The sequence below is a fragment of the Gobio gobio genome, assembly GCF_949357685.1.
Source record: "Gobio gobio genome assembly, chromosome: 1".
NCBI classification, from domain to species: Eukaryota; Metazoa; Chordata; class Actinopteri; order Cypriniformes; family Gobionidae; genus Gobio; species Gobio gobio.
This window is the reverse complement of record NC_137097.1, coordinates 50,584,218-50,706,113: the sequence shown is the minus strand read 5'-3', so window position 1 is coordinate 50,706,113 and position 121,896 is coordinate 50,584,218. Positions and strand designations below refer to the sequence as shown.

The 121,896-nt window shown below is 40.9% G+C and overlaps 1 protein-coding gene across 1 annotated transcript; it reads right to left on the bottom strand.

Moving 5' to 3' along the window:
- Positions 1–11,052: 11,052 nt before the first annotated feature.
- On the bottom strand, positions 11,053–116,283 carry cacng2a (calcium channel, voltage-dependent, gamma subunit 2a; the record flags this gene model as incomplete). Its single annotated transcript, XM_079822176.1, has 4 exons — positions 11,053–11,597; positions 14,170–14,310; positions 48,459–48,542; positions 116,058–116,283. The coding sequence occupies 4 exons, from the start codon at positions 116,281–116,283 to the stop codon at positions 11,053–11,055; spliced, it is 996 nt and encodes a 331-aa protein (XP_079678302.1).
- Between the last annotated feature and the right edge of the window lie 5,613 nt (positions 116,284–121,896).

The window sequence follows — 121,896 nt, the reverse complement described above, 5'->3', positions numbered from 1 at the left end:
TTCCTGACCCGCATTTTTTAAAAGTAGTAAATGCTCATCGTAGCTCATTGGGCCATTGAGAAAATGTTTCAGGCCCTGACGTGGTGTGCTCAGAGGTGCAGCAGCGAGAGCAGGAAGTTCTTGCGGCGGCCCATCATTTTCCATTTCAGCTCCAGATGCATATTATTGATGAACGCGATGTTTATGTTTCGACCCGGCTTGAAGAATTCATAAGCCCACATTTGGAAAACATTTGGAAAAGTGTGAAAGCCCTTAGGAGCGCAAACTGTTATTTTTCTGAATGCTGTATGATATAGCCTAGTGTTATGTAATACAGGCTTGATTTATTCATTTATTTCGTTTAATTTTCTTAACAATTAAGATGCTGCATGTATTTATCCAGTCTAATCGAAGTGTGCGTCTCTCCCCCGACTTTCCCAACAAAAATCCCGCCCCCTCTCAGAAAATACATAAAACTGACTTTAAATGCGTTTAAAAGTAGCCAATGGCATTGCTCAGTTCAACGTTTTGGGAAATCGGGCATTTTGTCCCGCGTCAGCATTTATTCAAAAGTTAATAACGCTCAACATTCAAAAGGTAAATAAGGATTTATTGACGATCCGACCGACCGTGACCCGAATATCATTAAAAATATTTTTGGATGACTCGTAACCGCGGGTGGCCGCGGGAACCCGCTCATTTTGGATCAACCCGCGCATCACTGGTATCTGGTGTGATCACCATTTGCCTCACGCAGTGCAACACATCTCCTTCGCATAGAGTTGATCAGGTTGTTGATTGTGGCCTGTGGAATGTTGGTCCACTCCTCTTCAATGGCTGTGCGAAGTTGCTGGATATTGGCAGGAACTGGAACACGCTGTCGTATATGCCGATCCAGAGCATCCCAAACATGCTCAATGGGTGATATATCCAGTGAGTATGCTGGCCATGCAAGAACTGGGATGTTTTCAGCTTCCAGGAATTGTGTACAGATCCTTGCAACATGGGGCTGTGCATTGTCATGCTGCAACATGAGGTGATGGTCGCGGATGAATGGCACAACAATGGGCCTCAGGATCTCGTCACGGTATCTCTGTGCATTCAAAATTCCATCAATAAAATGCACGTGTGTTCGTTGTCCATAACATACGCCTGCCCATACCATAACCCCACCGCCACCAGGGGCCACTCAATCCACAACGTTGACATCAGCAAACCCGCCCTGTACAGTGAAAGCCGGGATTCATCCGTGAAGAGAACACCTCTCCAAAGTGCCAGATGCCATCGAATGTGAGCATTTGCCCACTCAAGTTAGTTACGATGACGAACTGCAGTCAGGTTGCGACCCCAATGAGGACGAAGAGCATGCAGATGAGCTTCCATGAGACGGTTTCTAACAGTTTGTGCAGAAATTCTTTGGTTATTTAAACCGATTGTTGCCGCAGCTGTCCGAGTGGCTGATCTCAGACGATCTTGGAGGGTGAAGATGCTGGATGTGGAGGTCCTGGGCTGGTGTGGTTACACGTGGTCTGCGGTTGTGAGGCCGGTTGGATGTACTGACAAATTCTCTGAAACGCCTTTGGAGACGGCTTATGGTAGAGAAATGAACATTCAATTCACGGGCAAAAGCTCTGGTGGACATTCCTGCAGTCAGCATTGCACGCTCCCTCAAAACTTGCGACATCTGTGGCATTGTGCTGTGTGATAAAACTGCACATTCTAGAGTGGCCTTTTATTGTGGCCAGCCTAAGGCACACCTGTGCAATAATGATGCTGTCTAATCAGCATCTTGATATGCCACACCTGTGAGTTGGATGGATTATATCGGCAAAGGAGAAGTGCTCACTAACACCGATTTCAGCTCATGAAAAATGGGGGCATTAACAAAAGTAGGTTCAGTTCTATAACTATTTATAATTTTTCTAATTTTGTTCAGTGTATTTAAGAAAAATTGTATATTTATATATAAAATATTTATATTTAATGTTTTAAAATGTAATTTGTTCCTGTGATGGCAAAGCTGAATTTTCAGCATCATTACTCTAGTCTTCAGTGTCACATGATCCTTCAGAAATCATTCTAATATGTTGATTTTCTGCTTTTCTGATATTATTATTATTATTATTATTATTATTATTATTATTATTATTATTATCAATGTTAAAAACAGTTGTGCTGCTTTATATTTTTGTGGAAACTGTGACATATTGTCTTTCAGGATTCTTCAATGTATAGGAAGTTCACAAGAACAGCATTTGTTTGAAAGTGAAATCTTTACTCTCACTTTGATCAATTTAATGCATCCTTGCTGAATAAATGTATCAATTTCTTAAAAAAGAAATCTTACTGAACTGTTTTTTAAAATGTTTTATTTATATTGATAATAATTGATAATAATCATATTAGACTGATCTCTGTAGGATTATGTGACACTGTAGACTGGAGTAATATGACCTTATCTCCATGACCTTATTCTCCATCCCTTAATCCTACCCAATTCCTAAACTTACTTAATCGCTACAAAAACTACCTTACTAACTATTAATAAGCAGTAAATTAGAATTTGATTGAGGCATGTGTCTTAGTTAATAATGAATATGTGTTCCCCATACTAAAGTGTTACCATAATGTGTGTGCATACACACTACCTTGAAATAAATTTTAAATTACAATTCAAGGCCGTATACCACTCTTTTTCCGTGTTTTTCAAAGTTATCATTTCAATAATGATAACTCAGCTGAGCTCAGATCCCAGCTGCTTTATGAGCAACACAAGCTTGAGACCCAATCACCCCCACCCCCCCCCCCCAAAACAGACACAGCAGAGGTCTCTGTCGCATCTCAATCCTGACTGTTTGAATGGATGATAGAGACATGCTGAATTTTAGGCTTGCTGGACAGTTGGCTTTGTAGTCTGGGCTTATATAAGTGTGGTCAGGGGCTGGAGACACAAAGGCAGCAGCTGTGGGATTGTGCCTTTAGTATTCCCAGCCAGAAGGGGACAGCATGTTCCTCGGGTCTCGAGAAACCAACCACACACACAGTCTCTCTCTCTTGTGCTCACTCTCCACTCTGATCACACAGCACTGCAGAGAGACACACAAGGCACGTTTGATCACCACAACAGGAGAGAGAGAGAGGGAGAAGGAGAGAGAGGGAGGGAGGGAGAAAAACAGAAATGCGTGGATAGACATACAGCGACAGTGATGGGGAATAAGAATGGAGAGAGTGAAAAGACAGAGCGAGGTGTTAAAAGGAGAGGTAGGAGGATAGAGAAGGCTGGAGATGGGCAGACAGACACTGACAGGTACACAGCAAGAGGCTAATACCTAACATCATGTCTCACAGCATGATGCAGATATTGACACTCCGGGTAAGAGAAAGAGAGAGACAGATCCAAAAGAGAGATCCCATGCAAAGAGAATATAAAAATAATTTATACTGATAGTGGTTTTGTTGCTGGAGGTTACCAGGTCGCTGGATTGTTGTTTCTTGCTGGAGGGCTGCATAACTGGCCAACTGGGCTGCATAACATTGCTGCTAAATAGCAACATTTTGCAGGAAAAAAAAAACCTAAATTGCAGCAGTGACTAATGCATCGTATCTTGAACTAGCTGAACGCTTATCACAAACGATTTCATAAACTCTGACATGGTTTTGCATACATCATTATTTTTCTATATGTGGACAGTGAAGGGTTAGACGAATCATATATAACAGTGACATTTCATTTAATGTTTTAAAAGGGGATAGTCCATCCAAAAATGGAAATGTTGTCATGATTTATTCAACCTCATGTCATTCCAAACTTTTATGATTTACTTTCTTCTGTGGAATGTAAAAGAAGAAATTTAAAAGAATGTTGGTTTTTAGTTTGCATTAACAAAAAAAGGGTGGAGTAGGTAGAGCTGGTGGCCAGGGCGGTGTAGGCGGAGCAGATGAGCAGGGCGAAGCAGGCAGGGCAGGGGGCCAGAGTAGGGTAGGTGGCCAGGGTGCAGCTGATGGGACTGAAGACCATCTCAGCGAAGCTGAGGACCACCACGGTGGAAACAGATGACCACCACGGCAGAGCAGGCGGGCTGAAGACTAAACTGAAGAACTTAGGACGGCCACTCTGACCGAGAAGAAACAGGCAGGGAGTTCAGTAATGGTCTTTTTGATCGTAACATGTGCTGCCGCCTTGGTAGAAACTGAAGAAGCACACTTGGACCAGACACATAGAATGGCAATCGCCATAACGGGGAGTGCAATAGATGGGGGAAGAACCTCTGAGACCCCCAGACTTGATACCACCGGATTTGGATGCACTGGACTTCAAGACAATGTTAGGACCACTGAGAATGCCAGCTGCTCGCACCGACATCAGCGGTGGGTCTGCCAAACTGGAAGCCAGTCTTAAACGCCTAAGGACCGCTTTGGTAGCTTTAGGTGCAACGTTAATGATGGCCGGAAAATCTGGCGTGGTGTCCATGGCGACTAGAGACGCTGGCATGTCGGCCATAGTGGCTGGAGACTGTGGGAGTGATGTGTTCCACCTCTGCAACTCCCGCAATCAATGTAGACCCACTCAGCTGCAATGCCAGGTTGATATAAAATTCAAGAGTCCAAAGCCGCGTTTCCACCGCAGGAACTTTCCCTAGGAACTAGGAACTTTGGAATGGTACTCGGTGTGTTTTGACCACAGGAACCAGGGTTTAAATGAAGTTCCGGGTAAATATTTCCCCGTCTGAAAGTCCCTGCTCGTGAGGTAGTACTTTTTCAAAGTTCAGGAACTTTCGGGGGTGGGACTTGTGCGCTGAACATGCTGATTGGTTGAGTTCATGCAGCATTTTATTTCAACTGGCATTTTTAAAAGTCTTTTGCGAGGTTCGTTCTGCGTTCAGTAAATATCAGTCTTGCTCTTTCTGTCCGATGGCGTGCGTTCGTCTCAGCCATCTCACGGTCAAATGTTCGTAATAACTGATAATAACATGCGTTGTCTTATTTTAAATCTAGCTTTACTAGCTTTCAGAATAAGCTTTAGTATCAGAGCTTGTCTCTTTTCCGCCATTTTGTTAATGAACTCTTTAGTAAACCAATATATAACCAGCAAAAGCAGCGCTGCTTGAATCTCCTCCATACTTGTTATTGTTGCAGACAGTGTCGCACAAAATTGATTACTGTCCAACGGTGACTGGGAGAAACAGTCCTATATCACCGTACTAATTTGCCTAATCTTCACGGTACTTTAGACCGCAGTGGAAATACAGACAGTAGCAGGTCTGGGGGAAAAAAGTTCCTGGTACAAATTGTTCTGGGGGTATTTCGGTGGAAAACGGGGCTCAACTAGGGACCCACAGTGGCATGATTGAGCTGAGTGGCTGAGATAGTCCCCCCCACCCGGAAAAAATATCATACAGGAGCCCTCCTCCATCTTGGTCAAATGAGCCAGCTCGATGAAGTCACTCACATAGTCTTCAATGTGGCGATCTCCTTGGAGACGCATTATCCTTAGGCCTACTGCTGGATCCATTAGTGGTCTAGTGTTCTGTAACGTGGTTCCTGCAGACAAAAGAGGCGTAGGATCCAAGTGCAGTGGACAGGACAACATAAGAAAACCAAACATGAGAGAACAGAAAGCTGCAGCCAACACACACAATACAACCATGGATTGGCAACACTAGACACAAGATAACAGAGGGATGTCTATGGACAGGTGCTGATGATTTGTTGTCCTAGGAACTAATGAGGGTAACTATGGCGACAAACAAGGGTAGCTATGGCAATGAACAAGGCAGGAAAAACCTAAAGGGAAACAGGAAATGATCATACGAATTGAACACAGAAACAATAGGAGTAGAGAAAACACTTCAAATTAAAAGTCCTAACACAAAATAAAAGGCACAACACCAGGTTTCATTTTTTGGGTGAACTATACCTTTTAAAGCCTTTCAAAAACTGGCAACATATCTTGCATAATAAAATGAAGTATGTACTATTTACATGTTACTTGCAATTTTTTTCCATTCAATAGTTGTACTATACATTAATTTGAAAACGATTATCGAAAATAAAAAACTTCCGGTCACTTTGTTACTGCAAGTCGCTGTTGTTAGTGTGAATGGAGCTTCAGGCTGTATAGAGGGAAAAAAGACACACTTTAGATGTGAAATATCTCTCCTTCATTTTAATACTCTATTTCAGAGCTGACAGTTTGTGTCTCCCGGCCACAGAAGGGGATCGTTGGAGAGGGAAATGTAGGTTTCGCTGTGTGCCTTCAGCCACAACACCAATGTCCACCACCACCACCACCACCACCACACACACACACACACACACACACACACACACACACACACACACACACACACACACACACAATATCACTGCAAACCCTGTACACTTAAATTAGCGTCTGCTGTGCATTGTTACTTTGAGTACATCAGAATAGTTTCATTTTTTTTTGCCATTTGTTTAGTATATTTATTTGAATTGCGTACGTAAAATCCCAAAGGGAATAAAAATCTCACTATTCTTACTTTTGCAATTGCGAGTTTAAAGGGGTGGTTTCACTATTTGGTTTCCACGATTTCACTATTCTAACTTTAGCTAGCGTGTAATGTTGCTGCTTGAGCATGAACAACATCTGCAAAGTTACAACGTTCTTTGGGGGGGGGGGGGCGACATTTTGTATCGCGGCGCTGTTGTGGTATAGTTAGGCTGGAGTGTTGTTGCCGCGATGCCGAGGAAACGCTGTTATTTTCATCAGGATTGCAGGTCTGGGGTACTTGCTTTGTTCAGACTTCATTGGGACAGGGGTGCGTTGCAGAGCGTTTAACATACAACATGTTAAATGCACGTGTGCATGAGACAGAAGGGAACAGGCGCGTGCGGGGCTCCCGCAGCACATCTCACGGAGGAAAACTTCCACCATCTTCGCGAGTTCAATGCCGGATTTGCACAACGTCAGCTGCATAAGACAAACACGGCCAGTGTGTGAATGCACGACGCGCGCGGGGCTCCCTCCCGCAGCACATTTCACGGAGGAAAACTTCCACAATGTTCGCGAGTTCAATGCAGGATATGTACAACGGCTTGTCCTGAAAGCTGGATTTACAAACAGAAGCTGTTTACGGGCCGCAACCTGTAAGTCTGATTTATTTTTCATCGATGTGTTTTCCTGTAATAGGTTGTAGCAAGGAAGTAAACAGATGACAACACTGTTCTGCAAACCAGTCTGTTAAATGCTCATTCATACTTAACGTTATCCGACGAACACCTATCGTTACAAACACTAACGTTAAAATCTCGACAGCGAACTTGGCATTAGTGTAAATTATTCTTTGATTAGAGCTTTTATGTATTATTTATCTACAGGCTTGCTAAACATGGTTCTGTGTGTGATTTGGCTAACTTACTAGTAAAGCCAGTGTTTAGTATTTGTTTTGGGTTAATAGTTCTTGCGACATATATTTGGCTATAATTGTTCTAAAAATACAAAAGTAACAGTGCCATTCAGTAGCGATCACTATAGATCCGCAGTCTTTACTCTTGAGGACTGAACAGGTTCTGCTCGATCATCTTCACTAAAATGTTCTGGGTCTGATTCGGGCTCAGATTGGTGTGGTTTTATTGACGCCATCGTTTCTAATACTGACCAAAGCACAGTCTACCGGTAAAGGTAAGGGGCGTGACGTTTCCGACAAACGTGCACTGCGGTTAGCGAATCAGAACACACTGGGCCAGCTAACCAATCTGAGCCCATTGCGTATTTTTGAGGGACTGGCTTCATACAACCCGGAAAGCATCAGACCGTTTTACAAGGAGGGACAGAGCAGTGTAGAATAAAGGTCAAATATATGAAAAATAATGATTTTTTTTTTTAAACGAAGCATGAACACATGTTACAGTGCACCCCACAAACACAATCAAGCCTTCAAAAGAATGTGTTTTACCACCCCTTTAAGATAAACTGTCAGAATAGTGAGATATAAAAACAATTATGAGATATAAAGTCAGAATAGTGAGATATAATCTCAATTACAAAAAAAAAAGGTCAGAATTGTGAAATAAAAAGTTGCAATTACTGTTTACTTGTATTTAATTAATTTTAAAGCAAACTGCTGCCCCCTTGGAAGTTTGCTGATGACCCCTAGTGGCCCCCGACCCCTGGTTGAAAACCACTGCATTAACAGATAATTTTGCAAGAAAAAACATAACTTGCAAGATAAACAAAAATTTGTAAAGCACAGAAAAATCTAAGCAAGGGAAGCTTGCAGCTTCAGTATGTACTGCCATGCCACAGTCTTAGAGACAGCGGCTCATTTAAAAGAAACTAAAGAGTGAGTGTGTTCATTCATCAGCCAGTAATCTTGATCTCACAAACGAAGAGGCTATTACCTGATGATTGATTTGTCTGTTTAAATCTGTTGATTTCCCCCCCCCCCTTTTTCCACAGTATTGTAATGAGGAGAGAGGAGGGTGGGGGATAGAATTTGATTTGCCGGATGAGAAGAATGGGAAAGTTGATGCGAGAGACGTCGGAATGTGATGAAGGAGAAAAAGGACAGAGCGAGTGATGAATGTGTAACGAAGAGGAGGATAGATGGAAAAGAGAGCGAGAGGAAAAGAAAGGAGCGAGAGCGATAGATGGGGGAGGGGTGTAGTATGCAAGTAGATGATTCACAGAGGGAGGGGAAAATGAGGGATTGTGCAGGGGAGGCAAATTAAGGACAAGCATGTTGGCCCAACAAGATGGAGGGAGATGGATGATGGAATACACAGAGTGGGAGAATGAGGGAAGCATTTTAATTCAGAGAACTGAAAAAAGGCATAAAACACTGCTTGTGTGTGGTTGTAATTTCGCACTCTCTCTGCCTCCTCGGTCGAGGGAAGACTTACAAAATGGCTGTCGCTTATAGACAGCGGGTCAGATTTCAGCATATATTAAGAAGGCATGAATTCAATATGTATAGCAGCAAAAATTCATTCCTCCCAGGAAAGCTTGTTGTCTAGATTGACACATCATCTTATTGAGCATGAATTCATGCTTATATGAACTAATTCTCAAAGTAAAACTCAAGCCCTTTGCTGCTCTCTGAAGCGATTCTGTCCTACGCATGAATCCGGACCTGTTACACACAGGTCTTCGGGAATGAAAGGGATGCTTTTAGCATGCTGGTTGTAGGAGAACGCTTGAGTAGGTCATGTTATATTACAAACCTGTGTTGTTTCTCGGGAACATGGCACATCTTTTCATCTGTTTTTTTTCTCTTCATTTTTCCGGGTTCGCTCCATCAGGTTAAAGCAAAACATACTGAATCATTCACACTCATTATTAGCGCAGCAGATACATTACATAGCCTACTTAAGACACCGTTTCCCACTTATAGATGAGCCTGGAACAGATGAGTAATTACTTCACTTCCCTACTGTTACTTACTCACGTCTGACTCATTTGGAAAGCCTCATGCTCGCTCACAACACGGCCTGCCTTCCCGCAGGTTTGAATAGCACTCAAGACTTCGTCAGGTGCGTGAGGGTTTGCAAACACAGAGAAAGAGCGAGTTTGTTCCCCCTTGGGTTTGTCTGTTTATTCATCAGGACTTGATGCATCCAAGTTTAGGATCATTCTGTTTTGGCACCTTTAGATTTCATTTCAAATAAAACGACACGTTTAAAATGAATCTAAAGAAATACGAAATGACTAAGGCGTGTGACTCTGAGAAAAAGAAACAAGTAAAAGAAATACATGTGGATACAAAGAAACAACTCAGAATTAAAAAAGCAGTTTTGTCGTAATTTGTTTGTTTGGCTTATCACCAAGGTATGTTATTATAATGATTAATAATTAATAATAATAATAATAATAAAAACCAAAACAGAAAGAGTACACAAAACATTAATATTTAACATTTTTAACATTGCTTTTCCCTTTATAATTATCATTATCCTTTAAAACTTAAGTTTCAAGAGCAGGTTTGCTGTAAATTTATAGCATGCATTTAATCTTTGTATTCGTGAGTCACTTAGCTTCGTTTCTCGTAATATTTTGTACTTTATTTGTCGCTTGCGTTCTTGCAAGTATTTATTTAGAGTTCAGCATCCTCTTCTTTTCCTCCCCCCTCCTCCTTCCTTTTTTTCGTCTTGGCAGTCGTTTCTGGAGTCTTTCAGCGAACTCCGACCCCTTTTTGTCGCTCATGTCAGCGAAGGGCGTTGCGTTTTGTCTTCTGTCGTTCGCTCCCATGACGACCGAATGCGAGAGTAGAGAAAAAAAAGGAAGCAAAAAGGGACTGAGAAAAAGATGAGAAGGTTCTTTTAAAAGAATAGAATTTTGTCTAAGGTTGAACGTCTTTGTCAGTCTCATGTTACAGCAGCTTTGCAGTGAAGATTCTCTGTGATTTCGTCCATCGTCCAGCCACAGTCGCAGCTCAGGGACACAGAGTCTCTTTTTTTCCAAACAGATCATTACCCGGCAAACAGCGGTTTGACTTTTTTGCCTCTGAAAAGTCTTGATTATTATGTTAATTTATTTATAAAATTAATACATACATATATGTATATATATATACTATATGTATATATATATATATTGTACCTTTTGTAAGAGATTGCAGACCGGGCTATTTCTTACTGAATACCCTACTGCAGTTTTTCACAGTTTTTTTTAATGCAAATAACAAATGAACAAATAAATAAATATGATGAATATAGTGGAGAGGGGAAGAAGACTTTTGAGGGAGCAGTAGCTTGCTGATCCATGTAAACCGACGGGTGGTGAAATGCTTTCTTAACAAAAACATGTCAAATCACGGCACAAGCTACAGCTCCCGTGTCACGGGCCGAAAGAACCCCTCTGCATATCTCTTAACGCCTATATCTCCATTTCAAACCAGCCTCATTTTGTCAATGGCAAATGGCAAAATCATGCATACATGTGTAATCTTTGATCGAAACGTAAAAATCCTCCCGGTTCCTCCGAATCGTGAAAACGCATGGTACATGAAGTTTGATCTGTAATATTCCGGGCCTCCGCCCCCTCTGCCCTGCTCCCGTCTCCCTCGCCCTGCTATCTGTACGGGGGGAGGTTGTGCCTCATACAGGGGTGGTGCGTCGGTTGGCTGTGTTAGTGTGGGATGAGTCTTTCAGGTCCTTCTGGATGCAGTTGTGGACCTGCAGGAAGTTGTGGTCCCTCTCCGAATTGTAGGTGGCAGTGGGGGTGCCGTGGCCGCCCTTTAGGGTGTCGCCCCCGCGGGTGAGTGTGTACATGGAGATCTCGGTGGAGGGCAGAGCCCCGAAAGCCTTCAAGCCCACCGGCGAGGTGTCGCGGGAGTGTGAGGGGTCCGTGGAACGGGACGAGGACCGGGAGCGGCGCCGGTAGCGGTACCGGTAGCTGGGGATGCGCGTGATAGCCGAGCCCTGCAGGTAATCTGCGGCCCGCGCGCCTGCCCGCAGCTCCCGGTGCCGGTCGATGAACATGTGCACGGCCAGCACGCCCACCATTTCAGCCATGATAAAGGACAAAGCACCAAAGTAGAAACTCCAGCCATACGAGTAGCTGTTCTTCTTGGAGTCACTCTTTGAGGGATCCCCCGCATTGGCTGATATGTACACGATCATGCCAATGATGTTACTGAGGCCTGTGGGGAAGAGAGCAGAGATTTTAACTTCTTAGCCATGGCTAAAAGGCTTATTCACAATCTAGCACGTCTTCAAGTGCCTTAAATAAAATTAAAAAAGTGCCATTCCTGCAATAAAATATAAAGTCGTTGATATGTAAACAAAGGTTAACAGGCCTCTGAGGGTGCTGTGCAGTGAAATGCGAGTCAATCACAAGTAAGAGATTGGATGAAAAGAAGAAGAATCATTCCATGAAATGAGAGCTATTTGTGTTCACAACATTTGAAGACGTGTACTAAACACAAACATTTGCTATTAAGTGTTTTGTAAGCTTAAAAATAGTAATATTCACAGACTAATAAAAACTAATCATCTAAAATATTACATTCATGTGCTGGTGTATATTTATAAATATATATAAAAAAAATAGCATATGCATTTACCATGTGCACATAGCCAGTCATAGTACAATTATTTCTAAATAAAAATATATTACCTGCAAAACTTTATGATTAAATGTTGATAAATCATAATAAAAATATATATTTTTAATTAAAACAGGATAATTCACTTGCCTATGTCTGTGAGTTTTGATGACGCAGGTAATTATTTACCTCAAAAAACAGTGACTTGTCCCTTTAAATGATCTGAGCATGAGGAAGTGACATCAGTCTTCAGAGTAGCCATCTTTAAAAGCTGGTAAGTTTGACTCTCATTCAACAGTGTTTTTTTTATTTTTTATGTTTGACAAGTTTTGTCCAGCTCAGCATGCCAACATAGAAATAAACTGTGTTTTATCCCATCACTTTCCATCCTGGCACGAATTGAGTTACAACACCTAAACACTTCTGACTTTAATGCCTACAAAAAGTGTTCCTTATACAAGAGGTTTATTCAAGTTATTGTCTGTATGAATGTTTGTGGTTTTGAATAGATCTGAAATATAAGAATTGCAATATTACAAGTCATACAAAGTCATACAAACTGACATTTAGAGTTTCACATCCAGCAGATTTTCTTAATGAATCCACCACTGGTTGGCAAACATTACATTTTAGACCCTGGATGTGGCTGAGGGTGACAGAACCTTGCTGTCATCTCTATGCCTCACATAATAAACTGTGACTGCCCTCTAAATGGTAAGGTTAACACAGCCAGTTTCACAATATCCTTAACCCCATAGCCATAAACTAAACGCTGAGTGCCTTAATTTGTCAGAGTGAGCAAGTAAATGAGGAGAAGTGAAGAAGTGAGCTTATAACAGAGACTAGAGTGGGTGACCTCACAGGAACATGATCTGTGGCTCACTGCTGACTTCAGTCACACTCTGGTGGAGTTGTCTGTGACAGAGTGAAACCACCATGATGGATCACTGGGAAAGTGTGTCAGGGACACCATATTTTTAGAGTTTAATCCCAAATGGCCTCTCTAAGCCTAGCAACAGAATCAGGACCAAAGTGAGACAGAAAAAAAGAAATCGACTTGTTAACTGGCTACTGTATATCATGGAGGCAGCTTGTTCGAGAAAAAAAAAAAAAAAAGTTTGGGGCCAGATGACTGAACTGTCAGCCTGTTGGCTCTGCGGTTTGATCATTTACACGCATTATATCTTGCCGACTTAAACATTAGGTTTTGGTTTCACTTTATTTTGATGGTCCCTTTAACACATTCTGTTGACTATAATTGACGTTGCACCTACACGTCTACTTACTCTCAGAGAGTTAGTAGAGTATTAGTAGACTGGTAGGTTTAGGGTTAGAATAAGTTGAAATGTACTTGCAAAGTAGAGTTAGCTGATATTAAGCAGACAGACTACTAATACTCTAATGAGAGTTAGATGACATGTAGTTACAAAGTTTCTTATAGTTAGTAGTATGTTCAAAAAGGACCATCAAAATAAAGTGTTACCAAGGTGTTCTTTAACATTTAGTTTAAATTTCTGATTGTCAACTTGTCAGCTTGCTAAGATGAGGCTGAAAGGGTTTTAAATTAGTAATGTTTAATCATATATGCCATTATTTTCTGACAAAAGTGTTTAGGAACTTATCTTGGAGTTTCTTTGTAACTATAATTTCTAGCTACTAATGCAAACTTTATTTGTAAAGAAAAACCTACACATTTGATGAAAAGAGATGTGTGAAAAAACTATAATAAATAACTTTCATGATATAATTCCATTCAAATGTTTTTATAAAGAAATTAATATACACACTCACACACACAAAATTAATTATTAAATGGTGGGCAAGTAGAAAAGTATTTGCTGGCATGTGTGGGCAAGCAGAAAAAATCCTTACTTTTGAGACACAATGATAATATAATAATTAACAATTTGTTGTATACATTTATTAATAATTACATACATGTATACCCCCTCTGATTGGGGGTAATGCATTACACATACAACTGAAAACCTGTGTTGTGAGACATAAGGGTATATCTGAGTTGTGCAGAAATCGTAGGAGTTGTAGTATGTGTGAGCATGATGGTTAATGTATTTCTAATGGAGTGTGTGTGATGACTATCGGTGATGTTCAGGCTTTAAGCAAATGTTGGCCAAATACTCTTCCTTCATTCATTCCATAGTCTCACCTGCAGACACAAAGAGGATTCCTGCACTGAGGATGATATTGTGGCGGGACTTGTAGAACTCGCTGGCAGCTATACACAGGCCACCCATGAAGAGCAGGATGACGCTGAGGATGGGGAAGATACTAGACGCTCGCACGGCCCCTACAGATGGAGAGACAAAGAAGAAGGTGGGATGAGGTTTAAGAAGTTCTGTTACTTGTTGAATGAATCCGTGTAAAGAGGGAATGAGACGAATGAAGAAAGCTGTCATTTTGGGTGATTTTAGCAGCTGTTCTCCTCTGAGCATATTGAGCACAGCCAATCAACACTGCCAGCATGGTAAACAGCTCCCACACCCTTTAAAATGCCTGTGGAAGAGCAATCAGAGGTCAAGAGCCTCACCAAACACTTGTGCCTAACACAAACACTCATAGACTGAGCAGGACCAGAGACACCAGGCCATTTACAGATGCCTCTATTTGCAGGCTTTAACAAAGTATGTTTGTAGTGAGACTTCAACAAGAGCTGGCTTCATTCGAGCCATGAAATGACAAGTGAACGTGTTAATGAATGTTTTTAGGACAATCTGCCAAGCCTTCAACTCACCAATTAGTTTTTCAACTCAATGCTTGTGCAGCTTAAAGGGATTGTTCACACAAAAATTACGATGTTGTTATCATTTTCTCATCTTTGTGCCATTCTAGACCTGTTTTCCTCTTTCCGTGGAACACAAAAGGAGATACTTTACAGAATGTTCATGCTGCTCTTTACTGTACAATGAAAGCACACATTGACCAAACTTATTTTTTTGTTGTTGCACTGGGTAGAGTGAGTCCAAAGTGACTTAAATTGCATTCAATGCATGCATTTTCATACTTGTCCTTGGGAATCGAACCCATTGATAACACCAGGCTCTACCAATTGACTTACAGGAAAGCTATAGTGACCAAAAAGTGCTAAATGTGCTTTTTTTCATGTCTTCTGATGCTATACAATTGCTTTGTGTGATCAATAGTTTGAAATTATAGGCATATTTCACTTAAAATCTCGGTCACATCGGTTCGGAATGACTGAGAAAATGATATTAATGTTCCTTTTTGAGTGAACTATCCCTTTTAAGATTGTCAAAATCATATGACTTATACACTTTACAGTTCACGAGTTCACACTTACATTTTTAGAGTAAAGGTTATGCATATTTGGCATGCTGTCCGAGGGGAGGGCTTTGAGTTCGGAATTTGGCCCGAACCAAGAGTACTCCCCCATCCCAGGTTTGGATAGGAATAGTTAGAAGTAAGGAGATGGGGACATTTGTTCATACTTTGGCCTTTTAAAGCAGGGATGGTTTTTGAACCTTCTGCTTCAAGCCCAAAGTATACTTTAGTTTTTACGTGTACATATAGTGAATGTGACATAAATTTCATTATCAGCATTGTATGTGCAAAGCCAGATTTTTCTAACCGTGTCTGTACGCTCACCTCGCACCTTGAATTTTTGCACTAATTAGTTGGTTCAAAAGGTGGGAAAACTGTTCAACCTGATGTCAAAAAGAATTAATGAGTAGGAAGGAACAACAACAAACTACTGGAGATGGCAACAATAATAGACGCAAGCGCTTGTGGAGTGGGGTTAAGAGATTTACGTACACAAGTTTAAACAAGTAAAATTTTTATCAGTCGTAACTTCTGGAAATAAATAAATCACTGGATAAATCTTTTTAGTGCGCAACTGCGCATGTGTCAAACACCTGTGTTTGCGCATGCAAAGTATCAATGGAGTATGCTTTGAATGGCTACGCTTTTGATTGTAATCATACGCTAAGCGTTCGCATCAACACTGAAGTACTTTTGTCGTTCTCTCCTGTCCTTTTCCTTTCTCAATTCTTACTGCTTACTCATTTCTTACCTCTTCTCCTTTATCTATCTCTTTTTTAAAAAAATACTTGATATGCAAAGTTATGCTTTCATCTGGCTAGTTAAATTTTCACCACTCCATCTAATCTGCAAGCACAGCAGGTTTTTTTCTGTCTCTCTGTCCCTCCCTGCTGTGCTGTAGACCCTGATGTGTGGACAGTACTGTGAACTCTTGCTGGCTAAAGTGGGGTCTGAAGGTCCCCCCTGAGAGGGTCATCTGCTTTCCTGTCCTTACCTTCACCCTAAAACCACTGCACTTGTGCCATCTGCTGCAGATCACACGAGTCAGCTACCACAAATGTGCGTTAGTTTCACTGCTAAAACAACTATTTTAAAAAACAATTTTAGCAAATTGCCGTTTTAGAAATACCTAAAGTTCCTAAACTGTTCTTTTATGAATATTTTACCTGGGAAACGCATTGAATATGCGATGTGCTAAATGGCGATATCTCATATGCTGCATTTGTTATATAAGGTGAGATTTTTCTAGTGCACTTGCCGCAGTTCTTCTCTCCCTCTCTGAGAAAACTGAATGAGACTTCACTCGAAGTGATGAACGGCATTTTAATTTTCTTGTGCTTTGTTCCGTCCTCTCCTATCTGTCTCTTTCTCTCTGTTTTTCTCTATATCCACTCAATCTAAGCGAGTCCTTAATAATTCTCAGTGTCTTGTTCTATCTTTTGCTACCGCGATGTTACACTTGTAAAACCGTATGAGGTCAGGAATTGCCATTTGTACATCTAAATCGGTGTATGATCACTTCCTTTGCAACCAGGGACCAAGGGTCCATTCTGAGAATTATCACAACCAGTGATCACAACCAGTGGCGGCTCATCAAAGGTGTTAAGGGAGGCACCCAATACCCAATATTTTGAGGTAGAAAATGGGACTATTTAATGCTAATAAAATTATCAGTTATTCATTTCATCAACCAATCATTGCAGTAAATTAGTTTGAGAGTTTGAGGGATGTAGATATTTCAAAATGCTCCCGTTGATAATCTAGCAACTATCTTTTGCTATTTCTTCACTTCACCCCCGCACACACATAAACATACAGTTTTTTAACATTAACATCCACATACTGCAATTGCACTGCACTTTACGTTCCTATTGTTACTGCGTAACAACCTGTAATAAACCTTGCACATTATACTTCTTTATATATACATATTATATATTTTATGTTAACCACTTATTTTTAAGTCTACAGTTTATCTCACTTATCATATCCACATATTTTTTATATTTTTATTTTATCTTATTTCCTATTTTTATCTTTTACTTGATTTATTTATAATTCTACTTATGTTAATACTTTTTATTCTAATTTTATTCTATTTCTATTTAATTTCTTGTAACTGTTATTTGCACTGTCCATGGAGCGGACCTGTTTACATTTCACTGCCAGTTGTATATTGTGTATATAACTGTGTATGTGACAAATAAAACTCTTGAATCTTGAATCTTAATTATGGAGAGTAGAGATATTGAATATTTGATCACCAACAAATTTACCAAGATGCTATTCAGATTAAAGCAGCAACAAACTAAAAATGAAGGAAGACGTCACGCCTAAGTAGGATATATTTAGGTTACAGCAATCAGCTTCGCCAAATGGCCGAACATGTTCTTTTAACACAGTCTTCTAAAAGGACAAAAGTATGGATTTTCCCTTCAAGTGATAGGCTAGATGAGTGACATTTATATTTATATTTTCTTGCTGTAAATGTCTTTTTTTTTTCTTTTTTTACATGTTATGTCTAAAAGTGAAACAACAGCCATTTTAAAGCAGTTAATAATAAAAATCCTCAATAGAGGATCCCCAGACCGTTACAATTAGTGCTTCTATTTTAAAATCCACAAGCCACCACTGATCAAAACTATACAAAGAATAGTGAAGACAGACAGATTGACATACTCACTAGCAAAAAAACAAAAAAAAAACAAAACTATATATATATATATATATATATATGAGAGAGAGATATAGAAAATACAAAATTTTCAATATATTATCTATTCCGACACCATTGGCAGAAAAGTTTATTTTGGACCCTGTTTGCAACTAAATAAAGGGATGTTTTTTAGATGGATGTCCTTGCATGTTCTCTTTATCCTGCCTATTTTTTTCATCTCTCTCTCTGTAGGGTGTAGAGTTGCTGGGAATGGTCTAATTAAATATTAAAGTGTGCTGGGTGCTGACCCCAGTCCTCTTGCCCTGTAACAACCTTCTCCCAAATCTCTTTCTCTCTCACACACACACACACACACACACACACACACACACACACACACACACACACACACACACACACACACACACACACACACACACACTCTCCCCAATCTCACATTAACCTGGGGATATTGTCATGGCCAGTCACAGCACAGAGAGGACATACCACTCCTTCTCATCTATCAGCCTCATTCACAAAGACACCACAAGGCATGAGGGAAGGGGGCAGAAAAGGATCTGAGGCAGGATGTGAAAGTGGGAAAGGAAAAGATAATAACCTAAATCTATTGATTGTTGACACAAGCGTTTGAAATGACAGGCTTGAAGGTGACAGAAGTGTCCTCAGAGACCAGGATGCCGTGTTGATTTCCAGCTGTTGTGAATGGGAGTCTCTGCTAATGTTTTCAAGCTTTAAGGTAATGGATATTGTCAATAGAGAGAATATGCTTTACAAAAAATCCCAGAATAAATATAATAATCTGTAATATGTTCTATAAGGTCACTGAGATGCTGAGACATTCCTAGAAACAGTGTGAATCTCACACACAGTCTTCATACATTCCTAATCATTCTTGTGGACACACGTGGGCTCATAGAGACATACTGTCACTCATAAAAATCTCCAGCTGGCACTCGCAGCTCTGTGACCTTGGCTTTGACCTCTTGGATCAGGCAGCAGCGCTGTATCCATGGCTGCAGAGGCTCTGGAGGAGGAAGAGAGTGTAGCGGATTCTCCCCAGGCTCCCTGCACTGATCACAGCCGGAGACTGACCAGCCTGAGGGCCTTTTCACACTGAGTCCGAACATTTGTTGGCAATTTTTCATTGCAAACAAAATTTTGAATTGAAACAATTGGTTTCTATTCTACCCCGGGCACAAATATTAATCTGTCATCAGACCAATTTTTTTTCTTTACTAAGATTGGTGCAATTTTCTTTGTTTGTCCATTGAAGAAAATTGACTGACCAATGTGATATGAGCTTTTGATCATGATTCTAGAGCCGTCTCATTTCATGAACCCTTTGAACTACACAAACTGCCAGTGTCTTTTGAAAGTCTGGTAATACACTACCGTAAGATAAAAAAACTGTTTGATTTGTTTTTTCTATTTCAAATAAATGCTGTTCTTTTGAACTTTTACTTATTAAAGAATTCTGAAAATATTAATCATGGTTTCTGCAAAAATATTAAGCAGTACAACTGTTTTCAACATTGATAATAAAAATGTTTCTTAAGCAGCAAATTTTGAGGGATCATGTTACACTGAAGACTGGAGTAATGATGCTGAAAATTCAGCTTTGCATCACAAGAATAAACTACATTTTGAAATATATTAGTTATTTTAAATTGTAATAATTTTTCACAATTATTCAACCAGCACGAGAGGAGGCCTATAAACACTATATTGCCAAAAGTTTTGGGACACCTGCCTTTACATGCACATGAACTTTAATGACATCCCATTCTTAATCCATAGGGTTTAATATGGAGTTGGCCCACCCTTCGCAGCTATAACAGCTTCAACTCTTTTGGGAAGGCTTTCCGCAAGGTTTAGGAGTGTGTTGGGACCATTCTTCTAGAAGCGCATTTGTTAGGTCAGGCACTGATGTTGGACGAGAAGGCCTGGCTCACAGTCTCCACTCTAATTCATCCCAAATGTGTTCTATCGGGTTGAGGTCAGGACTCTGTGCAGGCCAGTCAAGTTCCTCTACACCAAACTCACTCATTCATGTCTTTATGGACCTTGCTTTGTGCACTGGTGTGCAGTCATCCTCGAACTGTTCCCACAAAGTTAGGAGCATGAAATTGTCCAAAATGTTCCTTTCACTGGAACTAAGGGGCCAAGCCCAACCCCTGAAAAACAACCCCACACCATAATCCACCAAACTTTACACTTGGCACAATGCACTCAGACAAGTACCGTTCTCCTGGCAACCGACAAACCCAAACTCGTCCATCGGATTGCCAGACAGAGGAGCGTGATTCGTCAATCCAGAGAACACGTCTCCACTGCTCTAGAGTCCAGTGGCGGTGTGCTTTACACTACTGCATCTGTTGCTTTGCATTGCACTTGGTGATGTAAGGCTTGGATGCACTTGCTCGGCCATGGAAACCCATTCAGAGTTGCTGTTGTTCTCAATTGTCTCCATTTTGTTATAATACCACTAACAGAAGAAAACAAATACCCCTTATGAAGAAAACAAAAACAAGGACCGTGACGTCGCCCGGTACGGCGCAGCCGGGGCCCCACCCTGGAGCCAGGCCTGGGGTTGGGGCTCGTATGCGAGCGCCTGGTGGCCGGGCCTTCCCCCACGGGGTCCGGCCGGGCTCAGCCCAAAGGCGCGACGTGGGGACACCTTCCCGTGGGCTCACCACTCACGGGAGGGACCGTAAGGGGCCGGTGCAAAGCGAATCGGGCAACAGTCGAAGGCGGGGGCCTAGACGACCCGATCCCTGGACACGGAAACTGGCTCTTGGGACATGGAATGTCACCTCGCTGGCGGGGAAAGAGCCTGAGATTGTGCATGAGGTTGAGAGGTTCTGACTAGAGATAGTCGGAATCACCTCCACGCACGGCTTGGGCTCTGGAACCACACTCCTCGAGAGGGGATGGACTCTTCACCACTCTGGAGTTGCCCATGGTGAGAGGCGGCGGGCTGGTGTGGGTTTGCTTATAGCCCCCCAGCTCTGCCGCCATGTGTTGGAGTTTACCCCGGTGAACGAGAGGGTCGTTTCCCTGCGGCTTCGGCTCGGGGATAGGTCTCTCACTGTTGTGTGTGCCTACGGGCCAAACAGCAGTGCAGAGTACCCGGCCTTCTTGGTGTCCCTGGGAGGGGTGCTGGAGAGTGCTCCGACTGGGGACTCCGTCGTTCTACTGGGGGACTTCAACGCCCACGTGGGCAATGACAGTGAAACCTGGAGGGGCGTGATTGGGAGGAACGGCCCCCCTGATCTGAACCCGAGTGGTGTTCAGTTATTGGACTTCTGTGCTAGTTACAGTTTGTCCATAACGAACACCATGTTCAAGCATAAGGGTGTCCATCAGTGCACATGGCACCAGGACACCCTAGGTCGTAGGTCAATGATCGACTTTGTGGTCGTTTCATCTGACCTGCGGCCGTATGTCTTGGACACTCGGGTGAAGAGAGGGGCGGAGCTGTCAACTGATCACCACCTGGTGGTGAATTGGATCCGATGGCGGGGGAGGAAGCTGGATAGACTCGGTAGACCCAAATGTACTGTGAGGATCTGCTGGGAACGTTTGGCCGAGTCTCCTGTCAGAGAGATCTTCAACTCCTGCCTCCGGCAGAACTTCGACCGGATCCCGAGGGAGGCTGGAGATATTGAGTCCGAGTGGACCATGTTCTCCACCTCCATTGTCAAAGCGGCTGCTCGGAGCTGTGGACGCAAGGTCTCCGGTGCCTGTCGAGGCGGCAATCCCCGAACCCGGTGGTGGACACCGGAAGTAAGGGATGCCGTCAAGCTGAAGAAGGAGTCCTATCGGGCCTGGCTGGCTTGTGGGACTCCTGAGGCAGCTGACAGGTACCGGCAGGCTAAACGGACTGCAGCCCGGGTGGTTGTGGAGGCAAAAACTCAGGCCTGGGAGGAGTTCGGTGAGGCCATGGAAAAGGACTATCGGCTGGCCTCGAAGAGATTCTGGCAAACCGTCCGGCGCCTCAGGAGGGGGAAGCAGTGCCCTACCAACGCTGTTTACAGTGGCGATGGGCGGCTGTTGACCTCGACTGGGGATGTTGTCGGGCGGTGGAAGGAATACTTCGAGGATCTCCTCAATCCCGCCGTCACGTCTTCCATTGAGGAAGCAGAGGCTGGGGGCTCAGAGGAGGACTCGTCCATCACCCAAGCTGAAGTCACCGAGGTGGTCAAGAAACTCCTCGGTGGCAAGGCACCGGGGGTGGATGAGATCCGCCCTGAGTACCTCAAGTCTCTGGATGTTGTGGGGCTGTCTTGGCTGACACGCCTCTGCAGCATCGCGTGGCGGTCGGGGACAGTGCCTCTGGGATGGCAAACCGGGGTGGTGGTCCCTCTTTTTAAGAAGGGGGACCGGAGGGTGTGTTCCAACTATAGGGGGATCACACTTCTCAGCCTCCCCGGGAAAGTCTATGCCAGGGTACTGGAGAGGAGAATTCTGCCGATAGTGGAACCTCGGATTCAGGAGGAACAGTGTGGTTTTCGTCCTGGTCGTGGAACACTGGACCAGCTCTATACCCTCTACAGGGTGCTGGAGGGTTCATGGGAGTTTGCCCAACCAGTCCACATTTGTTTTGTGGATTTGGAGAAGGCATTCGACTGTGTCCCTTGCGGTGTCCTGTGGAGGGTGCTGGGGGAATATGGGGTCCGGGGTCCTTTGCTGAGGGCTGTCCGGTCCCTGTATGACCGAAGCAGGAGTTTGGTCCGCATTGCCAGCAGTAAGTCAGACTTGTTCCCGCTGCATGTTGGACTCCGGCAGGGCTGCCCTTTGTCGCCGGTTCTGTTCATAATTTTTATGGACAGAATTTCTAGGCGCAGCCAAGGGCCGGAGGGTGTCAGGTTTGGGGACCACACGGTTTCGTCTCTGCTCTTTGCGGATGACGTTGTCGTGTTGGCCCCTTCTAACCAGGACCTTCAGCATGCACTGGGACGGTTTGCAGCCGAGTGTGAAGCGGCTGGGATGGGGATCAGCACCTCCAAATCCGAGGCCATGGTCCTCAGTCGGAAAAGGGTGGCTTGCCCACTTCAGGTTGGTGGAGAGTTCCTGCCCCAAGTGGAGGAGTTCAAGTATCTAGGGGTCTTGTTCACGAGTGAGGGGAGGATGGAACGGGAGATTGACAGACGGATCGGTGCAGCTTCTGCAGTAATGCGTTCGATGTACTGGTCTGTCGTGGTGAAGAAAGAGCTAAGCCGTAAGGCGAAGCTCTCGATTTACCGGTCAATCTACGTTCCTACTCTCACCTATGGTCATGAGCTTTGGGTCATGACCGAAAGAAAGGACAAGATCCCGGATACAGGCGGCCGAAATGAGCTTTCTCCGCAGGGTGGCTGGGCGCTCCCTTAGAGATAGGGTGAGAAGCTCAGTCACTCGGGAGGAACTCGGAGTAGAGCCGCTGCTCCTCCACATCGAGAGGGGACAGCTGAGGTGGCTCAGGCATCTGTTCCGGATGCCTCCTGAACGCCTTCCCGGGAAGGTGTTTCGGGCATGTCCAACCGGGAGGAGGCCCCGGGGAAGACCAAGGACACGCTGGAGGGACTATGTCTCCCGGCTGGCCTTGGAACGCCTCGGTGTCCCCCCGGAAGAGCTGGAGGAAGTGTCTAGGGAGAGGGAAGTCTGGGCATCTCTGCTTAGACTGCTGCCCCCGCGACCCGGCCCCGGATAAGCGGAAGAAGATGGATGGATGGATGGACCACTAACAGTTGACCGTAGAATATTTAGTAGTGAGGAAATTTCACGAATGGACTTAGGTTGCCACCTGTGCAATATGCTACCACACTTGAATTCACTGAGCTCCTGAGAGCGACCCATTCTTTCCCAAATATTTGTAGAAGCAGTCTGCATGCCTAGGTGCTTAATTTTATATACCTTTGGCCATGGAAGTGATTGCAACCTCTGAATTCAATGATATGGAGGGGTGTCCCAATACTTAAGGCAATATATATATATATATATATATATATATATATATATATATATATATATATATATATATATATATATATATATATATATATATAATATAATATATATATATATATATATATATATATATATATATATATATATAATATACACACACACATATATACATATACTGTATATATTTTCTGCATCCCTCCACCACCCCGCCTCCCCTGCTTACTTTCCTAGCCAGGGATACTCTGGGTTCAGGCCAAATTCCGAGCTTGGAGCCCTCCCCTCAGACAGCACACCAAATATGCATACTCTTTATCTGATTATTTGAAAGCGTGAACTCGTGAAATGCAGCCTTGATGACTATAAGAGATGTCTTTAAAACATAAAAAATCTCCACACTTTTGAATGGTAGTATATGTATTTATATGTGGAAATAATAAATGTGCTTAAATGTAAAAATACCAGACAGAGGGGGGAAAAAAAGATGCCTTTCTAACTGCAATAAATTGCAAATCTGCAACAATTAAATAAGGCACTTTATGGAGTTATATCTTGCATATTTCCCACAAAGTATTGACAATGCTATTAAGCCTGTTAAAATGTTAACTTTGACAGCCTTAAGCTGAAAGGTGCGTGCACCTGTTGTAAATTGTCAAAATGTGTTTGTCGGTCAGCGCCACAAAGTGTACAGGTGTGAATTTAATTTTAATAGATTTTTTTTTAATGAATAATCATTTCGTCTTTTTGTCTGTGATCAATTGCACTTTCATATTTCACATTTGTTATGATTTATGGCTCCATTCTGTAAAATGTCATCAAACACATTTTCATGGGCTTCTCAATTTATGTATGAATATGTATATTTTCATTGTCTTCTGTTCCGTGTTTGAGGCTGTGAGGCTATTGTGGACACAGGGCTTAGGATGTAGGTTTTTTGGGGAGCTGGACTGATAATGATGCCCCAGGGTAAGCACATCTCTTTCGGCAATCTGCCCAGACTCCCCAGGCATGACACTGGCACGAAGCACAGGGAAATTTTCACACAAGCCCTGTGTAGTGTTTGAGGGTCTGTCAGGGGCAGAAACACTGCCTGCGGGGTTGTTATTAACATGGTGGATTGGGCAAAGAGGAGAGAAGAGTCAGGGGCAAGTCAAGCCTGAAGCAAGGAAAAGAGGAGCAAAGCAGTAGTGGTTTTTATGCTTTCTATTAGAACGCTCTGTGCTGGTGAACTGTGGCTTTTTTCAGAGGCTGTTTTTAGTCTCAAAGCTGCACACAGCTGTGGCTATTGCTTATATTACCCCGTCCATTCTTTCATTTACACTTTTCAAAGAGGTCAATGTAAAAAATTATTTAGCCTTATAAAAAGTACTGGGTTTTGATGGGCTGTAAAGCTATCCAATACAGTGTTTATATACCACAGTACTAAATTATTATCCTATTTATGGGCCATTCTATTTATATGGTACTTTAAAGAATATAATGGATATGGCACTGCTATGGTAGATGTCCAAAATAATACAATGCTTTATGTGTTCATAGTAGCTCTTTAATTTTTATATTAGCTCTTTTATCTATCTTTATCTATCTATTTATTTTCATAGTATCTCTTTTGATCTGTCAAGATCTGTTCAGTAAACCTTTAAACCAGCTATAAGAATTAAAAAAATCTTTCACACAACTCATTCAATGTGAATTGTACTTGTGCATCCTGTTGGCTACGCCAATTCAAATGCAGTTAAAAGTCACTCTCAAACTCTCAGTTCTGAATGGCACACAACCCTGGTAACAGTCTAATAAAAGTTGTAAAATATCCCTTTTTCAAAAAGATAACATTCATATTTTCAGCCGTCACACCGTAGCGCAGAGTACGTGAAGAATTTCCTGTCACTCCCAGACTCTGTGCCACAGCTAACAATGACCTGGGCCAAATTAGCACTTTCACCTCTCGCCCTGCTAATGGCTGGCGAAGATGGGAGGGCGTGAACTGAGGTTCTTGTCTCGTAGCAGATAAGAGAGGGAGATCTGATCAGAGAGGCGGTTAGGAGAAGTGTGATTATCTGGGAGGTCACGGTTTTGATTTAAGTTGAGGTCAAAGGTGCAGGAGGCTTAAGCAAACCATTTAGGGCGACCCTGCTCATGATGACAAGCGGCTTGCAAGTACCTTAGGTTTAGGTATCTGTGCAGAAATATGTTAGCATACCTATTCACCTCAAGATATGGTAGTTAGCAGGGGCTAACAAGGCTATGCTAACCAGCCCAACCTTGACCCCTTGAGTGCACCACAACCACCACCAACTATTAGATTTGCCTTCATAATGCTGCATATATGAAGTAACGACTTATGAACAACTGCTTGGAATTAGCGGGAGCTGCTACACATGGGGCATAATAAATGCTCTCTTACACTCACATGAATGCGCACACTTTCTTTCTGACAGTGGCTGTCTTTGAACTTTCATTCTATCCGCTGCTCTCCGTCTTTCCTTCACTCTCTCTCACACTCATTGACAGCATTGTGGAAGAAAATTAACATTCACACTTAATCAGCCTCCCACAGGCTTGAATGTGCTGATGTGCAGGACAGGGTCATGCTAATCAGGTGCTTTAGCTTGCAGGCACATTGATTGAATACTACAAACGCTTATTAATCTAGCCCTGCCCCAGCACCTTGCCCTCTCACCACACACACGCACGCACGCGCACACACACAATGCAGCTATATAATCATCCATCTAACAATTAGGAATGTATGGAATGCATATTTCAAAACTAGTCTCTGGGTTGTCTGAACAACTGGTCTATGAATCAGTCTGCACTGTATAATTAGGTTGATTTCAGGTTCATCTGATCCTTATTGAACCCGTTTCTCAAGGGATGGTCATACAAGATGCGTTTTTGTGTTCTATAAAAACTAGACAGACGAGGAGAAGAGAATGCAAGGATTTGGTGACTTGTTATTAAAAATCAAACTATTTTTACTTGAAATAGTCTGCGACGTTCGAGGCAGGACACTCAAAAAGCAGTGTGAGAATTGTTTGTTGTCTATTTTGACATTTTTATATTTTAGCGGTGCTGCTATTAATTTGCATGCTGTGCTTTGGCATTTACACACTTTGCATAATATTACTTATTTCTATGTTGTAAAAGCTGTAGGTGTTTAAAACATTTGTTCTGCTTAATATTTTAATATTATTCATTTGAATATTCTTTGATTATTATAGAAAGTTTATTTATTTTTTTAATTTATTTATCATTTAGTACAGGGGTGTCCAATCCTGCTCCTGGAGGGCCACTGTCCTGCAAAGTTTAGCTCCAACCCCAATTAAATACACCTGTACCAGCTAATCAAGGTCTTATTAGGCATACTAGAAACTTCCAGACAGGTGTTGAGGCAAGTTGGAGCTAAACTCTGCAGGACAGTGGCCCTCCAGGACCGACTTTGGACACCCCTGATTTAGTACAACATTTATTTAAATTTTGTCATTTTGATTTTTCATCCTTGCTAAAAATCTTACTGGCCCTGCTCAGGTATGTGTAAGATAAAATCTTGTTTGCAAATGTATAGATTAAAGGGGTGATGAATTGAGAAATCAACTTTCCCTTGAGCCTTTGATATATAAAAGGTCATGGTAATATAAGAATATCCTGCAAGTTTCAGAGCTGAAAACTTCCTTGTTAGTCAAAGAAAAGCTTTTATTGACACCAGGCCCAGCAAACGAGAGATCTCAGAATATGTCGACCACTGATGTAATAGGATGCAGAAGCACCGCCTCAAGCCCACCCACCGACTCGTGGAGCTAAACGGGTCGCGCTACCGAGCAATAAACATGCCGGTTCCAGCTCCAAGACATTGCGAGTTTGTTCTCTTCATTTCACAGCAGAATCGATTGTAAACAAGATACAGGTCGAGACTGGATTTGCAGACACATTGAGATTAAAACACAATGCTGTGCCTTCTATATTGGATCCAACAGGAACGGTACAACACACTTATGTGAGTAAAACATATTTTTTTATATGTGTTAGTATTGCATTGTTACAGATCGTTTGAAATCTATTGATTGCATACCTTAGCAATGCGGTCACATGCTGGAGAATCCTCTATTTGAAGTGTTATTGCTTCATTCGTGATCATACTCGGACTTGTGACGTTATGGGCCAGGGCTCGGACTTGACTTTTTTAAAAGACCAACATCCCCGGGGCTATGTGGTTTTCAGCCTGCTGACGGGCTATCTTAAATAGTGAAATAACATTCCTTTCTTTGTGTGTACGGTTCGCGGTTATATTCACTGATCGGGCGACAACATTCCAATCAATCGCGGGTGGATGAGAGATGAATCTTTGTGTTTGTTTGATAAAGATATTTTGCGAGTCCTGTGAGCGATTCCCCAGACGCTTTCAAAACAATTCCCACATGTACTGAGAGGAGCTGAAGCTCATTAAATATGCAAATCTTATCCAATCCTAGCCGTGGGCGTTTACTTCCAAGTCTTCAGTGAGGCACGCCCATCAAAACCGACCGTTTCTTCAGAGAGCCTCAAAACCAAAATAGCCTATTACTTATTCATTATGATGTTTCTGAATGTAAAAACCACGCAAACGTCATAAGTTGACCACAGACAACAGTATAAAAAAATTTAAAAAGCCAGTTCATGACCCCTTTAAAGAAAGTATTGTCAGTGAGATTTTTCTGAACACAGCTAAAGCGCTTCTTGTCAGTTATTTCTGAGTAAGTGCAAACAGCCACAAACACATTGACAGTCCTTACAGGCAACACTTTAGTTCATTTTAAGCAACCTAGCATTTAACATTTGTGTTACCCAACTCTATATCAAACACTTTGCTCCACAATCTACTAGTCCCTGACAGTTTCCCCCAAAAGCATCAATAAATGGTACTAAAATGTGCTTCATGGTTATTCTCAGGACACGGTGCTATTTTTGCCCCATCTGTGTCTTCATGACTTATTTCTGTTCTATTAAAGGGTTAGTTCACCCAAAAATGAAAATTCTGTCATTTAATTCCTCACCCTCATGTCGTTCAGACCTTCGTTCATCTTCGGAACACAAATGAAGATATTTTTGATGAAATCCGAGTGCTTTCTAACCCATCCAAAGACAGCAATTAACACTTTCAAGGCCCAGAAAGGTAGTAAAAACATAGTCAAAATAGTCCATATGACTACAGTTGTTCAACCTTAATTTTATAAAGCGACGAGTATACTTTTTGTGAGCAAAAAAATAACAAAAATCACGACTTTATTCAACAATTTATTCTAGCCTGTGTCAGACTCTTAAGCTGTTGGCGCAGTGTAAACAGTGCTTCACATGCCTACATGTGACGTCTAGATCAGTGGTTTTGTTTCTGAACCCAGCTAGTAACATTGGACATCAAGTTGCAACCCAACATGGATCGCACAACTTGATGACATGGATTTATTTTACCAAACTGATATAAACAACAAAAGCAGTTTCTCCTTTTTTTATTTTTATAAACCTATTTACATGTTGTTAGATGGTAGTGCATTTTATTATTTGCATTTAGCATTCTGCTGCTATTCTATGAAATCAGACCTGTGACCCATTTTTAGGTCACAACCCACCAGTTGTGAGCCACTGATGTAAGTGCTATTTCTTTTTTTATGCCCATTTCACACTAGATGCGCACTAGAGAGCTTAAGCAGTGCATGAGCTGCATGTATACCGAGCGGATGCACCTCAGTGCTTTCACACTGGCAGCATGACGAGCACGCAACTGAACCGCTGCTGAATGTATAGTCCTCGAATCACATGCTTTTGTTTACGATCACCGGAATACACAATCTTCAGCTATACTTGTAGTTTAAATAATTTAAACATGCTTTTGTGGGCTTTGCAACTCCTAGTACAATAGTCTCTTTTGTTGTTGTTTTTGTTTTTTACACCGTGCTGAATGTCATATGGTGACTGGGAAACAGTAGAATTCACTTACATGCTTTTATGGTGAAATTGCTCCTTTTTCATGTCAACCCATGTTTATTTCGACCATGAACAATGGACTGTCACTTTAATTCAACATGAGCAGCACAGCAAAAATAGATTCTGCGCCAAAAAAAGAAAAGAAAAAAAACGTGTGTAGTGTGAAATGGGCCATAAAGCTCCTCAACTTAAAAAAAAAAAATGTATAGCCTAGAAAGCATTAAGATAATTGATAAAATTACTTCAAGCCCATCACGATCATCCTGTATTTACCCTTTTCAGTTACAATAAAGTCTTTTATCTGTAGATTCAAGACCATTACACATCCGCTAATGCCTTAAAATACTCATATCATTAAACAAACCTGGTCAGAATCCTCACTATACCTACTTTTTTACTCTCCTTTACAAAAAGATTACAAAATCCTCCTCCTATTTCCATTGAGCCTTACTGATCTCTGTCACAATGTGCAGGATCACATCTCTCGAGCTCAATGAGCGGCTGCTGCGGTTCCGGTAATGCTGGGAATCCAGTACAGTACACAGTGATGCAATTCGCATGACCTACAGGACAACTGTGGTCTAAATATATCAATAATGCAGAGCATGACCTTTGCTATTATGATCATGGACCCGACGGCTGGAATCTCTATAAGCGAAGCAATGTCATATCAGGTGACACAGACAGTGGCCTGCACTCGCGTGTGTGTGTGTGTGTGTGTGTGTGTGTGCTTCATGCCCAGTGCCTGAAGCTTCAGTGGCATGTGCCCCATCCCCCCTGCCAGCCCTATGATGGATTGTCATGTTTGGAGTAAGAAAATGAGAGGGGGATAGCGCCTGAAGAAAGAAAGGTTAAAAAAAGAGGTGGCGAGGGAATGAGGATTCGTTAAATCCCGCTTGGCATGCGCTGTGATGTCGGATGGTGTCTTCCTCCTTTGTTGCTGTCTACTCTAGCACCAGTCCATCCTCTGCCTTGAGCTAACCTTCTGCAGCCTCCGCACATGCAAACCCGTTGCTGTTCGGCCAGCCTCATTGATTTTATCGGCCAGTGTTTCGGTATGTGTGCGTCTGTGTGTGTGTGTCTGGGTCATCCAGTCACAGCCAGTTTTGGCCTCACCGCGTGCCCGTAAGGGGGAGAGCCATACAGACACTGATACTCCAGAGCACCTGCTGATAGTCGACATGTAGGTTCAACAGTCCACACCATCATGATTACTAATGTACAAAACACTTTGTGTTTATGATGAAACTTATAATCGCTTTCTTTATGAAACGTATGTGTCCCTGTTGTGAAATTCTGTAATTTTGGTGTGATACAGTTTTATTTAGTGTAGTTTAATGCAAAAGTGTCATGCTTATTCAAACTAGGGGGGATATGATTTTAAGTTCAGCTTCCCCAAAAATAATCATTTTAAATGAATAATTAAAATCTGTACTGGGTCAGGATTTGAAAATATGTCTACTTGCACTCTAAATGAATCCTATATAATTGTATAATTTTACATTGATTATGTTGAAGAGCTTCATGTTTAAAAATCCTTTTATACCTACTGTGTGAGTAAAAATAAGGACGAACACACACACACACACACACACACACACACTTTTTGTTGTTGAAAAAAGTAAAGCAGGATTTATTTGACCACAATGGTATAGTAAAACAATAATATATGTATTATATGTACAGTATATATGTGTAATACTGTTTTCTATTTTAATATATTTTAAAATATAATGTATTCCTGTGATGGCAAAGCTGAATTTTCAGCACCATTACTCCAGTCTTCAGTGTCACATGATCCTTCAGTCTAGTATGATGATTTCATGCTCAAGAAAGATTTCTTATAACCATCAATGTTGAAAACAGGTGTGCTGATTAATATTTTTGTGGAAACATGCTCTTTTTCAGGATTCTTTGAATAGAAATTTTGAAATCAAAAGAACAGCATTTATTTGAAATCTAACATTATGAATGTCTTTACTGTCACTTTTGATTAATTTAATCAAAACTTGTTGAATAATAATATACTTTAAAAAATCTTACTGACCCCAAACATTTTTCAACATTAGTATGTATATGTATTAATCTTCAAAACTAGTGAACACTAGTTGACTACATTTGTCAATAAAATAAAATAATCACAATTAATCTCATGGTTGCTAACCAGTCATTTGAAATCAAATTAAATAGTATTTTTTACAACATTTTGGTGAATTTGAATGTAAAAAAATGAACACATCAATTCTGACAGCCCTAAAAATATATAGTACTTAGGAAAAAATAAAACTGACCCTAGTCATGAATAGGTTAAAATGAATAGGTGAATAGGTTAGTAACACTGACCATTAATCAAGGCACCAATTCATTTTAGTATATTTTAAACAGAAACAGGCTAAATCTAATGGCTAGTGCTGTGGCTCTCATTAGATGAAGGCAAAACAAAATTGCAGTGATAAAGAGAGTAGGAATGGAGCAGAGCGCATAAAAGAATACATGTGAAATTAATTCAGCCATTATCTCTTTTACTGTTTTCACCCTTATTACTAGGGGTGGGAATCTTTTGGAATCTCACGATTCGAATAAAAATGCCCCTATTATACTTTTTCGAATATTACCGTTCATGCGGTGTGTAATATAGCTGTCTGTGAATGTAAATGAGCTGCAAGGTTGTGAAGCCGAAAGTGCACGATAAATAAAGTTATTGTCTCTCAAAAGAATGTGTCAGTGGTTAAAATTATCACAGCAATGCAATTGCTTCTCATATCTCTGTGAGGTCTAAATAGTATTTACAAAACCCTTAAAGAAGATTAAAGATGGGTCAGTACCTAGTTTATTTGGACCAACTTGCTCCTCAGAATCACAACCTGTAAGTATATATTAATTATTGATGTATATATTTTCTACTGGGTGTTCAAAATATGTAGTTCTTTGTTTTATATTGTGTAAACCAAACCCAGTTAATAGTATCCAGCTGCAGCTGTAGGTCACTGGCTAACCGGCTAACTCACGTTATTACCGTCTTATTGAAATGCTTCTGCTAAGCAGCTGTGGGCCACTATTACCTAAAACTGTGTCCATTAATACAGAGTGTGTTCTTCTTACTATTTTGAGTAAAGATAAAGGATGGAGCAAGATTTGTTTAGCAAACTTGCTGCATTTTTAGCAAACTAATGTTAAATCTATCATTCACGTTAGTGCTGGGCTAACATGTACCGCTATTGATACAGTTAATACAGTTCCCGCCTGTCCACCGCAATAAATTAGAAATGTAGTTAATGCTAATCTTGAGGAATTACAGTTGAAACATCTCATAATGAGCCTCAAAATGAGTAGTGTATCACTGAGAAATGTACTGCTCAAGTCGTCCTTGTGATGGAGGTTTGGGTTGGATAACTATTCCTTCCAATGTTTCATCATCAGACTTGCGCTCAGATTGATATGGTAAAATCAATGCCATCGTTACTGTCTTTACAGTGTGTACAATCGCTGAGTAGTAGGAAGCTTCCGGAGCTGAAGTTCAGCTATGGTAATGAGTGTTTCGTTTCCAAAACGCACTGTAAGCTGTAGACCAATCACAACAGACTGGGCCGTCTGACCAATCAGAGCAGAGTTAGGCTGGTGGAAAGGAGGGATTTAGAGAGACTGATTCATGCATTGAGTCGTTTGAGAATCATTGAACAATGTGATGTTCAATGTATATTATGAGAAAATGTTTTTGAAACCCGTTGTAGGAGACCTCCAAAACAAAATTAGGATTTACTTATATATTTTGTTTTTATACCATGGTCTGTCTGAATACTCGATTCTGATTGGCTGGAAGGTGTACAATAAGTAAGAATTAATTGACGACGGCTGTTGAATTAATTGAAATAATTGTGCACCTTAGAACGTTATAGATATTTAGATATTTGTAGATATTTCAAATCACCAAAAAAAAAACATGCCCCTACCCCAAAAGGGTCCGATATTTATACGGGGCGTACTTCTTGCGTACTTCTTTAACTGATGAAAATAACCGTACATTTTACCCTTCCGGTCAAATATTGCGCAGCAAACATCAATAAGCACAACTAGTGTTGCCAGATTGGGCCAATAGGGCGGTTTTGAATTTGATTGTGCAGGTAAAAATGGGCTTGGGTGGGTGGACAAAATTTGGGCTGGTTTGGGGTCAGTTCGGCGGTTTCGAACATCTGCATTTTATAGTCTAATTGGTTAATAAAAAAACCTCAAGTGTGCATGTACAGCATAAAATCAGTCATCATGACAGGCCCAAGCAGAGTCAGCTGGCTGGTGTTGACGACAAGCACGCACTTTCAGCCAATCAGCGATCAGCAAGGCAGACATGCTCATTCAGTACATGACATGACAGGTTTTTAGCATGATAACTTGTAGCTGTATATTCAAGAAATCGCAATGCCAAAGTGGCATAAATAAACAGTAAGTTGTATCTGCAATAAAGAGTGGGAGAGTGATCCAACTCCCAAAACATGGATTACACCTGTGACTCAAAGACTCTTTATAAATATAACCAGTTAAATGACTTGAATTGAAATCGAATATGGGACTGTGACTCCTGTCCATCATTATGTGAACACTGATCAGGACATCAGCAAAAATCAGAACATCAGAAAATGTTCTTTGTAGTGCATGAAAGGTTCTTTAGACTATAAAATGGTTAGAAAAAAAGGTTCTTTAAAGAACCTTTCACCAAACGGTTCTTCAGGGAACCAAAAATGGTTCTTGTATGACATCACTGTGAAAAACCCTTTTTGGTTCTTCCTGGCACCTTTATTTTTAAGGGTGTACTCGTCCCTGACAGCTGCTGAAAGAGGTTTGAATAAACGATTCATTAGTTTTGACTGTGCTAAGTGTGTTATGTTCTATATGTAACGTAATTCACGAAAGACGTACTGTAGTTCTCAAAGCGCAACACAAAGGTAAGTGCATTGTTCTTTTTTTGTTGGCAGATTATTGTACAGTATCAATGAATGGCGCATTTTGGCAGTGGTGTGTACATGTGTGAAATGCCTGCTAATTTCCATGCTTTTTCCGATCTCTTAAATTGGACTTTTGCACTTAAATTAGCTTATTACTGTTGACATTAAAAATGATGCACGTGTTTTTCTGAGGGTTAAGTAACGGTTAATTTCTTGATTGCCGTTTTGACAGTTTCCAACTAGACATTTTAGTCATATTTGCTAACTCCATTTAATGTAATCCATGTTTTGATCTGTTTTCCTGGGATTTTTTTATTTTTGTTGTCCACGGCTTCGCTTTGTGTCGTGCGGTTCTTTGCCTCCATGTCATACATTCAAATAGTTTAATGCACATCTAGCCGTGGATTATCGATTATATATTTGTTCCTCTAGTACAGTTTGCCATGCCTGTAATTATATTGTGTTATATTGGGGCTTGTTTTTTCTTTTTTTGTGATATCTGGCAACCCTTCACCTAGAGCTTAATTGAAGAGAGGGAAGTCGAGTCAAGTCAAACTTTATTTATATAGCGCTTTTTACAATACCGAGTGTTTCAAAGCAGCTTCACAGTGTTAGACAGGAAACTAATGCAACAGAATTTGATTCGGCTGCACAGCCACTCTGGAGAAAACGGTGATGTCATCTAGCTCATTTCAATTATCATACAGTGACAATGTGGGCAGATCAGTAATTTAGTTGATGTATTTAATTTAGTTTAGTAATTAAATTTATTTGGATATTTAGTTGAAAATGTAGTTTTAGTTTAGGGGAAGAGTTTAGAAGTGAGTAGAAGGAGAGTAGCAGTATGAAACTGAACAGCAGCTACTGTTAGTGGGCACTAACAATTAAATTGTTGTTAAATTGTACACACCTTGTTACAGCATTATTATTTTTCTCAAGCCCGGTAGAGATTGAGGCTGCGTCCGAAATCGCATACTATGTGAGTAGATACTACATTTGAATTTGAACGAACTTCGCGACTGTTAAAAAAAGTACGTTCTATATAGTATGAATGAATGTAGTATGAATGTAATCTGGACGTACTACATCCGCCATGTTGTCATGATCATGTGACCTGCCAGCGTCAGTTGCGTCCCATCACCTCCATTCATAAATCATCTCACGTGGCCTCATGGGATAGTAAAGTGTCCATCGTATGCACACTTCAGAATCTCACCGGAAGTAGTAGATCATCCGGGTACTTTTCGCCTACTGTTTTTCGAACACAATCGCTGCGTCCCAATTCGCATACTATCCATACTAAATAGTATTCGAAAAAAGAATTAGTATGTCCCAAATCGTAGGATGTTGAAAAGAGTATTCCAAAGATTCCCGGATGGTCTACTATTTCCGGTCATAATTCGGAGTGCAGATTGATGCGCACTCAAACTGCTGATATTGCCCACAACCCATTGCGAGATGGAAGAGGATTCAATTAGAACTACAAATACGGATAAAAAGTGTTAAAAAACTACAAACATGACGGTTACGCGAGTCTGACGGTTAAGTAGAGAGGATTAGATAAAGGGGTTTGAGTGAGCAATTATCAGTATTTAACCTGACAAAAGATATTTATTCAATGTTAGCCACATTATATTTCACCTGCAGCAGCATTGTGAACTTTTGTAATGAAACGTTTGGCCATCAACTTTGCAAACACATGAGAGGAGCCTCTGCATTAAAGACCCACGAATGGCAGATCAACGTGTTACTACATTTCTCTCCAATACGGTAGGAAATTAAATTGAATGTGGAGGATTTGAACTGGGACGATGATTGACAGGGCAGTTTAAACGGTGACGGGACGCACGTAACTAAGCAACAGAGTCCGTTAAAGATGACGAAGTAGTATGTCCCAAAGCTTGCATACTCTTCTGCTACATACACGCAGCATATGAATTCGGACATATACTACTGTTGACGTACTGTTGGCGTACTGTTTTTCGCATACTATATTGTAGAGAAGTATTCGATTTTGGATGCAGCTTGAGATTCCTTTGCGGCTATGTTTTTCATATTCGCCCCTCACGCGTGAGCGCGTGTGTGTCTTTTGCATCATCAAAATGTGTGATTATCAGCTGGTCCCGATCATTTGGAGTTAGAAAAATATAATACGTGCTGTTGCATTCTCGATATTTAGTGATTTAGCCTCAGATAGAGTTAATTCGCTACCAGCAGGTATTTTTTGTTACCACGGCAACCGCTTGCGCATCCACATTTAGTGTGTAAAAAGTACAAAAAAGCTTGACGTGTGCCGGACTGCCAGAACATTTATAGAGTGGTGCAGGGTATGACGTCACTTTGTAGGCCAATAAAAAAACCAATAGGATTTTCCCATAGGCTTTTGGATTATCACTAAAAACAAGCTCTGTGATCAACCAAAGTTTAAGATACTTGCACGTTTTGTCCATCAAGATAATTGTTACAGATGATCACAACTTTTATGAATTTTGAAGTCTAAATGCAGATGCCAGTAATTTGGCGGTCCCGCGATTTCATGTAACCATCACTAAGCTTCTGACAACTCTTCCAGTTTTTATTTAAAACCATTATAGTTTATAAGAGCACAATTATGAGCGTAATAAGGTTTTAAAAGCGGAGGTTACCTGCTCGGCATGACGACATTTAATCTCCTCGACAGCCTCTGTAGTCCCATTTAGCCAATTGTTAGCAACCGCCTTTTTCAAGACGCGTAACAGCTTCAAAAAATCAGTGGTATAATACTGATGTGTTTTATGTTGTAGGGTAAAACGTGAAAATGTCTTGAGCTTGTGTTCATCACAGACCTTATTTCAGCCATTTAAACAAAATCCCATTCAAAAAACACATTGACTTTGGGACGAGGGAACCAGAAGTGCTAAAATGCTAACTCTTTGGCCTACAAAGTGATGTCATTTTCTATTCTTTAAAATTCGCATATGGAACTGTTGTTGTCAAGTAGCCTAAGCTTAATTTGTTCCCTGTTACAAGCCTGTGTGCTCTCTAAACAGTCTGGTGCTGTGCGGTATTGTTCTTTGCTCTGTCAACATCACCTTATTAACAGACGTTTAGAATATCGATTTTTGAAATGTATGAATCGATTCAAATCGTTAGAAGATAGAATCCTGTGAATTTATTTATTACTCCTCTCTGTCTGTCTCAAACACCCTCTTGTCCCTTCTACCAGCTGGCTCACTTTCTCAAAATTCCTCTCGCTCGCACTCTCTTAGTCCCTCTTATTCCTTCTTTTTCATCCTCCCCTCCCCCTCTCAGCGCTGTTTGGTCCTGTGGAAGATTGCAGCTCTGACACGGCATGATCTAAAAACCCACTGGCGCTTCAGAATGCTTCAGCACTCTTATATAACAGTGTGTGGATGTGTGAAATGCCTGATTCCACTGCCTAGGCTACATACCCGTGATCACTCCAGCAAAGAGAAGCCTGCCACGTATAGGGCCTGTGCAAAAGTGTGTGTGCTTGTGTGTTTGTGATTGCTGTAAATACATATGCAGATGATGTGCTGTTACTACGTCGTATATTTCTTTCATGTTAACCCTCAGCGAGCATACACCCGTGCTTGAGAATCAGTGCACAATTCCCTCATAATAAAATGTGCATGAATCCATACTGTAATTTAGCATGTAAGTATGCAAATGTTGGGCTCTAAAAATACAGGCATGAATATACATGCACTTTTATGTGCAGTGTTAGAACAGATGTGAACGCTGACCTGGTTTTATTTTCCCCAATTTTCAATAAACGTCAGTTCTTTGTGTGTATCGCTGAACTGTATGACGCTTTCTATGACATCACTTATGTGTCACTTCACTAATGTGGCTCCTCGGTTGAAGCTGTGATTCCTTACATAACTGTTACACGAGTGGAGGAGATGAGAGCATCCAAACTACAGTGTCTACTGTGATACTAGCAGAAAACTCTTTTCTAAGATCTAATGACTAAAATGCATCACACATTCTCCAATTCAGATTTAGTCCAAAAGCTCCTCCAAATGTTTGTAAGGGAGTAGATTGTTGAGAAGATTTTAGTAAAAGAGGCCACTGTCCTGCAAGAGCCTAAAGCTATTCCACTGGCCGAGAAAATTATTAACTTACTTGCTGTGGTGCCTAATTAGCCTGGCTCCGCCCTCCTACGTACTTCCACTCAATTTTCATTTTCCTTCAGTACTCCATCTGGGACTGTGGTATATTCTTAGGTTTTCTTCGATCAAATTTGAACCGCTCCAATCAGCGAACAGAAGGAATGGCTGAGAACGATGGCGTTGATGTCATGCGCTAGTTTGAGTTGTAGTTCAGTAATGGCGGCGGAGAAAGATGCGAGCGAAGCCTTTCATTCCGTTGTGGCACCGCTGCCGAATATGCAGAAGTTAAAGCCGGAGCAAGAACAATCTTTGCTGAGTTTTGTTGGTGGCCATGATGTTGTGGCCCTCCTCCCCACGGGGTTCGGGAAAAGTTAGATTTTCCAGCTTGCTCCGTTTGTGGTGAAGGAGTTGGCTGAAGCCCTGTTCGGACGGTAATTGTTTCTCATGGGGTCGGAAGGTATTGTCATAATTTACAGTGGTGATTTTATTGCCGTCCGTCCCACCACCCCCCTAAAAAACCCCGGCCGAATTACCAACTGCTTTTGACAAACACCAAGGTCGTGTGGTAATTTAATTGCTGTCCGAATCCACATCTCAAGAATATATCACTTAAAAGTTCACTGTTTATATCCTTTTTGACCACTGCAGAGCACCGTGCGGTTGCGCTTCACTGTAATTTGGATGCATTTCTAGACTTGTATTTCTTTAAATGCTGGCAAGTATTTACAAGAGCAATATATTTCATCACTGCTCAAAAAATAAAAATAAAAGCACGTAAACATTTGAATTGGGCCGTTATTTACGGCAGCATTTATTCTTATCATACCAAGCATATGACATTTTATTTACAGCATACAATCATGTTACGGACCACGTGAGCAGCGCGTTCCCGATCACAAAACTCTCCCCTACACCATGAATAAATCACCATCCGAATGCACGAGTTTTAGGTTTTATCACTGAGGTGGTGCACATTAATTTTTATGGACTTCCATGTGAGAAACAAAAGGCGAACGGCGCATGACATGCGTCACGACCAAACGTTAGCGATTGGTTATGGCAGATCCAGAATGGCTCTTGGCAGATCCAATAGTTTTAAACGTCAACAGAGTACCTGCCTTCAAGGAAGTAAACGCTTGTGGATGGAGAGTGGCCAGACTCTCTGTACAAATGAAATGATAGGAAATAACTTTTTTTTTGTATTCAGACTAAATTCAAAATATCATACTTGCATGCAACTATTACTATTTCTGCTATTTAGCCAATTGTGTACTAAAAATATTGTTGGATCTTATGACAAATTGATTGTGATGTTCCTCATTTGTTAGTCATTTTGGATAAAAGCTTCTGCTAAATGTAAGTGTAAATATTGCAGTAAGAGTAGAATGGTAGTATGCTATTCCAAATTCAGTCTTTGGTCTTAATCATGGTAATGTATTTTAAATTGCATATCACATTATATTGCCAAAACTAACATTTATCAAATTAAACTTTTCCCTTTGTGTTTTCAGTCAGCCTTTAGTTAGCAAGCTAACAGCTAAGCCTACCAAGCATAGCGCTAACTGGTGAAGAAAAGCTACACGCACACATGTACAGTGCTGGTAGATTACTTACAAATTGTAAAAAAAGTCAGTTCCTGATTCCAAATTACATGCCAAAAATTGTAGTTAGTAACGTAATCCATTATATTACACATTTAAGGTTATATAATCTGACTACTTTTTGATTACTTTTAGATTACTTTTGAAATAAGTAATTTATCACACTGATGTGAATAGGATAATCTTGTACCACATTTATATAAAATTACAAACAGAGAAAATATTTTCCATTCGTTGTTATCAACAACGTGAAGTGCATTAAATGTTACATAACTGGGGTTTGTATTATTCGTGAAATAATTTTAAAATAAAAATATATAAAATGTCATGTGACCATTAACCGACATCAGAGAACCGTGAACTTAATTTTATTATTTATTATTATTGACTTAATTTTTTTTTACCCAACTTAAACTTAAAATCTATATTAAGAGGTTCAGCTGACAAAATAGTTGCATTGCATGTAAATATGAAATAATGTGAATTTGTACATTTTAATTGTCACTGAGTGACAATTCAAATAATAATTAATGTGTTCGTCAGGAGCTGATTAGATATGCAATGTTGAGAGAACACGTCATAAATGTGAAACAATTTCTGTATATCCAGTGATGAAATGCTGTGGGTCTCAGTTTTCAGTGATAGTCACATGACCAGTGGCTGGTCTGTGTGTGCAATTCCACAAACCTGGAAGACCTTCTGAACGAATATAAGCAGTAGACTTTTAAGAAAGGGAAATTTCAAAAATAAAAAATAAGCAGTGGGAAAATCATTGAATTATTAATTTACTGCCATTATGAGAATAACATTTAATCAATGAAACAGGAACTGTAGTCTGATTGTGAGTATTTAAAAATGTAATGTAATCTATTTACAAGTACTACATTTTTGGAATCTGATTAGGTAATCCAGATTATATTTGATCAGTTACTACCAGGAAAAGTTTGTCTGGCTATCACCAGACCAAGCTCAATTTAAGATTGAAAATTGGTCTGGGGAGTCTGCTATGTATTTTCTACTGCACAAGAGGCGTGATAAACGAGCATAAATTAAATGACTCTGTACGCAATTGGATAGTCCATCAACCAATCAGACCACAAGAGGTGTGATTTAACGGGCAACGACCCATCGCGTTCTCTATCCGTCATCGTGTTTAACCCGCCAATAGTGCGCCAGGTGGATAAGCCAGTCTGTGATTGGTTCCCGCAAAAGTATAACAGAAGCAGTAGAAATAAATGTACAGGTTTAAAGACTGAGTTGCAGGGTGAAATCAAATCGCCGACAGTTCAGGCTGGGTTTACCCAGTCTAAGGAATAGTGGGACAAGGATAGGATCTTGCATGACACCGTTAAATGAAGCATTTAGCAACAGGATTGAAATTGTGAAATCCCAATTCGTATAGATGGTATTGTACTTGAATATTTTCTCATCAAACTGCTGATAGTGGACAAGTGCAAGGTTTCTTAAAAGAATAAACCATGCAAATATGAATGAAATCAATAACTGTGTCACTCAAATATCTCCATTGCATGAGCATATAAATAAACAGTATTTGGATTGAATTTCACCATATAACACTGTCTGTTAGAAAGTCTGGGGCCAATATGCCTACTATTTTGTGAAAGAAATTGATGCTTTTATTTTATTTAGGATCATGTGACACTGACGACTGGAGTAAAGATGCAAAAAAGCTTTGCCATCACAGGAATAAATTACATTTTATAATGTATTCAAATAGAAAACAGTTATTTAAATTGTAATAACATTTCACGATATTAGTTTTTTGATCATAAGAGACTTCTTTTAAAAACAATAAAACAAATCTTACAGTCCCCATTGAACAGTAGTGTTGATAATCAAAGCATATATTAACAAACACTGCATTATGGCATGTTCTTTCTACAAGCAAATAGCAATGCTAAAAGTGCTCTTGCGTGCTTCACTACCTATATTCAGTTCTTGCAGCAATGCATATAGCGTGTCCCTCAGTGACTGCACTGTCCTCGAAGACCAACTTGGTAGTTAAGGTTAGCTAAAACAACCATTTTATACCCACAATGTTTGTTACCTTATATTGGTAATAATTTTGTTTGTTTATTAATTAATTTATGGACGGATGACTTACTATTGAAACCTACACCACTATATCTGCTCTCTCTCTGTAGATCTCCAATCACTCTACTTTAACCCAGAACAGAGTTGGTGACCAAAGTTACAACAGAACAGATGTCTAAGAGGATAAGACATAGACAGGCAAGGAGAAGAGAAGTAGGAAGAAGAGGAGAGAAAGTGAGAGAGACAGAAAACTGACCTATATAAGAAAGAGGCTGAAATATTTATGGAAGTAAGTGTCCTAATTCACAAGCCACTGGGAGCGTTGCGGCCTATTCGTCCAATTGCAGCTAAGGAAAAGGACAAACACACATGCGTTCATAATATACGTGCACGCACACACTCAGAGCGTGTAAGGTCTGCGGTGGTTATCTGTCCCGGCTTGCGTGTCATCTCGACCACTCCTTGTCCACTAGTCCCAAAATTCACCCCTTTCTGTGGGTGTCGCTTGAGCGGTTTAAACTTGTTATCATAACCGTAACATATCATGCTACATATGGGAAGGCACAAGTGCTCAAAGTACCAAGACTCATTGGCAAGGATTTATCTGTGGAGTTAGCATGCAATGTGACTGACTCTGCACCCACCAAGCAGCCCAAAGCGTGAGACATGCTTGGACAGATCCGAGTCAGACGTTCAGACTGAGACCCAGGCGCCCAGAAAGCAAATGTCAATTAAGGATCAACCGCAATGGGGTCAGTGCTGCCGCATAACTGCCTAACCTGTGCTGTTTAACTGCGTGAGCTATAATCACAGGCTTAGTGAAGAGTCAATTACAGCAGGTCAGTCACCTGCTTGGGGTGATGCATGAAGCTTTGATACTAAAGAAGGGTCTGTACTGAGATAATTGTATGGTCTTTTATCTGATGTCATCATCTAACCAATGGGTGTTCGGTTAAGTAGGTTAAACGGTTCTGACTGGATGGGCAAATGCTCTGAAGGATGAGCCTGATTCCTTAGCTGTGATTCTAAGGCTCTTGGCTGTACATGACATTCTAACATATTATTATTGCTAAATGTTACAGTCTGAGCCGATTTAGTTGAAGTAGCATAGTTGAAAATGTTGCCTTGGATCAGTTAGTCATTCAGCTAGACAGAGCAAAAGGGAATAGCACAAAACGCAGGTGTCCCATGTTTTACTTGACACAGCATTTCAAAAACCTGCTCATGGTGCTCAATGTCTTTTTGTTTGTTGTTACAGAACGCATGTATTTACAATGTGATTTACACATTCCGCATAGTTAAGTTTACTTCATTGTGCATTTGCATAATTTTGACTGTGATTGGATTATTCAAGTTCTAGATTTTTCTGTATATATAAAATTGTCGGTACGGCTCTTTTGCTTCGGCATGCATGTGTACAGAACAAATGGGGAGTAAAAGTGGGAAACTTCTGTATGTGCTAATTGAATTTAAAGCTCAAGAGTTTCCCTCCGTAGTATGGGAAAATATGTTTATATCTATGTATTTGTAACAATAATAATACGTACAAAAAAATAACAAAAGGACACAGCGTGAACTGCTGGGGGAGAAGTGTACAATCCAAGTTGTCCAAAAACAAAGCACTTCAAACTAACTCATAAGCCTGCAGTTTAAAGTGGCTTGTCCTCCTCTCAGATGCTTGTGCTGTTTAATGCATTTGAGACCTTTTTTCCTCGGCGCATAATTTACATTTTACGGTTGTATCATTATCTATAAATGTTAAAGGTCACAAGTATTTCCATTTTGCATAATGGCAGCAAGCTAGTCTCTGTTAAACTTCAATGAAGGAGTGGCGGACCGCACAAACAAACAGAACACAATATGTTTAATTTTATTAACGAAATCTATGACAAACCATGACTAAGGGCAAGCTCTACAGGACTGTAAGACTACCTGAATTGCTGTGGCACTCACACTACACAACAAGGTTTCTTGTCATCTGTCATCATCATCTTGTCATAACAGCACGCATACTACACAACACAACGTTGACGATGTGCACAAACTTCAAGACATTTGGTCAAGAGGCAGTCCAGAGTCCCGACCAACATTGAAAAGATTCAGAGATTTATACCATCTGCACTGTGATTGGCTGGATTAGTTCCACCTTGTCGTTGCATTGCACGCACTACAAGATCACATAGATATAATATCAAACAGGTTTGAAAATATTGCAAATCTAAAGACCACAGCCTCTAACGTTAGTCACTAGAGCGCCTCTTGAGATCAGGGGAGTGAGGTTTACACACACAGCTTTTACTGTCCTACGACAGTTACACTCACCCCCCTAAACCTCACTCCCAGTCGGGCCAACGGCACCAAATGTAACTGGTCCTACTCAACCTGCTCCGAGCAGGATTCGAATCGTGGTCTCTGGCGTGGAACAAGGAGGCTAAAAACCACAGCCTCCCACGTAACTGTCGTAGGCCAGTAAGAGCTGTGCGTGTAAACCTCACTCCCCTGATCTCAAGAGGCGCTCTAGCGACTGATGCTAGAGGCTGAGGGACATTTGCGGGACATTTGATCTTTAGCCTCTTTGTTATGCCTTCCACGCTGGAGACCACGGTTCGAATCCCACTCAGAGCGGGTTGAGTAGAACCAGTTACACGAGCATCGGCAACCGCAATGAGCACAGATTTAGCTGCGACGGCAGTTAGTCTATTTTCAGGTGCTGTGTAATATCATTGCCCTTGCTGCACCCATAGTACGGCAGCAAAGTTCCTTGATTATTACAGGAATGAGAGTATAGTCCCTAGCTTGACTGGTAAACCCAGCCTGATCTGCCAGTGAGTTTATTTCGCCCTGCAACTCTGGAAAGTCTGGAAACCTGTACATTCATTTCTAATGCTTCTGTTACACTTTTGCGGGAACCAATCACAGACTGGCTTATCCACCTGGTGCGCTATTGGCGGGTTTAACACAATAACGGATAGAGAAGCGATGGATTGATGCCCGTTGATCACGCCTCTTGTGGTCTGATTGGTTGAAGGACTATCCAATTGTGTACAGAGTCATTTAATTTATGCTCGTTGATCACGCCTCTTGTGCAGTAGAAAATATAGAGCAGACTCCCCAGACCAATGTTCAGTCTTAAATTGAGCTTTGTCTGGTGATAGCCACACAAGTTCCTAGCCATATCGGCCTAGAAAATCTCAACTTTTCATTTTCCGTCGGTCTTAGTACACAATGTAACTACAGAAGAGTCAAGTTTTAAATGGGAAAAATATCATAACTCTTTGGTTATTGTTTTTAGCAAGATGCTAACGGTCTAATCAGATTCAATGATCTATGATTAGCTACGCTAAAAGTGCTATCGCCAGATCCGGAGATCGGCTGAATGGATTTGAAAACAGTAAAACTAGGGGAGTTGGAAAATTAGCCTTTTTTTAAAAAAAATAGTGGAGTGTTCATTTAAGACGAGATGACACCAACAGCATTAAATGATAACTGACTATATCAACATGCAATATCGTTGATGACAAAAAATATGATTACAAGTTTCTTGTTTTACCAGTTTTTATAATGTAAACAGAGAATGTGTTCATTTAGTTCATGAGTTCTGATTAAATGTATTATTATGAATGAAAGATCTGATGAAAATACATTTATCAAATGACAACAATCATTACGATTATAATTTTGAACAAAATAATCATAATCAATTTAACCATTATGCAGCATGATCCTGTTTAAGTAAACATTACTTTTCATCAAAAATAAAAAAACTAAATGTTATTTAGTATTTTTACAATTAAAATATAATTAATGTTCTATTTATTAAAACCATGTATACAATTAAAAAATTTTTTTTTTTTACATTGATTCCCAAATAATAAATATAGTCAGTACCAATTTAAACAATATATTTTATTTGTGAACTGATGTTTAGCTGTTCTTTTTAAGTCAACTTATTTTCGGATCATCAGTCATCAAGCTCGGTAAACACTGATCACAGACATGAAGATGTAGCCTACCTTTAATTTCACCAAGCTGATTGCTCAGTTAAAACCCCCACAGTTATGTTTTCAGGCCATTTCATGTTTGATTTTGACATGACGTAAAGCGGTGATATCTAAGTGAGTAGTTTACTTACTTTTTAATTAGTCTTCCCATCAACTCATCATTCAGACCGATTTGCGATGCGCACAAAAACAAGAGGTGGGATTTCTCGCAACAAACCAATCATATACAATCATAACCAATATAGGTTGGGTTTCATATCACATTTTTTTCTCCTTGCTGTACCAAAACCGTCACCATCCTACATTTTTGCAAACTGTTACAACCCTTGTATGTTTTAGTTAAAATCATTTAATTACTGTCATGATGCACATTTTTTGGTTTCGTCTTCAATGTTTGACCAAAAATCCAAAAAAACTTTGCTAACAAACGTTTTCATCAGTAATTTCATTGACAACATTAACACCGCTTTAGCACTTGTTCAGCCAGTCCAAAAGCGGTCCCAATGGGCCAGGACGCGCCCTGTATAACAAATTTTTCCTCTCGCTCCAGTAGTCTGCCATTGTCCTCTTTCACAACAGTTCCAGAATCTTTAATTACTCTTGGTTGTTACCATGTTGTTTCCAGTCAATTCAGGCCCTTGTTTTGATGACAGTAACTGATAGGCCTGCTTGTGAGTTTAGGATTGATGCGTGTGGCTTGTTTGACACTCACTTCCCAGGTCTGCTTGTGCAGACGAAAAAAGAGTGGAAATCAATGCTCCGTGTTTACGAGGGAGCCAGTGTACTGTAATCGGGCCTAGTTGAGCTGTACTGTACGAGCTAGAGAGTCTGCCGCTGCTGACAATCTAAACAGAGTGAGGAAACACTCACACTCTCCCGCAGAGACAACAGACCACCCTTACACGGCTGAACAGCATGAGAAAACCAAAGATAGGTTGAACAAAGTAAAAACTAGGACATTACTTGAAATACAGCTCTATATCATTCATTTAATGTGAGAGATGTTTCATTGCCAGCAACAGCTGGCACGTTATAACCAGGCCCAGACAGAATCGTTTTTTAATTCATTAATTGCATTTTTGCTGACTTTTGTTGTTGTTGGGAAATCTGCTAAATTTGATGAAAAGAAACATGGTAAAACGTATTAAATTGCAGTTATATTTCTTCATTTTTATTGGTAGGAAAAATGATCCACATTATTTATTATTTTAATACAATTTTAATATTTGATTAAGAATAACTATTTATTTAAACAGGGGTTAGAGTATTACATTCTTAGTTGTAGCTGAAAGCTAAAATAATCCACAATATTGAAGGTTTTAATTATTAATACAATTTAAATATTTTATTAAATTTTTAATTAAAAAAGCAAAGAATAATTAAAAAGCAGTAATAGTACTACATTCTTATTGGTTGCTGAATAGCTTAAATAATCCACAATATTTCATATTTTTAATTATTAATACACATTTAATATTTGCTTTACATTTTTAATTAAAAATAACAAAGAATTACTTTTTTTTTACAGCGGTTCGAGTACTACATTCTTATTGGTGTCTGAAAGCTAAAATATCCAGCATATTTTTTATATTTGATTTAATTCTTAGCAAAGAATATGTTTAAGTCTGTGAATCATGGGAAAACTGCAGAGTTTTGCGGGACAGGAAATAACCTTCCCCAAACTTTTTGCACTTTTTTGTAGTTGTAGTTTAACATTTTCCCCCCTTTGTTTCAGCACTAACAGGACTTGTAAAGGCAAAAATAGCATATTCTGGTACTACTTGAAATGCCTCACAGATTGAACAAGGAAGAAACAAGATGGTGAGAACATGAATACTGTCACAGAAACACTAAGGAGGCACTCACGTAAGAAGTACTCTGAGGCATCTGCTTCATAATCTGTGTCTTCTGGAAAGTGATCTATCTGCTTACACAATCCTTTGAAGTTTCCTGTAACAGAGAAACACAGTTGCAGAGTTAGGTTTGTGAATTCAAACACCGTTTCCACCTTCTTCTTAACGTCGTTTTGTACGATTTTATGCTTATTCAGAGGGCACCGAAGGACACGGACGGATGTTTAGACTAAGCGCTCCTGCACTCGGTTTGGGCTCGGCTACTCAAGCGAGCCCGAGGATGCAGTTCGGAGCAGAGGCCTGTCGCGAGGCCACTCCAGCAGCAGGCGGGGGCTTGTAAACAAGAGCAGCACAGCTGGTGAAGACCTGGAGCTGCTCCAACCGCTGTGCTATGGGAAGCTCATGTCATAATGTTCATTCATTAGGCGTGCTAGCAGAACCTGACATGCTAGCGCCCAGGTTCAGACACTTTTTGGCCTGCTCCGTGAGGAACCTGCCGCCCTTCGCCACTGCTCTGGCCCATAGCGTATAACAGGTTAGTCAAGGTGAACTGGAGATCTGGACCTGCAAACAGCAGCGATTACCGCAGCCTTTGATGTGTGTGGACATAAACAACGGGCATGGCACCAGGTGGACAGTGCCAAGCTTATGAAGTTGTTCACCCAACCCCCCCGTCACTCTCCCTCCTTCATCTCCCACTCTCTCTTTTCCGTCCTCCCATGTGTTTCTCTAATGATTTAATCAGTTTTTTCTTCTTCATGGTGCCAGGTGTTGCTGGGGATATTTTGGCTAGGAGGCAGAACATTAGCGGCATGCTTGTGGAGATGAGATGAGAGTAGAGGCCTATCAAAGAAGCTTTCATGTAACAGACAGATTTACACTAGTCTCTCAACTCCATACAGTCTGTTCCGCTAGGCTTTCAGGTCGAGAAGAAAGATAACAGGCGAGCAGTACCTTCTGCTTTCACAGGGTTAGTCTATTAGAGTTTTTTCTTCTTCTTTTTGGCTGTCATTATTGGTTTTCGTTTTGGTTTCAAGATGACAGCTTTTGATTCAAGAAAATAGAATAATGCGTTTTATAAGAATACTTAGAGGTGAAGTGTGTAATTTCTGTGCCCAGGGGCGTAGCCATCTTTTCAGAAGTGAGGGGGACAGAAATGTCAGGTGTAATACCAGTTTTTTTCTGACCTTTTTTGTCTAATTGACAGATTTAATTGATCTCATCTCTTGCTTTTAATTCAGTAAGATGTCAAAAACACTGCTGAACAATAACCACTAATATCTATAATGTTTTCCCTATATGTTATGCCAATTTTATGATTGGTTTATGTACTACAAACACTTGTGCATTAAGTCCCCATGGATTTTATGCTTTGTAAAAAAAAAAAATATCACTGAATAAGGCAGAAAATATACAGTAGCCTACCTATTAAAAATTAGGAAACATTACAATTGTTAAATGTTTTTGAAAGAAGTCTTCTGCTCACCAAGGCTGCATTTATTTAATAAAAAATGCAGTAAAAAAAGTAATACAGTGAAATATTATCCCAATGTAAAGCAGCTGTCTGAATATAGAGTAAAAAAAAATCTTTAATTTATTCCTGTGATCAAAGCTGAATTTATCATCATTACTCCAGTCTTCAGTGTCACATGATCTTTCAGAAATCATTCTAATATGTTAATTTGATGCTCAAGAAACATTTATGATTATTATCAATGTTGAAAACAGTTGTGCTGCTTAATTTTTGTGGAAATCATTAAACTATTCAAACATTTGTGGTAAGATAAAAAAAGAGAGAAATTAATACTTTTATTCATCAAACATGCTTTAAATTGATCAAGTGGCATTTATAATATAACAAAAGATTTATCCATGCTTTATTCAATCCAAATAAATGCTGTTCATTTAACTTTCTATTCATTAAAAAAATCCTGAAAAATAAAATGCATCATGGTTTCCACAGCTGTTTTCAACAATGATTATAATCATAAATGTTTCCTTTTCATCAAATGATCATATTAGAATGATTTCAGAAGGATCATGTGATACTGAAGACTGGAGTAATGATGCGGAAAATACAACTTTGATCACAGGAATAAATTACACTTTACTATATCATTAATTAAAACATCTGTGAATATATATGTGAATATATTTCGCAATATTAATGTTTTAACTGTATTTTTTATTAAATAAATGCAGCCTTGGCAAGCAGAAGATACTAAACTTTAAAAAGGCTGTCAGTTAACACTGCATTATTCATATTCTTTATTGTCAATAAATACCTTGAGATGGCTGGAAAACCACAAACCATATAGGCTATTGTCGCAATCGTGTTTGTTGTCACGTTTCATCAGTCATAGCGATTATTTTTATTCAGCTGCTGCTACAGCGCTGAATGCCTTTGGAACGTGACAGGGTTTTACTTCTACGAATCAGTTTTGTTTTTTCTTTGAGAGCGCGCCCTCCGGCTTCGAGTATGAATAGGAGTGTTGCACGAGAGTGTTAGCACTCCATAGTGTTCAGATAGCCTCGTTTTTGGCTACGAATAAAATAACAGGTCATGTATAGATTATTTTGTGTCTTTGAATTTAAATCTAGATTTATTTACGTTGGCTTCTACGTAAACGAACTTGCTTGTGTAACAGACGTAGGCCAGTAAGAGCGGTGCGACTAGACGCCGGTTCGAAACCCGCACGGAGCGAGTCGACTAGGACCGGTGCAACCCGGTAAAAGTGCGGGGGACGAATGTACGTTTTATTAAAAGTGCGGGGGACATGTCCCCCCCGTCCCCCGCGTAATCTACGCCCATGTCTGTGCCACTAGTGTAACCAAACGGAATTGCAATCATAATGACTGTTGTCAAACCAAGTAGGTCTATAATACCTGGAGAAAGCTATCCGTTAGCCTTCGCATTCATCTCAGTGGCTGCTTGGCTGGAGCTGAATCGCTGCATAAATTTTTGCGCCTGGAGTGGCATAAAGTTGCCCAACAGCAATGTGACCGACTGAGCATGCCGAGACGCATGAAAGCTGTGATTGGAAATCAGGGTTATTCCACCAAATATTGATTTCTGATCTCTTCCTAAGTTAAAACATCAGTATTCTGTTTATAAACATGGCATCTTTTTTCGTTATTTTGACCAGTTGACATTTTCTGCAAATAAATGCTCTAAATGACGATTTTTTTATTTCAAATTTGGAAGAAATGTTGTCTGTAGTTTATAGAATAAATAAAAATTTTAATTTTACTCAAAACAATACATATAAATAATAAATCCAGAGAAACTACTAATTTTGCAGTGGTCTATTACTTTTTTCCAGAGCTGTATGTCCTCCAATTTGTCTGCTATAATTATGATAAAGAAATCCTAGTTATTAGTTTTAAGTTGTTTTAATTTATTAATTGTAATTATTCATATTAATTGTATCACTAATAATGTATTTATTTGAATAATTGGGGCCCTTGGAAGCCCACCGCCCCACCTCACAGCATCATAACATTTATTTTTTCTCAAGGATTAGAATAAATTTGGTCGGTAAAGGGGTAGTTCACCCAAAAATGAAAATTCTGTTAATCATCCTCATGTCGATCCAAGCCTAAAAGATTTTCTGTTTTTGTCCATACATTGGACCCAACTTTCATTGCCGAAAAAAAAAAAAGTTTTGGGTGAACTATCCCTTTAAGTTTTGTCTCAATGTAAATGTAAAAAGGCTGAAAAAGTTTGCGGATTTTATAGCAGTAGCAGAATCTTTTACTCTGTTGGATTTGTCAGTTATTGCATTTTATGCTGCTCAAAGCCATTTGAGGTTGACTTTAATGCAATAAATGAATAATAAGCTAGCTCAAATGGCATTATGAACAGATTGATTCAGGGGTTTTGTGGGAAACCCAACAAATACACAATGTTTGTGTTCAACACCTCTTAATCATCCGAGGATCAGATATGCAAGTGCTGAGTGTGTATGTTTGTGTATTTGTGATGTTCATTGCTCTGCTTCACCTTCCTGTGCTTTGGCTCACAATCAAACATTGCACATTGATTTCTATCAGTGAGCTCTGCGGCAATTAGCTGGAGCAGGGGTGGGAGAGTATAGAGAGAGAGAGAGAGAGAGAGAGAGAGAGAAAGAGAGAGAGAGAGAAGGTGAAGATGAAAGGAAAGAGCAGGACAGAGTAGAAGGAAGAACTGAACATAGAATGAAAGGGAAATGGTGTCATCGAGGTAAAACAGAGAATAAGATACAGTGCGTAGTGATACTGTAAACAGCACAAAAGTCCTCATGTATGAAATGTTATGCACTTTAGGTTCTTTATGTGTTCAAATACATATAATGATATTGTTCAAGTATCTTTAAATTTCGTATCTTTAATATCAGGTTAGGAACATTTAAAATATTACCATTTTAAAATATTTTCTGCTTTAGATTATAATGTCTTTCAAATAGACAAATGGTGATGTATAATGCAAACGGGTAAATTCATGAAATAGTTTTGCCATTTTTGTATCTGGAATTATAACTCAGAAATGCTAAACACATGCCACCCAGAGTGCAATTGCTACAAAATTCTGAAAATGCATTTTATTTAAGTTAATGTGTTCATTTAGGCTCATTAAAGACTGCGCCTTTACAAAAATAAATCAATACATACAGTTTTATAAAAGTATGGGTCCGATTTACTAACAGCTTGCACCAGTGCAAAACTCTCATTAATTGTAAAAAAAACAAAAAACTGTTAGGATTTACTAAAGACACGCAGTGAAAAATTTGTGACAGGGTTATTTTTGCATCTGACCTTACATGCATTTGTTGGAGTTTCTCTTTCAGACATAACACAGATTTGCGCAGGCCCCGGGGCCAGCTGTGCACGAGTGCGAATAAAACCACCGGCAGTGGGACGTTTCTGGGGAGGCAAACAGGTCAACCTGTGCCTCCCCAAACTGTCTCCAGATCAGCTGGACCACCTGGGGGTGGAGTCGCCATTCTCCCGGGAGCGCAGCTCATGATAGCTCGTCGGCCACACGGTTGAGCACACCGGGGGCATGAATGGCCCGAAGTGACCTCAGACACTTCTGACTCCAGAGGAGGAGATGGCGGGGGTGAGTTGTGACATGCGATGGGAGCGCAGACCACCTTGTCGGTTGATGTATGCAATGGTCGCAGTGTTATCCGTGCGGACCAATACATCTTTGCCCCGTGACAGCCTTTTGAGGTGACTCAGAGCAAGACGTACTACTAGCAACTTGAGGCAGTTGATGTGCCAATGCAGGTGCGGGCCCATCCAAACCCCTGACACTGCATGCCCGTTGTACGTGGCCCCCCAGCCCATGGCAGAGGCATCCTTGAAAACCACAGCATGCCTGGACACCTGTTCCAAGGGCACTCCGGCCCGAAGAAACAAGGGGTCTGACCAAGGGCTTAAGTTTGGCGACAGGTTGGTGTGATACTCAACCGGTGAGTGCCGCGCTGCCACGACCATCTGTTCGACCGAATCCAACTCCATACCGAGAAAAGAGATCCTCTGCACGGTTTGCTCTTCTCCCAGTTGACCCAAAGACCCAACTGGCTGAGGTGTCTGCCGAGGAGATGTCCACCCGAAGAGCTTGACTTGTTATAATGTTAACACACGCTTTGTAGAGAGTGATTTCAGGACAAACCATCCACCACTCGACTCCAAAGCAAAAAGCTGATTTGATGCAAGCACCTGTGCCTCATTTATACCCGCGCTGCGTAGCATGAGCAGCTGGTACAATCATTGCGTGCCAATGTGCATTGGCTCGTTTAGTTACACTCGAAGTAGATTGGCTCTCGCTAGTCAGATTCCTATTCGTCGGTCTCCGACGTGGCGTCGGAAGTATCAAAAGATGAACAAGAGTCCCCTAACTATTAACTTCCCTAACTCCTCTAGTGAGAAACAGTTTAAACTCATTGTAAAATGACAGAACCTAATTTTTCTAGGCCTATAGCTTCCATTCCAGCCCCCATCAAATAGAAAACAGCCATGCTTGTGCATGTATCTCAAAGACTTCATGAAGACTTCATAAAATGATACTGACATTGTAGTCATGAATTAAACGTCTATCACTAGCAAAGTTGAGTCTGGTGACCTTCCAGTATCAAGGGCTGAAGAAGCCTATGATCTGCATCGCTGATATAGGGACAGACTAGGCTACGTCTTATTTAATCACTGTAATGGCGGAGAGGGGTCGTCGTACCCATTCCATCTTGTGACGTGTAGATGAGCTATGCATTGCCCTCCTGCTTCAGTTCCTCATAAAGCATGCAATTATCATTATGCTTAAAGGAAGGAGGTCAGGGATGAAGGGAAGAAAGAGAGAGGGAGGGAGAGAGAGAGAGAGAGAGAGAGAGAGAGAGAGAGAGAGAAAGAGAGAGAGAGAGAGAGAGAGAGAGAGAGAGAGAGAGAGAGGGAGAAAAGGAGAGGGATTGGTAGGGTGGGAAGACAGCAAATTTATGAGTGCTTGTGCGGCAGAAACCCCCGGTCAGCCCACGCACCAGGCTTTCCCAGTCGCCATCAGTCGATGAACCTCCATCTCTTGTGTTCTCCATTTCCTAGCCTTTTCTCTCTGTTCATGTGAGTGGATATTCGGTTTCCATAGACACCGCCTGAGAACTGAGGCTGCTTGGGTACGATGTATGTGGGTGTTTGTTCAACTACATGCACTTCTTTGTCACAGAGGTGGATTTTTATTAAAATAAAGGGTTTCTTATGCAGGTAACAAACTGTTTTAAACTTTAGCATGCATTTATTTATGCTACTTGTCAAATATTTCTCTTTCTCTTGTCTCAGACCCACAATTTCAGCCTTGCAATATTTTTTATAGAAATTAATATTTTAGCATTTATATATGACATCATTATTTAAAATTAATCATACATTAAAGAAAATGGATCTAAACAAAGTGAAATAAAAATAAAACTATTTATTTTGTGAAAATGATTTCATACTGCCTGTCTGTCTTGTTTGATAAAAATGATTTTACATTGATACACTACCAGTCAAAAGTTTGGAATCTTTAAGATTTTTTAATGGTTTTTAAAGAAGTCTCTTCTGCTCACCATGGCTGCATTTATTTGATCCAAAATACAGCAAAAAGTATTATTGTGAAATATTTGTACAATTTAAAATAACTTTTTTTATATTTTAATAGATTTTAAAATGCTATTTATTTCTGTGATTCAAAGCTGAATTTTCAGCATCATTACTCCATTCTTTAGAGTCACATGATCCTTCAGAAATCAGTCTAATATGATGATTTGCTGCTCAAGAAACATTTATTATTATTACCAATGTTGAAAACAGTTGTGTAAAACATTTTTTTTAGGATTATTTGATAAATAGAAAGTTCAAACGACCAGCATTTATCTGAAATATAAAGCTTTTGCAACATTATAAATGTCTATACTGTCACTTGATCAATTTAATGCATCCTTGCTGAATAAATGTATTAATTTCTAAACAGACGGATCTGTGCAATATGTCCATTACAATTAAACATTTGTTCTACATGATGCTGGTATTATTGTCAAGATGAAAAAATAAGAGATTTCATTATTTGCAATGGAAAAAGTCATACTTGTCACGGGACCAAAAAAAAAAGTCAACTTATCGTTAAAGTAGTTTTTCACAATGAGCTATAGACTTGGTCGGCATTACTGGGAACGCCCACAAAACGTCCATACAACGTCATATTCGTCATAAAGCCATTAGAATGAATGCACGTTGACCTTGTTAGACGCTTTATCTTAACTCTAAACTTACTAGAGGTGCAGAACGCCACATGGCAACTTTTCAGGACTGCACCAAGCAAAAATAAATCGTAATCATTACAAAGAGTAAAGATAAAGCGTCTAACAAGGTCTACGTGCATTCATTCTAATGGCTTGTTTTCTCCCATGGCGAATATGACGAGGTTTTGTAGGCGTTCCAGCGACAGAATGTGTGAGGTTACTTTTACTTTAAATTTCATTATTTTCATTTCATTATGGGAAGGGCTTGTGCTTCAAGTTTACAACCTGATATAGTCACATGTACGACACTTGAATGACATTTTCTCATCAAAATGCTTGCTGCTCCCCCAAATATTACACAACATAATATTGCATGCGCATTTCATGTTTCTATTCTAGCCCAAACAAACTAATACATAAACAAACACCCTTTGCACTGCACACGGCATATTCAGAAAAATATCAATTTCATAGCACAAGACAAGTTTAATGATCATTTTAAAACGTTGAATGTATGTAATACTTTAAATCCATTAAATTCAGGAACATTGAATAAACGTCTTCATCGAAAGACTGGGTGATTGATGAAGTAGGCATATCGTGTAATATTGTGTAATATAAATAAACAATCATGACGTGGCTTTATTAGAAATAGAATGCCGAATTGCAGAGCTCGTGCAAACATATCCACGTTGCTATGATGATCTTTTCTCAATTTTGTGTTTATTTTGTCATTTAAGAGGAAAGCGCGCAAAGGTGCATGCACATATTTGATAACACACGCTCAAATTAAATTAGCTTTGGATGTGTAAAAAAAAATTATGCCTGTTTTTGAGAGATTAGGTATTTTATTAATGAATACAGTTGTTGTTGAGATGTGAAGTTAATTCCAGCACACTCTCCCTACAGCAATGTTTTCTTTATGCTGAAGCCATTGGGGCCTTTGTGCAACTTCCCCCTAGTCTTCTCTCATCCGTCTCTCTGAGTAAGTGCTGGATTGTAAAGCTGTGCTGCGTGGGATTTACTGCTGGTTAAAAGTGGGACAATTTCTCCCTGCTGAAACTCCTCACTATTCATCTCTTTACTTTTTCCACCCCCTTTCTCTCGGTTATACTCATTTAATTCAGAACAAGCCAAGAGTTCAATTCAGTTCAAAACGAAGGTCTATAGAAAAATATACTAATTGCTAACATGACCATTGTGTGTTTTAGATGTTAGTTTGGTCCCCAGTCCGGTATGCTTCCCAAGTATCGTAACTAGCAAGACATTTATACTTCTATATTGTTACAAAACATTATCTAATATATTTATATAAATATATTTTCAAATATATTAGCAATATTTAAGCATTTTTGTATATGTTCAAATATATCTGACAATATATATTTTTGGCCATATGGAACTTGTTTAAGATGGTCTAACTAGTCTCCCACCCAGGCCAAACTGGTGTTAATCTGGTCTAACTGGGCTTGGGTTGGGACCTTGCCAAATTAGTATTTAGCATGTTTAGCTGGTCCTTAACATGACAGGACTTACCAGGGTTACACTTTATTTTGATGGTCAACTTTAGACATTCTACTAACTTTAAGTAACTTTGCAACTACATGTCAACTAACCCTCAGAGTATTACACCCTATTCGCATGGGATTAGTAATTTCTGGGGACCTCGTGTGATTTAGAAATATACCCTCCCACATCTGAATTTCGTGTGGCGCATTCGCACGGGATAACCGAAGCCTGTGATTTTACTCGAATTTACTGACTTATCTTCTGGATATGATGTCAAGACTTGGAAATGGTCGTTATAGGTTTAGGCCCAGCTGTATGATATATATCATAAACAGAAGTTCCTTACCGCATGCTGCTATACATGCTTGCTGTGATTAGTCGATGTTGCCAGGTTCAGGCGCAACACTGGTTACATCACTTGCCCACCCCCCACCACCGTCGTTTTGATATTTTATAGTAATACAAATCATTTAGTTCAGTTAGAGAAGAAGACACCACAATTAAAAACTGAACGTGTCGTAATAGGCCTGCAGCGTGAGCCGTAAAAAGCCCCTGCTGGTGATCCCGGTATTACCGGTGTTGTCACACGTCGATTAACCGGTGGAAAAATTTTCTCGCCGTCACATCCCTAATGTCATCCATCTAATCGTTCTTTTTGTTTTCGCTCTTCTGATGATTTTCAGCTTTCTCTTTCTGCAAATTGTGTAGTTGTATGGTGTGTAGCGATATGACCCAGCACCCAAAATACTGAACTTTAAAAAGTTTCAAATGCAGCCTCTATTCTTCGCGAAAGATGGATAAAAAGAAATGCGGGAAACAAAAACCTTAAAAAACTATTTACGACCCAATCAAATCCTGGTCAAATAACAGAGATGCCGATTCACACAGGACTAATATTATCACAGGACCTCTGTGTTCAGCGAAATATGGTAGGTCATTTGCGGGGGAATTTTTACTTTACAAATTACAGACATGGCCGATTCGCACGGGATTAAGATCACAGACAACCTCCGCAATTATTACAAATGATTAGAGGTCACCAGGTAAAACTAATCCTGTGCGAATAGGGCTTTAGTTGACTGTTAGGTTAGGGTTAGTTGTTAGTGTTAGTAGAATACGTTGACATGTTGTTGCAAAGTTACTTATCATCAGTAGAATGTCTAAAGTGGACCATCAAAATAAAGTTTTTTCTCTACTAGCTTGTCCAAGGAGGATATCTTTGGTCAACAGTATCACCAGAAACACCATGCTGATTAGCCAGCTAAGATTTGCCACATGTCTGACCAGCATTAGCCAACATAAAACCGGTTTAAGCTGGTCTTTTCAGCAGGACATCTACTGAAAACATCAACTCAGTAACTATATGTATAGCTCAATATCTATCCTCACTCTTGTGTCCTCATTGTTTCATTCTCCTTTTTAGTCCTTTCAGCTTCTTAGAGATGAATGACCATAAAAAAACCATAAAGCTCATTGCCCAACGATGGCAGATTACTGCATGGAAAAAAATTTGATTTTTACTTTAATTGTAATCTTTATCTTCCCATGCTTTTCCCTTCCGCACAATTTCCATTCAGTGTGAAAGATTACAGAGGGATTATTAAAGATAATTGGGAGCATTCTCCTGCAGTCCTCCTCCCTTCTCATCTCCACCCTTCATGCGGCTCATTAGATATCTGAAGTCGCCTTCCCTATTTAGACAGCGTCACTATGCAGCCCTTCTCACTCACGGTATGTGTGAGTATATGCGTTAATGGCTGAAAAACAACAAGTGACTTTCTCAGCTCCTTTTCTCTCTAGCTGCTGCTATCATAGACCAAGGATATTGACATTTTCCCTCGTCTGTCACCGACCCCTCTGTGGCCATTGTCCTATCATCATCTGCCCGACTAAAGACAGGCATGCAGAAGAGCCGCCCACATGCTGCTCCCCTCTAACAGTGATGTCATCCCTTCAGCTCAAGAGAAAATCAATGCCGTTGCCCACACAGTTAAAGACAGAGCTGAAGAGGGTTTGTGTGTGTATGTATTTGATGTATTTGTGTGTGTGAGTGTGTGTAGGGGGTGTCAATCAGTTCAGTTCAGCTCGGTGGAGGAGTAGGCCAGAATTTTTTTTTTTGTGAGAGAGGAAAAGCTTGGCTTTTTCATCGGACTCCACCCCATCTCATCTTTTTAGTGGCCTGCTGCAGGTGGGTGTAATAGTTTCAAAAAGTTTACCAGCAGCCTCATGAGCTATGCATTATTAGTCTGAGTTTCCATGGTTACAGTTTAGGCCTATCAATAGGTTATATCAAGCAGCAATTTAAACCTTCAAGTGAAAAAATATATTAGAGTCCAGTCTTAAAATACATGTAGGGTAAATGCAAACTGTATTTGTATACAGTATGTTTTGCACAATATGAATTTGTATTGTATTTTCTAAAAAAATTTGCGATTTTAAGACTTGAAATGTATTTTCTCACCACTTTAAGTACACTTTGTAACATATTTTTTCACTTGAAGGTTTAAATGAAATATATTTTCAAATGGAAAAAATTGTGAAAAAAATACTTGGTATAATACTTGGTATAATACTTGGTAAATACTACGCAGCACCTGAAAATAGGCTAACTTCCTTCAACATAACCAACATGACAACTGTGCTTGCACAGAGTGCTGGGGACTATTTTCAGGCGCTGTGTAATATCATTGCGCCGCTGCACCCATGGTACGGCAGCAAAGTTCCTTGATTATTACGCAGGAATGAGAGTATAGTCCCTAGCCATATCGGCCTAAAAAAATCGCAACTTTTAATTTTCCGTCGGTCTTAGTACACAATGTAACTATATACATCACAACATGTAAATAGGAAAATGTTGGTGTTATTTTGTCACTTATTGAGCAGAAGGCTAAGCTAGGCTAGCAGTGTGTGCGTCAGAGAGGATTATGGCACGCACGGAGATGAGAATGGTATATATGGACTTATCTAACTCTGAGGGATAGGGTGAATAAGCTAAAGTCCAAAAAAGTTGGCGTGTTCCTTTAAATATAACTAAAAACTTTAGTTTGGGAAACACATATTCACTAACTATGACTTTTGTCTCAATAAACTCATAATTTACTGCTTATCAATAGTTAGTAATAGTAAGGTAGTTGTTAAGTTTAGGTATTGTGTAAGATTAAGCTATGTGGAATATGGTCATGCAGAATAAGTCATTATGTGCTTTATAAGTACTAATAAACAGCTAATATGCTAGTAATATGCATGCTAATAAGCAACTAGTGAGAATGGGTCCCCAAACTAAAGTGTTACCAAATATTTGTATGTAAATATTTTAAAATCTTTATGTTAACAATATAATTATTTAGCCATTTTTGTTTATTTTGAAATATTTATATATATATATATATATATATATATATATATATATATGAAAATATACTGTATATTTTTTGCTATACGGATTTGGTCTTAGAGCTTGTTTAAGATGGTCTAGCTTGTCTCCCACCCAGGTCAAACTGGTCTAACTAGTCGCCTAACCTATCCTAACTGGTATTTATCCTATCCTAACAGGCCCTCATCCTGTCTAAACCCAACAAAACAGACCAGACTAACCAGTATGTCCAGATGGGGACACCACCTAAACATCTTAAGCCGGTTTAAACTTAAAAACCCCCCCAAAAAAACAATGAAGCTACTGAACTATATGAATGTTACTTTGCTATGGTTAAAGAGCCCTTAATGTTGGTACTGTATCTTAATAACCACAGGCTCTATACCAAAACCACAGTGCGGTGTAGCAAGCACTCCATGGTTACTGTTGCCCTCGTTGATGGGGATGGATGGGTATGGGGTTAATATCTGCCGTTGGTGTGATAACGATGTGGCCTTAATTAACGACAGTGGCAGCATAAGGCACAACAGACATAATCGGTGTATTCATCTTAATAATCACCAGTTATTAATCTCAATAATCCTGCTGGTGAGGTGTGCGCTGGAGTACGTCGCCAGGAGAGCTCTGCTCGCACCATTCCCAGCAGGTGCTCTGTCTGTGTGTGCATGTGCCTTGGCATAACTAATGATGCTGGATTGGTGAATGGGTGCTGTGTGTTTTGGATCGTTCCAGATTAGGTGTAACAGCTTTAAAAATGAGATGGACAGTAAATGTGACAGCCATTTACATCCAGCTAAAACCAGCTTCTGATGATCTAGCTGGTTAAAACTGATCATTTATTATACTTTATTAGCTTGTTCCACTTGATTTAGCTTGCATGCAGTTTTTCGTATGCATCATATGTGTGAAACATACTTTAGTGGTACACCTAGTTTAGGTCTTTATGGATACTGGCAAATTGATATAATCGTTAGTGCTGTAAATTCAGCCAAATTAATAACACATCAATATTTGCAGCTCACAAATGAAGAAAATGTTAAATATATTACATTATTGTCGCAGATGAAAGCATTGAATAGACATCAAGTGTTTGTTTGTTTGTTTTATTTGCATACTGAACACTGAACACATCTCTCACTTGCCTACAGTCCACAGCAATCCAATTTGCAAGTTAATTTGTCACTGTGTTGAATTTTGTGTATTAGAGGCCGTTTGCACAGGACACATTCTTGTACTCCTATGTTTTTATAAATCGCTAATCTATGGATACATGCAAATGGCCATTTTTGGCAATTACTTTATATCTCACGGTTTTTTAGAAAGTGTCTTTTTTACTCCTGTGTTCTGCTTCATATTGTTAAGCACCATCCAGCTGTATTTGAATGCAAGATTGTGCGAACGGAATTTCTCAGATAGTTGCAAAATTGTATAGTAGTTTTGCATGGGTCTATTTCTTTGATTTGACTTTTTTGTTCATTTAAATTGACAACTCTAATATCCATATATTAATTGTAGAAGCTGAACAGATTTGGTTGAGCTTGTTTTCCTAAAAGGAGACCACTAACCTCTAAATTCCTTCATGGATTTAAAGGGTTAATGAGAAATCAAGTTTGCCTTGATCTTTTGACGTATAACAGGTCTTTGTCCCATTAAAATGTGTCGCTTAACGGCTTACATTTGCCAACACTGGATGTGAGCGTTGTGCGCATCAAAAGCAAATATAATTCATTATAATAATAATTAATAATTTGTTACATTTATATAGCGCTTTCCTAGGCACTCAAAGCGCTTTACATATAGAAGGGGGATTCTCCTCAACCACCACCAATGTGCAGCATCCACCTGGATGATGCGACGGCAGCCATATTGCGCCAGAACGCCCACCACACACCAGCTGATTGGTGGAGAGGAGACCGAGTGATGAAGCCAGTCATATATGGGGATGATTAGGAGGCCATGACGGACAGAGGCCAATGGGCAAATTTGGCCAGGATGCCGGGGTTACACCCCTATTCTTTATCGAAGGACATCCTGGGATTTTTGATGACCACAGAGAGTCAGGACCTCGGTTTAACGTCTCATCCGAAGGACGGTGCTTGTTACAGTATAGTGTCCCCATCACTATACTGGGGTGTTAGGACACACACAGACCACAGGGTGAGCACCCCCTGCTGGCCTCACTAACACCTCTACCAGCAGCTACCTGGTTTTCCCAGTTGGTCTCCCATCCAGGTACTGACCAGGCTCAGCCCTGCTTAGCTTCAGTGGGAAACCAGTCTTGGGCATCAGGGTGATATGGCTGCTGGTCGCAAATCACTGACGCTGTCTACACGAGACACAGTATACAGATATATAGTTACTCAGTTTCTAACATACTCCGTGCACTTGAGTCTGTTGACGAGGACAAATGGAAGAGTGAAAGAAAGTTCATTTTGACACGTCCAGTTTAAATAGCTAATTTGTGTCTCTGTTCAGACTTCAGAAGGATCCCATCGTCAGAAACAAGTCTATGGTTTATTTTAATGGTGTCCCAGATTGCGTCTGAGAATTATATGTTTGTTTGAAGCATTTTGTTTTGTAAACAAGGCACAGTGTAATGGAGAGATTGCAAAGAAAACTTTGTATAGATGAAGCAGCCAGCGGCATTGGATCTGACAGCAGCTGCATCACAAACCGCAAGTAAATTATATCATAATGCTTTGTCTGTAAATGACGTTTTTCCACACACATATATATATATTATATATATATATTGTGTGTGTGTGCAAAAACTGTATTAACATTATAAGTGATCCTCAAGGAACATATAAAAATTATATATTATATAAAAAAAATCCAAGGCATCACCCCTTTAACTATACAGATAAAGGAAAGAGTTGTTGTGGATAGTAGGTAAAAGACCCGAGGACATGGGTTGCAATTTCAAAACCTTTTGAAATAAATGCTCTTTATGTGCTCCTCCTGAACTTGTTAGCCTTTATTTAGAGTTCTGAAACAAATGCGCCTTTAGAAGGTTTAGACAGTGATTTGCAGTGCTAACACAAGCATGCAAACACACACACACACACACACACACACACATATGTTGGGTTTTCATGTTTTAAGGGGACTTTCCATAGGCGTAATGGTTTTTATACCGTACAAACCATATTTTCTATCCCCCTACACTGCCCCTACCCCTAAACCTACCATCACAGGAGACATTCTGCATTTTTACATTTTCAAAAAACATCACTTAGTCTGATTTATAAGATGTTTTCCTCATGGGGACCTAAAAATGTCCCCACAAGGATGAGGATTTCGGATATTGCCATCTTTGTGGGGACATTTTGTCCCCATAACGTAGGGATTACCAGTCCACACACACACACACACACACACACACACACACACACACACACACACACACACACACACACACACACACACACACACACACACACACACACACACACACACACACACACAGTTCACTGTCGTTGTAGGGACTCTCCATAGACGTAATGGTTTTTATACTGTAAACAGTACATTCTATCCCTTTACTCTAACTCTACCCATAAACCTACCCATCTCACAAAACTTTCTGCATTTTTAAATTAAAAAAAAAAAACACTCATTCTGTATGATTTATAAGCTTGTTTCCTCATGGGGATCCTGTTAGCATTTGTGTTGACTTTTTGAGGATCAGAGATCCCTGGGCATTAGCTTTGATGCTCAGCTAAAAGGGGCCTGCACCCCACAGTCATTTTTCTATCACTCCATCACTATGATGTTCTCCACACACACACACACACACACACACACACACACACACACACACACACACACACACACACACACACACACACACACACACACACACACACACACACACACATCACGTCTCTTGACAGTATGCTACCCATCCCCCTTCCCCTGGCAGACCTCCTTTCCTTCCCTTTCTCAAATAACCTCTTCTTTTTTGCCATTCCCCTTTTAGTTTTGTCACTTATATCAGCTTTCTCTCTCCTACATTTGTAACCCCACCCGTCCCTCTCATATCTCCACCTGCCCCTCACGTCGGTGACAGCGTGTGAAGTGCGAGAATTGCTGATGTTCTGTCTCAACCAAAGCATATAAATTCCCAAAATGTTATGCCTTTGGTACCGCTGTACAGCAAATACAAAACGGGCTACTCTGCGACTGCAGTCATGAGTATCTGACCCAGCTGAAATTCACATCAAAGCTATAAAGATGATCCTTCACTCTTTCTCTCCACTGGAGAGCTAATCTGAGACTCCAGACCAGTTACCAAGAACCAGGTCATCAGAACTGACAGGGTGCTCAAGTAAAGAAAGAGAAAGTAGAAAAGCAATGGAGGCAAGAGAAGGAGAGATGGAGCGAATGTTTAGGAGAGGAGTATGCTAGATTTGGATGCCAGAGACAAAGTGAGAAAAGTAGGGATTGAAGAGAAATGTTAAAGCAAAAAAAGATCAAAGATGAGAATCAGTGTTAGGAGAGTTTTTAGCTGTTTTCATGGCCACCTAAACTGGTGGCATGTGCCCATATATACAGTATATAATATTATAATATTTTAATGATAAATAATGTTATATTTAATAAATTATACAAACTTCATAGTACATAATTTAATCTTTTATATAACAAAATATATAAATAATATAAATATAATGTATTACATTAATTATATTTGAATATTTTTTATTATCGTAAATAAGTTAAACCATTTTAACAAATATATAGTAGCCTACATAGTTAGCGATAATATAATATTATTAACATAATATAATATAATTCATTAAAAATAATCAAATCAAATATATAAGCTAAGCTAAACCAGCTTATTCCTTTCTCTTTCTCCCGAACATATAAACGAAGGAAGGGGGGACGGGGAAGAGCTTACACTTCAGATGTCACCCTGTCTATTTACCACACATGGTGTCACTAGTAGGACAACAGATGTTCTTATCCTAGTTTCCAGGCAAACTTTTTTGGGTCATCCTGAATTCATTTTTCACCTTCAAGAAAAGAGCAGAAAACAGAACAGAACTCCAAGTGAATGATATAGGCAGATTCATTAAACAAAGGACCATGGGACCCACATGTGAATGAGAGCGAAATAAAAGGTCAAGATGTGCAACACTTAAGCAAAGAAATATGACTTAATGGGGGAAGGAAAGAGGGCAGTGGACATAAGTTATTTGCATGGTTCTTCACCAAACTATAGGAAACACAATACACAGTAAAACAGAGTGAGGGGTGATGGGGATAAAACAAGTGAATGAGCGCATAGGGAGAGAGGAAAAGAAGGATGGAAAGGAGAGGAGAGGAGAGGAATGGGGTGTACAGCCAATGGGGACTGGAGGGCGTTCTAAAAACAGCTGGTCAAAGATCTGCATGTGCTGTTCTTTTCTCGCCTCTCTCTTCTCTTTCTCCTTCTCTCAGTATCTATATCAGGCAGAGGTACACCGTGTTCATGTCGCCTGAAAGGTGTTTGATCCCACATAGAAAATGATTTTTTTTTTGTACCAGTAAAAACATCTAAACATTCTTAAAGGGGTCATGAATTGAGACATTTTCCTTGATCTTTTGACATGTAAGATGTCAACCATACTGTAAGTTTAAGAATGCAAAACTTCCTTCCAAAAACAGCTTTTATTGAAACAACTACGGATTTTGTAACATTATGACGTAATAGTAGGGCTGCTCGATTATGGAAAAAATCATAATCACGATTATTTTGGTCAATATTGAAATCACGATTATGTAACACGATTATTTCACATGACTTTGGGAATGTGTTGTATTTATTAAAAATACACCTTTCAACAATTCAATTGAAATTGTAACATTTGTTGTACTTTTTGAACTATTAAAATAAATAATATAACTTATATTCAAATCAAAGTATAAAAGTATTCACGTAAAAATGATAACCACAAATAAATAAGATCAACAATATGGTTCGGCTATGCTTTTCATGTACGTCTAACATTAGTTTTCAGGTACAGAAATGTATCAAATGTAAAATAACATTGCATATTTGAGTGCATAAATTAAAGATTAATCCTATTAAACTTACAAAAGCTATTCAATCAAGAGCGGTGAGTGATGTCCTTGTCTTTTGTTGTTTGACATTAAACAGACAGCATTAAAGGCTACTGCCCCTTTAAGACCTTGCGTCTTCTTTATCGACTGTATAAAGTTCACTTAAGGCATATACAGACTATGTCTGCTAAGATACTCATCAAGATGGACATGTTGACATACGTTTTGTGTGAGTTTGTCCGTTTAAGAGCAAGACTTGAAAGAGAACTCAATATTTGCACGCTGAGAGACGTGTGCGCCCTCTCCGATGAACGCACAGAGACACATTTTCTCACAGCGCGCGCGGCTTCTCATTCTAAACCTAAACCCTATAGCACTAAACCCGGGTGATGACGGTGAAAACGACTGGTCATATTCGAACATATGGCAGCACTCGCAATCTCGCATGCATTGAACAAAGTTTACAAAGAGAGAATTATTTGAAAAATATGAAGGAAAAAAAGGACGTTTACACGTCTCCCCTGCTCTCGTCAGTTTTTGTTTCTTTATTAGATTGTCATAGGTCACTCTGTTTAATTTTCAAGTGGTTAAACAAATTCGTGGTGTTCCCTTGCGTTGCAGACACTACCATGTAGCAAATCTTAGCATGTTTCTGCTCGTCGTCTGATTCCTCGAAGCCAAACTGTTCCCAGACAACGGAGTTGGTTTTGCCTTTTTTGCTCACCAAACGCTGCTGTAACTGCCCTCCTTCTGCCATCTTTACTCGCGCCGAGTTTTTAAATTCCAGCGGATGATATGCACACGAGACTCACGATCTGAGAACGTTTGTGGCTTCGGGAGGGGCGGATGTGCGCGTGCGCGTTTCATTCAGAACGCAAGGCAAAATAATCGTTTTTTCTCGATTGTACTATTTTGGTGATCGTTGGGAGGCAAAATCGAAATCGAAATCGAAATTCGATTAATTGCACAGCCCTACGTAATAGTGCGACCAATGAGGCCTCTGCAGAATCAGATCAACGCCTACTCCATCGCATCTTTGGCCCCGACTAAACGTCAAGCCAGTGACTAAATGGCCAACTTCACATTGTTTCCTCTTAGTAGCATGAAAATAATCTGTTATTTAAATTGTGATTAAATTATATACAGAAAACATTCGCTGAAGCTGTCAATCACACAGCGCAAGTTTATCAGTGACTGAGTTCTGGACTCTTGTCAAAACTCCTGTTATAATCAATGACGCTGTCTACCCTGCACAATGAATCTCTTATTTACACAATGATTTAGGACTGTGCGATATTGAAGAAAAATGCTATGTGCTATACCTTGTTAAATAATGCAATATTCGATATGCGATACGATTGCTTTAAGTGTGTAAAATTGATTTAAATTATATTAAAAAAATTATTTAAAAACTGAGAATGATACCATTTATGCGTTTCACATTCTTTCTGGGAAAAGAGAGCATCGCTACAACTTCTGAAAGTGACCAGCAGTGTTTTAGCAAAAATTAATGTCACAAATCTGACAATATAATTTTAACATCAATGTAAACAAACAAAAAATGTAATGCCAATATGTAAATACCGAAAGATCTTTGCTTGACTTGGTAATATATAGTTGTATCAATCAAAAATGTAACATAAAGAACATCCAGGTAAACAAAGACACCTGAACTAGGGGTGGACAATTATTTTTGTTAATTTAATTTATTTTTGTTATTAAAAATAAGAACCAAAAACAGTAGTCTTCACATTAATTAAATATACACTGATACATAATAAAGCTACAGGTTATTCAGCCAAGAGCACTGAGTGATTTTCTCTTTTTCTTTTGTTGTTTGACAGACAGCGGCAGGTTTACTGTATTAGCAGGTTTACTGTATTAGCAGGTTTACTGTATTAGCAGGCTTACTGTATTAGCAGGCTTACTGTATTAGCAGGCTTACTGTATTAGCAGGCTTACTGTATTAGCAGGCTTACTGTATTAGCAGGTTTACTGTATTAGCAGGTTTACTGTATTAGCAGGCTTACTGTATTAGCAGGCTTACTGTATTAGCAGGCTTACTGTATTAGCAGGTTTACTGTATTAGCAGGCTTACTGTATTAGCAGGTTTACTGTATTAGCAGGCTTACTGTATTAGCAGGCTTACTGTATTAGCAGGCTTACTGTATTAGCAGGCTTACTGTATTAGCAGGCTTACTGTATTAGCAGGCTTACTGTATTAGCAGGTTTACTGTATTAGCAGGCTTACTGTATTAGCAGGTTTACTGTATTAGCAGGCTTACTGTATTAGCAGGCTTACTGTATTAGCAGGCTTACTGTATTAGCAGGCTTACTGTATTAGCAGGTTTACTGTATTAGCAGGTTTACTGTATTAGCAGGCTTACTGTATTAGCATGTTTACTGTATTAGGAGGTTTACTGTATTAGCAGGCTTACTGTATTAGCAGGTTTACTGTATTAGCAGGCTTACTGTATTAGCATGTTTACTGTATTAGCAGGTTTACTGTATTAGCAGGCTTACTGCATTAGCAGGTTTACTGTTTTAGCAGGTTTACTGTATTAGCAGGCTTACTGTATTAGCAGGCTTACTGTATTAGCAGGCTTACTGTATTAGCAGGTTTACTGTATTAGCAGGTTTACTGTATTAGCAGGCTTACTGTATTAGCATGTTTACTGTATTAGGAGGTTTACTGTATTAGCAGGCTTACTGTATTAGCATGTTTACTGTATTAGCAGGTTTACTGTATTAGCAGGCTTACTGCATTAGCAGGTTTACTGTTTTAGCAGGTTTACTGTATTAGCAGGCTTACTGTATTAGCAGGCTTACTGTATTAGCATGTTTACTGTATTAGCAGGTTTACTGTATTAGCAGGCTTACTGCATTAGCAGGTTTACTGTTTTAGCAGGTTTACTGTATTAGCAGGCTTACTGTATTAGCAGGTTTAATGTATTAGCAGGCTTACTGCATTAGCAGGTTTACTGTTTTAACAGGCTTACTGTATTAGCAGGCTTAATGTATGAGCAGGTTTACTGTATTAGCTGGCTTACTGTATTAGCAGGTTTACCGTATTAGCAGGTTTACTGTATTAGCAGGCTTACTGTATTAGCAGGCTGTCACTTTAAGACCTAATGCACGGATCCTATTGACACGCATTCGGTTTCTTTCCCCAACTGATATCGTTCACTTAAAGCATAACCGACTGTGTTTACATGATACTCATCAAGACAGCCATTTTGACAGTTTAGAGTCTGTAACAAGGCACGAAACAGAACTGAAGGGATCACACGCTTTCAGAGAGGTAGCTTGTGCGCACGTTTCAGACAGCGTGAGACTGCAAGGAGCTGTTTTTAAAGGTCCCGTTCTTCGTGTTTTTTTGAAGCTTTGATTGTGTTTACAGTGTGCAATATAACATGTGTTCATGTTTCGCGTGTAAAAAAACACAGTATTTTTCACACTATTTACTTATCTGTATACCGCTGTTTCCACTGTCCTAAAAATGGCTGGTGATTTCCTTGTTCTATAAAGTCCCTCCTTCAGAAACACGTAACGAGTTCTGATTGTGCAAGCGGTTCCTGGGCTGTGATTCGACCACAGCTTAGCGCACGTGAAAGCGGTTCCTGTGTTGTAATTTGACAGCAGCTTAGCGCACGTTGGAAAGGTCACGCCTCTTAACGGAGAGATGTATGCGTTCAATAATCTCTACAGCGTCCCTGGGAAAGCCAAACAAAGGTGATTTGACTCCTGGATGAAAATAACAGCGTCTCGATGACATGGCGATAAACACACTCAACGCAACAGTTCCTTTTCTCCATGCGACCGTCCGCTTCTCCACGTGGGACAGCAATAAGACCGCGCCCCCTTTTTCGCGTTTCTTTGTGGGCGGAGGTTAGTCTGTTCTACTGCTCAACTGACGTAATTAAAGAAGGAAGTACCAGGATGTAGTCCAAGCCAGCCGTTCGCTGTAGGCTTTGAAAGGGAACTTCTGTTAAATAAAATATCTCGCTTGGCATTGAACTTTGAGCTTTATAATTTTACAGGTATTCTTTATGCTCTAACAGCAACATTACACACTAACTAAAGTTTGAACAATGGAATCGCGAAGAAGGGGACCTTTAAAGTTATTGCGTTTAATAACTCTTTTTAACATCAAGCAAGTCACTTAAATAACAGTCGTGTGCCCAGTCTATTCTCTGCTATGCGTCGACCTAAAACGTACACTTTTCACAATGTTGAAGTAGCCTATAAAAATCATTCAGATATTGTGTGCCGTTGTGATATGCATATCACGATATAAACATTTGCGATATTTTTCGATATATTGTGCAGCCCTACAATGATTGCACTGTTAGTTATGATGAAAGCATTTCGTAAGAGTGTAGAAATCGAGTTGCATTGATGAGCTCGCTGCACTCACGCGCTCAACAGTCATGTCTGTCATCGGCCAATGCTCATCACTGCAACCTTTCATGTGACGGGAGTAGATATAAATATAATACTATAATCAACACTTTTAGTTAATTTCGACAGCTGTAAACGAAAAAACGTAGAAAAAGATTTGAAGAGAATTCCACATGGACTACTTATTTCATATGCAAAGATGTCAGCCAATCACAGCAGTGGGCCTTTACACTGAAGTCTAACAGCAGACACACTCTTTTTAAACAGAGCGGTCAAATCAGAGGGCTAAAATCAGGGTAGAAAATGGCCTTATATGTAAAATTCATTATTCATTATAAGTTCACCTAAGGAAAAAAAAGTAAAACAATGCATTTCATGAACCCTTTAAAACGAGATACATTTTCTTGAAAATGTTTTGGTATAATCTTGATTTACGTTGGTTTTTCATTCTCCAAAAGTTTTTATTTTCTTGTTTTTAGATTTAATTCAGTCATTAACCATTTCAGATGTATCCAACTCTTGGTGGTTCTATGGGCCATCTCTCACCACACATTTTTCTTGCCAATGATTTTTTTCCCCCCAGGGTAAGTCGCCAGGTCTTTTCTCAATCTTTCCCCATTAAGTGGCTTGGAACTCATACACGCACACAATTTCGGATAATTTTGCATCTCCTATTCACATATACTGCATGTTTTCGGATTGTGTGAAACAGGAGCACCCAGAGGAAACCCCTGCAGGGCATGCAAACTCCACACAGAAAGGCCTCCTGACTCTGTCGGGACTCAACCTTCTTGCTGTGAGGCGACAGTGCTACCCACTGAGCCACTGCGCCACCCGTTTTTAGATTAAACAATACTAATTTTGTTAGATTTATGTAAATTTATGCAAATATCATATGCAGCTTTGCTTCTGATGCTGATTAAGAAAATTATTTTTGCAGCACACTACACATGACCTGATTAATCACGTATCTAAATTTTGCCTGTGTTAAAGATTGATGTGACTAGTCCTGTAGGCCTTTTATTGGTCAAACTTTAAATCTTCTCTGAGAAACATTATCAAAGATAATAAAAAAAAAAACTATTTTTACATTTCCTGAAGGAAATACTATACTTACAGGGCAGCAAATTAATAGCTTATTGCGTTTGTTTGGTTTTGAAATGCAGGACAAGAGCCGCTTTGCCATTTTAGACATTCAACACGCCTTTTCAGTTGATTGTGCACACGAATAAATATTCACATCACCTTTGCAGTATGTGATTATAAAATTATAATTATATGCAAAGAAGACACAACCAATCATAATTAAAGTGATAGTTCACCCAAAAATTAAATTCTGCCATCATTTACTCACCCTCATATCAATGTAAACGTGTTTGACTTTCTTTCTTCTGAGAAACACAAAATAATGTTTTGCACAGCAAACAACACACAAAACAAAACTGTTCGAAATATCAGAAGGTAAAAGTCATGCAGGTTTGGAATGACAGGCTGAATAAAAGATGGATTTTTCATGTTTTTCAGGGAAAAAGGCTAAAATGATCTACATTTAGTGATTTGGCCTTATTTAATGTAAGTTGTATTACTCACAATTATGGGAGCTGTAGTTAATATGTGCACATAACACCATCTATTCTTATTCTACTGAAACAGGTGTAATGTTACCTTTTTTGTCATGCAGATGTGAGGCGGTCAAAGAGAAAACACACAGATTCTTAGCTCTGAAAACACATGGTTCATAGGGGGTGTGTTCACACTTCCCTTGCACCGCATGTGTACGTGTGTGTGCAGGCCCACTGTGGTGCGTGCTTTGTAAAACACACAGAGTGACTGAGGCTGGGCTGCTCTCATTAACACAGCCACTGGCCGGCCAAGAACCCTCACTGACCAGGTGCTAATTTGATTTAGCTCACAGCGGCCATTCCCCTACCACTGAGAGACAGCCGTCAAACCTGCTCCTCTATTCTAATATCACAAATACACATGCAATATAAGAAATGCTTTACACACTTACAGACGTGCCGAAATAACACACTATTGTGGGCCCCCACATTGAGCTTTTTCCTAACAAGAAAGTACAATCTTTTTTTTAAAGTAGTACCATGGCAATACTATTTTTATTGATTTATTTACATATAAAATGATAATCCCATGTTTTTGGAAAAGTTCCAAGGAAGAACAATGAAAAGTTTTTTTCATTTTTTTCTTTAAACATATACCATTCCATATTTGTATCATCTCCTAGCCTGACGTTGTCATACTCAATTCTAGTCACACCTTTTCCAGGAAACATGACGTTCAACCGGAAACCATAGCAAAACCTTGAGCACCGGTTTGAGCTTTGAACGTGCCCCTGGAAAGAAAATGCCTCTGCACTCAAATATAGATAGACAGTACATCAGCTTGAGCTAGTATCGTTAAAATGTGCGCGGTTAGCGCAGGCACCTACTGAGCCCCATAAATCGACATTTAAAACAGCCAGCCTTGGATCACGTAGTGGATTCTACTCAGATATGTAAATCAGTTGGATCTCTCTCCACCCTCCTTTAATATCAAGCAGGTATGATTGAGCATGGATCTGGTGGACTACTTTTATTAGTGATCATAAAAGATCACAAATCAAAGGCAAGTGATGTTGCTGCATCCCTAGATTATAAAGATTACTATAAAAGCAGCCGCTTAGAGAAAAAGAGGAGTAAAGGGACAGAGAGAAGTGAGACGTCATGTGAATGCGAATGAGAAGGAAGGAAGGGTGAGAGATGAGTTTAGGGATAGGGGGGTGGGGAATCAGGAGCTGTTGATTTAGTTTAGCATTATAACATGATGAAACCGCAAGCACGACTCTTTCTCATCAAAAGAGGAGCAGCTGGTAAAAATCAGCAACACCTTTGAATGATGCCACGTTTGTCATTAGGTGTTGGTTGAATTATATTTACATATCACTCTAGAAAGAGTGCTTTTAGGGATACACAATATTTCTGTGCCATATTGGTTATTGGGTGATTTTGTACTTTTTTAAATTAATTTGTATAATTTATTTTCACTATTTTTATCTTTAGGTAATATTTTCCGTCATCTAAGGCTCACTTAAAGTTAAACTTAAAAATTTAAGAACACTGTTAAATGAAGCAAATATCCAAATTAATATCCATTTTGTTATTATAATGTTGTGATGTTTAAAATTACTGAATGTACCTTTTAGGATTTTATTTTGAATTTATTTAGACAAAATGCACTCCCTTTCAAAAGTCTGGTGTCAGTTAGAAGTTTGTGTAGAAAGAAATAATACTTTTATAAAGTTACAAATAATTCCTGTATAAAATGTATCATGGTTTCCACAAAAATATCTTACTATTTTTAATATTAAAACTATTTGTATTACAAATATTAAGCTGTCTTCAACATTGATAATAAAAATTAATGTTTCTTGAGCAACAAATCAGCATATCAGAATGAAGACTAGAGTAATGATGCTGAAAATTCAGCTTTGCCATCACAGGATCACAGTACATTTTCAAATATATTAAAAAAGAAAAACGTTATTTTAAATTGAAATAATATTTCACAATATGACTGAATGCAGCCTTGAAGAGCATAAGAGACTTCTTTCAAAAGCATCAAAAAAAAATCTTACTGATTTTCTCCCTGCTTCAGTGAGTCTATCAGAGCCATGTGAAGTGTGAGTGCATCGCTTCACCCCTTGTGTGCCTGTGTGTATAAACATCCCTGATTCTGTGTGCTGCTCCAGATATTGCTTTCAGTGCCCTATGGTGCGTGTGGGTTGCGGGGCGGGTTCACTACTAACCAGGTGCTGGTTTGAGGGGGTGGATCAATAACATCTGCTTTTATGCCTCCTGTGTAATTTTCTCTCTCTCTCAGGTAGAATAGCTCATGTGCAGTCTTTTACTTTTACACCACAGCACTTATAGGGCCAGATTTACTAAACGGTAAATTTGTCGTGAGAGTGCAATTCAAAAAAAGTTCAGCGCGTGATCTACTGACGACACGCAAATGAAAGAACACAGATGCAGCGGGATCATTTCCATAAAGACCAACACAATCTACCAAAAGCAATGCATATTAGCATTTGGTTTAAGACATGCTTTTTATCAGTACATTAGCTATGTTTCCATCCACCTATTTTTATGCATATTTTGGGATGTCACATCAAAAAATGCTGAATGGAAACACCAAGATGCGCATAAATTCTAAAAATGTGCATAAAAAATTTATGCGCTCGTTTGAGTCGGATAAATGTTCTATCCGATACAAAAACATGCGCCTAAACTACGATGGAAATGCATTTACCGAATAAATTCCTCGATGCGCATAAAGAAAAATCATGTGACTTTCGCAATGTAACAGCATAACTATACTAACCAGCGGAAAAATCTTGTTTGCAAAGCATCTGAAATGCTGTTTTGGTCATTCAGAAGTCTGTTGTCAAAGATGCTCAGTATATTTCCCTCCTAGAAACGTCTCGGTTACGTATGGTAACCCTCGTTCCCTGAAGGAGGGAACGGAGACGTACGTCGGACGTACCGACGAATTGGGATCACTTCTGGGAGCCCCTATCAGCTTCGAGCTATCTAGAACCGGCCAATGAACAATTGGCGTGCGAGATTTGCATCTCGCGCTCCGCCCCGCGCCGCGGGTATAAACAGGAAGCGAGAGCGAATGCACGCTGTTTTTCACTGAGGAGCCACACGTAGTGGCTCGACCTGCAGTGATGGTACAGCAACTGTGGCGACGGGACGTACGTCTCCGTTCCCTCCTTCAGGGAACGAGGGTTACCATACGTAACCGAGACGTTCCCATTCAGTCGGTCACGTTCGACGTACGTCGGACGTACCGACGAATTGGGATCCCCTATGGAAAACGCCATAGTTACTACCACTTCCAGCGCCCAGCGATGAGCCCCACAGACCCCGATCTGATGCGGGCGGGTAGGTTCACGCAGGGAGAGTCAAAGCTGCTGTTCCGCAAGACCCACTCAGCTGACTGTATTGGATAACGCTGGGAAAGCGTGCCTGTGAAGGCAGCTGCGGAAGCCACATCATGCCCAGAGGGAGTTAACATGTGGAGAATACACGTATGGGCTGGCCGTGGGCAGCACAACATACGGAAGTCCCAGGGGTGGCCCCGGCCAATTCGTGGAGGGGGAACAACACGTACCTGGGACGGCAGAGGAACTCTGCCGAGGGAAAGACACGGGCTCGCCGTAGGGAGCCGTACCGTGGAAGAATACACATATGGGACCGCCGTGGGGGTCACTACATACGGAACCCAGCCTAACACAAGTTCCACTAATGCATACGAGTGTTAGACCTGGCGTCGAACGCTCCGCCACGTCTGACTGCCGCGGGTTGCGGAGGACTCAACAGGGTTCGCCGATCCGGGGAACTCGACTGGAGCAGAATAAGCGCACGCATCCGTCTACCATAGGGGAGGGAATGGCGCAGCAAGCCGACACTAGAACGGGCACTTCGGTGTTACTGACTATGGGAAGTGAGCACACAGGAAGAAACCGGCTCTACACGGAGGCTATAGAATCTAGCGAACGTGTTAGGTGTCGCCCAGCCCGCAGCTCTACAATATCTGTCAGCGAGGCGCCACGAGCCAGCGCCCAGGAAGAGGCAACACCCCTAGTGGAGTGGGCTCTTAACCCGAGCGGGCAGGGCACGTCTTGGGACTGATAAGCCAAGACGATGGCATCCACTATCCAGTGGGCCATCCTCTGCTTGGAGACAGCCTTTCCCTTCTGCTGTCCTCCGTAACAGACGAAGAGCTGCTCTGAGGTCCTGAAGCTTTGCGTTCTGTCCACGTAAGTCCGGAGAGCACGGACGGGACAGAGAAAAGCTAGGGCTGGGTCTGCCTCCTCCGAAGGCAGCGCTTGCAGGCTCACCACTTGGTCCCGGAAGGGAGTAGCGGGAACCTTGGGCACGTATCCAGGCCGGGGTCTCATGATCACATGAGAGTTACCGGGCCCGAATTCCAGGCACGATTCGTCGACCGAAAATGCCTGCAGGTCCCCTACCCTCTTGATGGAGGCCAACGCAATCAGGAGTATAGTCTTTAACGACAGGATTTTTAACTCAGCTGACTGCAGAGGCTCAAAAGGGTTCTCTCTGTAGTGCAGTAAGCACCAGAGCTAAGTCCCAAGAGGGTATAGAGGGAGGACGAGGCGGATTTAATCTCCTCGCTCCCCTAAGGAACCTGACGATCAGATCGTGCTTACCTAGAGATTTCCCATCTACGAGCTCATGATTAGCGGCGATAGCGGCGACATAGACCTTGAGGGTGGAGGGAGACAGCCTTCGCTCCAACCCATCCTGTAGAAAGGTAAGCACAGATGCGATCGAACATCTTCGGGGGTCTTCTCGGCGAGAAGAGCACCAATCGACGAACAGGTTCCACTTCAACGCATAGAGGCGCCTCGTAGAGCGGGCTCTAGCGGAAGTGATGGTGTCAACTACCGCTTGCGGTAGGTCACCTAGAACCTCCGCGTCCCGTCCAGGGACCAGACATGGAGTTTCCAGAGGTCTGGACGCGGGTGCCAGGGTGCCCCGTCTCTGAGTCAGGAGGTCCTGCCTCAGAGGAATGGGCCAGGGAGGTGCTGTCGCAAGGAGCACTAGTTCCAGGAACCAAGACCGGTTGGGCCAATACGGAGCGACCAACAGGACCTGCTCCTCGTCCTCCCTGACTTTGCACAGTGTCTGCGCAAGAAGGCTCACTGGGGGAAACGCATACTTGCGTTCTTCCCGGGGCCAGCTGTGGGCCAGGGCATCCGACCAGAGGGTCCCCTCGGTCAAGGAATAAAACCACTGACAGTGGGTCGTCTCTGGGGAGGCAAACAGGTCTACCTGTGCGGCCCCGAAACGACTCCAGATTAGCTGGACCGCCTGGGGATGGAGTCGCCATTCTCGCGGAAGTACCTGCTGACGTGACAGCTCGTCGGCCGCACGATTGAGCAGGCCCGGAATGTGAATAGCACGAAGCGACCTCAGATGCTTCTGACTCCATAAGAGGAGATGGCGGGCGAGTTGCGACATGCGACGGGAGCGTAGACCACCCTGTTTGTTGATGTACGCTACGGCCGCAGTGTTGTCCGTCCGGACCAGAACGCGCTTGCCTCTGAGCGGCACTTTGAAGCGGCTGAGTGCAAGACGAACTGCTAACAACTCGAGGCAATTGATATGCCATTGCAGCTGAGGCCCCGTCCACAGGCCCGAAGCTGCAAGCCCGTTGTACGTGGCACCCCAACCCGTGGATGAGGCATCCGTGGAGACAACGGAGTGCCTGGACACTTGTTCTAGGGGGATTCCCGCCTGGAGAAACAAGGGGTCCGACCACGGGCCGAAGGTTTGGCGGCACCTCGGAGTCACTTGGACGCGGAGGGAACCGCTGTGCCACGCCCATCTCGGGACTCGATCGAGTAGCCAGCGTTGAAGCGGTCTCATATGAAGCAATCCGAGCGGCGTTACTGCAGCTGCGGATGCCATATGCCCCAGGAGCCTCTGAAAATGTTTCAGTGGAACCGCTGTCCTGCCTTTGAACGAATTCAGGCAGTTCAACACCGACTGGACGCGCTCCTCGGTGAGGCGCGCAGTCATGGCGACCGAGTCTATCTCCATACCGAGAAAAGAGATCCTCTGCGTGGGGCAGAGTTTGCTCTTCTCCCAGTTGACCCGAAGTCCCAACTGGCTGAGGTGACTGAGCACCTTGTCCCTGTGTTCGCACAACTGCTCTCGCGACTGGGCAAGAATCAGCCAGTCGTCGAGGTAGTTGAGGATGCGAACACCATGCTCTCTCATGGGAGCAATGGCCGCCTCCGCAACCTTCGTAAAGACGCGGGGCGAGAGGGACAGGCCGAAGGGTAAGACGCGGTACTGACATACCCGTCCCTCGAACGCGAAGCGCAGAAAGGGCCGGTCGAGGGGAAACGAGAATGAAAGTACGCGTCCTTCAGGTCGATCGCTGCAAACCAATCTTGGGGACGGACGCACCTGAAGATGTGCTTCTGCGTTAGCATTCTGAACGGCAGCCTGTGAAGGGACCGGTTCAAGAACCGCAGGTCCAAGACCGGCCATAACCCGCCGCCTTTCTTGGGTACAATGAAGTACGGGCTGTAGAACCCGGACCTCATATCGGCTGGAGGGACCGGCTCCATCGCGTCCTTCGCCAGTAGGACTGCGATCTCCGCCCGGAGCACGGGGGCGTTCTCCTTCGCTACTGGAAAGTGAACGCCCCCAAACTTAGGGGGACGCCTGGCGAACTGAATCGCATAGCCGAGTCTGATGGTACGGCCCCGAGACGGGCTGGGAAGCTCTAGCCAGGCTTCCAGACACCGAGCAAGGGGATTAACCACAGACGTACCCGCAGCGGGGCAGCGACGCGGAATGCAGGGATCCGACTCGGACGGCATGGAGCGGCCCGAAGTGGGATCTGAGTGTGCTGTGCAACACTTACCTGCGTCCGCGGAGGGGGCGTGCGAGTGTGGGGAGGCCGCTTGAGTGCGTTCCCACAGCCGGCGCCCCCTGCTGGCGAAGGGAGAGGCGTCTGAGGGTGGCGAGGCATGGGAGCGTCGACCACCGCCAAGCGCGCTCCCAAATGAAGGAGGGGCTGAGCGTGGCAAGGCTTTGTGGCGTTGCACACGGTCTGCCTCACCTCCTTCCTCAGCGGGGAACAAGAGTGGCGAGGCATAGCGTCACGCACTGTTGTCCACGCACCGCTGAGAAGAGGGGAATGAGAGTGGCGAGGCTTTGTAGCGTCACACACACTGCCATTCTCGCCCTCTTGTGGGGAGGGGAATGAAAGCGGCGAGGCTCTGTAGCGTCACACGCTGCCATTCCTGAACTCCTGAGACCCAGAGGTATTGGAACTGCTCTTTTTTTTTTTTTTTTTTTTGGTACCACTGGCTGTTTTTAACATCAGTGGCGGAACAGAATTACTAATGGTTTTCCACCCGGCCCTCCTCCGGGGAAGAACAGTTCCAGACCAAATCCGGGTCAATTGTGCTTCTGGACCAGGGTGGACATCGTCTAGCCAAGGGCCAGCGTTGTGCGCAGCTCAACCTCAGCTCAGAACTACCCTTGTGCACTAAGCAGGGCGGAGGTGGCCTGCCAGTGGCACTGCCACCCCACCGATGAGGGTAGTGAGAGAGAGGAAAACTTTATACAGATTATGGCCCTATTGGTGTTCCATATTTTGGCACCAATAGTTCCACAATGCCAAAGCCTTCCAATGCACATCCGAAAAAAGGCAAGGGGCAGGCAAGGCGATTTACGCGTTGCACTATGCCTCAGCCATCCGGGAAAGCATGGCTGTCAAGTATGAATCTGATTCAGCACGAGCGCCCACTATTACGGTGGGAATCTCAGCATCATCTTCATTTTCAACACATAACAGCCCTCTCTCCGATGCAGCGATTGACATCTGTCCTCTGCTAGAGCCCCAAATGAAATGCTAGGTCCCCTTTCAAGGACCAGCAATCCCATCTGTAAGCTACCAGCAGACACGTGAGACAGTGGGCGTGGCCGTGAGACGGCACACGGCGCGCTGAACACTCAAGCCCTTATGAAAAAGGCAAGACGAACAGCGCGCCGACGTGGCCATGCTCTCGTGAGAGAGCATAGACCACCCACGAACACAGTCTCAACATGCTTGCGATGCGATAGAGGAGTGAGGGGCCCACAGAGATGTACGCGGCGGGGAAGCCTCACTGTAATCCTCAGGCCACCCAGGCTTATCAGCCAAAATAGTCCCCCCTCTGGTGCACCAGAAAAGAGACTAGATCGGGGTACAAGCGAAGGGACTCAACCCCGTTTGAGGCATCATAGTCTCGACCGCGCATCGGAGGCGCCGAGTGACGCGCGCAGAGTTGCCGTGGCAACCCGCGCTGTCACCCGGCAGCCAGACGGCACACGGCGCGCTGAACACTCAAACCCTCACGCGGAAGGTGAGATGACCAGCGCGTCGACGTGATCCCGTTCCCCTGGGAGAACATGGATCACCCACGACACAGTCTCAACATGTTTATGCGAGATGGATCGTGGCCGTCAGGACAGGAAACAACCGCATCCAGAAACGCACGAGTGGTAAGACATCTTGAAAAAGACGGCACGTCACCCGTGAAGCTCTTTTGTGAGGAAAACGCTCTGTGCTGAAGCACTCAGGGGGAAACGCGACAGCGCACGGGATTGTTAGTGCAGCCCGTGCCTGTACTCAGCAGGAAAACGCTCTACCCAGACCAACAGGTTGCTGTGATAACAGCAGTTTTTCTGCACTCAGAGGCAGCTCGATGAGTTCAGCGCGATCCCACTGAAAGGTGCCGTTTCTCCAACACGCGTCCTCCTCTGGCTTTCCGGTGTCTGTAGACAGTCTTGCTGATAGCAGCGAAAAATACTCGTCTTGAATGAAGAGAGTGAGTCCTTCATACGCCTGTGTGGCTCCGAAGTGAATGACAGCGTGCATTCGCTCTCGCTTCCTGTTTATACCCGCGGCGCGGGGCGGAGCGCGAGATGCAAATCTCGCACGCCAATTGTTCATTGGCCGGTTCTAGATAGCTCGAAGCTGATAGGGGCTCCCAGAAGTGATCCCAATTCGTCGGTACGTCCGACGTACGTCGAACGTGACCGACTGAATGGGAACTGTCTTACATGACATTACATTACATCTGCCTCTGAAAGCAAGACAACAAGTTTATTGAGACGCACAAGTTTCTCTGAGATGCAAATAATTTATTATATACGATTATATATGGTGGATTTTCCTATGTTTCTTAGTGATTTTTAGCGGTAGTTTATCAGAAGTGACGATTATTTTCTCTTCGACTCACTGGATGGAAACGGTGCTTTATTATATATAGCAATTTTGCGCATAAGTTACATTCGCAACTCTGGATGGAAACAGCTATTGACTAGTGCAAACCTTAATAAATCGATTCATTTAAATATTCTGCTCCCATAAACTTTGCGTCTGAAATGGAAACTCCTACAAATGCATATGCAACAAGGTCAGCCGCAAAAATAACCCTGTCCACGCCTTTTCAGCGCTAATTCATCACTGGGTTTCTTTAGTAAATCCTGACAGTAGCTTTTTAATGCCAAAAGAGGGTTTGTGCTGGCGCAAGCTGTTAGTAAACATGGCCCTTAAAGTGGAGTGAATTGCTGAAACCTTTTGAACGGCATAACTATGTATGTCATTATAGTGCACGTTGGGCCATAATCCACCTTCTATATAAGGTACGCATAAGTGTGAGCATGTGTATTAATTATGTGTGTGTACATTCACGTCCAACACACAAATTTCACAATAGTTTTTTTCAAAGAAATATATCCCTCTCTGATATGGGCAGGGAGTGCAGGTTGTTAATGATACGAATGTGCCAGTAAGATCCAATCAATTCAAAAGCTCAATATCATATCCTATAAATGAACCTGTGCAAGGACGAGGACCACTGCCAGTGAACCGGCGGCGAAAATGAAGAGTCCTCTTCCTGTAGAGCTTACGTTGATTATAATGTACAATGTACTTTACACTCACTCACATACACGTTGGGTTTTCAAGTTTGATAGGGACTTTCCATACACATACTGTACAAACTGTATATTCTATTCCCTATCCTTAGACCTACACCCCATAAACCTACCCATCACAGAAAACTATCTGCATTTAAAAATTTTCAAACAAACATTTATATTTATGCTGTTCCCTTTCGAATGGAAACTCGCACTGCATCCTCTAGAGGACACTTTGGGAAACCTCCAGTGTGACTGGTGTCTGCATGTGTTTAAACGTGACAATGTCATTGGCCGACGACAATCCGTGATGTCCCTGCTGGTGCGACTGTGAGTATATAAGGGCACCTGTAATAGAGCTCATCAGCTTTTTTTTCTTCAGAACACTGTTTTTTTAAAAGCGTAAATTTGGCAATAATGCTTGTGTTTTTCTTGAGGGAATTAGGACAGGGATCTGCACCCCGCGGTTTGGGACCTGCTGCAGCCAAGGCCCAGCGGAGACTCAGATCGTGGTTGCAGGTTGAGCTGGCAGAGGATTTTGATCAAGGTATGGCTGTCTCTCATTCCCCTGCTGCTAACTCAAGCTAACTGTTGAATGCTGATGTGCTTTTTCTAATCGAGTCATCTGATCTAGCAGACAGCGCTCTTTTGGCTTCTAGCTAGGAAGAGCACGGTGTGGCTGTGGAGGGTGAAGAAATGTTTAATGAACCCTCCCAGTCTGCCTTCCCCGCGCACCATGAGCTGCTTGAAGTTATGGCCCACACTACAGAGAGAATAGATCGTGCAGCTCCTATGAGTCCTGTTCTGCCTAACCTTCATACTGAGGTGGAGAGGTCCTGGAAGAAACCATACTCGGCTCGTATTCATCCCTTTCATTGCGTGAATTATGCTAATGTTGAGGGGATGTGCGAGCATGGATATGCATTGATGCCTCCAATGGAAGATGTACTTGCAAGCTATCGATGTTGAAGACTCCAGTCCAAGCCATTGCTGGTTAAAGGGTATACAGAACTGTAGGTCAGGCCAGTGTGGCTTTGCACACAATGGCTGTGTTGCAAGCCTTCCAGGCGGATCTTCTTAAAGATCTGAATGATGGCTAGGTTCTTTCCCCTGAAGTGGTCGCTGAGCTGCGCCGAACCACGGATCTTGCTCTCTGGGGCACCAAAAAACAGCTTCCACTGTCAGCCATTCGATGGCAGCAATGGTGGCCACGGAGAGGCAATTGTAGGTCAACCTGGCTGACATCGGGGAGAAAGAAAAGTGCTATCACCTTGGTGCACCAGTATCATCCTCTGTGCTTTTTGGCACATCGGTAGAGATGGTGGTCGAAGTTCAGGGAGGTGAGGGGTGCGGTCTGCAGCATTTAAGAATTGTATACCGCGTCATCCCAGATCTGCGCCTCAAACCTCTAGGGGCCCTGGGACGTCAGACAGGGCCAGAGCCAGAGACTGTGTTTACAACCGTGCCTCTCCTCCGAGGAGCAGGATGCAGAAAAGGCATGACCCGAGGAGGGCAAAGAAGGATATGAAGGAAGCTCATCGAGAGTATCGCCAGGTTCACACATACTCATACAATGCGCATGTGGTGCAGGAGCAGAATGTGCTTTTGTGCTTTCACATATGCCACATTTGCAGTGTGCAACTGATTCATATTCGTTGATACCACAAATACAACATTTATAAAAAAAATTATTTCAAATCCAAAAGTTATTACTAAAAAGTTGTCAGCATTGTGATTCTCTTGTACAAAGTACAAGCTCTTTGTTGGCTATTTGTGGCTAAACTGTCTTTAAGGTTGAGTATGGTTTGGCCACCTCTCATTTTAGAAAGTCATTCTGCTGAGGCCTCCGCTTAGCTGGGCTCCGTCTAGTCAAGTCAAGTCACCTTTTTATAGCGCTATTTACAATGCCAATTGTTTCAAAGCAGCTTCACAGAGTTAGACAGGAAAATAATGCAACAGAATTTGATTCGGTTGTACAGCCGCTCTGGAGAAAACAGTGATGTTATCCAGCTCATTTCAATTATCATATAGTGACAATGCGGGCAGATCAGTAATTTAGTTGAAAATGTATTTGAATATTTAGTTGAAAATGTAGTGTCCCCAACTGAGCAAGCCAAGCCAAAGGTGACAGTGGCAAGAAACCAAAACTCCATCAGGTCGCATAATGGAGAAAAATAAACCTTGGGAGAAACCAGGCTCAGTCGGGGTGCCAGTTCTCCTCTGCCCATCATGGCGTGTCGGTGAGGCAATTATTAGATAGGGATATTTGAAAGATCGGAGTCATCACGCCGGAGACGGGTTTATTGAGGATGCCATGTCGGTGAGGCAATTATTAGTTAGGATTATTAGATTAGTCTAGACAGTGACATCAAGTGTGTTGGCTCTTTATGGGCCCCTGTGATAAGACGTCTTTAAGGTTCTGCATGGTTTAGCCTCTTCTCTTTCTAGTCGTTCTGCTGATGCCTCCACTCGCCTGAGCTCTATCTAGACAGTGACATCAAGTATGTTGTCTCAATGCGGGCCTCTTTGGTAAACTGTCTTTACGGTTGAGCATGGTTTGGCCATCTCTCGCTATAGAGAGTCATTCTGCTGAGGCCTCTGCTCTCCCGATCTCCATCTGGACAGTGTGTTGGCTCTCTGTGGGCCGCTGTGATAAGCTGTCCTTAAGGTGTGGTGTAATTTGGCCTCCTCTCATTTTAGAGAGTCATTCTGCTGCGGCCTCCACATTTCTAAGCTCCACTTCTGAGCCTCTGTTTTGGGGTTATATAAGGTGGCTCCCTTGTGGTAATGAAGTCATAGATGCCTTACCCAGAATTTAGGTCCCCCATGCAGGAGGCTCCTTTATTTATCTAGTTGAAACTACCTTCCCTGTTTCGGGTTCTTTTAATAGGCAGCTTCCCTAGAATGCAAACTTTTGCAAGGTCATAGCTGCCTCCCCCTATTGTGGGTTCTAAAGCAGGAGATTCCCTTGTGTTAGCAGTAAGTAGAAACTGCCTCCCCCACTCGGGGCCCATAAGCAGGCACTTTCTTGGTATGCTCTGGAGGTCGATAGTCTGATTGAGCTTGGGCCTCCCCTTCGGGGTTCTGTAAGCAGGTCCTCTGAGAGCTTGAGATGATCTCCAAACTGCAGGGACTACCGTGAAGTCTCCACGATTACTGGGATATCTTCTCTTTGTCCTCCACGCTCTGTTCCAGCTCAGGCAGACTTCAGAGACTTAGCATGGCTAACACTTTGCAATCGTTTTAAAGTTTCCCTTTATAGTTCCCCCTTCCCTTGTAGGGTTTTTTATTAGGGTCTATCGTCCTTGGTTCTAGCCTAGCCTAAGTTTGGGATCACAGTCTTGGGTGAGCATTGGATTCCCCTCACTCAGAGGGTTTTTCTGCTGAGTCCCCAGGTCCCCAGAGAACCCATCTCTGGGCCCTGGTGAGAAGTTGTTTTGCCTAGCTTTAAATCCCTTTCTCACTGGTTGAGCATCCTTAAGTCAGGAGTGCTGGCCTTGCGTGATGCTGACTCTAGGTAAAACATTTGACTGTTAAAATGCTCCCCTGTGGTGTTTAGGGGTTGAATCAGATCCCCCTATATATAGGGGGTTCATGCCTCCCCCTAATAGTGAGTTTCTAAGTAGGCAGCTTCCTTATGTTTCATGAAGCTGCAGCTGCCTCCCCACTGGTTGGGTTTCCAAGCAGTCGACCCCTTCATGAGTCTACAATAAGACTGAAGTTGTCTCCCCCTGATAGTGGGTATCCTTAAGTAGACCGCTCCTTTAGTTTGTGAGTGACAGGTGAGGCAACCATTTTTTACTGTGCCAGTATTTTTCTTAAAGGTCCCATGGCATGAAATTTTCATTTTATGAGGTATTTCAACATTAATATGAGTTCCCCTAGCCTGAATATTGTCCCCAAGTGGATAGAAATGTTGATCGGTGTAAAACCGAGTTCTGGCTGTCTTTCTCTGCCTTTGAGAAAATGACAGGCCAGACTAGCCAATCCTGAAGTCTCCTGGTTTGACTTCCAAGCAGGAACGGTTACCTCCCTTTCCTCCGCCCAGAGAATCTGGCACGCCCATGCAAGCGCTCCAGAGATCATGGGTTGTGAACGAGTGAATGCTGGCAGTTTCTCAGTGTTTGGATGTACAAATGAAAACAGAAGTCTTTTTTCAGTTCCTTCTGATCTGTGATCAGTGATTTCTTATGTGTAGCTAATTATTTATTATTCGTGCACACACTGCGGCTTCTCTCTCTCCCGACAGAACGGTGTTTTCGTGTTTTCTATCTTGTGAGTCAGTGTTTTTGTACGTCCTCGTCGCGTCTATCTGTTCTTAAATGTGCATACAGTCGGGAGTTTCTGCTTAACATCGGCAGAGCCACATCTTTAGAGATAAACCTCACGCACGCCGAAGCTCGGCCTTCAACATCCCCGACCCCCAGTACTGCATCTGACCCACAGCGGAGGCACCAAACACGGCGTGAGATTAAGCAGAAGGGGGGTAAGCGTGAAGGTATCCGGCTAGGCTAGCCAGCTTTCCCCACAATAAACTGGATTACATTCGATTACTGCTGTTGTGTCTTTGTTTGCGCTGTGTACTCAATGCGCGTCACTGACGCTTTTCATATGATTGGAACATATCTAGAAATAATGCTTTAATCAAACTTACTAACTTGTTCATCTCGCTGTAATGGTACATTGCATGTGTTACAAAGTTGGTAGAATAATGATGAAGACGGACTCGGCGTGACTGGGACTCGTGTTTATTCAGAACTCTCAGATACAAACACAATAAACTCGCGCTGACAGACAGCGCTCTCACAACTCAGTAGTTACTATAAATAACTTTGTAAGCAATCGCTCCGTCTCCGTGATGTCCGGTTCGCGAACGAATCATTCTTTTGAATCGGTTCTTTTTAGTGAACCGAACCAGTTCACCAAATCGGACTGAATCGTTCTAAACGGTCCGCGTCTCGAGTCAGCGCTGATCCATAATTTACTAAAGTTACTAACTTTCTGACATGAGTGACAGCCCCTCCGACTAGAAATAGACTAATAACCTGAAGTATATTCTAGTAACTACAACAGTTCACCCTGAACTGAGACATGCTGAGAGAACTGATGAGAAGTGAACTCAGGTCCATCCGTCTCTCTGGCAGCAGCTCGTGCCTGCTCGTGCGTCGTAGACCTCGTTAAACCACGCCCCCTCCGCTCATTTCAAATGCAAAGATGTCAGCCAATCACAACAGTGGGCGTTTTTACTGAAGTCTCACAGCAGACACGCCTCTTGAAACAGGCCCTTCAGCCACAGGGCAAACAGCAGTATAGACAAAATGCCTTTTATTTCTAAATTATGACATTTTATGATGTAAAAATCATACTAACAATATAAGTACACCTCAGGAAACACTATAAAATAATAGAAAAATGCCATGCCATGGGACCTTTAACAATAATGTCTGGCATAGAGGCTGGCATTATCAGACCTTTTAGCTCTGCCAGTCTTAGGGCTTGGAGCTAGAGACCTTAACTCCCGCGGGACCGACGCAACAAAGTGCGGTGCGGGATTAGATTTGATGACCGTGTGTGTGCGCGGTGCAGGAGAATAAAGCGTTGCGAGACTCCTGCAAAAAGATAAATATCTAAAAAAAGAACATCTAAAAACAAATAAATTGTTATTCATCTATTGCATTAAAGCAGCAAGAACAACTACAACAACACAAAAAGATTTACAGGTGCAAGGCAGAATTTCTATTTATTATTACATGTTTTTGCAGTGTTGTTCAGTGTAGCCAATCACAGACATATGTGTTGATTTCTTTAACGCAATGGCCATTCAGATGCATTCAAGTTAGAATCCACTCACCTCTCAAAACTGAGAAGTTTTTGTTCAGTGCTGAATTCGGCTAGCCTAGCTCCGCCCTCCTACGTACTTCCGCTCAATTTAAATTTTCCTTTAGTACTCCGTCGGCGATTGTGGTATATTCTCTGGTTTTCTCCGGTCAAATTTTAACCAGTCCAATCAGCGAACAGGGAGTGGCTGAGAACGATGACGTTAATGTTGTGCATTCGTTTGAGATGACATACGTCACGACCAAACGTTAGCGATTGGTTATGGCAGATCGAGAGTGGCTCTGGGAAGATCCAATAGTTTTAAACTTCAACAGAGTACCCGCCTTCAAGGAAGTTAACGCTTGTCAATGGAGAGTGGCCAGACTCTCTGTACAAATGAAATGTACGAGAGTCTGGTAGGAGCAGGCTAGAATTATGCATGCTCAGCTGGCAAATCCTCTGATTATAACAAAGTGTAGACATTATGAAAGATGCATTGTGAAGTCAGTTTCATTGATTATAAAGGAGCTTTGTGAGATTGCTATGTCAGCTTTTTAGGGATTATTAAGGCATCATACTTTGCACGCATTCTGCCATGCCAAACCTTGCACTCAGTAGCCTATGCTTGCTTTTATGCCATGCATCGGGACTGCCTGTCTACGTCTCCTTCAGACAAAGAAGTTGATGACGTCTATTAAAGGTGCCCTTATATACTCACGGTCGCACCTGTAGTGACATCACAGACGGTCGTCGCCCAATGACATTGTCGTGTTTAAACACGTGCTTCAGACACCGGTCACACTGGAGGTGTTTTCCAAAGTGTCCTCTAGAGCAGTGGTTCTCAACCCTGTCCTGGGGACCCCCCACCACTGCACATTTTGCATTTTTCCCTCATCAGACACACCTGATCCAACTCATCAGCTCATTAGTAGAGACTGCAAGACCTGAAATGGGTGTGTCTGATGAGTGAGACATACAAAATGTGCAGTGGTGGGTGGTCCCCAGGACAGGGTTGAGGACCACTGCTCTAGAGGACACAGTGTCTAGGGTCCCTTCTTAGGGAACCATGGTTACATGCGTAATGTTTTCCAACAAATGGCAAAAAAAAAAAAAAAAAAACGGCAGTTGTGGTTACCAGACATTTGCAGTATATTTTAGCCTTATACTATACTGACAAACCACCTTAAAAACACAGGTAGTAAAGAGAAAGTCACATTATTAATCAAAGTTCATCACAACAAGCTGAGGTAAATAAATAGAAGGTGCACACAGTGCCATGCACATAAATAAAGCACTATCATGGTAACACACATGACATTAACATATCACAATAAACTTTAATTCAAGATGCAAGATGTAAAAATAATAATAATATAAAACCCTAATGTAAATAAATGACAAGAAAACAATTTGTGGAATGTTTCCCCAATTGCATACATAGAACAAGTAGTCAACAATGATCCAGCACATTGATTAATAGAGCTACAACCCTAAGTAGTGTGTATAGTAATAATAATAATAATAATAATAATAATAATAATAATAATAATAATAATAATAATTATTGGAATTAGACAAGCGAAAAATAATCTGGGATGCTTTGCGTTCACAAAGCATGTTATGAGTGTACAGAAGTTAAAGAGTTCACATACACAAACAAGCCAAAATTCTTGCAAACTGCTCTGAAACTAATCAAGTGTCGCCCACAGGCTGACAAAAACTATAAGTGGGATATGACTTTTTACTCTGTTAATGACAGTGGAAGCATAATGAGTCTGACAGTAAAGAATGTTTCCGTTTCTCATCTCAGCCTCTTCACTCACACATGCTCTCCATTAACAGACTTGCCAGAAACAGCAAAGGCCACTGATGTTGCATGTCATACAATGAGTCATTTACATTCAGTAAATATTGAGCCACCTCTTAGTCAGACTCTTTTCTGGATGACTAGTAAAAAACAATGATTAGTTGTGCAATCCTTACCTGCTATTAGTTGTGCTTTTACGGGTACTGTTCCAGTAACAAGCTAGCCCAAAAACCCTCTAAAACTTTCAGACCAGACCATACCGGGACCCAGGCAAAACAGCGTATGCTGGTTTAAGATGTTTTTCTTTTCAGCAGGGATATGAAGGTGTACAATTTCAAGCCAAAATGCAAAAGTATCTTGATATCCTTTCCTACAGGTTCCTGCCTTTGTAAGTAACGCTGACTGACATGATTTGAACAGAACAAGAAAAATGAGCTCAATAACAAAACACCACAACAAGCAAAATAACCGTTAGGGTAACAGTATCAGTTCCACCCCCAATATGAAATAATGTTGGTTTAGCCATAAGGAGAGCTTAAATCAAATGTCAGAACATGTACTACTGCCAATTCTTCCTCAGCAACACACACACACACACACTCACTCACATGCACACCTCGCCAACCCTCCCCCTTTCTACCGGATTGCCTTAGGCAGAATGATTAATTTGTTGCTATTGATTTCTCTTCCTGAACCGAGAGAGCGACCGGGGGGGGGGCAAAGAGTCTGTGTGCATGTATGTGACAGAGGTAGTGGAACAGAGCGACTCCAGGATGATGGACAAGTTAAAGACAGACTCTGTGAGATGTAGAGGTAAAAGGAGACAAAAGAGATATGAAAGGGATAGTCCAAAAATGATCATTCTGTCACCATTTACACTGCTTTATGTCATTTCACGTTTTTGTGTGTATTTCTTAGGAAAAATAAAATGAGTTACTGCAGCAAAACGTTCCAGCTGCTATTTTCATACAAGGAAAGTGAATGGTCACCATGACTTTCCCCAGTCCCCATGCATCCCCATGATTATTGGAGAAGTAAGAAAGCTAAGTGTTGTTCAGTGTAGAACACGTCTTTGCATTCCAATGCACTTCCATTGTTTTTATATGTGAACATGCGCTAGATTAACATATTGCGCTCACATCTGTTGCAGTTTCTCTCACATGACACGGCGTTCCAAAAAACGAGGTGCTCAAGTTAAAAGAAGTTTGACTTTTAAAGAACATTTCTGTGCATCTTGTGTTTTTTCCCCCATTTCACTGCATCTCACGTTTTTAAACGCAAAACACGTTCTGTGTGAATGGCCCCTAAAGCAGCATTTTACTCATTATAGAACCTCTTAAGTGACATATCTGGAACACTCTACATAGGCACCAACTATGCGTACCACACAAATTCCACTCTTTTGGGGAGATTCAACTCTTTGCTTTCAATATAGTTTATTTTAAGCATGTTGTTATGCTATAAAATGTGATATTTTTTTAAATATTTTTATATTATGAAAACTACAGTGCACACATGAACATTACGTAAATTAGTCTATTTATTTGCACTGAACCCTTTGTATTCATACCTGTCAGTATTGAACGAAATTTAAGTATATTTTCAACATTTCTTTAATCTTGTCTGCTATTTTGGTATTATTTTTATTTTTTTGGAGTGTATTGCAATGTATTTTTGCATTCTGTACAAAGGGTATTTTCAATGCTGGTCAAAACAAGCCTGCAAAATTAGGCAGCTCACTAGGATTTGGAACAGGGCAATAAAGTCACAGATTTGGAAAAACATGAGGATGAGTGAATGATGACAGAATATTCACTTTTTTTGATGAACTATCCCTTTAAGGAGTGTGTAAAGAGAGAGGGGGGCCTGAAAGAAGGAGACAAAGACAGAGACAAAGAAACTGAAACGTTAGTCATGACAGTAGATAGATGTGTGTGGATGGATGTGGAGAATTAATAGGACGACATCGAGATGAATGCATCCAGGATTCAGTGCACTGCTTTGCTGCAGTTTTTTCCCTCTGATCCCTAATGAAGAAAAAAGCCAATGGTTGCAGTCTGGATGCGTCAAACCACCTCCCCCCTGCCTCCCTTTCCTTCCTCCACTCTTAATTTTTTTTTTACTTCCTTTTATCCATACACATTTCCCTTTTGGCACACATGTTCCCCTTTCTTTGGCAACTGTAAGTTCATTGAGTGCATATGATCTTCTTTTCTGCAGTGAAAGGAAAGGGAGCAACATAACAAAAATAATTGTCTTAATCAGTGAAGCATCCTTTTAAAGGAAATTGTATGTAAGAAGCAAAACTATAAATCAATCAATAAAAAATAAATTAATGTAGCAAAAAAAAAGGCAGGCAGCCTTTTTTAAGCTTGTATCAATACATTAAACAATAAACCTCACTACATTTGGCTTGATTTATACATAAAACAAGAAGAAAAAACTTTGCTAATGTAGTATACATTTTTTATAAAAAAGCTTTTAATATCTTGATGGATAATACTTAATAATTTTAATAAAAAATGATATATCTTATCTCATTCAATCTGTAAAATCAATATAAGTAATACTTTAAATGTCACAACACTTTACAATACGATTCTATTTGTTAGTATTAATTAACTATATTAGTTAAACTTTAAAAAAAGTATTTATTAATTTTAATAACATTTACTAATACATTATTCAAATCAAAAGTTGTTAGCTAACATGAACTAACAATAAACAGTTAGATTTTATTTTATTATATTAACTAATGTTTACCAGGAGGAATAAATACTCTGTTACTAATGCCACCTTATTGTAAAGTGTTACTTTTAATGTCTACTTTTAAAGTTGTTTCTATTGTAAAATTATGATAAGATTAACATTTTTGTAATAGTGTAATATTTTAAACTTAAATATTTGACCAGTTTTGCTTAAATTGACTTTCTTTTAAGGAAATTTTAATGGAAACCAAGAACACTGATTATACAGCCATTTCTGTGTTGTATTGCATGTATATATTTGCATTGCAAAAAGACCCCCCCCCCACCACCACCACATCTGCCGTACTTATGTTGCATTTCAGCACGTTTTTTTCTTTTCTTTACTACTATCGCATGTTTGCATGTTTCTTCCTTCATTATGTTGTCTCAATCTCTCCCTCTCTTTCTTCGTGCGTGTCTGCTTTTCTGCAGCCTTAATAGGCTGCTGCCGTTAAAAGGTGTTAATTCATTCTCACACTATCTTCCTCACTCCCTCCCTTTTTCTCCCTGCTCCTCCTCTCTCTGTCCCTTGTCTTGCTGTTGCTATGAGCCTGTGACTCGTGACGCTGTCCTCTCATCTGATCACTTCCTGATAGTGACAAACAGCAGCTTGACGTAGTGTGTCTGCCATTGGTCCCCTCCAAAGACACAATGCCCAAGTCACGCAGAGACACACGCGCACACAAACTATTGAGATGGGAATGTGTTGTGCCAGCACCGCCGCTGTGACCCTCAGAGCATGTTGCGTGTCTATGTTTGTGTGTACGTCTAGGGCTGCGAGAGAATATGCAAATATTCGAGCGAAATTGAGAAAGATATGAATCCAACATGGCTGCCTTGCTGCCATTCACTCAAGCCTAAACGCTCTACACTTCAACTACAACAGCCTGGCATTTCAATGCAACGTGTTCGCATTTGATCTTTTAAAAGTCACTCAGTCAAAGCCCCTCATTATTTTTAACCCAAAAAACTCTGATGTCATTCAAGCAGCGGTTCACTTAGCTTTAGCATCCATGCTAGCTCTGGTCACTCTAAGGGCCCTGTGGGAGCGCCAGGTGGAGCGGTGTGTGATCTCAGCGTAATTCAGCTGATTAATTGCTTTAATTAGGATCATGCAGGGCTGAGCAGGGATGCATTGCATGTGCTGCTCACCAGCTGAGAAAGCACTGTGGACAGTCAGAGGTCAGTGTCACTAGACCCCTGTTACTCCTGCCTCTGACTTCCTACTCATCTCCCAGCACAGATTGACAGAAGCCTTTCAGAAGTATCTATAATCTGCATCACTAGCAGCACCAAATAGATTGTTAAAAATAATTTGGTTTTCTAGACATTGTTTTAACAAACCGGTACGGTCGAGCCAGACGTTGACTTGTCGGACCGCTCAAACGAACATAGTGTGGTTCTTTGTATTATAATTTTTTAGCGATCAAGTATAAATCTTTCCACACAAAGCTACTATGAGCAGCATGACTGAGCGATAGTGTGCACTCCTGTTGAAGCAACAAGTTGGTTACAGCTTCATTTGTTTTTAGAATTTCTATTTTTCTATTTTTAAGATTTCTATTTCAATTAAATAATTTTTTTGAAGTTTTTATCCATCAAAGAATACTGGGGGGGGGGAAAACTATTTCCACAAAAATATAAAGCAGCACAACTTTTTTCAGCATTGATAATAACAATAAATGTTTCTTGAGCATTAATCAGCATATTAGAATGATTTATGAAGGATCATGTGACACTGAAGACTGGAGTGCTGAAAATTCAGCTTTAACGTCACAGGCATAAATTACATTTTAAAATAAATTTCAATAAACAAAATTGTAAGCATATTTTACATTACTGTTGATCAAATAAATATACAGCCCTGGTGAGCATCAGATACTTCTTTAAAAATCATTCTGAAAATGTATCAATAATATATCTATATAAACAATGTAAATTTAGTATTACATCATTTGGGCTCAAGCTAAAGGATCCTTTTATATATATTTTAAGTTATTAGGTTTTTGAAATGCCTATGGAAAAAATTTATAAGACAAATACTTCTCAAACCAAAGTGTTATGAGAAACAGTGGGCAGTCACTATTGTGTAGTGTTGTAGTCAAGACCACCTAATCCGAAGACCAAGACCAATGTGTGTTGAGACCAAGACAAGACCAAGACCAGACCAGCACTCCTTAAATTCATAGAGATCCACATTACCACCTGAGAAGTGACTTATAACTTATAATAAATTACTTATAATAAATATATTTAGAATAAGAAACTATATAGAGCTGTTACCAATCAAATGAAATCATTAACAACAAAATTCATCTTAGCGCTACAGAGGTGATAAAGAAGATGCATCTGAATTGATAAATTACAAATGCATAAATAATGTTGAGGATAATGTTTTAAAAAAAAATTTGAATGTTTGAATGTTCTCAAATTTGTGAAAATAGCTCTCTTGCTCTTGTGATATTGGTTAATTACATCACGTTATAAATCCAGATCTCATACAAGAACGTTTTGCAACAATATCTTGAATTTTGTGAGCATTTGTATAAATGTTTTGTGACATTTTGACACAATCCCTAATTAATTTCTGAATCAGCACAATAAATAAATCAAATTAGAAATAAGTTATTGATTGCATCTGAAGCAGTAAGTTTTACATCCAATCACATTAATGATGTTAATGAATAAATCAGACAATGCACTGACAATTTAGTAATATCCCAGCAGTTGTGGTCTTGACCGGTCTTGAAACAAAATCCTGAGTCCTCTTAGTCTGAGACCAAGACAAGACCGAGTACAAATGTGTTCGAGACCGATACAAGACCAAGACCATCAGAAATTGGTCTTAAGACCGGTCTTGAGACCGAGACCGGTCTCGAGTACTACAACACTACTATTGTGCTCTATACATCAGAGCCACTGTTTACACTCTTCAGGAAGTGCACAAATGGCTTATAGCTGACTCTGGGCATTGGAGCAAGATAGGAGAAAGTATTTCAACATGGCACACTACAAATTTAATCTTGTGTTTACTCTTGAGTGTGTGAATGCATTTACACATGCTTACACATACAACCACTGAGAGATTCTTTGTCCTGGAAAGCAATCTGAGAGTGTAAAGAAAAGCCATGCTGCTCTTCATTAAAAATGCATATTGTTCCTTATGACTCTAAGAAAAATACATAGGCACACACAAACACACTTGCCTATTCCAAGCCCAGCCGAGAGATATGAGACAGGTAGAGGAAAATGGGAGTAGAGGGCAAGAATGACACAGTTCATCATCCTCATCCTCCATGACCCAAACTGCATATCTATGGGCACATCTGCACAAAAAGACGATAGCAGCAGATAGTCTCTTTTGACATCTTGCGCAACCTATTCCTGATGTTATCTTCAGGAGAAGCTTGTCGTCAGCTCTTTTGTGAAGTGGTAATGTTTGTGTCCTGGCACATACGGAATCCTTTTTACACATTAATTATTTGATGTTTACAAAAATTACAACACTAGGTGCACATCATTTCTTGCTATAAACCCAGAACAGCATCTACTTTCACAATAACTTAAAATCAGTGTTCTTCAAACCAATGAGATATTAATTTGTATATTTACATGAGAGCTTTGATTTAAATTAACTTATTTATTTTCTTAATGCATGCTGCCGGATTTCTTACACACACACACACACACACACACACACACACACACACACACACACACACACACACACACACACACACACACACACACACACACACACACACACACACACACACACACACACACACACACACACACACACACACACACACACACACACACACACACACACACACACACACACACACACACACACACACACACACACACACACACACAGTAGCGAACTGTGACTTTTTATCCTTGGCCCTCGGGAAAAAAAGTAACCTAAAATCAGCCTAGTTTACTGTGTCTTCTATAATACTGCATGCTACCTTTGACAAGAAATATCACAAGCAAACATCAGAGTGAGCGTGATTTAATCACCAAAATTAAATATTAAACGCAAATCATCATTACAAAGAATCGCATCATCACTCAATCTGTCACATTTCAGCGGAATATGGTGAGAACTGGCCACAAAACGTTAAAAAAAAAAAGTAAGCAAGCCGACGCATCATGACAGCGCTCAGACCAAAGCACATTAGCGACAGACATCTCTGCATATGTTGATAATATATCATATCATTAGACTGGCACAGCAGCTGATTAAAAGTATGTAACAGACTGTATTAAAGGTGCACTATGTAACTTTTCCGTCCGCTAGAGGTCGCCAATTCAAAACAAAGGCGTAGTTTGATGACGCCAAGTTTGAGGGCAGAATCTTGGGACATGTGGTCTTCACCTCACAGCTGGTTGAAAAGAATCGGGATAGGACTCGGGCAGAAATCATGTTCATGGATGCGATTATTAACGTTACTGTAGTATGAAGCAGAGCAGGACCGAGTGTTGTGGGAGCTGAGCAATACAGTGGCCCAGTAGTGCACAACACAACGCAATATAAAAAGCAAACATAAGTTCACAACACAACGAAAACATTATAATTATAGTATAATTTGTATGACATGTTAAAATTCCACAGCTTGATTGTATTGGTAAAACTGACTTAGTAATGCACAACACAACATTGGAATTTGAAAAAAAGAAAAAGAATTACATTTAATTCATACAAATTATATGTTTCAACTTGGAGGAATTGGTAGACGTTCCCTTGGCAGCGGGTCAAGGCGTTCTCGAGGATAAATATGCAGCTATAATGCATATAATTTTGAATTGATATTTCATGTCGATATACAATTACACACTTAAAACTAATCGTAGTGTTTAAATATTTGTAAGACTGGCGAATCTATAGAACAATGCAAGGAAAACTAACTTTACCGCACTCCGAGAGTCCCCTAGTGGTTGGGAGCATTTCCGTTGTGTTATGGCTATTTCGTTGTGTTGTGGATTTTTCGTTGTGTTGTGGCTTGATTTCGTTGTGTTGTGTGGCTTTTTCGTTGTGTTGTAGCTTTATTTCGTTGTGTTGTGGCTTGATTCCGTTGTGTTGTGTGGCTTTTTCGTTGTGTTGTAGCTTTATTTTGTTGTGTTGTGGCTTGATTCCGTTGTGTTGTGTGGCTTTTTCGTTGTGTTGTGGCTTGATTCCGTTGTGTTGTGGCTTGATTTCTTTGTGTTGCGGCTTTTTCATTGTGTTGTGGCTTGATTTCTTTGTGTTGCGGCTTTTTCATTGTGTTGTGGCTTGAATTCTTTGTGTTGCGGCTTTTTCATTGTGTTGTGGCTTGATTTCGGGATGTATTGTGGCTTGATTTCTTTGTGTTTCGGGCTTTTTCGTTGTGTTGTGGCTTGATTTCGGGATGTATTGTGGCTTGATTTCTTTGTGTTTCGGGCTTTTTCGTTGTGTTGTGGCTTGATTTCGGGATGTGTTGTGGCTTGATTTCTTTGTGTTGCGGCTTTTTCGTTGTGTTGAGGCTTGATTTCGTTGTGGATTTATTTAGTTGTGTTGTGAACTTATGTATGCTTTTTAAAGTTCGTTGTGTTGTGCACTACTGGGCCACCGTAGAGCAAGGCCGCTAGCGCGATTGTTAATAAGATGAACGCAACGCGCTCGCAGTGGGACTTTTCCGCTTTTCCGGTTATGAGTATGAGGTAACACAGCTCTGTTTATTATATTAGACACATCTGAGTGTATTGAAAATTATGTTATGACGTTACTCTGTGCATCCACTCGCGGCAGCTGCTATGACACTTGTTGCCCACTGCCGTAAGAGTAAAGCTTTTCTGCAAAATACAGAGGGTAACGCAGATTTGACGCAATTGACAGGCGACTCCCTCACACATCCCGGTTCCTTGGTTAAAATAGCAATTTTCTCACGATTTACAAATAGTTGGAAACATTTGGGATATTGTAAGTACTCAACTGAAAAAAATATATAACATTGGCCTATTGGTTTTTGGATATTTTACTGAAAAAATGTTACATAGTGCACCTTTAAACTTTTGATTTGGGAGAAATGTATCTATTATGCAGAATTACAGCAAATGGTTGCTAAGTTAGTAAATTGACTGACCAGTAATTCTGCAAAATAACAGCTTAACATAATAAAACAGTGGCAGTGGCGGCCAAAATAAAATCAGGCACGTAACTTATTAGGTTTTAAATACCTTACCCAAACAGAAAGTTCCAGCAGTCAAGCTTTAGCTTCTTGATTGATGTTGTCATCGACAGGTATCACTTAATTTCTATGGTTGAAATGCTTTAAAAAGCTTTGGCTTTCTGCATAAAATTAAGCTCTGGTATAGGTCTTCCTTTGCGATTAACTCCAGCTTTTCTTTAAAACCTAATCTGAAAATCCCGTGGATAATAAATTAGCAATAATGTCTTCCTTGTTGCTTGCAGTTTCCATAGCGCTAGCCATTTTATCAGCATTTCTTTTCAATGGTGTTCCCCATAGTGGGCGGAATGCGTCATAAACTTGTGCTAACAAGCCCCCCCCCATTTAGAGTGACGATATGATTGGTACATTTTCCTGTCATTCCTCTCTCATTAACTTGTTATGGCTTGGCCCTCTGTAATTTCATACCTAGACCACCAATTACAGAGCTAAAAGCATTAGGCAGAACAATCCTGATAAACGCTTTTCACAGACTGTGATGACGCGTCATCAATATATATCGTAAATCCTGCAAAGTTTTTTGTATTTTTCATTTAAAAAAATGTATGTACATTTATAACACTAATACTTTGTATTATATTACTTTTGCATCAAATTACAAAAAACAAGTTACCGCTGCTGTGAGGGTGTTTCTAATACAACGTCTATGGGAGTGACGGTAAAATGAACTTCTTTCTCTCTGTTGACTGCCATTATCAATCTTTTTTAAAGTTGTGAAATCACTATTGTGGAGTTATTCTTTTGCTATTTGAGCAGATGGGGACACACAAAATATATTTAATGTATACTCTCATTTACCGCTATAAAAGTTAACCCAACTATGACGAATTCCGCTCTGAGAAACCCGGAAATGTGAAAAGGGTCTATATGGAGGACACTCAACCTACCCTAGCAATCAAATAACAACTTGCAATAAAAACCAACTCAGGAAACATTAACACACACACACACACACACACACACACACACACACACACACACACACACACACACACACACACACACACACACACACACACACACACACACACACACACACACACACACACACACACACACACACACACACACACACACACACACACACACACACACACACACACAACACTCAGATCACCTACATACCAACACATTAAAAGCCCTCAGTACACCTTAGGCCCTGTCCCAAATGGCACACTTAATTTGCACTTTCGTTCTTGTAGGCTTACAATGGCTATCGCGTGCGCGTATCTGTTAAAGGGTTAGTTCACCCAAAAATGAAAATTCTGTCATTAATTACTTACCCTCATGTCGTTCGACACCCGTAAGACCTCCGTTCATCTTCAGAACACAAATGAAGATATTTTAGTTGAAATCTGATGGCTCTGAAAGGCCTCCATTGGCACAATGCACTTTACACTCTCAAGACCCTTAAAAGGTACTAAAGACGTCGTTACAAAGTCCATCAAACCGCCAAACTGCTGACTTTGGCGATCCAAACTGCTGAATCGACTCACTGATTCATAACGCTTCGAAGCTTCATGATGCCGTGTTTTGAAAATCGTCATCACTATATAAGTCGTTATTTAGGGTTTTTTTGCGCACAAAAACTATTCTCGTCACTCCATAAAGTTATTGTAGAACCACTGTAGAGAGATGGACTTTGTAACAACGTCTTTAGTACCTTTTAAGGGTCTTGAGAGTGTAAAGTGCATTGTGCCAATGGAGGCCTTTCAGAGCCATCAGATTTCAACTAAAATATCTTCATTTGTGTTCCGAAGATGAACGGAGGTCTTACGGGTGTCGAACGACATGAGGGTAAGTAATTAATGACAGAATTTTCATTTTTGGGTGAACTAACCCTTTAAGTCCATGAGACCGTAGGGTTTCCCATTTGTCATTTTAGGTTTTGGAAGGGTGCTTGCGAGCACCCCCTTTTTTGTCGATATGCACCCTCGATGCACACTTTTGCCAAGCCCGCACTGGTGCGAGCTGCACAGCAGGCTTCTTCCCGATAGTCAAATCATTGTTATGTCACAAAAGTGCGGACTCGTAGGAAGACCGCGAGTGTTTAGGGTGCCATTTGGGACAGGGCCTTAGTAACTGCATAGCAACACCCTGGTCTCATGGTGGTGAGTTTCATGTGGTCAAACTGCACTTGCATTTTCTTCTGAAATTCTTCGGTCTAAAGATACTGCTTGATTTTTTTAGGCTGAACATTGAAATGTTTACTGCCCCGCAAGACTCTGGCTTCCCCGGTCTTGTTGAATTCTCCCAGATGAAGTTGACAGTGGCAGTCTCCTGACAGCAGTGTGTTTAGCCAACAGCACCATTTGCTGTGACTGGAGGCTTTGCCAGCACTGGTGCCTGATGTAAACACAGCCATCTGAGCAGCTCTGCTCAACCACAGCACTACTTGCCCCCTTTGGACCCAGACCACCATACAAAGCAGCCCTCCATAATTCACAATAGTTTCGAGAATTTCAACTAAAATTGGGTGAGAATTTTCAGCATTGATTTGGGTGTTATTACACCAGAGAGAAAGACAATGTGGGACACACACACACACACACGCAAAAAATGAGGAGGGTGGAGATACTCGTACCATCAGAATGAGACACAGGGCACCATTTACTTCCCATCAATAGTCTTCAAAGTCCCTAGCAGAGCTGAAATCAATACAGACACAATGTGAACCGTTATACCTGATCTCCCACTTAGAGAAGGAGAGGAAAGAGGAGCTATATATTTCTATGAAACCTGATACTATATAGTGCACGTCTTCTTGTTTCGGTAATTCAGGCTAAACAAGTGCATATTTTAACCAACTGCAGTTAAAGGGATAGTTCACCCAAAAAAGAAAAATCTTTCATAATTTACTCACCCTCATCTCTTTCCAAACCTGTATGACTTTGAATCTTCGAAACACAAATTAAGATATTTTTAAGTAAACCTGAGAGATTTATGTCCCTCCATTGAAAGTCCAGTTAACCAAAACTTAAAAGATAAAAAGGTGTTGTAAAACGAATCCATATGAATTGAGTTGTTTTATCCAAGTCTTGTGAAGCGATACGATCGCTTGTGATGAACAGATTTAATTTAGGCTTTACATCTAAACAATGATCAACACACATGCATGGTTAACGGAAGCTTGTGCATGCGTCACAAGAGTGTGTCATCCTTGTGTTCTGTGCATCATGCTAATAAAGCCTTGTATTTCTTCACAAGACTTGGATTAAACCACTCGATTTATATTGATTCGTTTTACAATGCCTTTATAACAGTTTTGGATCTTTTTAAGTTTTGGTTACCTGGACTTTCAGTGGAGGGAGTGAAAACTCTCAGGTCTTATGGCTTTAGAATGACATGAGGGTGAATAAATGATGACAGAATTTTTTGGGTGACCTATCCCTTTAACATGGTCACATGGTTTCAGATGCAGGAGAGACATGGAAATGCAGCGTGTAGCTCAATGCACATATTTTGAAAGCCAACTAATAAAACGTACTTAATGAGCCCTGCTGCTTTGTACTTAATAAACTAAAATACAGATTGAGCTTAATGTTGTCTTTTGGGGTTTTTTATTTGTGTGTGGGAAGGAACTCAATTTGTCATCTCATTGAAGTTAAAGAACTTACTGTGCAACTTTGTGTGACTTTAGAAAACACTTTCATTATTGCTTCTCTTCTACAGTTCTCCCTGTGCATATGCAATCCTCTATCTCCCTTCTCTGAGCACGTAGCCAGAGATGGGGGTGGATTTGGCCGTATGCTCCTGCCTGGACTGAGGAGCGTGACTGTCAGCACCTTGCCAGCTAGGTGCTAACCGCAGGTCTGAAGAGGTGGAAACATCTCAGTCCAGCCAGAGTCTCACCGATGCTAACCGAGAAGATATATGCTCAATATGTGAGTACCCATGGCACAAAAACAGATCATGAATAAATGAACATGACTTTACACACGGTTATGTTCAGGGACATCTTAATGGGCTGTCTGAGTGTTGTCCTATATGAAACATTGCACTTGAGGCCTGTAATACATCAGGAATGAAGCAAACACTAAGAAGCATGTGCTAAGATATGATCTTTTCCAAGGTGAGACTCACCCATAGGATAGAAAAAAGATAGCATTAATTTCTGAAATGACAGCAATGAGATTAAACGGCAATAAGAGAAAATGGAGAGCAAATGGAGTCTCATGCTTCTTAAATTGCTCTCTTGAGAAAAAGACTCCTCACGTGTCTCATCTAGAGTGTCAGATTCAATGTCACACTGTGCTATCTATCTATCTATCTATCTATCTATCTATCTATCTATCTATCTATCTATCTATCTATCTATCTATCTATCTATCTATCTATCTATCTGTCTATCTGTCTATCTGTCTGTCTGTCTGTCTGTCTGTCTGTCTGTCTGTCTGTGGATACATTAAGAATATAAGCAGAAGGTTTTTTTTTTTTTTTGTATAGATACACATACAGTGAAATATTTCTTGATATTCTAATCACCAGCATATTAGAATGATTAATGAAGGATCATGTCACACTGAAGACTGGAGTAATGGTGCTGAAAATTAAGTAAAAAGTGTATATATTCTATACTTTCTATTTCTATTACTGTACTATATTTTGTGTGTATAAGCACTCTCGCTGTATGTAAATATATGCATTATTCATTTCCTAAGGGTGTTTTCCCTCTGAGACAAAGCTGATAGATGAATAATAACTGAAGTCTCCGATAAGTTTCTTGATATATAAATGAGCAGCATCTGAGCACTACAGTGTTCTTCCAGTTTTTACCCTGAATATTTCACACCTCCTTTAAACAGTTCTGGCTTAATTTCAACACACTTTATAAAAGACAAATTAAAATTCAAACGTGCTCTGCAAGTCAATGGTATGTGGGTGTAGGTTGGGGTATCTGATCGCATCCCCTCACTTTAGTGATGCATGGTGTTTGGGTTCCTCTCTGACACAAAGCTAATGCGCTGTAATGGATTGCAAATTAACTGTGCCAAGGACACCACCAATTCATCACACCTGAGAGGGCTGCAGATTCCACCGCTGCTATCGGGGGGAAAACAGCAAAACACTTTGACTTAAAATGAATGGAGCAGATATAGAGTTAATCAGCATTTATGGCGGGATTTCCTCTCTGCCTTAAATCTGCAAAATGGCCGTCACAGAACGGGGTGGTGGGAATAAATGAATGATCTCCTTTAAACATTATCACAAAATTGGCCTAATGTTGACTGCGCAGTCTACAACAGTGGAAATGAGATTGATTCTATATAATTGGTCTTGCTCAGTATAATAGTATCACAGAGATTTTGGCACAATGCAAGAGTACATAGAGCGAATTTATAAATTACCCCAGACCTTTTGTCTGCACATGGATGTGCATGTTTCCGTTTAGTCAAATCCCTTCTGCATCTTTACCAAACATTTCAGATACATTTAATTTTTAATTTTAAATGAACTAAGTGCTGTAGACAGAATCTCAAAAACATAACGAACATTTGGTTACACTTTACTTTAAGGTGTCTTTGTTACGCTGTAATTATACATTTAAGTACTGAGTAATATTAAGTAACTGCATGTACTTACTATAGGGTTAGGATTAGGGTTAGTTAGCATGTAATTTATGTTACTCTACCCATATTCTATTGCTTCAGAGGACTTGGAATATAATGCACAAGTCGTATGGGCTATTTAATGGTGTTCTTTGTCGGCTTAAAAATAAACCTAGCCACCAGTGACTTTAAATGTAAGCAAGCAAGGCATGTAGCTATATAGTATTTACCTCAAAATGCAAGCTATTTATCTATTTATTGTACAATTATATACTTCTGAACACCTCATTTGAGCTGCCTCTGCTTATCTGTTTCATTTATTCATTCATCAGCTATGATAAGTGATGTTACACTGTAGAGGCCACTCCCACACATAGATACTGGGAGTGTCCTCTATTGATCTGTTTCCAGGGTCAAAGTGCAGAGAAATCACACAACACACCAAGACCAAAAACAAAATTCCATCCATCTCTATCCCCTGATGAAGGAAGCCCACAAGAGAGCTCAGGAAAAGAGGATTAGAGAAATGATGAATGACACCACTCGGCTCATCCTACTTGTGACAGGACTGTCAAACAGTTACGTTTATGATGCTTTCTACTTTCACCACACAATGTACAGTTTATTTCAAGGACTCTCTGATCATTTAGCAGTCCCTTATTGTTTGCAAAGAGTGAAAAGACTGCAGAAAAGCTTTTTAAAAGGGATTTTACTTATACAGATGTGCATCCCAGTAAAGGGTCAACTGAGTGGGGCGGAAGAAAGAAGTTCCAGAATAGCATGAGTACTCCTACACATGCACCTGCCAACATTCAGGTAGAAAGAAGCAAATGCAGAAAGAGAAAGCAAGCGATGGAGAAGAGAGAAGGTGAGAAATGAGATGTGGAACAGACTGTTCTGTTGCACTCTGATCACTGCCATCACATTCAACCTGCTTTCAGAGTTGAATCAGAATGAGGATGATTCAAGTGGTATTCCACCCGGGCTGTCTCCCAATCCAATATTAATAATGCCCCTGAGACCCTCATTATGTTCCCTCCTGTCTGAGCAGCAGAGAAGAATTTTGTCCTCTGATTCTGGCAGAGGTTGTCTAGATGATGCAAAAGAATAAGATCCGCCGTTTCGGCTACGTGTCCTGCATTTGAGAAGTTCAAAGTGAGAGCTGGCTTGCCAGTACATTAGCTCTAAATAAGATCATTATTCATCAAAACAAATGGCTTCTGTCATTGTTTAAACGGACAGTGAACCCAAAAAATGTAAATTCTGTCATCATTTACTCATCCTCATGTCTTTTGAAACCTATATGACTTATTTACTTATGTGGAACACAAAAGGAGATATTTATAGCAAAATGTTCAAGCTTCACTTTTCTGTCTGCTAAATGATTAAATGCAAATGTAAATGTAAACCTCTTCCTCCAAAAAACTCCAAAAGACTTGGAACATATGCCATGTTCACACTGTCAGTTTTTGGGATTGACAACCGCATTTACTTACAGGTGTCAGTCTCTAAATATCCCGTTCAAACACCAACTTAAAGTAGCATCTCAAATACTGTCTGTATAAATGTGCAACAGGAGTCAAGCCCGTATTCTTTTACCAGAAACCATAGCGACAGTGACCAAACTAACATCAATGATGGCGACATCCATAAAACTGAAAAATTGTATGACATTTCATACGACAAAAGTCCAATTTAGCCATGAGATCATCCGTCAAATCTTCATTAACCGACAGCAGCTTTTAAGGTGCATCCGGAAAGTATTCACAGCGCTTACATTTTTCCACATTTTGTTATGTTACAGCCTTATTCCAAAATGGATTAAATTCTTTTTTTTTTCTCCAAATTCTACAAACAATACCCCAGAATGACAACGTGAAAGAAGTTTGTTTGAAATCTTTGCAAATGTATTAAAAATAAAAAAAATAAAAAATCTCATGTACATAAGTATTCACAGCCTTTGCCATGACACTCAAAATTGAGCTCAGGTGCATCCTGTTTCCATGGATCATCCTTGTGATGTTTCTACAACTTGATTGGAGTCCACCTGTGGTAAATTCAGTTGATTGGACATGATTTGGAAAGGCACCCGCCTGTCTATATAAGCTCCCACAGTTAACAGTGCATGTCAGAGCACGAACCAAGCCATGAAGTCCAAAGAATTGTTTGTAGACCTCCGAGACAGGAGTGTATCAAGGCACAAATCTGGGGAAGGGTACAGAAAAATCTCTTCAGCATTGAAGGGCCCAATGAGCACAGTGGGCCTCTATCATGGGCCTCCACCTTGAAATGGAAGAAGTTTGGAATCACCAGGACTCTTCCTAGAGCTGGCCGCCCAGCCAAAATGAGCGACTGGGAGAGAAGGGCCTTAGTCAGGGAGGAAGAACCCGATGGTCACTCTGACAGAGCTCCAGCATCTCTCTGTGGAGAGAGGAGAACCTTCCAGAAGAACAACCATCTCTGCAGCACTCCACCAATCAGGCCTGTATGGTAGAGTGGCCAGACAGAAGCCACTCCTCATTAAAAGGCACATGACAGCCTGTTTGGAGTTTGTCAAAAGGAATCTGAAGGACTCTCAGACCATGAGAAATAAAGTTCTCTGGTCAGATGAACAAAGCAACAAAGATTGAACTCTTTGGCCTAAATAGCAAGCGCCATGTCTGGAGGAAACCAGGCACCGCTCATCACCTGGCCAACACTACCCCTGTAGTGAAGCATGGTGGTTGCAGCATCATGCTGTGGGGATGTTTTTCAGCGGCAGGAACTGGGAGACTAGTCAGGATCGAGGAAAAGATGAATGTACAGAGACATCCTTGATGAAAACCTGCACCAGAGAGCGCTGGACCTCAGACTGGGGTGAAGGTTCATCTTCCAACAGGACAACGACCCTAAGCACACAGCCAAGATAACAAAGGAGTGGCTACAGGACAACTCTGGGCGGAGCATATGGCCATTCGGCATCTAGATAGATATTGCATATGAGGGAGCTGGGGTTAAGGAAAAGTATGCTTTCTCCATTACTGAGGACCACTTTTCTGGGTGTGTTATAGAACTCAACGACGATGCATGCACGTCTGTCTGCTGCTCATATCGAATCGATCCTGGCTGCTGTAAACAAGATAAAGCTAGTCCAGTCACACACTGTCAAACAGTTTCAAAGACTGTTAGGTCTGATTCACTTTGTAGTGACCAAGGGGTTTTCCCCGAGGGGCAACCCGTTCCGCATGATCAAGGTTACGCGCAAGTGCATGTATCTTGATGATGCGGAGGAAACTTTGTTTTTGGCCCTAGGTCTAGTGTTAGGTGCGCCTTGTTGTAGCAGAGTGCTTACAACAAATGCGACGACAGACAGAGTGATCCTAGAGGGTCGGTCAACGCAAGTTTTGTGGAGGGGGTCATCATCTCTCTTGGCCCATAAATTGCCTGGAGATGATGGCTGTTCTTCTAGCTCTAAAGCCTTTTCTCCCAGACCTGAGTGCCAATATGTGCTCTCTCTCTCTCACGCATCCAACCTCAGCATCGCTGTGACCCTCCACTAGAGTCTTGGTAAATTGCCAGTTGGACCCAGTTAACTGCCCAGTTGGTTCAGTGCTGGAGTTCCTTCAGGATTGGTTCTCCGCAGGGCTATCCCCCTCCACTCTGAAGGTGTATGTGGCAGCCATAGCTGCTTACCTTGCACCTTTGGGTGGTGAATCACTGGGGGGAAACCCACTGGTAACTCATTTCCTATGTGGTGCATTGAGGCTGAAGCCTACAAGCCATGTAAGGGTTCAGACTTGGGATTTAGCCATTATGCTAAAGGGTCCTAACCCTAACTATTAAGAGAGTAGGAGATCTTCAGTTTCTGTTGGTAAACCTTTCATGTTTAGAGTTTGCACCCAGCATGGTTAAATCATTTCAGCATCCTAGACCAGGTTACCCTAAGGTTCCTACCAATTTTGCACGATCAATCACCTTGCAAGCCTTTGTCCTCCACCATGTCAGACCTCAGACCTGGAAAAGCTGAATTAATTTTGCCCAGTGAGAGCACTAGATGCATATGTCCACAGAGCTGCCCTGTAGAGAAAATCTGATCAGATGTTTGTGTGTTTTTGGTCACCAAGGACTTGTTCTCCAGGGACCAAACAAACTATGAGCAAGTGGATAGTCAAGGCTATTTCTCTTGCTTATGAGGTGTGCGGTCAGCCTTCACTAATGGCTGCCAGGGCACACTCTACCAGGATTATGGGAGCTTCTAAAGCTTTATGGTCAGGAGTATCCCTGCAGGAAGTGTGTTATGTGGCAGGTTGGTCCTGTCCACACACATTCGTTTTATAAGCTTAAGGCTTTCCTGTAGCTCAAACAGTAGAGCATGGCGCTAGCAACGCCAAGGTCATGGGTTCGATTCCCAGGGAAAGCAAGAACTGACAAAAAATGTAAAATGTGCAATGCAAGTCGCTTTGGATAAAAGCGTCTACCAAATGCATAAATGTAAATGTGAATAAGCAGGATATGGGCTCCACGCCGGTGTTCTGGGTACTCATGTCTTAGTTGTGCTCGCATGATTCACACTAGGCACTTGTCAGTACAGGGAGTGGTTATTAATGTTCCCATATCATCGCTACTATGACGCAGCGTGAGTTCCCTCAAAAGGGAACGTCTCAGGTTATGACTGTAACCATAGTTCGCTGAGAAGGGAACAAGGCGCTGCGTTGCCCTGCCATACATCCTGCATACCTGTGAACGTCTTGCTTCGGCCTATCAGAAGCTGACATTGTTTGGTCCAGGTGCTATTTATAGAGCTTCCTGGTTGTGACATCACACCACATCATTGGACTGATTCATTGGACTGATTTTAGACGTGACCTGAGACCTGAGAACGTGGTTGTGAGTCCTGAAAATGTACGTGTGTGAGTTTGGTTGTAGAATGCGGTTGTCAGTCCCGTAAATAACCAAACTGTGTGTGAACGTAACCATATTAAGATCTCAAATACAGGACTAACAACCGTATTCTGCTGCTGTATGAATGGGGCCATAGTGAACAAGTTAAAAAAAAGTTATTATTAAATTGACACTTTTGTGGTGTTTTTTGAAGGTCATACAGGTTTGAAATGACATGAGGGCAAAAAATGATGCTATAATCTGGAACTATCCCTTTAAAATGTAGAAAAGGACTACCGTTCAAAATTTTGAGGTGTTTTTTCATGTTTTTGAAAGAAGTCTCTTATGCTTACCAGTACTACATGTATTTAATCAAAATTAAAAAACTGTGAAATAATATTGTTAAATATAATTACAATTTCTAAAAACTGATTTCTATTTTATTTTAAAATGGAATTTATTACATTTATTGTAGCCATTACTCGTTTTCAGTGTCACATTATCCTAGAAATAAAAACAATGTTAATGTATTTACTGTCACTTTGACCAATTGAATGCATCCATGCTGAATAAAAGTATACATTTCTATAAATTCTTACTGACCCCAAACCTTTGAACTGTAATGTGTGTAAAACTGTCTGTGTGTGTATACATACATTCGTTTTTTTTCTGTTGCTTTATGAACCTCCAGTGATTTATCATTTTTAAAGGGATAGGATAAAAATTCTGTTATCATTTACTTACCCTCATTTTATTCCATACCTAATTTTTGGGTGAACCATACATTTAATGTCACAACTATACAGCTACAAACGTGCCACCTTAAAACAGTAAAGATCATGTTACAAGAACAAGAAAAAGTTGTTGAATAAAACAGCATTGTGAAATAGCTCTTCTCCTATATGTTAACCTGACATGATGATTTGGCAGTGTATATGCTGGCTTCCACTGTTTTCCCCACTGTTTATCACATCACTGGTGTTTATAGGATAAGTGGATCATGGTTTTAAAGTGTTACAGAGAGAGAGAAAAGCCATGGCGGGCATGCCAAAGAAAAAATATTATTTTTCCTTTTGTAAGTGTAGAGCTGAACTGGGATGATTGTTTTGTGGCAAATGGCCTCTGTGAGCTAACTCAAGCATGCAGTAGTGTTGTAACACTGCATAATGCCACTCTGGGCCTGGGTCATTAGCTGGGCAGATACATGCCAGGCTGGTAATCCTTATCTGATCAGTTTATGACAGTAATCCATCTCTACAGCAGTGCCAGGCACGGCTAAATCCCACAGCCTATCTGTCTATATCACACACACATATAATTATGGCATCTTTAAAGAAAATCTGACCAAGCATTTTGACCAAGATGTGATTCACAAATAACAGCACGAAGCGGCCATACTGATTCAGTCGACCTGGATGAACGCAGAGTATGAGACCTCACACGCACTAGCTTACAAAGAGCATATTTGTGAGCATGAACCAGCGAGAGGTGAGAAAAATGCAAGGGTTATTTTTCACCCCCTCCCGCTGAGGTGGCATGGGTTATCTCTTCAAACACACGCTTTGGCCGCCTGCGAATGGAAAACGTGCGCAGGAAGTCCATTCATTAGCAGCAGCCCCCTGTAGCCCGGGAAATATTCACGGCGACTCAAAGTGTTCAGAAGAATGATCTGTCTTATTGGGAAAGTTGCTGTCACAGAGATTCAGAATGATAAGTGGTGGGTATGCAAGAAATATAACTGCGCCTCCTTTGTCACTGTACTTTGCTGCGCTGTTCCTGTGCTCTCTCTTTAAAGTACCCTCACATTCATTGTTAGCGTAATGAAGATTAATAACGCAGATTAACTGTAGTTCTGCCGAAGTACACTTGGGTCTGAGTCACTATGGAAATGGCGGCCCACCGTATACCAGTTTGTGTTCTATTATGACAATGTTTAAATGTGTACATGCATGTACTGCAACTTATAGAGATGCAATGTCATGCTGATTCATATTTGGTTCCACTCACTATAGGGACACATTCTAATCTGCAGTGGCACTATAATGGCTCCGTGGGTGTCCAGAAAAAGACCTTAACAAGCTGTCATCTTTCACTGAGAGGTGCGATAACAGCAAGTGCTTTGCTTTTTTAAATGTTGCCCTAATTATCTGGTTTGCTTTTGGGATTGAGGATTAAAATAATAATAATAAAAAAGTTACGCAATACAAATATGCAATAGCCATTAAAAGTATTTGGACAATTAAGCCTAGTTTAAAAGTATATGAATGGTATTGTATTAGATAACAAGATGTCAAACCAAGTGGCATCTGCAAACAGATGCTAGACTTTTTTTCAGAAGTAACACATTTCTTTATCATTTATAATGACTTTTAATCGACTGTTTCTCTCAAGAGTAACCACAGGTGTAGTTCCCCATGTACCCTAATTACTCAAACTAAAATACTTTTTGTCCACCAAACTTGAATGTTTTTCTTAAAGTGTGCTTGTCATATTTGTTTTAATAATAGCCTGCTGGTTTTGTATCTAATAACATATAATTTTTAAGTGTGGCGTAAGTGTTCAAACACTTTTGGAGCAATTGTAAGTTCATTAGGAACAAAATAGATCTTCTGACACTAGAATTAAATGCAAATGTACTGAAAGCAAAAATGTATCAGAGTAAAAAGCTAATGGATACATGACCCCGCTACAAGAATAGCTTTAAGATTTCACAAATTAAAGCACTGCTTAATTAGCTATTGGCCTTTATTAATTATTTTTTGAAGCATTGCTCAAAGCAGACTGGTGTAAACCTCCATAGTTGACAATAGTTACATTTTATGCAGCATTAAAAGTATTTGATACACATCAAATATAGATATACACTACCGTTACTACACTAAAGTTTAAGAAAGAAATCAGTACTTTTATTAATCAAGGATATTGGCATTAAATTGATGATGAATAAATTGATTATGTTACACAAAAATATATATATATATTTCAAATAATCCTTAAAAAACCCTGTCTTTTAGCAACCAGATCAGCATGTTAGAATGATTTCTGAAGGATCATGTGACACTGAAGCTTTGCCATCATGTGAATAAATTACATTTTAAAATAGATATTAAAATAGAAAAGTTATTTTATATTGTAATAATCATTCACAAAATCATGATTTTTACTGTATTTTTGATCTGAATAAATACGGCCTTGGTGAGCATAAGAGACTTTTTCAAAAAACATTAAAAAAAAATTTACCAACCCCAAACATTTAAACAGTAATGTACAGTAAAGAATACCAACAATACTATAATTTTTCTGTTGCTAAGGAAGTTATAATACATCTGCTTGAGCGGAGCTGTACAAGATATGCAAGTCTTTTTGTAGGAGTGATTTTCTGGATTGCTCTATCGTATAGCTACTTCATATGTGGGTGGGTGCAAGGGTAAACGTTAAATATCTGAAGCTTTGTTAATATTGCTGAGGACAGTCCAGTCGAGGGTGTTTTCCCTCTCTCATCAGTTTGGAGCACTCCAGGGACAAATTACACTAACACTCTTGCCCACCTGCATGCTGTAAATCTATTCCTCCCCAGCAAATCATCTTCTGCACTGACCACTGAGATTTACATCCTAGCCTGCCTACACACGGTCTATGAGATGGCAGTGCAAGATGGGCTCTGAGAGGCAGCACCTGGTTGATGGATACAACCATGTAGGTTGAGGGATAAGTGTTGTTTACTGTTGCAGCTAATTGCTTTGTTTTATAGTCTGAGTGTGAGATCTGCTTGAAAACAGAGGGAAGATGTTTTACATTTAAGCAGCACAATCCTCTTTTATTTAAAGCTTATCATGGACCTACACCTAATTTTGCAAATGAGCCGACTGTAATCAGCTATTTAAATGTTGTGCTATTTTATTTAAGTGTGGTTATGTGTTTGTTTGTTAGGTTTTTTTTTATCCAGCTCATCTTTTTTGTTACTGGCTGATTTATTTTGTGACACACAACATGTTTTCATTCTCCAGTGTTCAATTCTGCTAGCTATCAGTTTATTAGCTGAACTAAATCAAAACGTATGCCATTCCATTGTTAATCCATTATCCAATTTGACCTCGGTCTGAAAAATATGTGTAACTGAGAGCTAAAAATGAATCAAAAATCACAAATGACTGACTGCATGTGGAATTGTGTTAGGCCAGTGACACACTTAAACACAGGCACTACAAAGAAAACTATTAGGAAATATTTTACATGGAAATGTTGATCAGGTTCCAGGTTCTCATGAAGCACTTTTTGATTTAAGAGATTCTCCTGAACACCAAATGTAACATATGACAGCTTTTTAGTGAAGTATTTATACTTTCTACTCTAGTACATTTTTCAAGTATATGTACTTTATCAGTGTTCTTCTTTGGAAAACTTTTACTTCACAACAATCCAAAGCATAATATTGTACTTTTTAATGTAAATTTAAAAGTTACTTGAGTAAAAGTAAAATACTTTTACTTTTACTCAAGTAAAAGTAATTCAAAGTTTTAGAAAATAAATAAATAAAATGTTTACTTATGAAACGTAGTGCAGTGTAGTGAGGCAAAAATTTTACAAAGAAAACAGAGATAAAGTACATATACATATACTTCACTACTGTCCGCCTCTGGGGTCATTTGATAGACAAACTTTAAGACAAACTTAAAAAGCAGATGTTAAGGACTCACTGACAGATGTGGTCAAAGTCACTTGCCTTAGTACACATATGGCTATGAGAACTCATGCTGTCATGATGATGATCAAGATCAGAAGCATCCAATCACCTCTGTCAATATGCCTCGTAATTTAACTCTTTGAATTAGCAAAGACATGATGAAGCAAAGACATTTACAGTCAAAAATGTCCAGCCTCTTTGAAATAATGCTACATGGATTTCCCTCCATAGTTCTTCTCTAGAAGCAGCAGAGGATGTGTACACATAGCATATGGCCGTGTGCCTCAGAGACCCAGGCCATCTTCTGTGCCTCCTCTGAGCCATGGCGAGGACAGGGAAGATTTGTTATGCTCTGCGACCTCACAAGGTGATATTGCTAGGCCAAAGTCAGCAGTCAGTGCAGCCACTGAAGCATGACAGGAAATCAACAGTCTGTGTATGTTGACCTGACATACAGAAAGCCTTTCTGAACATGGTTCATGTGAGTAGCATTTTTTACCTAAGTCCCAGTAGTGGACACATGCATTTATCTGCTGTTATATCCCTTCCAATGTGGGAAAATCCATCTTAAATGGATAGTTAACCCCAAAATGTAACTTTTTTTTTTGTCAGAATTTACCCTCGTCATTCTTAAAAATAAATTCTATTGTAAAGAACCTTTTATGTACATATGGATGTTAAAGGTTATTTGGAATCATAGATGCCAATAAGTGGTCATTTTAAACCTGTATGACTTTAGAAAATGTGCACTTTTTTGTCCATTTACGAAAACCACAAATGTAATGCTTTCATTGTGGATAAAAACATTCTCTTCTTTTGTGCTTCACAGAAGAAAGAAAAGTCATTTGAAATGTGTTTTTTGTCAACTATCCCCTTTTAGCTTAGTATGTGGTTTCTATCTGGCCTCATTTGCTGGTCCAAGCCAGTCATTAGCTGCGGCAAATCTATATTAGACCAACTACAAACCAGCTAATCGCTATTCTTACTAGACCAATGTTTTCAAGCCGATTTTTAGAACATGACCATCTTAGACCAGCAAGAAATCAGCTAACAACTTTTAGCTACAACACGTCATAGCATAAGAGACAGCGTTGTGTTTGGACTATATCTGGCGAAGTATAGCTCCCCAGTTTAAAATCGTTTCACATCCGTTTTTATTATTGTGCCCTTCTGTCGCTGTCCGTGGTGCTGAAAGCGGAGCTTTTATACACTCATGAAAGCAGCAGGCCTAAGATTCCAACAGTAACACGTGTGCACGTGCTGAGATGGACCCTCTAATGCAAATGGGGGACCGCTTAACGTCATCGGGTGGATAACAGAGCATGACAGTCGTCTTACCTTCCAAGCAACATGTCCTCCACAGTCCCGAATGGGTCATCACCTCTTCGTTCTTCTTGCTGGTCTCGTTCTCGTTGTTGGACTTGATCTTACACACGCCGCGCGAGTACAGCCAGTAGTCCGTGCCCACCGCGATGGTCATGAGACTGAAGGCAGCGAACGCGCCCACCGTGGTCAATAGCATCTGAACTCCGCGGTCAAACACACCCATGTTTCCGCATTCCATGAAAGGGGGACCCCCTTTCCTCTTGATGTATAGGAAATAAATATTTGAAAATTTACGGGACCAAACCAAATTAAAAAAATGGGATATATTTGAGCGAAAGGAGGGGGAAGGGGGAGGATGCGGTAGGAACCTTATGGTTGCGTTTGGGTGAGAACCGATTAAGGAAGAAATAGGTGAGCCTTTCTGGCTGTTTTTTGTTTGTTTTTGGAGAGGAACTGGACGCTTTGCGCGCTGTTCCAACAAAGAGCAATTTCACCCTCCTAAATCGTGTGTTCTTGCCTTTGTTTCTAAACGAGGTGAGATATGCAGCAGCTAGTGCTACAGCTTAAACTTACACATTCACGCTGCAAAGCCACTAATCAAAGATAATAATTAATTGCCGAGGCCTTTAATAATGGCCCGAGCATGTCATTCAAACGCCACAGCAATTAAGCCGATGCTGAACAATGCTACTCGGTTTTAATCATGACAATTTTAGGCGCGTAGATTTGATGTGTTAGGAATCGAGGATAAATACTGGTTTAGGAAGAAGGTGGAATTCAGACTGGCGTTGATGGAGTAATGGAAGGCTTTGCTTCGGATCGGAATATATCTAAACAATTCAATGTTTTACAACAACTGTTGACCTACGTAGCTGCTTAACAAACACGCTGCCTTCTCTTAATATGGCTAAGCAAATAGCCTACCAGTCTTTTCCAATCAAGAGGGAAAGACGCAGAGAGAAAAACAGAAAGGACAGGGTAAGCTCTACTGAAGTGCAGGAGCAGAAAAAATAGAGGATAGATAGATGGATGGATGGCCAGGATAGTCCAGTTCAAAACCAACGAAAAGAATGTCCAGGCGAATCTAAATCTGCGGCTGCCGAATCAAGTCAACGATGGAATGAGAAAATTCATCGAGAACGAAACATAAATGAGCAAATTAGAATACTAAAATGAAGCACTACTATATATCCTTTTTCCTAAAATTCCGATCCCCAGTTTCCATATGTATCTCCTAGCTCTTTGAAGGTTTCTTCCGAAAATGGCAATCTGCTGTTGAATATGGTGCCGTCGAAGATCCGGTTAGAGCAGGGAGCATCCAGCAGAACGAGCCGACCATTACTCGTCATAGAGCCGGCTCGAAGAGACCGAGAAGGCGGAGGCTCCGCAACTGCTGTATTCGAGACCCGTCGCTGATGTTCGCTTATCCAAATCCGCGTTGGCTTTCTCGCACCCAGAACCGTCCCGCTTGCAGAGCCCTTGCGCCATATAAAAGACAAAAAGACCTGAGAATGAGGAACGTGGTGTGCTGGGAAAGGAGAATACGGGTCTGCTTCGGTCCCCTTTGCTTGTGTGCTAGTGAAGATCTGGGAGAGGGATGTAGGCAGGCGTGCTGTGGCTCAGAAAAGAGAGAGAGAGAGAGAAGAAAAAAGATAGAGAGAGAGAGAGAGAGAGAGAGAGAGAGAGAGAGAGAGAGAGAGAGAGAGAGAGAGAGAGAATTATACAACAGAGAAGGGATGTGCGGCGACAGAAAAAGGGTGCAGTTAAAAGTCTTTATTTGGACGTAGCTAAACATACGAATATAAACTCACGTTCTCGAACGAATATAGTAGGCAGATTAAATCAATGCTGCTGAGTGGCAGTGCTGGGTTATATGTTATGTGGATTATGTAATCGAGTTACAAAAAAAAGTTTTTTTAAATGACAAATCCTTATATTTTAAATTACACGACGAAACATAGACACGGTCAGCTAATCGTCAACTAGCCTACCATAAAGACGTTTCAAACAAAAACCTTTTTTCTGTCATTTGTAAATATATATATATATATATATATATATATATATATATATATATATATATATATATATATATATATATATATATATATATATATATACTGTATATATCTCCTAATCCTATCCTAATATTGTGTTGGTCCCCCTTTTGCTGCCAAAATAGCCCTGACCTGTCGAGGCATGGACTCCACTAGACCCCTGAGGGTGTGCTGTGGTATCTGGCACCAAGATGTTAGCAGCAGATCCTTTAAGTCCTGTAAGTTGCGAGGTGGGGTCTCCATGGATCGGACTTGTTTGTTCAGCACATCCCACAGATGCTTGATTGGATTGAGATTTGGGGAATTTGGATGCCAAGTCAAAACCTCAAACTTGTGCTCCTCAAACCATTCCTGAACCATTTTTGCTTTGTGGCAGGGCGCATTATCTTGCTGAAAGAGGACACAGCCACCAGGGAATACCGTTTCCATGAAAGGGTGTACATGGTCTGCAACAGTGCTTAGGTAGGTGGTACGTATCAAAGTAACATCCACATGGATGGCAGGACCTATTTTCCCAGCAGAACATTGCCCAAAGCATCACACTGCCTCCACCAGCTTGCCTTCTTCCCATAGTGCATCCTGGTGCCATGTGTTCCCCAGGTAAACGACGCACACGCACCCGGCCATCCACGTGATGTAAAAGAAAACATGATTCATCAGGCCAGGCCACCTTCTTCCATTGCTCTGTGGTCTAGTTCTGATGCTCACATGCCCACTGTTGGGGCTTTCCGTGTTGGACAGGGGTCAGCATGGGCACCCTGACTGGTCTGTGGCTATGCAGCCCCATACGCAACAAATGCAATGCACTGTATTCTGACACCTTTCTATCAGAACCAGTATTAACTTCTTGAGCAATTTGAGCTACAGTAGCTCGTCTATTTGATCGGACCACACGGGCCAGCCTTTGCTCCCCATGTGCATCAATGAGCCATGGCCACCCATGACCCTGTCGTTTCACCACTTGGACCACTTTTGATAGATGCTGACCACTGCAGACCGGGAACAACCCACAAAAGCTGACAAAGTCGTCTAGCCCTCATAATTTGGCCCTTGTCAAATCCATTCGCTTGCCCATTTTTCCTGCTTTTAACACATCAAATTTGAGGACAAAATGTTCATTTGATGCCTAATATATCCCACCCACTAACAGGTGCCGTGATGAAGAGATAATCAGTGTTATTCATTTCATCTATCAGTGGTCATAATGTTATGCCTGATCGATATATATATATATGTACATAATCACATTATGAAATAAATGGTTTTCTCCAAAACACGTCGGCCACAATTATTTGCACCCCTTAGAAATTAGAATATAATATAGTATATGAAGTGGCTGTAAGAAAATAGCTAAAGTATTGAAAATTCCCATTTCCACCATCAGGGCAATAATTAAGAAGTCCAATCAACTAAAAATGTTACAAATCTGCCTGGAAGAGGACGTGTGTCTATATTGGCTTAATGCACGGTGAGGAGGAGAGTTTGAGTGGCCAAAGACTCTCCAAGGATTCCAAGGTTAGAAAGCCTAAAAATGATTAAAGAGTTTTAATAATATGGTCATCTTTGCTTTTCCAGCATGTATATTTTTTTGATTCACATCATGCAGTATTATGAGCCATTTTTTTCTGATGCTATCAATTCATCTATCTGTACATTTTTTCATTGACTTATTTGCTATTCAAGTTGACTGCAAGTTTTTAATTTCTCATGCTTATGTCATCCCATTGGCTACTTTATAAAGTATACATCTCTCTCCTTTCATAGTTCAATGGCTCACAATAAATGAATTATTTGATCAAAAATAACACACTGTTGCCATGAAGTTGTATACAGCTTAGACAAGTAAAAACAGGAGTGAGAAATATGCTCCAACTCTTTTAGGACTAGTCTAAAGCCACATAATATAGCACGTTACCGTGCTAGAGCTCTCCTTTAGAGCCCTTTTAAGTGTAGCATCAGACTCTACTGCACCCCCCCCCCCCCCCCCCCCCCCTCCCTTCTCCTGACCAAAGGACATGCTTAAAATTCTAGTCTGGTACAGAGCTGGACCACTCTGGATTCAAAGCGCAGACGACAGATGAGGAGAGCACACTGACAGATACAGAGAGGAAGGGGACGGCAATATATAGGCTGGTAGATTTACTGAAGCAAGGAATTGGGGAGTGTGATTTCAGATTTGCAGAGATTTATGTATGTTAAAGCATACATAAAATAACATGTTAATGCTCCAAAGCTATGATCATCAGTGAGGGCAGATGGACGGGTGCAAATTGTAAAGCTTTAAAATAGACCATAGAAATAACTATAAAAATAAACAATTTAAATAGACCAGTAGACACTAACTTAGTGCATGCCAACACCTCATTGAGCTATACTTAAACATAATATGCATGCACAGACAAATGTAGGGGGGAAACATCATAGAAGTGGTGTTAGAGCATGAGAAAGTGGTGCAGACTGGCTGGTCTCCATCATTAGTCTCTGTGTGTTTGCCCACTCTGTTCCTGCACACTAATCCGGCCTCTATTAGCTGTGTCATGATCACTGGAATGAACAATGAGCAAACAGGAGTTCTGGCTTTGGCCACTGAGTCTGAGTGTGTGATCTACTGTGAATCAGCAGGGAATGATTAAATGGACATAAATGAATGGGTATTATAGAGATAGTGTGTAATTAATGCTGAAGCGTATGGGTGTGTAGCATTCACATATGATCTTAAATCCAAGTCAAGTCACCTTCATTTATATAGCGCATTTGCAAGACAGATCGCTTCAAAGCAGCTTTACAGTGATGATAGGAAATTAATTTTGTTTGTGAAGAAAAGTTTTTTGATTCATTTCTGTTGTAAAAACTAATTAGTTATTTAATTTGGTGCCATTTAAACAACATTATCTTCAATTAAACAGAAAACCCCCAATGCGTTCCAGACCCCATCCGCACGGTAACAGCTTCTGGTGGCCGGGGAACGCAAACCATGAAATAGGTTTGAATAGTTTTGAAACTATACCATCCCCGCGCAACTCCTAAAAAGGCGAATCTGTGAAAACGGCAACGGCATGTACGCAAGCATTACGTGTTCAGCCTATAGGCAAGCGTGTTTGGATACATATGTGTGTATATGTGTTTTTATCTGTATAGAGGGGAAGGGAAGGAGGCCTTCACAGGGAGAGTTGTTGACACGGTCTCTGCAGACACTTCAGGGATGCGTTGGTTGTGTCTAGACGCAGGGCCACCATCTAAACTGGATCCGGCAGACTACAGTAAACCTCTGGATAAACAGAGAGACTAACATTAGCGTAGATGCCATTCTTTTTATGATGTAACGAGTACATCAGGTGTTATGGGAAGTGTTCCTGGTTCCGGCAGACCTAGATAATGCAGCCTAAAACAATAAATTAACTGATTTGAATAAAAGAAATTGATAATTTTCTATGTGTATGCCATAGTATAGAGGTGTTTTTAGTCTAGATTTAAACTGACAGAGTGGGTCTGCTTCCCGAACAATGCTAGGAAGACTGTTCCAGAGTTTAGGTTCTAAATAGGAAAAGGATCGACCGCCTGCAGTTGATTTTGATATTCTAGGTATTATCAACTGGCCAGAGTTTTGAGACCGTAATAGATGTGATGGAGTATAATGCGTTAAGAGCTAGTTCAGGTACTGGGGAGCTAAACCATTTAGTGCTTTGTAAGTAATAAGCAAAATTTGAGTGCAGTGTTGACAGAACTGGGCTAATATGGTCATACTTCCTGGTTCTAGTAAGAACTCGAGCTGCTGCGTTTTGGACTAGCTGCAG